This window comes from Mytilus edulis, chromosome 4 (assembly GCF_963676685.1).
Source record: "Mytilus edulis chromosome 4, xbMytEdul2.2, whole genome shotgun sequence".
NCBI lineage: Eukaryota > Metazoa > Mollusca > Bivalvia > Mytilida > Mytilidae > Mytilus > Mytilus edulis.
The window spans coordinates 79197020-79341198 of NC_092347.1; the positions used below are offsets into that span (position 1 = coordinate 79197020).

Below are 144179 nucleotides of genomic sequence, written 5' to 3' on the forward strand. Positions count from 1 at the left end.
TAATTAATTTGTGTATCTTGATTGAATTTCGAATATTAAGATCAAGTAACGATTCATTAAAATTATCCGCTAAGTGAAATTGTACTAGACATCAAGAAGTTAGTCATAAATTGAGATTCAGAAGATAACAGTTACAGATTTTTGTATTTAGTATTTAGTATTTTTCCTAAATGAAAATGAAACTATATAAACTACGTGCTTAAGATACGCATTTCTTGATCACACTTCATCAGGAGCGCTCAAACCCAAACATGTGGAAAATAAATGTTTGAATATATATGAACAAAACTGACATAAAAATAAAAGCCAAATTCATCTTCCGACTAAATCTGCCATAGCAAGTTGAAATTTAATTCCATTGCCTTTATAAACTGGTTTAAAAGTTTCATAAACATGTAGCAATAATGTACACCAGAGAGTGCTACCAATGCAATTATTCATATAAAAAGTAAAATAAAAAAAATACCGAACTCCAAGGTAAAGTCGAAACAGAAAGTCCATAGTGTCAAAATCAAAACCTTAAACACATCAAACGAATGTATTACAACTGTCATAAATTGTGCATGACTTGGTGCAGGCATTTTCTTGTGTAGAAATTGGTGGATTAAAACTGGTTTTAAAGCTAGTTTAATCTCTCGCTTGTATGACAGTCGTAACAAAAATCCCTATAAATTATATTCCAAAGTGACACAACTCTTTTAAAACGAATTAATCGGCATTAATTTTCGAACTCGTTCAAGACATTGCTGAAATAAACTTATGATATTAGTTTTATGAAGATCTGGCAAGAATTATACACATGTCACAAATAGTGCTCACAAAACCTGACAGAAGGCGCCCAATATTTCGATGTCTCCTGCAACGCGTCACAAGTGGGGATAAAAATGATAACTGTTTCATAGTTACACCTTGAATTCAGTAGAAAATACTGTTATAATATATAAAAAACTCAATGAGAACATTTTTCATTTTAATTGAGGTTTTTTTTGCGGAGGCTTTAGGAATAGTCATGGATGTTATCTTCTTCTGTCATTTAAATAAGCATTTCCGTTCAACAATTAAATAAGATTAAAATAAATTGGAACTACAAGATACAGAGAGATTATAGAGATCAACATACGATTAAACAATAAAATAACAAAACAAATAGGTAACCATCAACTTTTTAATATAACATATATATACGGTTTAACATATAACCCACAAAAATCACATATTTTGACAAAATTTTACGTGCAAACAGACTTATTAAATAATGTTCGAATTACACTATCTAACTAAATGATGAAGAATATCAGGTTTTTTAAAAATGCCTTTGCATTGATGATAGTTTTACCTGATAGTAGCCTATGAAAAATATTAAAGTCTATATTATTGAAATAAGCAAATTTACATTTTACACCACAATGCAAAACCCTGCAAATCTCATCAAATTTAGATTTTTTTTATGACTTATATTTAAAGTTGTTTCGCTTGATTCAATTCTTTTAAAATGTAATAATGGCCTTAAACATTCATATTGCTTGCAGATGACACATGAACATACTTATATAAATGATTACGGTAAAATCATTTCATAACATAAGACATGTCCAAATTGCCTATACGGGTGAGTTGCATATTTTTTTTATGACTTCCGTTGGTATAATTATGTTTCATCAAACATCTCTAATGTACACCCATTAACATGTTTCAATAAATTGAAGTCGGAAGTGAAAACATATGATTTATAATTCGTTTGTTGGAGCAGATTTTCAAATTATTTCAAGAAACACATTTCCCTTATCAACGTTTAAAATTGACATTTAAGGTCAGATTTGATCAAATTTGTTCAAAAAAAAAAATCGCCGTTTGTCACAATCGTGTTTAAATTTGTTTATAAGATAATAAATATTATTATTTTTGAAATAATAAAAAAAAAAAAAAAAAAAAAAATTGAAACATGCTTAATAACCAAAACTATCAAGACGAAGTATCTACCCAATATTGTTATTTTGGACACCGAACGCATATTTTCCGAATTATGTTATTTTTTTAACATCTACTTGTTACACAATGGAAACTGAATAGTGGATAAAGAAGATAATACTAATTTCACAAAACAAATAAACTTAATGTGTTGAAAATTCAAAACGAAAATATGGCATTTATAACAGTCTGTTTCATTAGATGATACAGGTATATGATGTTCAAATATATCCTATACAATATTTTAAAACAATCAGAGACAAAATAATTTAAATAACACAAACAATGTCAAATATAGCACTAACAAATAAACACCGTCATCATCTGACTAATCTCTGAATTATTAATCCAATCGTCAGACATAGTATGGATATAACCGGTGTGCCTGAAAATACAGAAATAATGTTATGAATAACTGTACAATTATAACAAAACCAAATTTCTTTCTTTCTTAAGACGGATATTCACGTGGTTTAGAAAAAAAACAGGAAAAAACAAGAATGTGTCCATAGTACACGGATGCCCCACTCGCACTATCATTTTCTATGTTCAGTGGACCGTAAAATTGGGGTAAAAATTATAATTTGGAATTATAATTAGAAAGATCATATCATAGGGAACATGTGTACTAAGTTTCAAGTTGATGTAACTTTAACTTCATCAAAAACTACCTTGACCAAAAACTTTAACCTGAACTTCGCACTATCATTTTCTATGTTCAGTGGACCATGAAATTGGGGTCAAAACTATAATTTGGCATTAAAATTAGAAAGATCATATCATGGGGAACATGTGTACTAAGTTTCAAGTTGATTGGACTTCAACTTCTTCAAAAATTACCTTGACCAAAAACTTTAACCTGAAGCGAACGGACGGACGCACAGACGGACGAACGGACGCACGAACGAACGGAGGCACAGACCAGAAAACATAATGCCCTTCTACTATCGTAGGTGGGGCATAAAAACAACGTTAGAAGTTACTCTTTCTAAATTTGTTCATTAACATTAAATGTCACAGGTTTTCCGGCACTAGATACGTATTTCAGAGCATATTTGTTTCAGTGACGCTGGTGACCAAAATGTATGTTAATCAACTTATCCCTGTATTCATTCGTTCATATTTCAAGTGCTTATTATTTTTTAAATAAAATTGTTTTCAAAATTAATACAGGATTTTTGTTTGCTTTCTTACACCTTTTTCAGCAAAGTTGCATATGAATGTTGATTAGCAAAACGTTTGAGAACACAATAAACTGCATAGTTTACTTCTTAAGTATACTGTTCACATTTTAGCCATTGCTTTGACACTAACTTTAGAAATAAACCCACGAAGACTGATTCTTAGAAACCGATTACTATAACTAAACTTGAAACAATCATTCATTTCAAGTTAAACATTAACCACATTGACTGTTCTGTGTATTGTCCTGATAATATTAAAGTCACCACGTTGAGTGCAAACGTTACACTAAGCGACCACTGCAAACTTTACTAAAGTGCTAGTTATTGCATTATACTACTCATATCTAAGAAGCAATCAAAGGATATTTACGGTGCTATGTGGATGTTTTCTGTTTGCAAAATATATCTTTTCGAATTTGTGATAAACATTGATGATATGAACCTACAGATTTTATAAAAATCCGGCAAAAAAGGTACAAATGAGAGCTCTAATAATACGATTTAAAATGTAATTAATATTTCCAATGGGCTTAACTTTAAAAAAAATAATTGATCAGCACCGATTGTTTTTAACTCGAAGGACATTGCTAATATAAAGACACGATACATGTTTTATAAAATTCTATCAAGTATTGTACAAATGAGAGCACTAACAATTGCAATTTTCCACATTCTACCGATTTTTGGTGGGGTTCGATGTTCTCAATTAAAAGTTTTTTATACTGTTGTGTTGTATGTATTCTGTTTTGTTTGTCTTTTGTCTATTCTCGTTTTTTGCCAATAAAGGCGTTGTCAGTTTGTCATCAACTTATGAGTTTGATCATACCTCTGATATCATTACGAATGTATCAACAAATGTAATCATTTGTACACAAGTCACATTTGTGGATTTATGAGTCGTTTACTTGAGAAATTGAAGACGTGAAAAAACTTCGGTGAGATGATAAAGTGTAGAATGAGCAAAAAGAAATGAATATAATCTAAAATCATAAACATATGGGTGCATGAAGGAAAGAACTGTGAAATTAATCTGCACTATTCAATTAACTTTTTGCACTCAGATAGTTACTACAATACTACTACGTTTACTTTTCGTTTTCAGTCATCTATTTTCTTAATTAACCTTACCAAATCCACTGCAGTCTTAACATGTTTATAGAAAAGATCAAGGTCATTGGTATTTTTATTTATTGAACACGAATTAGCAACATAATGTGACAGCCTGACGTTAGTTTAATGCTACATAAGTACAGCAAGGTTGTTTAAAATATCATGTCCTATAAATGGTTCACCCATCACATCACTTTCTTTTAAAATTAAAAAAAAACAAAACTAAATTGTGCAAAAAAACTTTGAAATTCCTAAACTGGGACAAATCATTTTGAAACATTGACTTTATCATAGTGAAATCTTTCCATGCATAATTTAATTCGCAATAAATATTCATAAAGTTTGTTCATTACATTACAATGTCACATATAATGATACTTACAGCAATAATTTTGATTTAATCTTGTTACTAACCGTAAAATTATCATGATTTTAAAGCAGTAAATGAGTGTGGAAATCCTTTGAAATTCTATAAATTGGGACTATCCAAATTGATATCATGACTTGCATGATTTTATATGCAACTAAGTTCAAAACATTTATTTTTCAAATTGAAATGCGCATTTAATGAGATTTGATGTAATAATGCTGATTATATCTTCTTTTTAAAAACGTTAATCATAATGATTAAACTAATTAGATTCACATAATCCTATAACAATTAAAAAAAGGGAACAAAACACTATAAATATTACTAAACTATCAAGATCCCGACTTGAAATTGACTTACAAAGAAAGGTTTTGTGAGTCAAATCAGGTTGTACGCACCACTGCTTTTTAATCAAAATAATTATGACATGTAAATTATATCTGCTATCCAATAGACCAAACACACACATTATTTATTTCGTGCGTTTGAATAAAATTGAGAAGGGAAATGGGCCATATGTCAAAGAGACAACAGCCCGAACAAAGAACAAACAACAGCCGAAGGCCACCAATGGATCTTCAACGCATCGAGAAAATCCCGCACACGGAGGTGGTCTTCAGTTGGACCCTAAATAAAATTGTGTGCTATTTTCTGACATTCCTTATTTCTATGAAAGGTGATTTACAAGCAACATTATCAAGAATTCACCCTTGTATCTTCCCCCCACTCTTTAGCAAAGTAATATTTTTGTTCTAAGCTGACCTTTCATGTATTAAGATACTAAATATGAAATAAATTCTATTTAATCATAGACGGAATACATAGAAAATGAAAGAAGCCAATATAGAACCGATGGCTATATGGCCCATCAGTAAAACATAAATAAATGTCATTATGGTTATAATAAAAAAAAATAATACCGATATTATTCTAATTCTTCAAATAAATGAAATTAATTCTAATTTATAAGTATTACTATACTGCTGCATTTGTTTTCTATATGTACGCACTTATAATTTATGTCTTAATATATACTATTTTCATTTTAGAAGAGTTCGTTTTGAATAAGTATCTGCAATAAATTATATCATGGTATTGTATTAGGGGCACACATTCGTAATATTAACCATGTACAAGAAATTTTACATGTGTATTATAACGAAACACAACTCAAAATATACAGGTACACTTAAAATGCAAAGGGTAACAAAAATCATTTCTTGATGTATGTAAGACTAAAACACGACACTTAACAATTAATAGCAAATGACTTCAATATTTTGCTTACATAGCCATTGCGTAAAAATATGTTTAATAACATAATTAGGTAATATTCAATCAAAGGAGAAACACATACACCACAATACATTAAAACCTGGGTAAAAAATAATTATAATGTACATCAAAAGAAAAACAAAAATATCAAAACCAAGGTCAGGGAAAAAGAAATAAATCATCTTGCTCCATGCAGAAAATTTTCTAGCAGTAAAGAAAAAGGTAGGACACAATTTTCCTGAATTGATTTCATAAACAGATTCCTTATACTTAAATTTGGAATTTCACATCAATGTTATGAGTGACAGGAGCCTGTAATTTAGTGGGTGGCTGTCTGTCATATAACTTTGTATGCTTTAGAAAACATAAGGCGGTTGCTTTTCTCATTGAGTTGTTTCACTTTTTGTCATGCCGATGTCTTTCATAACTTCTTATACTGTATTGTTTTGTTCAATGTTTAAGACGTACGGTTACCTGTCGCTGTTTATTCATCTTTTTGAGATACGGTGATGGAGAGTTATACCTCATTGAAATAATAATACTTCTCCTTATATTTATAATTCAGATTGAGACGACATTATCAAGTAATTATTTCTGTACTATGAAATGCATAAAAAGGCTCAAAAAAGATTTCCATTTTTTTTTATAAATTTCAAACTTTATATTCTAAAAGTAAATGAGGACATCTTTAAAATTCAAATTTCCTACGAAGATACAACTTGATATCGTATAGTTGTTGGTGTCTTTTGATGTTACACTATACAAAAACATGTACAATTTACAATATTGTGTCAAATTATCCGTGGAACAAAAATATGTAGCCCTAAACTTTACTAAAATTGTCCGTTTATAAATTTTGAAATTATTATAAAACTAAGGTTTCAACTCCCTAAGGCAAAGTTGGCTTTAGATGAATTTGGCTATTTATTTTTGGTATTTTTGACGTATAGCTCTTCAACGATTTCCGGTACTTATACATCTTCGGATTTCAAATGTTTGGCTTTGAGCGTTCCTGATGAAGGTTAATCCAGAAAAGCGCTTCGGACGCAATAAATTATTCAACGTGTTGTTTTCCATTTTTTAGATATTAATTATGTGAAAATTTGGTACCAAAATTATGTTATGAAAAAGTCAATAATTGTCACCATCTTTGGATTTTAAACTTGTGAAGGAAGCGTATTCAGGGGAAATTACCATTACCTCTTGAACTAAACACCCGATGATTAACTTACGGAATGCCTGTAGTAACGATTATTCATTGAGTGGTAACGTGGTCGGAACTTTCTGTTTCGATGATGCCTTCGATTATTCGATAATCGATAGGACCCGAACTTTGCTTGATATCGCCCTGTTTTATGATATCGCCTTGTTTCATGATATCGCCTTGTGTTATGATATCGCCCTGTTTTATGATATCGCCTTGTTTTATGATATCGATGTTTTCTTTTGTAATGCATACACTTTTTCCGATAGGCTGAGTTTGAAAAAAGAATGATATGTTAAAATAACGTATGTCTAAAATGAATAAAATTTAATGTCGTAAGTTTGTTCCCAAATGAGAAAATGATCACGATATTACTCTCAAAAGTTTTTCCTTGTCAAAAATAAATAGCAATCAGTATTTATTTGTTTTCAATGAGCATGTTTATATTTATGACTATTGAACAGCAATATACTTCTGTTACTTTTAGATAACACCAGTCACTTTTATCACTAGTTATTTATTATTTATCATTTACAAAGAGTTTGACAAACCTTTACACACGTTCATGTGAATGAACATATAAACTCAGTTCTTTAATAGACAAATCGAAAAAAAAGATTCGTCTGATGTTTGAAAGTTCATATCATAAAACGGATATGGTTTTAACAAATTTAAACATTTGCATAAGTTGTATTTTGAAAGATTAGACTAACTACCTGTCACATTATAGTTTTGAAGTGAAACCCCTTGTTCTACCCAATCATCACTATGTCAGCTTCTTTTCTTTTCGAAAAAACATGAGGTCGTATATAGGCTTTACTAAGGTTTTAATTTCAATTTCATTCACCTAGTTTAATACAAAAAGTTATCAATGAAATTTCAGTGTTTTTTTTATGAAACTTTATAATTTTGTTATCCTGATTAAAGTACAGTTTAGTCCTAGTATATTATTTTGCACTGTCACTGCGGTCGTTTAAAGGTAGTGTCGACTTACAGACATTTTCAAAACAATATTTCATTCAAATGCGTTGCAGAAAATAGTTTTAAATTTAAAACAAATTTAACAAATGTATACTTACAAGAACAACAAATAACTGACTCTCTATAAGCACCAAGTTTTTGATCCCCTTTTTTCATCATATTATTTAATTCTCCTCTAATTGATGATGCATTCGGACCTATAAATGAAACACAAAAAATCGTTACATTATTACAGAAATATATACGTAATATAAAAGTTTATTTAATTCTTATATGATAAACAGTTGTGTCATCATGAAATAAAGTAATATTATATAAAACAGTGTAAAATGTAAAACGAAAAATGTTGCGCTATGTAATGATTATAAGAGACGCATGACTTTGACTTCCTAGAATAGAAACGCTCCAAAGAAATAAACATATACATACACAAGTGATTGAACCGAAAGGACCTAAATGGAACTTCCACATCAGTCCAAGATCAACTTTGACTTAAATTAAGTAGCAACAATCTAATTGAATACTGGAACAAGGTCATTTGTTTGTAGGTGGGGTTTATCAAAGCCTTCAATTAAAAATTTGTTTGCAATAAACAGGAAAAACACAACGAGATATTCAAACCCATTAGTCGAAAACGAATAGACAATACAAAGGTAATTGTCAAAGTATAAAAACAATACGTTATTACTTAAATGCGCCCGAAGCCCTCTTCTGGATTTACTTTCACGAGGAACGCTCAAAGCCGAATATTTGAAAGCCAAGGATGTATAAGAACCGAAACAGTTAAAGTGCTATATGACCAACGTGATTAGGGTGTTTAGTCATTAGAAAATAGCGTGAACTCAATAAAAAAAAAAACGACTTTGTTTTCGTCAAAGGAAAAAAGTTTGTTTACAAACATACTGCAGATAGCAATACTGGGTAGTTTAAGTTTTGCAGAGTCAGTATCTTATTAGTTTTGCTTTTGTTTTCAGAACTTCACAATTTTGCGAGCAACAAAATGTATAAAAACGTTGATTTATTTTGAAAAATATTATTTCTTACATCTACAATATAAAGGACAGAGATTCAGTTAACATAATAATAAACATACTTGATTTTAATTTTCATTGAAATGCAAACAAAAGTAGTAGCTATATGAATTATAAAGCACTGTTGATTTTTTTTTCTCAAAATATAAATAAGCACAGCAGTAAAAAATCATTTGAGGTGCACATTAACGCATGATGAAACGAAATCCAAGACAGCAAAGGTTGAGAGGAGGAGAATTTGAAAATACAGAAATGAAACCGTTTGAAACAAATTTAATAAAAATTGTCGATACAAATCGATTATATTACAATAGGTGTGCTCAATTTCAATTCGCATACAAACATCTGTTGAGTCTGTATGGGTCTTACTTAATTGATTTGATACGGCAAATTTGTGATGAAAAAATCAAGTGCCCCAGTCAGTTAAACGAAAATGATTGGAGAATAATTCCATTGGACACAGGTGATAAACGGTAAAAGTGACACAACCCGAATTCTAAACTTTGTCTGTGTTTTGTGATAATGACCATTGTGTATAAGTTTCATAACATTTTGTTGAAGCAAACTAAAGTAATAGAATTGGACGTACGGACATACAAGGGCAACACTTAATGCCCCATCCGTTGCGGTGAGTGAAAAAAAATATCATGCTTCTTTTAAATTGGGAGGCACACGCTCTCAATACTAATATTATATAACCAATATTAGTTATGAGGATTAAATAATTGTAAAATAAAGCAATATGTCTCACTATATTAAAAGCGAAATTAGAAAGAAACTAAAGTGGTTTCACAGTAAGATTATAAATGCTTAGACATAGCACATCCTGTACAATTTTAATCTTTTCATCTATATAAAGTATACTTAAGCACATCTAAAATGGTAATTTTAGTTTTATTATATGTGAGATGCACATGCACAAACTTACAATAAGACAGCTAAGACCCGGGTTTAAAAGGTAACAGGATTGAATTATGCATAATTAAAAACTCTATAATGAAAATGTAATGAAATATAAGGCTAAAACGGATAAGGAGAAATTAAAGATTTGGCCATAAAAGTATTTGCACAATTTCAGTATACGTACATGATTAGTCATTACAGGATGTTAATTAAGTTGATTATATAATAAAGTAACCTCAAGTAATTTTTCAACGAATAAAAATCAAGTACTCAAATTCAATCCAAGATGAACTGTGATATAGTGATCATACCCTGCTATAAGAACTAGTTTAATGGAACACCGGATGGTCAAGATCAAAAATCAAACATTATACGGTTTTCTCGCTTACATTAACATTGGAAAACTACTGGCGCCAAAATTTACACGAAGTCTGTTTTCATTTTCAGGATGCCTTGCTTTGTGGTTCAACAACATAAATTATCACACATTGCATTATTTATAAGAATATCTATGTACGGATATTTGGTCAACAGAAAGTTGAAAAGTGGGTGATGTGAAAATGTATTGCACGGTATAACACGGTAGTTCTTTTAGTTAAGAAGTTTTGCAATCTTTATACTCGTTAAGCACCAAGAACTCACAGGGAGATTTCATGTGGTGGTTTCATACCTGATTAATATTAAACGAATAGAGAATATTAGAAAATATGTCGGTACAAATTTGAAATTATTAATACATGTTAAGTTATACAAGCAAATGAAAACAATTTTGCATAGGAAAGTACATATTAGCATAAATAGATTACAGGGTATTTACTTGAATCAGTAACACTTGTTAGCGTTATTCATGTTTTCATGATCGTATTATTCACGTAAATGATCTTGCATATTATAACCAGTATAAAAACATAATATAGTTAACGTAATAAATATCTCGCTACTGTTTTGAACTTCATATTAAGTGAAATGCCCGTGTTTAAGTAAAATAACAAGTATATATATATATATAATAAGGTGAATTATCTACAATTTCAATTACTTCAGGGTGAGATGAAATATAGATATAAGATTAAAGTTACGGCACATTAAACCTGAATCAAATAATAATTTAATGTTTTTAAACATGGCTTTCAAATGATAATTTGTTTGTGATATAACTAAATGTTGAAGAAAATTCAATATGACAAATGACTGCAGCATATAGTATTTGTTTTTAAGGTACAACAATGCAGTAAAAATAATTGACTACATAAATCAAGACACTTTACAAAATAATTAAACGCTACATTGGTTAAAAATCTACTTTTATAAATTCTTATACAAACATAATAAACTTCAAACACAATACATGTTCAAGTTATGTATGAAGTAATTCAAAATTCAAATTGTTATAAAAAAGCGCCTGAATAGACTTCTGTATTTGTTTTGGTCTCAACAAAGATCTGAATAAATTCGTTTTTTTCGCAACAAAAAAACCTCTGTAGATAACTGTTAGTTTAATAACATGTGTACAAAGAAAACATGTTATTATATATACCTCTAAATGTTAATTATAAGGTATATGTTAGAAAACAACAATAAGTTATTCAATCGTCAGTAGTCTTAAATAATAGACAGTTGCTCAGCAAAGTGCAAAGTTCTAAATCGTGCCTAGTATATTATGACTCAACACCTTATATCCTTTAGGATATTTGATGAAGGTCGTGAAGCTTAGTGCTTAGTTAATCTTGTAGAGTTTTGTAGCATGTTATAGTCTTTTTGAAATTTGTCCTATTTTCCATTGTATTGCCTGCATCCGTCTACTCATAATTTCTTATGTTCTGTTTGGTATATTATTCTGTGGTGACCAAGAACAGAATTTTCTTTATCAAATACTCCGCCGAATGGACAGCTTAATTTTGTTTTATTTGAAGGAGAAAATCTTGTACCAACAAAAAAAAAGTCTGTCGTAAAGATCAGAAATTGTATCAACTTTCGTAATCTAAATAAAAAGGTGCATTCAAAAATATGTTATTGTAGAGTTCAATATTGAATTTTCAAATTTTCATATTCTGTAAAACAGCAATAACAAATACCAATTTGACATGTTTTATAGTAAATTTGCGCATAAAAACTAAATTCAAGACATTTATTTATAAACACTTTATCAAAACCACGTTTTTAATTACACACTCAAAATATGAAATTATCAAACAATTTAAAGTTAATATTAATTTTTTCGTCGATCTGAACATACCTTGAACCGACATTATACCATTCAAAATTCAGTCATATGCGTTCCTGTTCGTCTATCATCTCCAGCGACTTAGAGAACATTTATCGAGATTCTTCAAGTTTTTAATGACTAATTTACTCTTGAAGTTTACAGAAATTAACATTCACTGCTGCCAAATCATGTTTGTACTTACCAGTAAAATACACTGATACAGCCATACAATCTGTATTAGTCGTAGCGTCTGATACTGCTAGATTAGTAGGTGACGTGTGCAATGCACTGGCTAAATGAGTTACCATTTCTGATCTACAAAACAATGGACAATTGGAATTTGCAAACTTTCTTGAAAATGCTCAGCAGTTAATCCATGCTTAGATGTTTGCACCTGTCCTACGTCAGGAATCTGATGTACAGTAGTTGTCGTTTGTTAATGTGATTTATACGTGTTTCTCGTTTCTCGTTTTATTTTTATTTTATATACATTAGACCGTTGGTTTTCCCGTTTGAATGGTTTTACACTAGTAATTTTGGGGCCCTTTATAGCTTGTTGTTCGGTGTGAGCCAAGGCTCCGTGTTGAAGGCCGTACATTGACCTATAAGCGTTTACATTTTTTAAATTGTTATTTGGATGGAGAGTTGTTTCATTGGCACTCACATCACATCTTCCTATATCTATTAGAAAACAAAGGCTCAATTTCAACAACTTAACATTTTAAGCATCTTCTTCCATTGAAATTGACTGTATAAAAAAAAATGGTTTATACGGAGCAGTAAAATCATTTTGCCATAGTCCTTCTTAACAAATCGTATATGCAAATGCTAATAACATCATTAGGGCTCTGTCAGCCATGATATAATCCCTAAGTTCCATAAGTTACCAAAAATATTAAATAACTAAGTCTTTTGACGACAGCTGTGTGCAATTGGTATAAAAATGTCAACTTACTTATCAAAGTTCATATCACCGAATGTCATTTTAAGAGGAGTTACTTTATTAACTGGGATTATATCAGCACATGCTACACGTGGTCCTCCACCATTTGCAGCATGTATCACAAAGGATTTTCCAGCAACTGTAAGGAATAAAAAACTAGTTTCTTCACATTTCCGAGATACTAACGAGATTCCACATTTTACAGCGACCCAATAAAAAATTAACATTGGTATATTATGTAAATGAATCCTAAGTCAAGCTGTTATCTCAGAAACTAAGGTTCGAATTCCCTCGGTCAATGTTTACTTTAAATTTGATAATCCTTTGTGTTTCTTTTTTGGAATATAGCTACTTCAGTTTCAATGTACTTATTCTTGAATTCCAAATGTTTGGGGTTGGGTTTGACTGTTTCAGGTGATAGTTTTTTCCAGTAAAGTGAGTGTTATTAATATGTTGTTCTTTTTAATGCAAAAAAAAAACCGAATCACATGTTATTCTTATCTAAATTTAAATATTGTTTCTTGCTCTTATTATTCTGACTGCGACAGAGAAATGCCTTTCCCTCCACTGTCAGTTCATCACCCTTTAACCTATTAACAAAAACATATCTTTGTGAACTGAAATTGGTCCAACCATTATCATTGAAACATTATGCTTATACATGAATGCCTTTTGGGAAATTGGTATTTAACATATCAATTAAACTTAAAACACCAAATACTTACCACCATATGTTCCAACCAGTGGTAAATACATATCTGTATAGAACTTTCTTCCACTTCCAATATCATAACGACCCAGTTTACTGGACTGATCTCCCAATTCACACCGTAAGTGATTAAGAGGTGAACATTCGTCATAGCCATTCTGAAATGATAATAATTTACATATAATGCAGAAAAATAATTTTTATTTGTGTATCAAAAATTGAAATGGTAAATATCAAAAATATTTACAATTAACCCAGAATTCGTAAGTAACCAGACGGTGTCACATGTAGAGCAAGATCTGCGAACCCTTTAGTAGCACCTTAGATACCCTTGTTTTGTTTGGTTTGTACCCTAAGTGTAAGTCAGTGAAATATGGTTTACAGTTGCATCTGCACATCTCATATCCATCAGGATTATTTTGACATGCACCCTTAGAAGTTATTGTCTATTGACTTCAAACATTTGCTAAACTTTAAGATTATTTCAGTTCACCATGAACCACTATTGTTAAGTTAGTGTATTTTGTAAGAAGTTGTATATGCATTGGCCCATAGAATGGAGATTATATGACCCCGTTTCCTTAATCATGGTTTAATGACGTAGGTATCTATGCATATTTCCCTCGGTTTTAGTTTGTAACCCGGGTTTGTTTGTTCTTAATCACTTTGAACAGCGGTAAAGTGTACTGCTGCCTTTATTTACACATAAACGTTTCTGATTAGGGTAAGTTTGAGAGAAACAACTTATGATAAGTCACAGATATTTAGTATGTATTTGTATAAGCATTTAAACTGATCCTTTCCATGGAGATTATTTTGCCTTACACTTTCAGTCATGGTTCGCTGACTTTGAATGTTTTGCAGAGTGTTCATACAAAAGTTTTGAAACTGAATTTATACATTTGCATTTGCTATAAAAAAAATATGTACATGCGAGACATGTATATCTGTCAACAGTTTATATATGTGGTATTAATTGTTATTTCGTCATTCATGGGTTTCTTTGCCTTGATTTTGTTAGTATCTTTTCGACTTTTTATTGTCTCTTTTGTGTCTTTCGTGTCTTTTAGGAATTAACGTTTTTTTCGGTATTCATGAATTATCAAAATACAATTGCATTTGTTTTGTGAAACAATAGTATTTACTTACATTAACGTCAACCATAAACGGGTTGTAATGACCACCTGGACTGGAACAACCGGAAGTAGCATCATACTTAACAGGCTTTTGATGAACATGCCATTTATGTCCATTTGTCTGAAAAATATTTCGAACGATTTCAAAATCGATAGGTAAGAAACATTTATAAATATGTGTTATATTTAAATCAGAGGCGCTAAAGAGCCTGTGTAGCTCACTTTGGCCTATGTGCATATTAAACTAAAGATACTCTCAAACATAGCTGTCTAGAATAGAATTTATGACAAAGATCCTCTGTTTTGTTGATCTTGTCTTGCTGATCATGTAGTATGTTTTTATGATATGGCCGTCATGTTGGTAGACAAGCAGGGTGATCGGAACATTTCATAAAACAACATTATTTACTGTGGCAAAGTTTGATTATTTATCATTGTTTCCTTTCAAAGTATAAAAATATTCTGTGTTATTGAGAACTTACAAATCTATATATCATCTAGATTGTCCTTCCAACATTGAGTAACAATCATAAATTATACTAAAGTTGTCTTAATGAACGCACTACAGCGATTATCATCTTATTCCAAAAAAGATGAACAATTAAAGAAGAACTATATGATATCTTAACATTATTGGTCTACAATGCTGAGCAAAAAAGTTAAGAAAACTTAAAACGCTCGAGTTGTAAGATTTACTTTGGAACCAATAAGATCATCATCAAGAATAGGTAGCGAGGTTACATAAACCCTATGTATTTTCGACCTCCCTCAGTTTCTACAAATATATGATAACTTTTCAAATTCATCATCAATAAATTAGTTAATGTAAGTAACCAGTTATGTTTTGGATACAATACGATGTTATCTATAAAAAATAAAATCACAAAAATACTGACCTCTATGGGAAATTCAAAACGGAAAGTCCCTAATAAAAATAGCAAAATCAAAAGCTCAAACACATCAAACTCATGGATAACAACTGTCATATTCCTGACTATCTATTGCATTATTCAAAATTGACAAAATATTCACAAACCCCACCAACTTTAAATGGTTTGAACATATTTGTTGTATTGCAATAGAATAACAGACAACTCTCGGCCGGATTCTTGATGATGTACATGTAGGCAACCACAGGTCACTGAATAATCCTCAAATAATGAGGAAACCCCAAACAGTATTGTCGGTAATAAAAGGCACAGTCCTGACAAATGTCAAACAATTTAAACGAAAAAACAAATATGACAAATCAATTAACGACAAACTATAATAAAGTTCATGAAAATAGGGTTGCAAAATAAAAATGCAATTAAAAGGATATTGTGTCATTAATTTGTTATCCTTAACCTTACATCTTCGTTTATTAACACGTAATAATGTTTGAAACGAATGTATCATATAACAAATAATGTCATGGTACAAAGTTTATTATTGCTAACTGTATAGCCTAGTACAGTCGATTTGATACTACTTATCTTTAAACAACTATGACCCTACCCGAACAAATTGTAATTTTATTTCATTTTATGTTTCTGGATAAAATATGTCATTAATCCCAAAAATGCAAGGTAATAATACACTCAATAACCTTCAAAGGTAAAATTACAGAGTCAAAACGTGTAGATCATACAAATCCAAATTACTTGACGAAATTCTACATAATCCTTCATTAATTTTAACTGCTGATACCCTAATAAAGTATTGGTATTATAGTACACTATTACATAAAAAGAAAAATCACAAAAATACTGAACTTGGAGGAAAATCAATTCGGAAAGTCCATAATCACAAGGCAAAATCAAAAAACAAAACATATAAAAAACGAATGGACAAGAACTGTCATATTCCTGACTTGGTACAGGCATTTTCAAATGTAGAAAATGGTGGATTAAACATGGTTCTATAGCGCTAACCCTCTCACTTTAATGACAGTCTCATCCAATTCCGTTATATTTACATTGATGCGTTAAATGAACAGACACAATAAATAAAATAGTCAAAATATGTGTACATCAGTCATCATCGTATAACAATTTTAAAAGGAACAATTTAACAGAACATAAAAAATCTACTATCTACGAACATTCATTGATTTGAGTGTCTGACGTCAGAAAATTTTATACGTCACATAAATTTGTCGTTCAATGTGCATACAAACGATTTTAAAATTTTACATTGGCAATGTTAGCATACAGGGTTAAAAAATCAAAAGTATGTAAGAATAAATTTCAGAAATAGACCGATATTTAAACTAGTACAAAAGTTATATATAGAATTTATAAGAATCCACAAATAGTTAATTCCACTACGCGATTGAATGATTTTGACGTTTGTGGTTCAACGTATACAGTAATTCATAATAGAAATATATCATAATGACATATAATAGAACAATATCATACTGACGGGATCTTTTAAAGTACAGAGTCACGTTATAAGAACAAAAGAAATACAAAAAGTCGCATATACAAAACAAACCACCAAAAAATGAAAGCCAATACAAACACATTGATGAGATGTATAAGTATCGAGCCACGTCAAACGAATATCACATAAAACCATTCAACAGTAAACGTATTATTAATCATAGAACAAAGACAAAATGAAAGAACTATAAAACACGTTGTTAAGATGATAAACAACATCAGTATGCAGAATCTATACATCAAGACCATCGTGTATTATTTGAGAAATTGATACGAAATATTTATCAACAAGGTCTTGGTACCTTCCGATGAACTTTTTTAGAAAAAGGACGAGACGTTCTTTGACATAACCCTGGTTCACCAACTTTCTACTCAGACACTGATGACTTTTTACAAAGTCGGAGTAGGAGCTGCAAGCTCTTGAATATCGAATAATTTGGGAAATATATATCCCATATGCAGGTGAAGTTGGTATATTGCTACTAAGGTGGGACAAATTTATAATTTCAAAATTAAAATCGTCTCGTTTGTCATAGATTCTTGTACTGAGATGACTGTGTAGGTCAAATTCGAGATATAAGTCTAAAAATGAGGCGGAGGAAGCCGTGTCTGTTGTTTCTTTAATCTCTAGTTCTGGGGGATATATTAATGGAACCCAATCAGAAAAGTTCGGATTGTTTATAGAAAGAACATCATCAATATATCTGAAAGTGAAATTAAATAATCTGGCTTTTTTGATCCTCTTGTTTTTGACAAGTGTCTGGAGGAACTCCGATTCATATGAAAATAAGAAGAGGTCGGCAAGAAGAGGCGCACAGTTTTTTCCCATAGGAATGCCGACAATTTGTTGGAAAAGTCTACCTCAAAACTCAACACATAATTTGATTGTATGTTCTGCGGAATAAGATTTTATGCAAAACATTCAACTTCACAGTTAAAATTACGTGAAAATATTAGAATTAATTGACAAAATTATTTTTTTAAAGAAATCAAATAAAATGAATAAATAGAGGCTCTATGGGCATATTAAACAAAGGAAGCAGATTGATTCATGACAAATTTGCGTTTTGGTGATGGTGATGTGTTTGTAAATCTTACTTTACTGAATATTCTTGCTGCTCACAATTATCTCTATCTATAATGAACTTGGCTCAGTAGTTTCAGTGGAAAATGTTAGTTAAAATTTACAAATTTTATGAAAATTGTTAAAAATTGACTATAAAGAACAATAACTCCTTAGGGGGTCAATTGACCATTTCAGTCATGTAGACTTATTTGTAAATCTTACTTTGATGAACATTGTTGCTGTTTACAGTTTATCTCTATCTATAATAATATTCAAGATACTAACCAAAAGCAGCAAAATTTCCTTAAAATTACCAATTCAGGGGCAGCAACCCAACAACGGGTTGTCCGATTCATCTGAAAATTTCAGAGCAGATAGATCTTGACCTGATAAACAATTTTACATTTACAGATATGCTCTAAATGCTTTGGTTTTTGAGTTATCAGCCAAACACTGCATTTTACCCCTATGTTCTTTTTTTAGCCGTGGCGGCAATCTTAGTTGGATGGCCGGGTCACCGGACACATTTTTTAAACTAAATACCCCAAAGATGATTGTGGCCAAGTTTGGTTTAGTTTGGCCCAGTAGTTTCAGAGGAGAAGATTTTTGTAAAAGATTACTAAGATTTACGAGAAATGGTTAAAAATTGACCATAAAGGGCAATAACTCCTAAAGGGGTCAACTGACCATTTCGGTCATGTTGACTCATTTGTAAATCTTACTTTGCTGAACATTATTGCTGTTTACAGTTTATCTCTATCTATAATAATATTCAAGATAAAAACCAAAAACAGCAAAATTTCCTTAAAATTAACAATTCAGGGGCAGCAACACAACAACGGGTTGTCCGATTCATCTGAAAATTTCAGGGCAGATAGATCTTGACCTGATAAACAATTTTACCACTGTCAGATTTGCTCTAAATGCTTTGGTTTTTGAGTTATAAGCCAAAAACTGCATTTTACCCCTATGTTCTATTTTTAGCCATGGCGGCCATCTTGGTTGGTTGACCGGGTCACCGGACACATTTTTCAAACTAGATACCCCAATGATGATTGTGGCCAAGTTTGGTTTAATTTACATTTTACCATAACTGATAGACCAAACTTCTTTCTTCAATCTTTTAGTTGATCGGTAGCTGAGAATTAGGTTAAAAAAAAAAGGTGCAAACTTGTTTTCTGCCAAGAGAATTATAAAAAAAATAGATATTGAACGGTGATCGTCCATGATGTTCAATCTTGGTCGTTCGTGGCTCTATAAATTGTATATATTTAGTTTAATATAATACTACTAGTATTGCCTACTGCACATCTTAACTTTGTATACAATTTATTTGAAAAATTATAATGCAGATTTTCTGGTGGAGGAGGTATTGTCCCTCCCCGGAAAAACCGTGTGTTAACATCCGGCCAATCAAGCCTTGCCAGCTCTTCTAAATGTACAACTGAAGCAATCATATTTGTGCATAAAAGAAAAGAAATCCGCGGTAAACTGAAAATGATATGATCAGGTAAGATGGGTTTACATTTAAATGCAGTGGAACGTAAAGGGACATAGGAGCTTACTGTTCATCGTCATGATATTTCACTGATATTAGAACAAGGTTCGCAGAAAGTAGTCGTTCCATGAAACCACCTTTAAGGCAGATGTTAACTGCGGACATTTCTTAGTTTCTTTAAAGACCCTTTAGGCCAAATCGGCCGATTAGCAGACATAATTCAAATATTAATCTGATCAAAGAAAATAGCATAATAATAGTTTAATAAAATAAACGCGCATTTTGTGTACACAAGACTCAGCATTACCAATTAGATTAAAACATTAGGTAGAACAATGAAATTCGAGAACAACAAAACTTTGATCAAAATACGAATAAGGCATTGCATAGATCCACTAATGTGTAATTTCACACTTAATACACAGTAGATTTACAGAAAGATTTTTATCAAATTTACTGGTTGAAAACATTATGCAATCCTGTCAAATCTTAAAACATTCAACAACAATAGGGCCAGGTGAGCTAAAAATATAAAAACATACATGTAAATAAAATATATTCGGCTTAACAAATATTTGAAAGTTATAATATATTTGACAAAAATAAAATATTCATCACCCGTTGTGAGCACTGCAAACCAAATATTTATAAAAAGGGAGGTATAAAGTAGTTTAATAATTATGTTCTTAAAAATCTTTGAAAATGTAGTTGCAAAAAGAACATGTTAAAAAATAGTACTTTGTCAGATATTTAGTTGTTATATTTTTCTATGGATGTTCTTACACAAAAGTAACCACTGACATGTCTTCTTTATGATACCCTCAATCCTGTCCGCATTTAAAATCTGTTCTATGTGTGCCATATCCTTTAAATTTAGTTATTGGTGTCAAAAAAATAGGCGAATATTCCAAAAATAAACCAGTGATTTTTTAAACTACAATAATTTCATATTTTTTTTAATTGAAATAAGCCAAAGATCAAGTACGGACAGGTAAAATGTAACTATTACAATTCTATATTATGAAATTATCAATTTTAAGTTCTAAATTTTCTCAAATGATCCAAATCAGGTTTAATGTGTATAGTTTAACTATTTTTTTCGGTAATTCTGAGCAATTATAAGCAATATAAAATACTGATCTGAATTGTTAATCTTAGAGGATCAATTGACAACTAAAAAAGCAAAATGCAAAAATTATATAATGGGAGATGATATGGTTTTTTTTATAATTCGCTTGTCTGAGCCTTCAAAATGATAAAAGTATATTAATTTGAAAATGTATTTCTCCGGTAATTGAAAGCCATACATGTATATACATTGACAAAATAGTGTAAACAGTTGTTCAACATGATTTATGCATAATCCTTGTACTTCTTCAAATTATTATTTTGTCTGAAATGACCACTGTCATAACAAATAGCCAAAGAGATTTATTTTTGAACTTTTTATATATGTAAGCCTTAAATGTGTATCCAGCGTCTACTCCATGTCTAAATCTGTATTGTAACATAGACTACACAAATATATGTCATACTTTTCTCAAATCCATCTCCATTTTAAAATGATGTGCACTTTCCTATGTGGTTACTTCATAATTCATACAAATCATAGCGTCTTACATAGAAATAAGGAAAATGTTTGTTCGATGATAAAAAGTGTTTTTTCAATATCAAAATACATACATTGGTTTATTCAGTTTATCGTACATTTTGGATAACATTAATAAAATTATAAATAATATCATAATTAAGTTCCCAGAATATGTGTTATTCAATTATTATTGAATAGCTAATACAAGATATCTTCAATGTATTAAAATATTTTTCATGTTTGGATAAACTGAATAGGTAAATTATACATGTTCGAATAGTCAGAAGGCCCCACTTACATGCACATCACTTATTATTTTGATATTATTCAGATAGCAACATGTTCAACAGATTTGTTACATCTTTATCCATATATGGAGAAGACGGAACTAAGTTGAAAAACTTGTGTCTAATCCTTTGTTTTGAACAATATAATATGTTTAAACTAGGGATGTCAAAAGATCTGAAATTTAATACTCGGATACTCGGTCAAGATACTCGAGTACTCGCGAGTAAACATAAGTCAAACGTACTACAAACATAGCTTGCTCCTCTGTTTTTTGTTTGTGTCAATTTAACAATGAATTACCGACCGCCGTTTCTACAAATAACCTATCATAATACCAATCATTGCTTGTGTACGTGTTCATGAACCAAATTTCAATAAAATCAAAAATATTTGAATATAAAGTCCGACACAGTATACAATATTTGTATCATCTGTTCCTGAGGAGTTGGTATTTTTTTATGATACGACTTGTCCGTTAATTTATCAACAAGAAGATTGGACTTCACAATTACATGTGCTTTTTCGTGCTGCATAGTCTGACTTGTACTGTGTTGTTTGGTTTTATTTGACACCATTGTTTTTCTGATTTTCTTTTCTTTTTGCCACGACGTTGTCAGTTTATTTTCGACTTTTGAGTTTGAATGCCGCTCTCGTAATTTCGCCTTTCTTTTAATTGTAAATTGAACAATTATAGTTAAATTTCAAATACTGTGTAATTAGATTAATTTAAATGTAAATCGCATACCAATCACGTTTACATAGAAGTATTGATTAACAAACAAAGATAAGTTTTACGGCTTGTGATGAGTTAATTATTAATCCATGAAAGTGTTGATCTGTGTACAAACACCGTTAAAAATGCCTCCAATCAGTTGCGTATGGTTTATCGAAGGTCACTCTGATTTTGTTCTTGTTTAGAAATATGATATGGTCAATAATTTCAGACGAAAGACTGTTTGACTTTCCATTTTTCTTTGTTACAAGTAGTGCACATAAAAACATTACCGCGGAAGAAAAGAACTTTGCTGGTACTACTATAACAAATAGAAGCCTCATGATAAACAGATTTGTGCTCTTAATTGGTTTTATTTAGTATTACGAATGTGACATTTCAACGGAACTAAAGTGTGGAAATGTGAAGAGAACATATCTTAAGATGTACAACAGGCAAACGAGTATCCGAGTACTAAAACTGTACTCGAGTACTAGGTCTTCCGATCGAGTACCCGAGTACTCGAGTACTCGTTGCCATCCCTAGTTTAAACTTTAAACTAACATATTTGTTAAGTTTACTGCAATTAACCTCTTTGATAAGTGTGCGTGACATGTTCAAAGAAAGTGTTTGTCGAGCAAATTTATATTGAAAATCAATTACATTTTACCACAACTGATACACCATAATACTTTCTTCAATATTTCAATTGATTGAAAGCTAAAGAAAATAAAAGGTGCAAAACTTGTATTTTACACAGATAATCATAATTAAACCGTGACCATCAATGTTTTAATCTTGAACGGTTGAGACTGTATAAAATTGTCTACTTTTAGATAAATATATTACTATTGCCAACTGCATGTCTTAACTTTGTGTGCAATAAATCTTAAAAATCATATTGCGTACTTTCTCTTGAAGATATTGTCCCGCCCAGGAAAATCCGCGTGTTACCTAACATCCGGCCGATAAAGCCTTGACAAATACTGTACAAAAAAAGTAAAATCACAAACATACTAAACTCAAAAATGAACGTCCCTAATCTACAACCGAAGCTTCAATATTTGTGAATAAAATATTAGAAATCCTCGGGTAACTGAAAATGATATGATCAGGTTAGATGGGTTAACATTGAAATGCAGTGGAATGGAAAGGGACAAAGGAGCTTATTGTTCATCTTCGTGATATTTCACTGATAATAGAAAAAGGTTCGTAGAAAGCCGTCGTTTCACTAAAGGCGGACATAAAATGCCCCCTTCAACCACAAGTTGGTCGATTAGCAGAAATAATTCAAATACTAACCTAATCAAAGAAAAAAGGATAATAATACTTAAATAAAATAGACAGTTGGTAGGACAATCAAATACGGTTGAAACATTTAAAACAAAACATTCCAAAGTGCAAAGTACGACTGAGGCATTGCATAAATCCACTTACGGGAAAGATAAACATATGTGTAATTTCACACTTAATACAACGTAGATTTACAGGACATTACGTAGTTTCACACTGAGTTACTTAATAAACAGTAGATTTACACAAAAATAACCCATCAATGATAAATAACATTTTAGCAAAAATTGTGACTGCTTAAAGGGTAAAAAGTTCAGCGAAAAATTCAAAAAGGAAAGACCCTAGTCATCATCATTGATACATCGCAGATGTAACCTCCAACAGCAGCGACATTGGCGCAGGAGTTGTAAAAATAATCCACAAAGACACCAGGCTTATAATTTGGTACACAAGAAAAGCGAAGCCCTCCAACAGTTGGGAAGTAAATCATATACAAAGAAGAAGCGCATTGAAAAACTAAACATTTCCACAAAGTTACGAACAAAGCGTTAGATTTTGCTTTTACTATTCTTTGATTATTTGTGTTATAACAATACGATCACCATTAAAAATCTGGACGCGAAATCATACCAGACATATATAAAGAGGAGTGTAAGTCATACTGGTATTAATAAAGAGTATGGTCGTTTTTTTCACGAAAATGTACAATGATACTGCTCACTGGCTATTAAAAAAACATGTATCATCCACAAACACACACAAAATTTTAAACCTCTCTTAGAGAGGATTTTTATCAAAATTACTTGTTGAAAACATAATGTAATCCTGTCAAATTTTAAAACATTCAACAACAAAAAATCAGTACGCTATATCTTATTTTATATTTAATGTCCATTAGAGTGAGAAACACTATATGATATGATAAGTTAACTGATCGTACGATATATTTTAAGTTAGCTGTGCAATAGCAAAAGTGAATTAACTATATTTATTTGACAATAACAGGCTGAGAATTAAGTGCAACTTATTTCATATAATGCACATTTATGATTTTAATGTATATTGAATGTTGCAATGAAACCTTACCTTTGATCCGTCAGTGTTTACCAAGTCTACCAATACACCGGTATCACTTAGACCGCCGTCACTGTATCGGTATTGTGTCTGCAACGTGAAATTATGACAGTTCATTAAACATTAATAGTCAGAGATATACTAGTATATTTCATTCCTTCAGGGAATAGGTGACATATACTCCCCGTGTACAGTAAAAAAGCAACGTGTAAGACAACTGTTGAATCCCTTTTTTTTATCCGGTATATGAGGTACTAAATTTCAAGGTACAATGTCCGTGTACATTCGAATTGTTTATATATAATGTCAAATATCGGCATAAAAGACAGTCACTGAATAATTTTGCCATAGAAACTTGACAGTCCTTATATGTATCTTTTCATCAGTTTAGTTTCTTATCAGACATGCCATAAAGATTAACAAGACAAAAATTACTCCTCTTAACAACATTTGTGTCAAGACTATAGTACACACATGAAGACTGACATGATTTCATATGCGTACTTTACATAAATTTCATTTGTATAGAGTGATAGGTTACAAACAAGTTATAAAGGTTACTAGTAATTTGATAGACATAGGTTAGGAAAGTTTTATTTTCAGAAAACTTTCAAGAAACAAAACTTGAATAAAACAACCGATGCAGTATTATGGGTTTTATTTGTGTAGTTTCAAAGTTGTCTTTTGGATTCATTTATATTTGTTTGCCCTTATGTGTAATTGTTCTGGTATTTTTTACTTGTGAATTGTTTTTTTTTTAGTCTAGCTTCATATTTTTCCTACTTCTGTGTGTATGTATAGATTAGATTTCGTCTTTTACATTTGAGATATCTTTTAATCTAGCAATGATTTCTCGAAAATCTTGAAACGAATTTCAATACCAAATATGCATTTTTTTCATAGATATACATTTTCACATATTTTCCCCTTCTCATAACAAACAGTGTATAAAATAACTGTCAAAATACTACTAAACATACCATATAGATATATCCAGTTATTGATCCAGTAGAAAATGTAGCTTTTGCTTCAAACATTTCTCCTCCAGTACTGGCAGTATCTTCTGTTATATTACCACATACCCATCTTGGAGCACCTGCTGATGATTTATGGATAACTATAGATCTTCCTGTGATGCTTAAAGGTCCACGTACAGGAAGCATAGTTTCTGTTTCCTTCCTTAAGTAGGTTACTTTGTTGTTGAGGAAAGTACCGTATTTTCTACTCAAATCTCCTATTTCATATTCGTCATCTGAACCAGATCCATCGATCGCACCTGCTGTCGCATTAATACCAAAAGGATTGAAATGTCCCCCTACAGAAGCTGCAGAACAAGGAGTCGGACTTTCTTTTGGAACAGGATTAACATGGACATGGTATCCTCCTGCCATCGAAGCTAGTCCTGTTAACTGTATGTTGACATCTGTTGTGCCATCAATTAGTCCTTCTGTATTTCGTGTCATCATAAATGATCCATCTACAGACCCATAAGATTCTGAGGCCCAAGTGCCAGTTTTAACAATAACCTTACGGTTTGGGATGGTATGAATATCAGCACATGATAACCTGCCTCCTCCCGAATCTGCTGCATGTATAACAACAGACCGACCTAAAATCTTCAGGTCCCCTGTAAGTGGTAGGTCAAAATCTGTGAACAAATTTCTTTGAATAGTTCCGGAAGTAGACCGTACTGATATTTTTCCGTGTTTACCTGACATATCGCCAACCTCACATCGCAAAGGATTATTTGGGTTACATTCTGGATTATAATTTCCTGTCAGATCAACCGAATAGGGATTATAATGCCCTTCAACGGAACTGCAACGACCACTACTGATCAAAGCATCGCTACCGACTTTGCCCACGTGAACATGCCATTTGTGGTCAACAGATCTACTAGAATTATTACCATAGTCTACACACACGTAAATCATAGTGTCGGCGAGCTCTATGTCAATATCTGTTGGTTGTTTGAAAGCGATGTATCCAATGACAGGATATGTAAACGTTGTTAAACCTGTAACTGTAGTACCAATATACTCAATAGTAGCACAAACCCATCTACTACCATTACCGTAATGAACAACAATAGATCGACCTATTACGCTATTCGTACCAAATAAAGGTAAATTATAGTCAGTGTAATTTTCCATCTTATCTGTTAACCCACTTAACAGACCGTATTTACTGCTGAGATCGCCCACTTCGTATTGATCGTCTGTACCCACAGTTGCTGCGGGGTCTGAAGACGTATCAATTCCAAAAGGATTAAAATGTCCACTCACGGAATTAGCGTCACACACTTTCTGCTCGGTTTCCCACTTTTCTGGAACTGGCCATTTATGTACATGATATCCACCGGCGTTATTACTAAGTCCGGAAAGGTCAACAAAGGTCGTTGTAGTATCAAATGGTGATCTCTGTTTGAATGATATCATTCCGACTACTCCGTCTCTACTTATAGTTGCCACAGCATTTCTTGTTGTATACTGGACAATTTTTGAACACACTAGAACATCTCCACTTTTAGATTTCAAAACTAAGATTTTGCCAATGACAGAGTTACTGCCGCTCAATGGGAGGTTAATATCAACAAATGAAGTCAAAATTTCTTCACTATTTTCCCCAACAGGTAAGTAAGAATTTTTGGAAGACAGATCTCCTACAGGACAATTTCCTTGATTGTTTTGATCACATGGTGAACTGGAACTACTTGTTGGATTATATAAAGCACCTTTACTAGAACAAGTGCCAGAATATATACCCCATGCAACTGTTTCGTTTGAATTCGTGGCTGTGTTTTGTAAATGAAATGCATTTGCATATATAGAAGTTGCTGATGATGACGATGATGATACTTGTCTGAAATAAATTGTTCCTCCTACTACGGATTTAAGTTTGGCTACTCCTGTAATGTGATTTTCGTCAGCTTCTATAGTGCCACACACTCGATCACCAGTTGTCGTATCATTCATCAGCAGTGCTCTACCTGATAAATTAAATTCAACATTAATCGAATGTAATGGTAAAAAATGCTTCATTACATCTGATACAACTTTTCTCCAGAATATTTTGTACTATCGAAATACCCTTTTTTGGCTTATATAAGCATTCATTATAAAGGTTAACAAAACTTTTTAAGACTAACCATTAACCGACCTTTGAGAGCATTTATTGCATTTCAATCATGTGCATTTTTGAACAGCTGCAAACATGCCACTTTCACAGTATCAACTAGGAATTCTATCGCGATCAACGTTCAACCAAAGTAAGTCTAGAGTTGTTCGACCAGACAAACCAAGTACGCTTTTATCAGATGAACGGGTGTAAAACAATATCCATCCGACTATAGCTTAAGATACATTTTGTCATTAAATTGCGAAAAATGTATTTGATAATATCATGAATATGGGTTTGTTTTACTTATTTTTTTACAAATAGTGTTGCTTGGTATGCTAAGGAAATATACGATGTCAAACTGAAAGTGGTCATGATTATCTCAGTTTATATGAAAAATATACAACTTAATAAAAGCTAATAAAATGTAATTATATAAGTGTTGGATGCACTTTAATAACAGTTTGAAGCTGTCATTATGAAAAGGTTATTGTGTTTGAATCATTTGTTTATCAAGTTATAAAAATAGCAGGTTGTTTAATCGGTCCATTACATTTGCACTCATTACATTTGATCGTAAAAATCTGATCATTTGTCATACCTGTCAACTGACCCGTATTCTGCGGGTGTGACCCGAAATTTTCACAATTCTAAGGGATCACCCGGAACACCCGCCGGGTCATTGAAATAACCCGGGAATTCCGAAAATGACCTGATTTCACCCGTATTTCTTAGCCTTGAGATTGATTTCATAAGTAATATTCCTTTGAAATACCGGCAAATTCGTAATTCTTCCATGAACAGGAAGTTCTTCTAGCTATGTCAACTTTCAAATTAAGTGACCCATTAAGTGCATGGCTTCACTTGACAGCTTTGGTGTCAAACACACTGTCAATTAACACCAATTACCTTAGCTTTAGGTCGTAAATAAATTGCACAATTGGTTTACAAACTGAACTAGAGTTACTTCCCCTTATTTGTCACCATTCAAAATTATTCCTTATATTTACGTTTTATGGGTGAAAAAGATTAAATCATAAAAATATAAAATTCAAATACATATTGAAAAATAACTTTTCATTATTTTTATGCCTTTATACAATTTTTTTTAAAAAGTTGAAAATTATTTTTTACATTTATACTTCCTTTAACTGTATTACTATATTTTATCATAGTCTAATTTCCTTGTTTAATGATATATATTATGGTTAAAGGCTACATAGTCAATAGTCTCAAATATTTAAGAATTATATTAAATTCTAGTGTTTGATGATTGTAGTATTTTTCTCAAAAAGTAAAGCACATAAGACTGAGTTACACAAATTTATAAAAATCTTTAAAAGTGCAATGAAGTAATATTTAATAAGATTTAAAATGGCTTAACATGTAGTGAACATGCATTGATGTTTTGGTATCTTTGATATACATTATAAGAAAATGTACCATAAATACTGAAATTCAGCTCGAAAAAATTCGTACGCGTTATGACCTGAGATTTGATTCTTCAATGCAGGTCATGACAGGTTGACAGGTATGCATTTGTGCGCATTTTTTGTACAGGTTAACATAGGTAAATCGTAGTAATTTGTATATATAAAATATAAATATGACACACTTACTTATAACATTATGATACCATTTATATTAGTTGAATGTCGTAAGATGACCCGAATTTGTTTACACCCTTGTCATTTGGGCTTTGGTGAGTCTCGTTGGTAATCGAATCATATCGTATTCTGTGTTAATCTCATCTGAATGTTATTTGTTGTGATCACAAATCATAAAAATTCATGTTACATGTTAATGCCATTCGGACCATAATTTTGAACAAATTGTTTGATAAGAATCACAAGTTAACACATCAAATGCTGATGATAAAAGGAAGTGACCACAATGCACTTACACGTGAACTCGTGCTGACCCGCAAGATCATTGACCAATAAGAAAGATGAAATCCAATCATGCATTGGTCATAAGTGAAATTTCTCTGCACGTCTTAAATTATTTCATTCCGTTTAATTTTCAATTTTTTCCAGGAAGGTCAAGTTTTCCGATAATAATGTCTTGTGCAATATCATGATCAATATATTATTCCGGTTAATCTTTGGTTTTAAAGGTGAGGCTTTTCCGATTGTTTCTATGTCGTCTAATGACATGATATACACGGCAAAGTTTATCTTAAACAAGGTTGTAAGAACGTTAATTACTTCCTTGTGTGTGGTCTAGTTTATTCATTTAAGGATATTGCTATTTAATGCTAAGTAAAATCACATGTTACAAGTCTAATATATTGCTTTTACTGGATGAAATTTGTCCAATAAAACGAAAGGCCTTAAGTAAATTGTTGAAAAACAAAGACAAGTTCCAGAAATGTAATAAACCTTCGTATTATCTCATTCAGATAAGATGGACATTCATCACTATACCAAGCGGTACCTGTAATTAGCCCAAAATCTAGTTTACCTTTATTTAAATACATACAAGTATGTTATATATGTTTTTGGTATAAAGTTCTATACTAAACTAACGGCACAGGAACGCGTAGCATAGAGGTTTCTAGGTCGGAAATATGTGCCAATCACCTTCTATTTGTTCTAGGTTGTGTATAAGATCGTTTATACACAACCTAGAATGCAAATCAATTGACTGTAAATTGAACAGCTGTTAACTACTGTTGCCTTTTTACCGAAATTCAGCATAAGGCCAAAAATAATGGATGAAAGCGGCCCATTGCCATTTTAACTTTATTCAAACAAAGAGGTCTAAATGTCAATCAAATTGGTTGGTTGAGTAATGCTTAACGTCTCTATGCTCTCCTTGACATGGTAATATCGCAACGAATGTCAATCGAAGAGTAAAGTGTGTAACTTCTCATTGTATAGTCATTTATCAAACGTCAGCAGTAAATTCACTCTACAACTTCTTTAGCAAATTAAACACTGAACACAATAGCAATACGTGTGGTCATTTTCTATTCGTTTGATATGTTTGATTTTTTTTGGCCATCTGACTTCGTTTTGAGTTTTCCTTGGACTTCGGTATTTTTGTTACTCTACTGTATGCTTAGAATTGGTCACACGTACTTGTCTCTGGTTTTTTTTTTTAACCTATATACTTTTATGTAACCGTTTATGATACTCTGTCGCGAATTTTCGTTATATATTGTATTCCACAATCTTCTTTCCTATTAAAGCCAATGATGTCATAAATCTACATTAATTTATCTTCAGCAATTGTGTATAACACGCCTACCTTGGTTGTCTGGATTAATTTGTGAAAACCTTCAAAAAGGCCAATCCAAAACCGCACGCCAGAATTTCAATGTTATCTATTTGAATCACATTTTGAACAGCGGTATCCTACTGGTGCTTTTATTTCCTTTGTTCAACAAATGAGCATATTAAGGAATTTTGAGAAAATGTGTCCCCTTTTAATATCGTTCAAAGTATAACACGTATCTTTTTTTATATATATTAAAACTCTGTGAAACATTTAATATGTTTGCTTTACTTAAATTTCTTTCAAACATGTATTTGCTTATTCATTTATATGGTAGTTTCCCCCTTCTTTTTTTAAAACCAGTCAGTTTTTACCATGACAAAAATACCTGTTAGAGAATTCAAATTGGGTAGAACTGCCGAAGTTATTGTTTCTGTTGTTGTTCCACTACTTGAAACGGTACCAGTTGACTCGATATAACTGAAAGGTAAAATGTTTGATCTTATTCAATATCTAAGATATTACAAGTAGTAGACAAGTCAAGTTTTATTGTATACGTGGTAAATATTAATAATTTTATCTGACCATAGTCCGTACAAATATCAAAATTTTGTCGATCAATAAAGTGATTGACATGACTTATAACACGACTATAAATAAAAGTGTATCTTAAACAATAGACTATATGTTTGTAAGTAAAACTTTAAACTTTAAAATCACATCGTCTGGATACAATTCTTGTTTAAGAACTTTTTGGCCGAAATATCGGACACTTTGATGTCTTTTATCTAAAGACTGATTATTATTTCTGTTTACTTTTTTGTATTTAACTTTTATATTCAACGATTGTATATTAGCTTTTTCTTTCCTTCTCAATATGCTCTTGTAAATGCTTTTGTTAATATCTTGTTATTGTATTCATTTAAGTATTAAATATTTGAAAAAGTCATGGTTTTGCAAGAAAGGCTTAAGATGGCAAGTATCTCAATAGAATAGACTGTAAAACACATCACTCTCTGGTTATCATCGTCTGATAAAATATTTACACTTTGCATTCGAAAGAAAGTGTCTGTAAATTGACTGTTGCACAGTGCAATACTAACCGACTAATGACAAATTGTAATAAAAACTTGTTTGAAAAATAAATCAAATTTGAAACATATTCAACAATGTTATAAATGTCATTTTGATATATTATACAATATGATACAAATCATAAATGCTGGTTGTTATCTGATAAGTACATGACGTATTCTTACTACTCAAGTTTGAGAAAAACAATATCAGCAAAAACTCTCGTAAATATTTATCCAGTTTTCTCACGCAATTATTGAATTACTGACCGTAGTTTGTCACAGATTTGTTCAACTCAACGTTAACTTTTAAACTGAAAATATCATGCAATAGTATCGATTTTTTTCAATATTTTGTTTTTAACACAGCTTTAAGAATATTTAAAAATTTCATTTGAAAAAAATACTATACACTGAAACTTGCATAGTTACATGGTATGAACAAATGTCTATACAACCAGTAATACAGTTTCTTTTAAAATTTGATTAAATACGTCTTCTTAAAATATATTTAAATTTCAAAAAGTGAACTATAGTATAGGGTTGCATCAAAGATATTTAGTGGCGACTTCTTACTTCATTCCAAGAACTGCATCAGAACACCTGACCTGTCGATCATACACCATTCGATTACTTCGGATGTTCCACGTGTTTGTATTGGCTAAGCCAGCCACATTAAAGTTCACCGTGGTGTCTCCGCCATTTTGGGTGAATGTCACGGTACCAGTGACTCCATTTAAAGCAACTTTAGCTATTAAGGTTAAACCATATCCTTCAGTTACTGAAATAAAGATAAGTGAAACTTGATTAAACCAAATAACATAGCGAATAACTATATGAATAATTTTTTCATTGATACCAGGATTATGACTATTTATTCTGAATATACTGTCTCCTTATATCTAAGTATAAGTTGGTTCTTTTTTCGGCCTTTCTTATGATATCTTTTTTCGGCCTTTCTTATGATATCTTTTTTTGGCCTTTCTTATGATATCTTTTTTCGGCCTTTCTTATGATATCTTTTTTCGGCCTTTCTTATGATATCTTTTTTAAACTTACCATTCAGATTACAAGTCATTCAAATATGGATACGAGATCATTATTGGAAGAACAGTTCAAATAGATATATTTCTATAACGTTTTGTAAAAAGGAAATTGCTTCAATTAGTTTTCATCGCAATCGAATGTATGTTATTTGCATCCATTTACATTAAACAGTGAAATTTTATATGATTTTTTTAAACCAGATTTAGTAACTGATTTTCGTAAAACAAAAAAAGCTTATAAAAAAAATATGTTTCCTTTTTCCTCCGGCATAAATCATAAAGGACACTAACTAAAATATCCGATCTACATAAAACTTTGAAATAATTTTCTTGTTATTTTAAAAGCAAACTTTTCAAGATAGTGTTGACAAACTTTTTCCCTTCCTTTAAGTGACCAAGTATATGTTTTCCCATGAAAACAATTAAAATAATATGCTTACATCTACACGTGTTGCGAAGCAACTTTGTTCGAACTTCGTGTCAACTATAAGTGCAAATGATGGAGTATTTATCGTTGAATACCTGTATAACCCGACAACCATTCAGTTATCTAATTTTTAGAATTTCAGTCTGCCGGGTAGCAAAATTCTCATTTCGTTTTTTAGTTTTGAATTATTCATTTATGATTTTTACTTTTACAAAGCGCACTTTTTATTGTTTGAGTGTAAAATAGATGATGTACAGTCAATACAGTATCTTTTCTGAATTTTAAGGATACGGATGTTGATTTTGTATTTGCAATTTCATATTGCTAGGAAATATAAATATCACTGTTATAATGGTAAAACACATTGTCAAAAATAGTTGTCATATATATAGATATATAAGAAAATATACAAAAAGACATCCGTTACACATGCTACTAAAGTTGATACCTTACTGCACTAAATGATATCGCCTACAAATCCGACATCATCTCCGATTCGCCTTTATAGACTTAAGTATTTTGTAATTTTTATCCTTAATGATAATCACATACAAAATGTACAAGCTGTGTTTGAATTATTCTGTTTGAGTAATTCACAAACACAATGAGTAAATTGAAAAAAAATTATGATTGTATTTTTTACAGATTTGGTTACCTTGATTTCTAATCGGATGATGGTAAAAGTAATAACAACCTGTTATGTCCGCGCTCGGAAAAATGTATTTGTGTTCCTGGTTAAGCAAAGTTTATACAAAATATAGTTCTGTGTCTAATTTACAGAGGCGCTTGGTATATGATACAGATATTTATTTATTTTTTTTGTTGATAAAAAAATATTCAATTTTCTATATTTATAATACATAAATATCACTTTTGTGCATGTCTCAGCTACTTTCGAGTGATTGACACGACTGAGAGAAAATACCCAATTTTACTATCCATACTAAGATTTTCTCTGAGTTGTTTAAATCACTTGAAAGTAGCTGAGACATGCACAGAAGTAATAAATATGTATTATAAATATAGAAAATTGAATATTTTAATCAACAACAAAAATAAAAAAAAAATCTGTATCATATACCCAAGCGCCTGTGGCTTGACACGAGAAGCTTACCTTTCCGGTTTCGCTACTATTGGAGTTCATGGGTTTATGTACCTAAGTTTATATCTCATAAATATAGATCCATGAAATTTGAACTTCGGTACACTACGTTTGCTCATGACAAGTTAAAATAGTAAAGCGAATTCCTATGTTATGAAAATAATGACAAGTTAAAATAGTAAAGCGAATTCCTATGTTATGAAAATAAAGCATACACGAGATAAGGAGGGATTCCTGGTTGATAACAAATAAACTACACGTGAGATCATCTTTGACATATATATTCCGTACCGGTCTATATTTCTGTGTCATTTGACCTCTGATGGAGAGTTGTCTCATTGACAATAATACCAAATCTTACACAAATGGAAGTTTTAACGACCTTGACTGGCTATACAGCCCTGCACGGTCGGTGCTACCACATCTTCTTTTTTTTTTTTTTTTTTTTATATATACCTTACATACTAGACGATGTACACGATGACGTATAAGGATAGCATCAGCAAATGACAGAGACAACTAGAGATACAAGACAATTAAGGGGCATGATTTCATTTACCTTTACGTCTGATACGGTGCTTTTTGTCCGCAATTTGCTTTTTGTCCGCTTTTGCTTTTTGTCCGAAACTTTTGCTTTTTGTCCGAAACTTTTGCTTTTTGTCCGTTGCTTTTTGTCCGTTTTGCCTTTTGTCCGAAACTTTTGCTTTTTGTCCGAAACTTTTGCTTTTTGTCCGTTGCTTTTTGTCCGATAATTTTGCTTTTTGTCCGACACTTTTGCCTTTTGTTCATTGCTTTTTGTCAGTTTTTTTTTTTTTATCTCACCTAGTTTTCTCGTTTGAATTTTTTTACATTGTCTTATCGGGGCCTTCTATAGCTGACTATGCGGTGTGGGCTTTGCTCATTGAAAAAAGTGTTGAATGTTTGAAGTTATGAATGAGACGGTTAAAATGAACTTCTCTTTGAATAAAATCTAGACCGAGAAGTAACAATACGGCTAACGTTCAATCGAAGAAATGGAAATGAAAATAACTTTTTTTCAGTGCAATGTATTAATATATAAATCAGTGCAATGACATATAAGCTTAGTATAAAATGTTTTGTCAGTTATAATTCCATATCCTCGTATTTATCTATCTTAATCTGGCTAAATACATACATTGTCGTCATTAAAAAAGTTTAATGTACTCCGTCTGGCACACGTTTATTTCACGTCAGTATTAGGCGGTAAGAGATCAACTTTGACTAAGAAAAATTAAATAAAAGTAGAATACGAGTTTAAAAAATAAATCTCAGACACCATTTGCCAAGATTTATTCTCCCAGTTCTGAAACCACAGGCGTGAATTCAGAAGAAAAATCATGTTAATAGACGACGTCTACTATAAATTTAAATTTCAGAGTAACATTTTTAAGCGGGAAAATTGTTGAACTTGATGCATCCTGGCTACAGATTATGTAATCGAAATATTATTTCAGACCTTTATTTTGTAACGTATTAAAACTAAAAAAAGTCATTCAACAGTGAAATTGTGAGTCATGTAGCCATAAACAGCAAATTAAATAAGTCGTTACTAAATACTGTCTATGCCAGACGTACACGTTAATATTGAATACTTTTTAAGCACCCCCTTCCCTTTTTCCAGTAAAAAATAAGAATTATATATTTATTGGTATATAAAAAAAAAAATAACAAAATAACAATACAAATTAATACCAAAAATATAAACAACCACTTAATATTTAATAGTAACTTTCGAAAAACTTTCGAATATTAGTTTTCTCTACGAATGAACGAAGCAGGAAAATATAACTCTACAAAACAAATCATGTCTTTCAAAAGTTGAAGTATTTAACTTGACATTTCAAGTGAAGTGTAAACGAAAGAACAATTGCAAAGTGTTTATTCAGTAATAAGCTAAAAATCGTATACATATTGAAGTGTAAAGAAATGATTGCTGGGTCATTTAAAAAGATGACATAGATGTATATTTCATTCATATCAAATTTAAGGTGCACTAACACTAAGGAAATCAAACACAATGTATTATAATGAATATAATTTCGTTTTGACAACATAATGCGGTATTGGTTTTGCTCATTGTTTAAGGCTGTACGGATAATTGATCTCTGGTGGAGAGTTATCTCATTGGCAATCACACTACATATTCTTACTTTTACATATAATATTTAGTTCGTAAAACGAAGGAATGTACCAGGATACATCAACGAAACTTTATATGCGTCAGATAGCGAACCATTGTTTACAAACAGATTATAAGTTAAATGTCCTATACACAATAAACAACGAATTTCTGGTTTTCGGGGATATGAGATATCTTACATATTTTGGCATATAGGCCTATATATAATCAAGTGGACTGTAATTCAGTGGTTGTCGTTTGTTTATGTGTTACATTTTTGTTTTTCGTTCATTTTTTTACATAAATAAGGCCGTTAGTTTTCTCGTTTGAATTGTTTTACATTGTCTTATCGGGGCCTTTTATAGCCGACTATGCGGTGTGGGCTTTGCTCATTGTTGAAGGCCGTATGGTGACCTATAGTTGTTAATGTCTGTGTCATTTTGGTCTTTTGTGGATAGTTGTCTCATTGGCAATCATACCACATCTTCTTTTTTTATATTTCCCCTAAATAAGTCTCAAACATTCATATTCGACATTATTTAGACAAATTATTTTCAAAGGACATTTACGAGTCACATGTAAATTTCAATACTTCGGATATGAAACTCTTATATTATAGGACTACTCCTATTATGGGTCAATTGAAAAAAACTAATGGAGTATTTGAATTGCAAGGTCTAATCTTGCCGTGCACAACTGTTATACAAAATTATACAGATAATCTGTAATTGAACTTATACAGCCAGTACTTGCGTACAAGAAAGATACAAAATCGAACTGTATTTCTTTGCACAGTCTTCATTATACTTTCCATGGTCAACGGTAATTTAAATTGATCTTTAAAGACGAGTTTAAGAATACTTACTGGTAACAGAAAGAGCTATAGAGAACCCAAAAGTACCGACTAGAGCTGTCGATTATTACCAATCAATGCTACGTTTGTTTTTGATTTCTTGACAAGTAGATTTATTGTTGCTTAAGTTCGAGCGACACAAGAAACATTCATAATCAGGACGATGACATTCAAAATTTGAAATGAGATATCAATATACTCTTAATTTTTGACGTAATAACTGCCTATTTGAAGAACACCTACTATTCTAACATGAAGCATTTTGGCTCAGAACCCGACCAGACGGCTTTGTTATAATCATATCTCAGATATTTATCATATCAATGTTAAAGACTTTAAAGTCTTTAGTTTGAACATTCGAGTGGCCAACACGTGAACGCCGAGGCAGTTGTGTATACTTTCAGAAATGTTATACATATATAGTAAAGCCCTCGTAAAACTAGTCATGTTTTACAATAAGACACCTGTATGTTGTAACACGACTTCACTCATGAAATTATAAATGTATCCCACCAAACATGAGAATATTTCAAATATTCAACAAATCGTTAGGGATGTGGTATGATTGTCAATGTTACGACTACCCCCAGAGATCAAAGGACGCGAAGGACATACAAATGAATAGGTCACCTTATGACCATTTCCACATAGTGAAAAACCACACGAAAAGTAATCTTGAAAGGCCCTGTCATGACACAATGTAAAACTTTGAAAGAAAGAAAACAAACGGCCTGATTGATGTTAGAAGCAATAAATGAGAAACAAATACTATTAAGACAGACAGCTACCAACGACAACCACTCAAAGAATGTTGCAGAGTTAAACATGTTTGTGAGTGGTCTACACCACCTGAGAAGTTGGGACCTGTCACCTGCGTGGGTTGTAATCAACTTTTTTGGATATATCTTTATTCTCGTAAATTAAAGTACAATGGTACAGAGACATATATAAATAAATTAACACAGTATAAATTTTAAATACAAATGATAACCAAAATGGGAAATTACTTTACAGTGCAAAAATATATTTATTTTTGTTTAAGCGAAAATATTGAAAAAAAGTGAATTTGTTGAGATCAATACAAAGAAAAACATGTTTTGGTTAGCAATTTTTCTAGTAAAGAAGTAAGTTCAAGTTGCTACATTGATCAAAATGGGGTGACTGATCCAAACCTTAACTTTGACTGTGGAATACAAATACGGTGGTTTATCAGCACAACATAAGAAAATACTGTTAAACAAACATTTGGAAAAGGCTTTACTCGTCAAATTGGCACTATAAGCACATAAAACGTTTTTGTAGGGGTTTCTTCTCTTTTGGGGCTGTAAACTACAGAAGTTAAACTCTCTAATTAGTCAGGAACAAATACTGTGATATTACTTCCAGTGGAAACAGGCTCAACCTCTGGATTGTGGGTTGAACTATTGAATTAAAGGTTTATAGATATAAGAAGATGTGGTATGAGTGCCAATGAGACAACTCTCCATCCAAGTCATAATTTGTAAAAGTAAACTCTTATAGCACTAAATCGAATTGTCATAAATATACTAAAGTAATATAAATTCCTAGTTTACTATCCAAAGCGGTCACTAATAATATATAAAGAGAGATTATGAATCGACGTTATTTCTAGTATGTTTATGTAAATACAAAACAAAATACGAGAGTAATTTGAAATTAAAAGAAAACAAAAAAATAACGGACTATGGAAAAGGGGCTTAACAAATTGTCCTAGCTGCTCTTATATGAATTACTTGCAATATTGCACTGAATGACCATCAGAATTTTGCCTGTAATATTTTGCACAAAATTGATGTTGTTAAATTGTTCAAGGAAAATGTATGATAATTGTCCATATTCGTTTGAAAGATGACATTTCTTGTTCTTCACAAACCGAAACAAATAACCAACATGTTATATCTGAGGTATTATCTGAGGTCATGTTTGTTTTCTACTCAATATCACATGGTTCACCTCTCTTATACAATACCATCCCCCATGTGTCATGCATTTATTACTTATTAATATCAAACACTAGATAATTATGTACTAATCTGCCTTCGGCCAAATGGCATGTACAAATATTTCATCGTCCTTATTTTTGCATGTTTTCCGTTTCGTTTATTTTTTTTAATATCCATTATCTGAGATGTTTTAATAGACTAACTATAAAATTCTTTGAAGTCTTATTACTTGTATCGTTATCAGACCACAAGAAGGGGAAGAAAATACTTGGTGTCCTATTTGTACCTATTAACGCTTAGATAACAATGGATAAACTTTGAGGAAAGTGTATGTTATCATGTAGATTTCATAACTGTTAAACTACAGGTAAACACTTACCGAAGTAAACAAAGCAGAGTAAAACACTGATTAAATCCATCATCTATTTGTCATAGGTACTTTTCAATGTACCGTCGAAAATGCCGGTTTAAAATCACACTAAATACTCACATACTGCAATAAATTTATATAAACTTGTTAAAGGTACGGAGGTTAATGGCAAAATACTGATCAATTACTTGAGTGGTCATGTGACTTTCTGACAGTTGACAACTTTTATGTACATATTCATGAATAAGGATTTGTTGAATGAATTAATCAACGCAAGTAAACATTAATACAGGATATATCTAAATTCATTTGTAAAATTTTAAATCTTAAACGGAAAGAAATAGCAAAATAAAATAAAGAAGCTGCCTGCAAATAGTCTATTATGAGAGAAATGTTTTGTTATGGGGCTTTAAGTTTAAGAGGTAGTCCAAGAACTATTAGTAAAAGATTTAAAGGGTACGGATAAGATGGAAATGTTGTAAGAATCCTTCTCTTTTTTTCTTTTCTTCCAAATTTATATCGAAAATTATGATTTTGTGAAATAATACTAGTTTTAAAATATAAATATATTCAACGTTTTAAATAAATTATATATATATATATAAAAAAAATCTTTAATTATATCCTGCTTTATGTGTTATATTGTAGATCATTTTAGTAGCAAAAAGGGTCGAATTCCCTTGAATTTGACTGTTGTAGGATATTAATCTTACATTTCATTGCAGTCAAAAATTTCTGAGTAATAAACATATGTCTTGGATGTTTCAAATCATATTTTTTTTTCATTTGGTGTTTCTATAGAGTATTTTGGAAACCCGAAGTTACATGGTTACTAAAGCTTGAACACAAGAGAAAGAGATAGAACAATTTTAAAGTTTTGAAAAAAAACTATAATAATTATTTAAGAATCAGAAAAAAACACAATTTAATGAATAGGTAAGTGAACAATTGGTATCACTTCATTTAACAATGAACACATGTCTGGTCAAGGTTTAGTTTGGACAGCTTTCTAATTTAATTTAAACACGTATTTTATTGCTCACGCAAGTACAGGTATAGGTTAGTCTATAAGAAGTTATATACTATGACTTTAGAGCGAGGGACAATGCCCCGAGCTCTTATAATTTATATTAGATAAAAATGTCAGTTTAAGGTAGAACTCCTTACTAATTATCTCTTTTCCAGAATTTCTGAAACACCAAAAAACAGGTAGTCAACATTTTAACAATGCATTTTTTATGTTTGAATATGTGTTAGTTTGTCGTTGAAACGTCGACCAATGTAGTTCATTTTTTAATGAACATTGTGGTTCATCGTTTGTTCATTTTATAGAAAAATGTTAAGTGAAATTTTGCGCATAGTACTATACAGGACTTCTAAGTATTTCTTTATTTGGAACGAAGATAAATTCTGCACCATTTTTTGAAAAGTGCAAATTTAACATTGATTCATAGAGGGAAATCAATGGTGGTATTACATCTTTATGATGGAATGATTTATCGTGAGCATAGATGTATAAACCCATAGATGTGGGTGTACTAATATAGAATGAAATTCAAAACAGTGTGGCTGTGGCCATTGATTGACACATTAAATTCATCCATTGACTGGGACAATTTACGTGAACGTGTGTCTGTAACGACCACTGTTCACGACGTACCTTCGATAGACATTTAAACTGTGGGGTCACCAAAGGTTTCTTAACGCCTATAATTATAAAATATTCGAAAAATTAATCAGGAATAACCTTTATGTTTTAATTTATACAATAGATATAAACCAAAACATCGTGTTATTCCTGATTAATTTTTCGAAATACTTTATTAAGGTGTTAATGACCTTTGGTGACCCAATAGTTTAAGTGTCTTTAAAAAGTACACAGTGAGCAATGGTCGTTACATACAAACGTTCACCTAAATTGTCCCAGTCAATGGATGAATTTAATGTGTCAATCAATGGCCACAGCCACACTGTTTTGAATTTCATTCTATGTCGTGAGTATTACTTTCACTTCATAAAAAATATTGAAATTGAGGAAAAAAATAGTAAGTTAGAAAATATTTAAACAATCGAAACAGAAATTGAACAATGTCATTGTTCAATGCATCACTTCACGATGAAGATAGTTTTACCATAGATGTGGGTTTACACATATTGTGTCACACAATATAATTGTTTAAAATTGTTGATCTTTATCTTAAAAATCTAAACTGTAACCAGATAACACAACATACTTAACAGAGACGTTCTTTCATACATTCTTTTATAGAAAATACACAGTAGATCGAATTTGAAAACCATATCACAGTAACAAATCCTAACAGCATGGTGATGTAAAAGCACAAGTATCAAAATTATTCTCATTACATTTTCGCTCCGTCTTCAATTGTTTTACTGACACTTGTTGTTGTAAAATATTGCAACGATCATTATCATATACTTTTTTTATCTGGGAATTTTAAATGAACTAAGAGTCAGATGTCAGAATAGGTAACAGCAGAAACTTAAACAAAATGACAATGATACGTATTAACAAAGTATGAATTAAATATTGAGTTTGAACATGTATTAAAGAAATCTCTTTTTATATTTCATCAGTTATAATTTAAAAAAGGTTGAGCTTTTACTTTAAAAATTCGCAAAGTTGGTTCATGACAAAAAGTCTGTCCAACATCTATTTTACATATCTATAAATTTTACCATGTATCTTCTTGTTGCAATTATAACAGAAAAGATTTTTTGAGATGAGCCCAAGTTCCGCCTGGTTGGACAAGCTCTACCAGTTAAATATTTCAATCTATTTCTGATAGCCCGTGAAATTACAAGTAATCACAATTTTATTAATTTTAGTAATGATGACAAATTCGATTAACTTTTTTCTCTTTTAAAATCAAATTCTCTTCTCTTATGTCAAATGATAACCCTCTTTTAGCCAATTCTTTATATTTTACGTTTCATAGCAGAAACTATTGTGTAAAGTATGTTCTTTATTAGAAAAGCTTTATATTTTACGTTTTATAGCAGAAACTATTGTGTAAAGTATGTTCTTTATTAGAAAAGCTTCGTCTGTGAATGTTTAGAATAAATATTTAATTAAAAGTGTTTTAAAAGTCTGTTTTGGCTGGATACCAAATATCTTAACTTTGATTAAAATTTATATTGTATTTTCATACTTATGTTAATGACGTAAACGATGTATGATATTGTTTTATGTTAGTATGTGATACTATAATAAAATATCCTTTTTTAGGCGCATTGAATTTGCGCCAATTTTTACAAAATCCAACCGTTCATTTGCGCTACGAGGAACTGATAAATTTCATTTGCGTCAAAAAAATGAAAACTACATTTGCGCCAGTAACATACAACGAAAAATCTAAAAATATTCATTGCTTCACTCGTGAATTAGATTTTTTAGAGTGTTTGATTTGATAACTAAGGATGTGCATACTCATTTGTAATCATTTTTTAAAACTATATTGCATTCACACAATTTAGGTGTTAAGATTGACATTTTCAATTCTGAGACAAACAGACCGTTAGAATTTTCATGTCTGTTTGTAGCCGACTATACGGTATTCATTTTTCTTATTTTTGAAGGCCACAAGGTTGCTTATAATTGCTTCCAACCACTTAATTTGAACTTTTGTTAAATTGTGTTTTAAAATTATTATGAAAAGTCTTTCATTCAGAACGTATCAGTGTATCGTGCTCTCATTATGGTTACGGTGACTGATCTCGAAGGAATATTTTTTATCATGCAATCAAAAACTATGTTAGTATTAATAGGCTCTTTTGAATAAAACTCTTTTTTTATATATATATAAAAGTAAAAAAAACTGTAAAAAGCCTTATTAAATATAATTTGCTCGATCAACCTTGAAGTGAAGACTAATAAAAATTTGCGTGTATAGTGAACCCCCTAAATAAAATAATACTGTGTTCTAGACCACTTCCCCTTTCGGTGATCTACAGAAATTATTTTTTACTATATAGTATGTTAATTCTTACGACGGCAATAAAATGGCTTAGGGTGGGTGCTCAAAATAGGATCGGTCAGATACCCATAATCAAACATATATTTTTTTGGCCTTACCGAGAGCACCATTGAAATATATACAAATCACGGATCGGATACGCATCAACTATGTAAGACCTAATTTCAACACCCCTAAACAGTGAATATTTTTATCGCAAACAGTAGAATTTTATTACATAATGTGAAATCAATCGTTACTACTCGGCCATTCTCGCTATGCAGTACAATAACGTTATTTCTTCGTGCAACCAGAAAGGCCGAGTAGTTCCGATTGAATGTGAAATGTGTGGGATTGTGCAGCACGTGTCATCATGACATGTGTCCCTTCCCGGCCTTCAGTTTTGATTATAGACTAGAGAAGAGACTAAATGCGTACAAACCTGATGTCAAATGAAGATATACGGAATTTAAATAACGTTGATCCTTTAAATGTATGAAAAACAAAAACATATGACAATTGTTCACATAAAATAGATAGTAAAATTTTCCAAATGAACGTCCATTAAAATTATTAAAGTCTCTGATGAATATTTCCCGCGCAAATGTCATGGAATAGACCAAAACGAATTTTAGGTGTGCGTTGTCATTAAAAAATTCGGGTCAATGAACACAGTTAGATAAAATATATAAATATGTTAACTATATTTATATTGGTTTTTCAGAAAAGTGACTTTACCAGATTTTTTTTGTGGCAAACAACGGTAAATAGCCTATATCATTTTGACATGACATATGAAAACCCCTTAAGCATAATGGTGTGTGTATGGAATAGTCCATGGAATTGTCCAAACCGATACAGGTGAAATACGTAGAATAATATTGCTGTGTCTATTGTGGACACAGCAATAAAATCAGATTTAAAATCCTTATGAGCCCGTAGTAAAGTAAAAAAAACTGTAAAAAGCCTTATTAAATATAATTTGCTCGATCAACCCTGAAGTGAAGACTAATAAAAATTTGCGTGTATAGTGAACCCCCTAAATAAAATAATACTGTGTTCTAGACCACTTCCCCTTTCGGTGATCTACAGAAATTATTTTTTACTATATAGTATGTTAATTCTTACGACGGCAATAAAATGGCTTAGGGTGGGTGCTCAAAATAGGATCGGTCAGATACCCATAATCAAACATATATTTGTTTGGCCTTACCGAGAGCACCATTGAAATATATACAAATCACGGATCGGATACGCATCAACTATGTAAGACCTAATTTCAACACCCCTAAACAGTGAATATTTTTATCGCAAACAGTAGAATTTTATTACATAATGTGAAATCAATCGTTACTACTCGGCCATTCTCGCTATGCAGTACAATAACGTTATTTCTTCGTGCAACCAGAAAGGCCGAGTAGTTCCGATTGAATGTGAAATGTGTGGGATTGTGCAGCACATGTCATCATGACATGTGTCCCTTCCCGGCCTTCAGTTTTGATTATAGACTAGAGAAGAGACTAAATGCGTACAAACCTGATGTCAAATGAAGATATACGGAATTTAAATAACGTTGATCCTTTAAATGTATGAAAAACAAAAACATATGACAATTGTTCACATAAAATAGATAGTAAAATTTTCCAAATGAACGTCCATTAAAATTATTAAAGTCTCTGATGAATATTTCCCGCGCAAATGTCATGGAATAGACCAAAACGAATTTTAGGTGTGCGTTGTCATTAAAAAATTCGGGTCAATGAACACAGTTAGATAAAATATATAAATATGTTAACTATATTTATATTGGTTTTTCAGAAAAGTGACTTTACCAGATTTTTTTAGTGGCAAACAACGGTAAATAGCCTATATCATTTTGACATGACATATGAAAACCCCTTAAGCATAATCATGATAATGGTGTGTGTATGGAATAGTCCATGGAATTGTCCAAACCGATACAGGTGAAATACGTAGAATAATATTGCTGTGTCTATTGTGGACACAGCAATAAAATCAGATTTAATATCCTTATGAGCCCGTAGTAAAGTAAAAAAAACTGTAAAAAGCCTTATTAAATATTAATTTGCTCGATCAACCTTGAAGTGAAGACTAATAAAAATTTGCGTGTATAGTGAACCCCCTAAATAAAATAATACTGTGTTCTAGACCACTTCCCCTTTCGGTGATCTACAGAAATGATTTTTTACTATATAGTATGTTAATTATTTACCTGTATTATTTGCACAAATTAATTGTTTTATTTTGGCCGAAAAATGAATAATGGTTTATGGCGCAAACGAAAAATTAACGAAAATTATTTTGACGCAAACGAAATGCCAATTGGCGCAAAAGCAAAGCACCGCTGTTTTCTGTCTGAAACATCCGACAGAGTCGGTATATGGTTTCCGAGGGTACTCCCCCCCCCCCCCCCCCCCCCAAAAAAAAAAAAGAGAAATAAGATCCCTCAAATCAAATGTTAGATAGCATGTGCAAAAGTCAAAATATTTTTTTTGTATCTGTAAATCATTTTTGAATTTAATTTTGAGGAGGAGTTCAGGAGACAGTTCTTGTCCATTCGTTTTTTAATGGGTTTTGTTATTTGATTTTGCCATGTGATTATGGACTTTCCGAATTGATTCTCCTCTAAGTTCAGTATTTTTGTGATTTTACTTTTTATCCATATTCATTACATACAAGACTTAGGCCCGTATACATTTAAATCGAAGTCTTTCAAGTTATGTCAAGGTTTTTTATACATGTGTTTACACGAGACTTGTTAAACACAGATTTTAAATTGAAAACGTTGATCGTGTATGTTTTGCTGATTGAAACCAACCCCCAAAATCATTCGGATGAGAAAAAATAATTAGATAGGAGGTGAACAACGTCATTATTATATTGAAGATTTCCTAAAATTTCCATTTCAATCTAGTGTCTTTACTGCTCAATGAGAAAATGAGGATATGTCAATAAGTAACTGTGATTCGTCCGTCATGCCAACTCGCCACAGTTCATTCAATTCTAAGTTTAAAAAAAATGTATATTAAAAAAACATTAAAATCCGCATGAGTTCTCAAACGATATGCACATATATATTTGACATCAATTAACTAAGATAATTGAAACAATTGCAGATATTTTTACTTAGATCCTTTTTATTTAACAATAAACCCACATCGTAAATTACACATTTTTATATCTATATACAAAGTCTATAAAGTTCATTACAATCAGCTACATGAATCCTTTTATTCATTTTTGTAAAGGTTTATTTTAGCACTCGTTACTTCATTGAATAATACTTTACTAGTCTGTTCTCCTTAAATGTCTTTTCTCCTTAAATGTCTGATCACCAAAGCCGACAGCAAAACACACAGTGCTCGAATTATTTGAAGGCACACTGAGAAGAATTAATTTTCATATAAATCTTTACAAACTATAATTAACACTTCTCTGAAAATTAAACTCATCTTACTTTTACAGGCGGTTTACACCAAGAGATTTTTTATTTTTTTTTATATAGAAAATATGCTGAGAAAATATGCAAATAATTGTTTAAAACCGCATGTTGACCTTGAGCTTCCTTTTGATTGACCTTTAGCTTCCTTTTGATTTATCTTATCCGTTGGTTGTTGTCTCATTGGCATTTACTCCAACAATTATATCATATCGTCAAGCAAAAGTGTAATTCTTTTTAAGTTAACTTATCAAAAATCAAATCAATTGTCTAGTTATCAAAGGATGTATTAATAATGAATAAAAGATGAGAAAAAAACCCCAAATGTATATATACAAATTCAAAGACATAAAATGAGGTCGATATGCTATATTTAGAGTGTTGGACGGTATTTGATATCATAAGTCGCGGATCCAGTAATGTTCATAAGGGGTGCACACTGACTGTCATAAGAGGGTGTCGCTGCAGTCATGCTTCAGTGAGACCCTATATTATCAACCAAATTTTCCCACAAAAGGGGCCCGTGCCCCCCACCCTGGATCCACCTTTGTATTACTACAATTAACAAGTTATTATAATAAATGCTTTGAACTTACTTTTAGTAACTTCTTAGGATTATCCTTTGACGTGATTTAAATTTTATGGATACATTAATATAGTAATTTTTTTTTAATTATTTATAAGAATTGAAAATAAATAGTTTTTCATGATCTTTTTTTCTTTCTGTTTGTAAATTTTCCGAAAAATAGTCGAGATATTTGTGAACATGAATTGTTTCTGTTTTCTAGGTAGTTTGTTTCCTGGGGAAGTTAGTCAGCAGGGGTCATACATTAATAACTTTTCTGTTTGTTAGGTAGTTTGTGTCCTGGGAAGCTAGTCAGCAAGGGTAATATATTAATAACTTTTAGGAATTTTGGTCCTTATTGCTCTTCAACTTCGTACTTTATTTGGCTTTTCTTTTTTTTTTATTCTAGCGTCACTAACGACTCTTTGCGTGGAAGACGACTGTCACTCTTTTGTAAATTGTCCCATTAGTTTCAAAGGAGAAGATTGGTTAGACAGTTTATGATTGAGTTTCGTGAACCTAATCAAAATCCATGGGAGAACCCTAATGCTCTAGACTGAGGGCAACATGGACTAGATACTGTATTAGTGTATAGATATATTACTGCGACAAGAGGAATATATTTGTGAAAATCTGTGACACGCATATATTTTATGAAAATAATATAATTATGATGGCGACAGTGAAGCTTTCAACATTAACTAGACCATGAACGAACGGACGACAGTATACTATAACAGTTGTTAGGGATTATCTTGACCATTTGAAAGAAATTTAAGTATTTATGTCAACATGTTTTTGTGTGAAGTCAACAATTACAATATGGATATATTTATTCGCCTTCTAATGTGAGAACTTATAATAATATTTATAAAGTTTCAATCTTGTCTCGGGTTTTCATCTCGAATAAATATTTAAATGACCGTTTATGTAATGAACAGAACTGATTGAAGAGGCCGTACGGTGACCTATGGATTTTTTTGGTAGTTAACTTCTACATCATTGGGTATCTGGTAGAGAGTCAGGGTTATCTCATAGACAATAACACCACATCAAACAAACGTCAAATAACGTTTAAAAAACGTGTTTTTTTTTAAATTTTGATTGGTAATCAAATCAGTAACACATATATTGCTGTTGTTTTTTGGTGCTATTTTCAGTTTATGCCCATCTAGTTTTTTTCAAGATATTTTAACACATATTTTTCACTATTTTCTAACCCATTTCTGCTTTGACCACTGCAAAATATGATGTGTGCACTGTATGGTAAGCAAGAGATACTAATCCTCCAAAGCACTGTGAAGTGAGAGTACATGTTGCCCAAAGTTTAGTGTGTGTGTGTCTGTTGTTATATACATTGGTACTAGTGGTACGTTTTTGTGTCTGTTGTTATATACATTGGTACTAGTGGTACGTTTTTGTGTCTGTTGTTATATACATTGGTACTAGTGGTACGTTTTTGTGTCTGTTGTTATATACATTGGTACTAGTGGTACGTTTTTGTGTCTGTTGTTATATACATTGGTACTGGTGGTACGTTTTTGTATATGCATCTGTCTCATTATGTTTTATTATTATCATCTAGTCTTCCCATTTCAACACCTATTTTTTCTGTTTCATTTTTTGTGGAATTCGTGCATACAGGTTAACCACGAATTTAAAAATGTTCACTAAAATTCTTATTTTCTAATTTTCTACAAGCATGAATGCAGACTTTGTCTTTAACCATGAAATCAAATATCCACGAAAATGCTATTTTTCCTCAATCCACTAAACTGTACCCACGAAAATAAATGAATCCACAGTATGCTTAAAATTGAGAAAGGAAATGGGGAATGTGTCAAAGCGACAACAACCCGACCATAGAGCAGACAACAGCCGAAGGCCACCAATGGTCATTGGGTCTTCAATGTAGCGAGAATTCCCGCACCCGTAGGTGTCCTTCAGCTGGCCCCTAAAAATATGTATACTTGTACAGTGATAATGGACGTCATACTAAACTCCGAATTATACACAAGAAACTAAAATTAAAAATCATACAAGACTAACAAAGACCAGAGGCTCCTGACTTGGGACAGGCGCAAAATTGCGGCGGGATTAAACATGTTTATGAGATCTCAACCCTCCTCCTATACCTCTAGCCAATGTAGAAAAGTAAACGCATAACAATACGCACATTAAAATTCAGTTCAAGAGAAGTCCGAGTCCGATGTCAAAAGATGTAACAAAAGAAAATAAATAAAATGACAATAATACATAAATAAAATCAGACTACTAGCAGTTAACTGACATGCCAGCTCCAGACCTCAATTAAACTGATTGAAAGATTATGTCTTCATCATATGAATATCAGGCACAATCCCTCCCGTTAGGGGTTTAGTATCATACTTGTATATATTTAGAGCATTAATTATAAAGAAGTTAGATTTTAGAACAGTTCATTACTTCTATAAAAATTCACACAATCATTTAAACAAATTAAACATATGATTTACTATTGCATTAAGTGAAAAGGGACAGAAAAATGATCAAAACTTATATAGTCCTCTCAGAAAACTGTTTTAAAAATTTCTACATAATTTCCATTTAAACCTGAGTCTGACATATTTTATGTACACTTGTCTTTTGTTTCATACTGTTTATTGACCTTTCTTTTTCAATATCATTTTTGTGTGTGAAATCGGTAATGTCTAATTGATATTCACATCTTGTCTTGTTCATATTTTTGTATACATTTGTGAAAATGTTTGAGGTTTTTTTCATTTCTTTTCAATGCCATATAAAATATCAATATCTATGTTAATTAAAAGCTAGTTTTTGTCCCATTTAAACCAGTCTTAGTATATCTATATGATAATTTTTTTTTAACTTAATGTATCCCGTTATCTAACACGCATGCTTATATTGTATATACTTTATTCACATGTACATGAATGTGTTTTTGTTTACGACTTGCAATAAATATTTCCATTGGTCTGCATTGGACCTTTAACAAGAACATGTGTGGCACAAATTTCAAATGAGGGAATTAATTTTTGTGCAATATCAGATACATTTTATAATCAAACAAAGCTCAATTTACAGTGCAGCTAACCCCATTTCTGTCCATAATTTATCTGTATGGAGCATCTACATTTTGCTTTCAATTATTTGCTTACTGCCTGTTTCACTTTTGTCCTTTTAGATACTTCAACATGACAGCAGCCAGTGTAGATGTCATATGTGACAGACTTTGTTTCTTTTGTTATAAAAATTAAAGCAATTTAGTTAGCTTCACACTTAGAATGATGATTCCATAATGATATATCATTTTTGTTTTTCATCTTAATGATGTTGTTAAAGGTTGAAATATCTAACCAATACCTATCAGTTAAGAAACGGATTTGTAAAATAATTGTTCCAGTCCCTTTTTAGGTCTATGACAGTCTTAGAAATAACATGCATTGTAATAAAAATTGTTCTTAAGAAGTCATTATTTTAAAACTAAGTTTTCTGATGTTCAATGTTATAATGATGTAATAGTACCGGTAATTTATTTTCACAAGTCCAAATACAGGCCTATCATCCCTAATTTCCCTGAGCTTAATATGAATGTATTATGCCTGAGAAAATCAAACTGTGTAAAAGAGATACAAAAGAAATTTGCATTTCCTTGCATATATCATAAGAATAAAACTTTATAAAAAATATTATTAGAACAAGAGTGCAAACGCCGAAATGTCTTGCTTTCTTTTCTTACCATTGATTTTATATTGACATCATAGTCTTAAATGTAAAGCTTTACTAAAACTATCACATACACTTCACATGATCCAAGAAAATGAATTCAAGGTCAGATAAACCAAACTGGAAAATACATGTACATCTCAAAATCATCCCATACACCAGCTATGCTTCAAATATAGTTGATCTATTTCACATCTAAGAACCAAAAATTAACCAAGAAAACTTAACATTGATAAATGAACAATGAAAATGAGGTCAAGGTCAGATAAACCCTGCTAGACAGACATGTACACCTTACTATCATTACATACTTTAAATATACTTGACCTATTGCATAGCATATTATATCTAAGAAAACCAGATGCTCCGCAGGGCGCAGCTTTATACGACCCAAGAGGTAGAACCCTGAAGAGTTGGGGCAAGTATGGACACAACATTTAAGCTTGATTCAGCTCTGAATTTGGATTGTGATAAAATAGTTGACACAACATAGGTTTCTGACACAGAATGAATGTGGTCTAAGAACTTAAACTTAAAAATTTTAAATTGGACATTTACCTGTTATGGTCCAATATCCAAAATCTAAATACATGGTTAGATTCAGCATATCATAGAACCCCAAGAATTAAATTTTTGATGAAATCAAATAATGTTTAATTTTAGACCCTTTAGACCTCAATGTGGACCAATTTGTTAACCTCAAATACTGATGGATGTTTTAAAGTTGTTTTAATAAATTTATTGTCTGAAGCACAGGCTATGTTTTTGTTTACACGCTGGTTACAGCGCCACCTCGAAATTTTTAGATTATCTCCCCTTTCCGGTGTGACCACTGGAAGGAGCTCTTCAATGTCATTGGCTTTCCCACTGTTTAGGTGAAAGATAAGACTTAAATATTTGTAATTCGTTGTGTCCATACTAGCCCCAACCGTTCAGGGTTCGACCTCTGCTGTCGGATAAAGCTGCGCCCTGCGGAGCATCTGGTTGATTATGGGCCCAGTTTTCAAGTTTGTCCAAATCGAATCAATCCTAACCTTCCTTTTGTGGTCATAAACCTTGTGTCAAAATCTCATAGATTTCTATTCACTTAAACTAAAGTTATAGTGCGAAAACCAAGAAAATGCTTATTTGGGCCCTTTTTGGCCCATAATTCCTAAAATATTGGGACCAAAACTCCCAAAATCAATCCCAACCTTCCTTTTGCGGTCATAAACCTTGTGTTAAAATTTCATTGATTTCTATTCACTTTTACTAAAGTTAGAGTGCGAAAACTAAAAGTATTCGGACGACGACGCAGACGACGACGCCAACGTGATAGCAATATACAACCAAAAAATTAAAATTTTTGCGGTCGTATAAAAACCAATAACTACAATAAGAACAACATCTTTCTTTAGAAACCTACATTTTATTACAATATAAAACGGTATCACAGCCTTGTGCTTATTTTCATCCCATCTGACTTTTGTACCAAGACAGTACTAGTTTGATAAAACAAAATCAGTAAATGTTTCTAATCTTTCATGTTTGTGATCAATAGACCAATTTGTTGGCAGATACTGTGGTTTCATTGTATTAACAAAATGCTGTCGCCATCTTTTCTGAAACTCATGCAATCCTTCACTCTTCTTTATACTTCTCACAACCAGCTTGCCATGGGGAATATAATCTCTATTGTCAACCCTGAAATAAATAGAAATGTGACTCTTAGAAAATGTAAAATGTCCACACAATAATCATAGAATGAATTATCCTATGTGAGAAAACTTGCTTCATTTATAATCCCAAATTCTGTAAATTCAGAAATTATTGTTTGTATTCATTATTGGAATTTTTGAAAAATGGACAAAAATGTGATATTAATTATTGCAATACATGTATCAGAAAAATCTCTATACAGATGTATGTTAAAATTATCAAATAAGGATGTCTTATCCTTTGAGATACTCACACAGTCACACTGTAAAAAAAACCTTGCAGTAATTTCTGAATTTACAGTAAATAATAACTTACAAGAACAATTTTGCCCATTGTGGAAGGCTATAAGAAAATCAAAAGGAGCTTATGTCAATAAAGGTAAACAATTCACCAAAGTTTCCTGAAAACTGCACAAAGCATTTTTGAGTTATTGTAAGAAAACAGGAAAATCATCTTTATTTTTAATGAATAAAACCAGCGTTTTACATTTCCGCAATTTGGCACTACGTTTCCGCATTAAAATTCCTAAGTTTCCATATTTTTGTAGCACTCTTTTCCGCATTGTTTTTACATTGATTTTGTTAAAGATTATTTACATTTCCGAAATTTATATTGTTAATGTATGCCCCCCTTCCGTTTGCCAGGTAAACCTGGGGTGTGTTTTTTGTTCTTTAGTAGTGTTTGATGTTTAAAGGTTATTAAAATCAGAGACATATAATACAATTATAATTTGTCTTAATATGTCGCTTATGCCTATTTTTTCGTTTTTAATTGTAAATTGATTGATTGTTTGTTTGTTGCTATTTTTTTTACGCCCAGTGACAAATATTTCACCGGAGTTCAAATCAGTTGAAGTAAATGTAAGCAATCATAGGCAACCTTAAGGCCTTCAACAATGACAAAACCTGATACTGTAAAGTCGTCTAGAAAAGACCCAACATGAAAAGTGTAAACAATTCAAACAAAACCGCTGCTCCGCAGGGCACAGCTTTATACAACCGCAGAGGTTGAACCCTGAACAGTTGGGGCAAGTATGGACACAACATTCAAGCTGGATTCAGCTCTAAATTTGGATTGTGATTAAATAGTTGACACAGCATAGGTTTCTGACACAGAATGAATGTGGTCTAATGAACTTTAAATTTTTGTTTTACCTTTGAGCAAAACACTATGCTGTAGAATATTAATCCTCTCAAAAAAATGTTTGAAGAAATTTATTTTTTATTTATGAAATCTGAAATGAGAAAAATTGAACCCCCCCCCCCAAATTTTTTTTCTTCACATCCCCCTTTCTCTTATTCCAAAACTGATCTCAATCTAAATTTTTAATGGAGTTTGCAACAATAACTATTCGTTTAAATACATCATAAAATATTAAAATGTAAAAAAGGTGCTTGTTATCACTGAATGGTAAAGATTGTTTTAATTTATCAGTTGGTTGTAAAAGTGAATATACATTGTATATTGTATAAAACAATGATTTAAGTTGATTCAACTATTATTCTGGACAAAGAAAGATACCGGTAAGTCCAATTTTCGAAAATTTCTTGCTATTGCGCAATATTGTGCAATTAGATATTTCTTGCTATTGTGCAACGGAAAATACTTGCTATTGCACAATACTGTGCAATTGAAGATTTCTTGCTATTGCGCAATACTGTGCAATTGAAAGTTCTATTGCTATTGCACAATACTGTGTAATTCAAGATTTCTTGCTATTGCTGAATACTGTGCAATTGAAAATTTCTTGCTATTGCACCATACTTAATATAATAATTTTGGATCCTGATTTGGACCAACTTTAAAACTGGGCTCATAATCAAAAATCTAAGTACATGTTTAGATTCAGCATATCAAAGAACCCCAAGAATTCAATTTTTGTTAAAATAAAACTTAGTTTAATTTTGGACCCTTTGGACTTTAATGTAGACCAATTTGAAAACAGGACCAAAAATTAAGAATCTACATACACAGTTAGATTTGGCATATAACAGAACCCCAATTAATCAATTTTTGATGAAATCAAACAAAGTTTAATTTGGACCCCGATTTGGACCAACTTGAAAACTGGGCCAATAATCAAAAATATAAGTACATTTTTAGATTCAGCATATCAAAGAACCCCAAGGATTCAATTTTTGTTAAAATCAAACTAAGTTTAATTTTGGACCCTTTGGACCTTAATGTAGACCAATTTGAAAACAGGACCAAATATTAGGAATCTTCATACACAGTTAGATTCGGCATATCAAAGAACCCCAATTATTCAATTTTTGATGAAATCAAACAAAGTTTAATTTTGGACCCTTTGGGCCCCTTATTCCTAAACTGTTGGGACCAAAACTCCCAAAATCAAACCCAACCTTCCTTTTATGGTCATAAACCTTGTGTTTAAATTTCATAGATTTCTATTTACTTATTCTTAAGTTATGGTGCAAAAACCAGAAAAATGCTTATTTGGGCCCCTTTTTGGCCCCTAATTCCTAAACTGTTCGGACTAAAACTCCCAAAATCAATCCCAACCTTCCTTTTGTGGTCATAAACCTTGTGTTTAAATTTCATTGATTTCTATAACCTTATACTAAAGTTATGGTGCGAAATCCAAGAATAATGCTTATTTTGGGCCTTTTTTGGCCCCTTATTCCTAAACTGTTGGAACCAAAACTCCCAAAATCAATCCCAACCTTCCTTTTGTGGTCATAAACTTTGTGTCAAAATTTTATAGATTTCTATTTACTTAAACTAAAGTTATAGTGCGAAAACCAAATAAAATGCTTATTTGGGCCCTTTTTGGCCCCTTATTCCTAAAATTTTGGGACCAAAACTCCCAAAATCAATCCCAACCTTCCTTTTACATCATAAACCTTGTGTTAAAATTTCATAGATTTCTATTCACTTTTACTAAAGTTAGAGTGCGAAAACTAAAAGTATTAGGACGCCAACGTGATAGCAATATACGACCAAAAAATTGTTTCAATGACATGTCCTCCTAACAAAAATAAGTCTTCAAAACAAATCAACAAGAAAATGTATTTCCAATCTGTAACCATGTAAATAGAAATAATTTTTCATCTGTTCAAGGTTTTTTTTCAATGATCAATTTAAATTGGATTACAAACTGGCCACAGGGTCATTCAACCAAAGAAACAAAAAGAAGGCTGCCGTTTCTGACTTATTTGAAAAGGAAACAGATGCATGTGCAACTTTGAGGCCCCAAGGGCAAAAAAAAAGAGAATCAAAAAGGTTTAAGTCTTTTAATGATTTAATATATCAAACTGGTTACTGTTGCAAAAATGTTTATTCATTACTAGCTAAAATATTACCCAAATTATGTTAGATATATGATAAATGATATATATCAAACACCTTGTCAAAAATTAATTTGGCAAAAATTGATAATTTAAAAAAAATTTGGCATACAGTAAGATGTGGACTGGAGACAGTGGTAGGATTGGATACTTTATAAAATCTTGAATGTTATAAATAATCTATTAAACTTTACATCTATAGTATTCTGAAATACTTTTCATATATGTTTTCAGAGTTTGTTTTTTTATGCAAAGGCTGAAAAACTTAAAATGCAAACCAAAGTTAGAGAAAGGAAACAAAAAAATTCAACAATTTCTTCACTTGTAAAAGAGCATAGCTCTAGATAGAAAGGTTATAGTGACACCTCCAAAATTAAAACTTGATCTGTGTTTTGTAGTAATAAGCATTGTGTATAAGTTTTATAACATTTGGTTGAGACTAACTAAAGTTAGAGAACGGAAAAGAACTTTCAGACGTAAAATGTACATACTGATGGACAGACGGACAAGGTTAAAACTAAATTCTGCCTCCACTACGGTGGGGGCATAAAAATGGGTAACCATGCACTTGTTTTGCAGCTAAAAATAGAACTGATCAATAATGCATAGTATATTTTTCTTATGATGGGGATGTAAAGCTGCAACATGTTACCAGAGGAAAGTTAAATATTGTATATGACACAGCTGCAACAAGGTTGTACAAACAAAATAAACATGTATGTGACCTCTGACAACTGCAACAAGGTTGTACAAACAAAATAAACAAGTATGTGACCTCTGACAACTGTAACAAGGTTGCACAAACAAAATAAACAAGTATGTGACCTGACAACTGTAACAAGGTTGCACAAACAAAATAAACATGTATGTGACCTCTGACAACTGTAACAAGGTTGCACAAACAAAATAAACAAGTATGTGACCTCTGACAACTGTAACAAGGTTGCACAAACAAAATAAACAAGTATGTGACCTCTGACAACTGTAACAAGGTTGCACAAACAAAATAAACATGTATGTGACCTCTGACAACTGTAACAAGGTTGCACAAACAAAATAAACAAGTATGTGACCTCTGACAACTGTAACAAGGTTGCACAAACAAAATAAACAAGTATGTGACTCTGAGAGCTGTAATACGGTTATATGGGAAAGTTGAACAATTGATAGGTTAAAAGTAACTGTGGTCACAGTAAACATGGTAAAACACGGGGCACAGACATCAGAAATGCTAATAAAAGTTTAAATTTAGTGGTCATCTTGAATCTCCATAGCTTGGACACCATGGTAGAGCAATGAAACTCATGAAATTCTTCTGAAATCCTTATAGGTGATCTAGTAATCACAGATATCCATGCACACAGTATACTCTTGAGTAGAAAATGTTGATTCTGTCAAAATTGATTATAATGTCAATGATATTGTGACTAAATTTGAGAAAAACAAGAATGTGTCCCAAGTACACGGATACCCCACTCGCACTATCATTTTCTATGTTTAGTGGACCGTGAAATTAGGGTCAAAACTTTAATTTGGAATTAAAATTAGAAAGATCATATCATAGGGAACATGTGTACTAAGTTTCAAGTTGATTCGACTTCAACTTCTTCAAAAACTACCTTGACCAAAAACTTTAACCTGAAGCGGACGGACGGACGAACGGACGCACAGACGGACGTCCGAACAGACGGTTGGACGAACGTTGGCACAGACCAGAAAACATAATGCCCCTCTACTATCGTAGGTGGGGCATAAAAATAGTAGATTATGCCCTTAATGGTCCATGACATTAACAAAAGATTCCATCAAGTGATACCATATTGTTAAGGCTAAGATAAAGTTTTTAATAAAAATACAATGTACAGAAAAGAATTAAGAGAAAAATAAATGCTATCAATCACCAAACAAATCTGGACTTGTATGGCCATTTTTCAGAGAGGGCCTATGTTTCCCAAATAAATACATACCTCTTATCTAAACCTCAATTTTTCCTATTTTATGTGAATGTGGCAAACCAACGAAATTTTTTGTCCTTTTTGGTAAAAATCTTGCAACCAAAAATGAAATTAAGGTCATGTCCCAGAAAAAATAACCAACAAGGAGTATAATGGTGTCAGGGCCTGCAATTCACCATGGCCAGCTTAACCTAATTGCAAGGAGTTGAAACAATCTATTACAAGTTTGGTTACTTACACAATGTGTGACCTTCCAGCTCATTCAATGACCTCTAATTGTTTATGTTGCTCATGTCTGTGATGTATAGACCAATTTTTTGGAAGGAACTGGGGTTTCATTGTGCTTATGAAATTTGTCCTCCATCTTTTTTCAAACGTATGTAATCCACCATTTTTATCCATATATCTAACCACCAGTTTACCATGTGGTTCATAGTTCTTGTTATCAACCCTAGAAAGTGTAATTAAATAAAAAGGGATTGGAACTGGCCAGAAGTACAATTATTTCAAGATTGAACAGATGGGGGATGGGAGGCACTTTTTTAAGACCCTAAACAGTCTAGGCATAAACATTTTCATTTCAATAATAATTCTTTTTTCTTGATTATCATACTCTATTACCTGCACCCCTGCCTGGCAATTCTAAAATTTTGGAGTAAAAACCACTGACTATACAATCCAAAATTCAGGTAACTTGTACATTTGTTTCTCTGTCTTTGTTTCATAAAACGATAGACACTATTTTACTAGTTTGTTACCGATCATGACTACAAATCAGTGTCAAGATGAGGCATGGGAGTTATAAAATTGTAAAGCACAGAAACATATACAGAAACACTCCTTGAAACTTCTATACTTGACATACTGACAGTATTGGATTTCAAATTTCAGGCAAAGGAAACCAATTTTGATACATACAGACAGACAGAGGTACACACAGACAAGGGTACAACTAAATGTCACCTCCTTTTCTATGGGGACATACAAACCCATAATTTTTGGTTCATTCATTTTGGTTGCTTATAACATTTTTGGTTGCTATGTAACATGGGCTCAATTGTCAACACTTTAATGCAAAAAGCTAAAATAAATCATAATTTTCCCAAATATATACATTTATATTGAATAAGTTTGTTACAACTTGTACTGTCTGATAGAAGGTGTTGCTATAGGGCCTACTTTGTTGCTATGGTGGTTGTACATTGTTTGGGAAAAAACATGGACCATTTATGAAAGAATGACCACTGCTTGTACAATATGAAGTAACAATAGGTACATGTATGTGCTGTTCTGGTAATAGAAAATGTTAGATTTGAAATGTAATTCCAAATTGTTGGGTTACTTAATTTATTATTACTGAAGTTATTTATTTTATTTGAAATACTTGTAGATACGATTTTTGGGTAGTTGCGCATACATGTAACGTTGCGCTCTTATGAATTGTTATATTTCCCGTTTTTAAAGTTTTATGACGTTTAGCCTTTTACGTACGTTACGTTGTCTAGTTTTTATTCATTGCAAGTTATTTGATATTCGGAGACACATCATTATTTTTATAGAGAGATCATAATCGGTAAGAGATAATTTATGTACATTTTTAAGAACAATATTTATTTAAAGAAGAAATATTAAGAATTGTAAAAGTATTTATAATTTAATATTTATTTCAATTAACTTTTTAATTTAACAAGTTATTCATGAAGCGTGAAAGAAAGTGTTTTCTATTGTTTGATTAGTATTATGCCTTTAGTGTTTTAAGTTACATTTTAACTTATGTGTATTTGTATTTTATTGTAGAGAATCGGTTGATATGATATATAGTATAAGAAGCCAAAATTAAATGTATTTTGAAGAATAAAAGATACTTATACCGCATACTCGAATTATCGCCTTATTTGATGCCTGATTGATTTGATCCGTTACAATTCTCGATTTACTCCAAAAAGATGGATAGTGAAGAAGCGGAGCAAGCGTATGAAGAATCCCGGAAGAAAAGAACAGTTAATTTGTCTCAGCTTACTAAGTTATACAATGAATTGGAAACAAAGATGATTTCACGTGATAATGTGGAAACTGTGAAAATATTATTCACAAAATTGTGTGACCGCTATGAACACTTTAAAGCTGCACATTTGGAATGTTTGGATTTTTGTACAAATTCGGATATAATAGAGACATTAGAAATAAACTTTGACAGCTCACAGAAAAACTTCATAGAATTCCGTGAAAGATATAATGAGTGGATACGCGAACCCGAAAAGGCAAAAGAGGAAGAAGACAAGAATAGCCGTATTACGTCTGTGTCTCGGAATTCATCGTCAACACAGTATAGGCTGAAGTTAGCGAGGGCTAACCGCTTAAAGGCCGAGGTTCAAGTGAAGAAAATGGCAGAAAAGCAAGAACTAGAACGCGCACGTCGAGAAATAGAAATGAAAGAACAGATGTTAGAAAGAAAAAGTCAGCTAGAAGAAGCAATAGTTTAGAATTGTGTGTAAAATTCAAGTCTATGAATTTAACCAATAGAGTCAATTTTGTAAGAACTGCTAAGCTATGTTTTAATTGTTTAAAGGGTAAACATTTTTCAAGGGACTGTAGAAAAGCTAAAATGTGTACTGTAGAAAATTGTAGCTCTAAACATCACATTTTAATGCATAGTTGGGGTAAAAATAACAACACTGATCACACGGCTACAAAGGTAAGCATCAATTGTTCATCCGCCGGGACAGTTATTAAGAATTGTCTAGGAATTATACCCGTCGAGGTTAAAGGGTCAAATGGGAAAACTTGCCAAACTTATGCCTTGATTGATGATGGAGCGGATAAAACGTTATATGACGAGCGTTTGATAAAAATGCTAGAAACCGAAAGTAGGCCGGATACATTTAAAATGACAACAGCAACAGCACAGCGAGTCCGACATGAAGGTCAAGAGGTTGACTTACATGTACAATCAGTTGGCAGCAACTGTCCGATAACACTTAGTAAGGTATGGTCAGTAAAAAATCTACCGATATCGACACACTCAGCCGCAAATAATAAAGATATTAAGAGTATTAAACACTTGTCAGATATTTATATACCAGAAATAAGCAGCAATAAAGTTCTGCTTCTAATAGGCACCGATACACCAGAAGCACACATTCCCATAGAAGTGCGTTCAGGAAGTAGTCACGAGCCATATGCTGTACGAACACGCTTAGGATGGATCGTTAGAGGACCAATCAACAACACAAGCACCAGTGATGTTGTTAACATCAATTTTGAGCATGCAGATAATGTACTTTTGCAGCAGCAGTTAGAGCGACTTTGGACCACTGATTTTCTCGATCAGCCTAGCACGGAGAAAGTATGCATGTCTTTGGAGGATAAACGCGCCTTGAAAACAATGGAGTCAACAATAGCCTATGAAGATGGACACTACAAACTTGGATTACTGTGGCGGGATGAAAATGTAAAATTGCCGAATAATTTGCCTTTAGCACATGCTCGATTAAATCAATTACACCGTAAATTGTCACATGATCCTAAGCTGCACGAGATGTACACAGCAACGGTAAGTGATTATATACAAAAAGGATATGCAAAGGAAGTTACTGATGTAAGTAATGAGTCAAGTCAAATATGGTACCTTCCACACCACCCTGTTACAAATGAACATAAACCCGGAAAGGTGAGAGTAGTCTTCGACTGTGCAGCCAAATTCAAAGATGTTTCGTTAAATAGCCGATTATTACAAGGTCCAGACTTTATGAACAGCTTGGTAGGAGTTCTAATGAGATTTAGACAAGACCACATTGCATTAGCTGCTGATATAGAGGCTATGTTTCATCAAGTCCGCGTGAAAGACGATGACTGTGATGCTTTACGATTTTTATGGTGGCCAAATGGAAACTTAAAAGTACAGCCAAAATGTTACCAGATGCAGGTTCATCTGTTTGGTGCAACATCATCGCCCAGTTGTGCCGCATACGCATTGAAAAAGACAGCTATTGACAACGGTGAGTTATTTGAAACAGAGATAGCATCAACCGTAGAGAGAAACTTTTATGTAGACGACCTCTTGAAGTCGGTGAACACGGAAGAAAGAGCCGTTCAGCTTGCAACGGATTTACGAGAAATTATGAAACATGGTGGATTCCGATTAACGAAGTGGTTAAGTAACAGTAAAGTCGTTATAAACGAAATACCGAATTCGGAACGAGCACCTTCAGTTGAAATTTTGAAGTCAAACACAGCTTTGTCGACCGATCCCGCACTAGGCGTAATATGGGACGTAAATGATGATTCCATCAAATATAAAGTCAAACTCGAGGAGAAGCCGCTGACAAGACGCGGAATAATTTCTACGGTAAGTTCGATATTTGATCCACTGGGGCTCATAGCGCCAATCATTTTAAAAGGGAAGATTATATTACAAGATCTAAGTAAACAGTCAATTAAGCTTGGATGGGACGATCCTATACCAAAAGAAAAAGAAGAAGAATGGATAAAATGGAAATCAACACTGCCAGAAATTGAAAATATATCAATACCTAGATGCTTCAAGACAAAAGACATGAAAGAAATATCTGATGCTCAACTTCATATATTTAGCGATGGTTCCGAAATTGGTTATGGAGCATGCGCTTACTTACGTCTAGTAGCTATAGACACTAATGGAAAAGTGAACTGTTCACTTATTCTGGGAAAATCTCGTTTAGCGCCATTAAAACAGACAACGATTCCCAGACTAGAGTTATCAGGTGCCGTTGTTGCTTGCAAACTTTACGAAATAATTAGAGACGAATTAGAGATTAAGATTGACATCGTAGTATTTTGGACTGACTCTATGATATTACTTGGATACATTAAGAATGAATCTCGTCGTTTTAAAACATTTGTTGCAAACAGATTAAGCAGCATTCACGAGTTGACATCACCAGGTCAGTGGCGATACGTAGATACAAGATCAAATCCTGCCGACATAGCATCTAGAGGCATTCTTGCAACAGAAAATAAACAGATCAAATTTTGGCTCCATGGACCAGAATTCTTGTTGAAAGACTCGTATGAATGGCCGAAACCAAAAGCTGTATCAACGGTAGACGAGCAAGACATAGAGATCAAAAGGGTCGTTATGATTAATTCAACTACAACTGATTCGATACGCGATATAATTACATACTTTTCAAACTGGCAAGTATTACAACGGACTGTAGCATGGCAAATCTGTTTCAAGAAATATTGTATACGTCGTTTCTTAAAACGAGACGATGAAATAAAGACAGACAGCTTAAATGCTGATGAATTACAAGAAGCAACAAGGTATATATTGATACATGTACAACAAGAATCATTCTTAAATGAAATCAAAATGATTGAAAAGCAAAATCCTGTAAAGAAAGATAGTCGTTTAGCATCTTTAAATTCTGTCATGCATGATGGGTTATTGCCCGTCAAGGGACGTCTCAACTTGTCACTAAGCAAATGTCCGGTCATTATACCAAATTCTCATCACGTGACCACTTTAATAATCAGGTCGTTTCACGAACAAAATGGTCATACAGGAATGGCACAAGTGCTAGCATCATTACGGGAAAAGTATTGGATTTTAAAAGGACCTAGTACTGTCCGAACAGTTTTGAACAGGTGTGTAAGATGTAGACAATATCAAGCACCGCTTTGTTTTCAGAAGATGGCTTCTGTTATAGACGATCAGAAAACTCCTGACAAACCACCATTTACCTTTGTTGGAATAGACTACTTTGGTCCATTAAATGTTAAAGTTGGACGTTCAGTCGTTAAAAGATACGGTTGCCTTTTTACATGTCTTACAACAAGAGCTGTTCACATAGAAGTAGCTCATAGTTTGACTACAGATTCTTTTATTTCTGCTCTCCAACGTTTTACGAGCAGACAAGGCATACCTGAAAAGGTGTATAGTGATAACGGGACAAATCTTGTAAGTGGAGAATCGGAACTTCGGAAATATATTGAACAATGAAACAAAACAAAAATATCCAGTTACATGTCACACAAGGATATTAATTGGACTTTCAATCCGCCAAACGCTAGTCATCGTGGTGGTGTATGGGAAAGAATGATTCGTACGACACGCAAAATTCTCAGAGCTCTTGCAAATGAACAACTACTTACCGATGAACAGTTACTTACCTTTATGGCTGAAGCCGAAAGAATCGTCAATGATAGACCGATAACACCAGTCAGTAATGATTCTCGAGATTTACCAGTTCTCACACCGAATATGTTATTACTAATGAAAAACAACACTTCAATACCGCAAGGTGTGTTTGATGAGAAAGATGTGTATGCTAAAAGGTGGTGGAGGCAGATACAATACTTAGCCAATGTATTCTGGAGACGTTGGTTACGGGAATATCTACCAACTCTACAGCAGAGAAACAAATGGCAAAGAGAACAACGAGATGTAAGGCTTGACGACATCGTAATCATTGCAGATGACCATACACCGAGAGGACAGTGGCCATTAGGACGAGTAATTGAGGTCATTAGGAGCCGCGATAGTCTTATCCGTAGTTGTGTGATCAAAACAAAAGAGTCAAAATTTTTAAGATCAGTAACTAAATTATGCCTACTCGAATGTTCAGAATAGAATTTACAATAATTAATTGATATTTATAATTTTTTTGTGTGATGACAATTTTTAAGAAATGTCATGGTGGGGAGTGTTAGATTTGAAATGTAATTCCAAATTGTTGGGTTACTTAATTTATTATTACTGAAGTTATTTATTTTATTTGAAATACTTGTAGATACGATTTTTGGGTAGTTGCGCATACATGTAACGTTGCGCTCTTATGAATTGTTATATTTCCCGTTTTTAAAGTTTTATGACGTTTAGCCTTTTACGTACGTTACGTTGTCTAGTTTTTATTCATTGCAAGTTTTTTGATATTCGGAGACACATCATTATTTTTATAGAGAGATCATAATCGGTAAGAGATAATTTATGTACATTTTTAAGAACAATATTTATTTAAAGAAGAAATATTAAGAATTGTAAAAGTATTTATAATTTAATATTTATTTCAATTAACTTTTTAATTTAACAAGTTATTCATGAAGCGTGAAAGAAAGTGTTTTCTATTGTTTGATTAGTATTATGCCTTTAGTGTTTTAAGTTACATTTTAACTTATGTGTATTTGTATTTTATTGTAGAGAATCGGTTGATATGATATATAGTATAAGAAGCCAAAATTAAATGTATTTTGAAGAATAAAAGATACTTATACCGCATACTCGAATTATCGCCTTATTTGATGCCTGATTGATTTGATCCGTTACAATTCTCGATTTACTCCAAAAAGATGGATAGTGAAGAAGCGGAGCAAGCGTATGAAGAATCCCGGAAGAAAAGAACAGTTAATTTGTCTCAGCTTACTAAGTTATACAATGAATTGGAAACAAAGATGATTTCACGTGATAATGTGGAAACTGTGAAAATATTATTCACAAAATTGTGTGACCGCTATGAACACTTTAAAGCTGCACATTTGGAATGTTTGGATTTTTGTACAAATTCGGATATAATAGAGACATTAGAAATAAACTTTGACAGCTCACAGAAAAACTTCATAGAATTCCGTGAAAGATATAATGAGTGGATACGCGAACCCGAAAAGGCAAAAGAGGAAGAAGACAAGAATAGCCGTATTACGTCTGTGTCTCGGAATTCATCGTCAACACAGTATAGGCTGAAGTTAGCGAGGGCTAACCGCTTAAAGGCCGAGGTTCAAGTGAAGAAAATGGCAGAAAAGCAAGAACTAGAACGCGCACGTCGAGAAATAGAAATGAAAGAACAGATGTTAGAAAGAAAAAGTCAGCTAGAAGAAGCAAAGTTGGAAGAATCTGTGTGGCAAGAAGAAGAAGAAGAAGATACCGAGGTAACATTTAAGAACTATCAGAATATAAACATGCCGTTAAACACAGAAAACAAGACACTGAATAACAATGAACATGTTACAACAAAGAGTACAGAAAATGCCGTTTCAAGGATAGAGTGCACCACTGCCGGAAGTTTACAGTCAAACAGCAGCATCGATACTGCATTCCAAAATTAGCATCAACACTACAAGAAGGATTCAATCTACCTAAACCTGAACTTTTGACTTTTGATGGAAAACCCACAGATTACTGCAAATTCATAAAGAACTTTGAAACGAATGTTGAATGTAGAGTTACAGATGATCAGTTAAAGTTAAGTTATTTAATTCAGTATTGTAAAGGTGAGGCTAAATCTTCGATAGAAGATTGTGTATTGTTAGAGAAAAAGGGTTATGAACGTGCTAGGTCTATTTTACACTCACGTTATGGCAGGTCACACATGATAGTTAGGTCATATATAGAAAATCTTGTATATGGTGCTCCGATAAAGGCGTCAGATTTTGAGTCACTTTCAAAATTAGCTCTTGAAATGCAAAAGTGTGAGATAACTTTATCACAATTAGGATATGTTTCTGATATAGATAATACTGATAATCTTAGAAAGATTGTAAAGCATTTACCTATGCATTTAAGGGTAAAATGGGTTGATATTGCTCATTCCATAACTGAAAATGGTAGAGAACCTAGATTTTCTGATTTAGCAAACTTTATTGATAAAAAGTCTCGTCTAGCTTCGTCAATGTTTGCTCTAGATCTCGTAAGAGAGAACTCAAATACATATAGAAAAGATATAGACAAACATACTGATATGAATACAAGAGAGAAGGTATCTACATTTGCTTCTTATAATATGTATGTCAGCAAGGCTACGACACAAGATCGTAAATGTATTTATTGTAATGGTACATGTAATAGTTTAGAATTGTGTGTAAAATTCAAGTCTATGAATTTAACCAATAGAGTCAATTTTGTAAGAACTGCTAAGCTATGTTTTAATTGTTTAAAGGGTAAACATTTTTCAAGGGACTGTAGAAAAGCTAAAATGTGTACTGTAGAAAATTGTAGCTCTAAACATCACATTTTAATGCATAGTTGGGGTAAAAATAACAACACTGATCACACGGCTACAAAGGTAAGCATCAATTGTTCATCCGCCGGGACAGTTATTAAGAATTGTCTAGGAATTATACCCGTCGAGGTTAAAGGGTCAAATGGGAAAACTTGCCAAACTTATGCCTTGATTGATGATGGAGCGGATAAAACGTTATATGACGAGCGTTTGATAAAAATGCTAGAAACCGAAAGTAGGCCGGATACATTTAAAATGACAACAGCAACAGCACAGCGAGTCCGACATGAAGGTCAAGAGGTTGACTTACATGTACAATCAGTTGGCAGCAACTGTCCGATAACACTTAGTAAGGTATGGTCAGTAAAAAATCTACCGATATCGACACACTCAGCCGCAAATAATAAAGATATTAAGAGTATTAAACACTTGTCAGATATTTATATACCAGAAATAAGCAGCAATAAAGTTCTGCTTCTAATAGGCACCGATACACCAGAAGCACACATTCCCATAGAAGTGCGTTCAGGAAGTAGTCACGAGCCATATGCTGTACGAACACGCTTAGGATGGATCGTTAGAGGACCAATCAACAACACAAGCACCAGTGATGTTGTTAACATCAATTTTGAGCATGCAGATAATGTACTTTTGCAGCAGCAGTTAGAGCGACTTTGGACCACTGATTTTCTCGATCAGCCTAGCACGGAGAAAGTATGCATGTCTTTGGAGGATAAACGCGCCTTGAAAACAATGGAGTCAACAATAGCCTATGAAGATGGAAACTACAAACTTGGATTACCGTGGCGGGATGAAAATGTAAAATTGCCGAATAATTTGCCTTTAGCACATGCTCGATTAAATCAATTACACCGTAAATTGTCACATGATCCTAAGCTGCACGAGATGTACACAGCAACGGTAAGTGATTATATACAAAAAGGATATGCAAAGGAAGTTACTGATGTAAGTAATGAGTCAAGTCAAATATGGTACCTTCCACACCACCCTGTTACAAATGAACATAAACCCGGAAAGGTGAGAGTAGTCTTCGACTGTGCAGCCAAATTCAAAGATGTTTCGTTAAATAGCCGATTATTACAAGGTCCAGACTTTATGAACAGCTTGGTAGGAGTTCTAATGAGATTTAGACAAGACCACATTGCATTAGCTGCTGATATAGAGGCTATGTTTCATCAAGTCCGCGTGAAAGACGATGACTGTGATGCTTTACGATTTTTATGGTGGCCAAATGGAAACTTAAAAGTACAGCCAAAATGTTACCAGATGCAGGTTCATCTGTTTGGTGCAACATCATCGCCCAGTTGTGCCGCATACGCATTGAAAAAGACAGCTATTGACAACGGTGAGTTATTTGAAACAGAGATAGCATCAACCGTAGAGAGAAACTTTTATGTAGACGACCTCTTGAAGTCGGTGAACACGGAAGAAAGAGCCGTTCAGCTTGCAACGGATTTACGAGAAATTATGAAACGTGGTGGATTCCGATTAACGAAGTGGTTAAGTAACAGTAAAGTCGTTATAAACGAAATACCGAATTCGGAACGAGCACCTTCAGTTGAAATTTTGAAGTCAAACACAGCTTTGTCGACCGATCCCGCACTAGGCGTAATATGGGATGTAAATGATGATTCCATCAAATATAAAGTCAAACTCGAGGAGAAGCCGCTGACAAGACGCGGAATAATTTCTACGGTAAGTTCGATATTTGATCCACTGGGGCTCATAGCGCCAATCATTTTAAAAGGGAAGATTATATTACAAGATCTAAGTAAACAGTCAATTAAGCTTGGATGGCACGATCCTATACCAAAAGAAAAAGAAGAAGAATGGATAAAATGGAAATCGACACTGCCAGAAATTGAAAATATATCAATACCTAGATGCTTCAAGACAAAAGACATGAAAGAAATATCTGATGCTCAACTTCATATATTTAGCGATGGTTCTGAAATTGGTTATGGAGCATGCGCTTACTTACGTCTAGTAGCTATAGACACTAATGGAAAAGTGAACTGTTCACTTATTCTGGGAAAATCTCGTTTAGCGCCATTAAAACAGACAACGATTCCCAGACTAGAGTTATCAGGTGCCGTTGTTGCTTGCAAACTTTACGAAATAATTAGAGACGAATTAGAGATTAAGATTGACATCGTAGTATTTTGGACTGACTCTATGATATTACTTGGATACATTAAGAATGAATCTCGTCGTTTTAAAACATTTGTTGCAAACAGATTAAGCAGCATTCACGAGTTGACATCACCAGGTCAGTGGCGATACGTAGATACAAGATCAAATCCTGCCGACATAGCATCTAGAGGCATTCTTGCAACAGAAAATAAACAGATCAAATTTTGGCTCCATGGACCAGAATTCTTGTTGAAAGACTCGTATGAATGGCCGAAACCAAAAGCTGTATCAACGGTAGACGAGCAAGACATAGAGATCAAAAGGGTCGTTATGATTAATTCAACTACAACTGATTCGATACGCGATATAATTACATACTTTTCAAACTGGCAAGTATTACAACGGACTGTAGCATGGCAAATCTGTTTCAAGAAATATTGTATATGTCGTTTCTTAAAACGAGACGATGAAATAAAGACAGACAGCTTAAATGCTGATGAATTACAAGAAGCAACAAGGTATATATTGATACATGTACAACAAGAATCATTCTTAAATGAAATCAAAATGATTGAAAAGCAAAATCCTGTAAAGAAAGATAGTCGTTTAGCATCTTTAAATTCTGTCATGCATGATGGGTTATTGCCCGTCAAGGGACGTCTCAACTTGTCACTAAGCAAATGTCCGGTCATTATACCAAATTCTCATCACGTGACCACTTTAATAATCAGGTCGTTTCACGAACAAAATGGTCATACAGGAATGGCACAAGTGCTAGCATCATTACAGGAAAAGTATTGGATTTTAAAAGGACCTAGTACTGTCCGAACAGTTTTGAACAGGTGTGTAAGATGTAGACAATATCAAGCACCGCTTTGTTTTCAGAAGATGGCTTCTGTTATAGACGATCAGAAAACTCCTGACAAACCACCATTTACCTTTGTTGGAATAGACTACTTTGGTCCATTAAATGTTAAAGTTGGACGTTCAGTCGTTAAAAGATACGGTTGCCTTTTTACATGTCTTACAACAAGAGCTGTTCACATAGAAGTAGCTCATAGTTTGACTACAGATTCTTTTATTTCTGCTCTCCAACGTTTTACGAGCAGACGAGGCATACCTGAAAAGGTGTATAGTGATAACGGGACAAATCTTGTAAGTGGAGAATCGGAACTTCGGAAATATATTGAACAATGAAACAAAACAAAAATATCCAGTTACATGTCACACAAGGATATTAATTGGACTTTCAATCCGCCAAACGCTAGTCATCGTGGTGGTGTATGGGAAAGAATGATTCGTACGACACGCAAAATTCTCAGAGCTCTTGCAAATGAACAACTACTTACCGATGAACAGTTACTTACCTTTATGGCTGAAGCCGAAAGAATCGTCAATGATAGACCGATAACACCAGTCAGTAATGATTCTCGAGATTTACCAGTTCTCACACCGAATATGTTATTACTAATGAAAAACAACACTTCAATACCGCAAGGTGTGTTTGATGAGAAAGATGTGTATGCTAAAAGGTGGTGGAGGCAGATACAATACTTAGCCAATGTATTCTGGAGACGTTGGTTACGGGAATATCTACCAACTCTACAGCAGAGAAACAAATGGCAAAGAGAACAACGAGATGTAAGGCTTGACGACATCGTAATCATTGCAGATGACCATACACCGAGAGGACAGTGGCCATTAGGACGAGTAATTGAGGTCATTAGGAGCCGCGATAGTCTTATCCGTAGTTGTGTGATCAAAACAAAAGAGTCAAAATTTTTAAGATCAGTAACTAAATTATGCCTACTCGAATGTTCAGAATAGAATTTACAATAATTAATTGATATTTATAATTTTTTTGTGTGATGACAATTTTTAAGAAATGTCATGGTGGGGAGTGTTAGATTTGAAATGTAATTCCAAATTGTTGGGTTACTTAATTTATTATTACTGAAGTTATTTATTTTATTTGAAATACTTGTAGATACGATTTTTGGGTAGTTGCGCATACATGTAACGTTGCGCTCTTATGAATTGTTATATTTCCCGTTTTTAAAGTTTTATGACGTTTAGCCTTTTACGTACGTTACGTTGTCTAGTTTTTATTCATTGCAAGTTATTTGATATTCGGAGACACATCATTATTTTTATAGAGAGATCATAATCGGTAAGAGATAATTTATGTACATTTTTAAGAACAATATTTATTTAAAGAAGAAATATTAAGAATTGTAAAAGTATTTATAATTTAATATTTATTTCAATTAACTTTTTAATTTAACAAGTTATTCATGAAGCGTGAAAGAAAGTGTTTTCTATTGTTTGATTAGTATTATGCCTTTAGTGTTTTAAGTTACATTTTAACTTATGTGTATTTGTATTTTATTGTAGAGAATCGGTTGATATGATATATAGTATAAGAAGCCAAAATTAAATGTATTTTGAAGAATAAAAGATACTTATACCGCATACTCGAATTATCGCCTTATTTGATGCCTGATTGATGTGATCCGTTACAGAAAATATTTGAACTTTATTTCTGGCCTTATTTGGAAATTTTGTATATAATGGTCCCTGGAGATCATCAATGCATTCAAGAATGAAATAGCATTTTATCAAAACAGCTGTATTTCAAGAATATTTGATAGTTGAAAAAGTTGCAGTACAATGTAGAAATACTAGATTTTATACAAGAAAGACTGTTGAAAAAGTTGCAGTACAATGTAGAAATACTTGATTTTATATAAACAACAGAGACTGGAATAGTGAAAAACTGGCACCTAATTACACCAGAACATACCTGTATTCAATTTCTGCTGCCTGTGTCAGTATTTCGGGTGAGAAATCTGTTATTCCATAAAAATCTTCTAATGTCTTCTTTAATTCTGTCTTTCTTAATTCAGGAATTTTAGCCTTTGGATTCAACAATGCTCTGTAAAAAAAAGCTATTCTTATGAGCTAGTTATCAAACTACACAATAAAAATCCACAAAATACATCTAAGGGTGAACTAAAAGTCTTCTACCAATAACATATTTCAAGAACTAAATTGCATGTTTTCGAAATAATTCTCACAACATTCATAGTCATACAATCTTCAAAATTTGACCAAAATATATTGACAACTTTGTTCAGGATTCAATAGACAACAAATGGCTACAGGATTAAATCTTGAATTGGAATTATCCCAGTTTATTGCAGTTGACTGTTAAAGTATGTCTGGTACTTGGTCTAAAGAACTAAAATTCAACCATACCTACAGGTCTAGTCAACTTCACATACTTTTGTGCATATCTTGCTTATGAATATTTTTCAGAAACTGGTGTGTTATTTAATGAAAATCTTGTTTTTGCTAATGGAAGACATTTATCAATTAGACATTTTTCTTTTGTAAAAAAACCCCACCCCAAAACACCAACACTTGACAAAGAACAAGGTTCACTAATGGCACAAAATGGCCTAAAATATCAATTTTATCATAAACACCAAAAAGGTCATAATTTGGTTTGTAAATGGGTCTTTTTCTAAAGCCTGAATGCTAAATAAATCAGTTCTTTTCAAATAAGTCTGTTATGGACATTTTGTCAAAATATGATGATTTTTGTGTAATTTTCAGACCTAAAAGCTTAGGGAAAACCTTGGTCGCCACCTACAATCCAAAATGTTTTGTAACCGAAAGATTTCAATTTTAGTATAGAACTCATCAATAAAAAAACTTTTTGGATTGTGGATGGCGACCAAGGTTAATTTTGCCAAAAACAATTACAAAATTATGGAAATTTACCAAAATTGACCTTTCAATACAAATAATGTTTATTAAGGGTTCATAGCTTCATAAATTTTAAAGAAAGGTGCCATAAAAATATATTTTTGTCTCAATAGAATTATAACAAGTATTTCTATGTGAAATTTGAAATTTTTTGGCCCGATTTAAAAAACATCAAAAATTTAGGGCCAATTTTAACCCTTCGTGAAAAATCTCATTTCATGTGTTTGATGACCTTTTCTGAATTAACCTTCATCTGGAATGCCAAATATTTGACAAAAAGTGCAATTTTCAGTCAAAATATATTTACCTTGCAGCTGATCTAACTTTTTGTAAGTCTTGGTCGCTTAATTGTTTAGTTCCAGATCCCATATCTATAGGTGCATTACACTCATCTGCTAACTGGTACCTGAGAGTTGTATCATACTGTGTGCTCCTAACATGACATGACATACAAAGTAACAGTATATCATGGGAGGCATGGTCCTTCAGTGATGGAGGAAAATATCTGAAATAAAAGCTTGTCATGTTATTTGCAAAAAAACAATAGTGCACAAACTGAAATCAAATGTATTGACTGCTTCACTTATGAATGGATTTATGTTAAAGTCTGTAAAATGAAAGTTTTACCTAAAGTATCACATCAACTTAAAATTATTAAGAGTTCATGAGAATGAGGTCATGGTCATATGAACCATGCCAGATAGACATGTACACATAACAATCATTCCATACACCATTACAGTGGTCCCTTAGATTACACTACCTGAGAAACAGATCAAAACATTGTCCTTAATTCTGTCTGTCTGTCCTAAAATAAAATAATATACTACCAGCAGTCTTTTTTCCTCACATGAATGAGTGTTCAAAAATCAATTTTGATAGTGCCTTTTTGGTATCTTTATTTTGCTTCATGTTGACTATTGGAGAAATATTTAAGGAGTAAACAATGTTTGTATGTGTAATAGACACATAATCCGTGAGTACAGTGTAATATTTTACCTTCTATATTCTTTAGGAACTACTTGTTTTCGTACAAATGAATCTTTAGAACCACAAACTACACAAATGTTTTCTTTCTCTTGTAAATAATAATCATCTTTAGAAGCAGGACGACCAGCTGGTTCAAATTTTAATTGTACTGTGAATGGGTCATCATTTACTTTGTCTGAAAAATACAAATGTTATTTTTGTAAAGAGTGGATGAAATTGATAAGCTTACCAGTAGAGTGACTTTAAATGAAATACTGTGATTTCCCATTCAAATGAAACTAATATTTAACATTTGAACTAGATGCTTCACAGGGCGCAGCTTTATACGAGAGGTCGAACCCTGAACAGTTGGGGCAAGTATGGACACAACATTCAAGCTTGATACAGCTTTGAATTTGGATTGTGATTAAATAGTTGACACAGCATAGGTTTCTGACACAGAATGAATGTGGTCTAATGAACTTCAATTTTGTTTTTGTTTTTTAGCAATACACTAACTATGCTGTTGAGTATTAATCCTCTCAAAAAAAAAATATTTGAAGAAATTTTCTTTCTAATTTCTGAAATCTGGGTCTGGAAACGGTCATATTTGTTAGCCATGTTCTGAACTGAAAGTGTTTGTCCTTAACGTGGAATTGGGATTTAGGACAAATTTTATTTTTCAACAGAAATAATTTCGGTCATTTCGTTGAGATCGAGTTTCTAAATCGCCATTTTGAACTTGTTTTTGTTTTGTTATCCCTTTCCTGTAATAAAACTGACACTCCAGTAAAGTGTTATAATCCTGAGGGCCCTCCTAAAAATTATATTAATGCCTCGGGGAAGTATCGGAGTATTGGCAAATGATCGCTAATCTCTTTACCTGTGATTTTAATTCACACCTGGCTATAGATCACAAGCTCAGAACTAATATTATTTAGAAATTAAAATTTCATAACAACTGTCTTCATTGTTAAATTACTTTTAAGCTAAGACAATTATCAATTCTGATTTAAAATTAAATTAAAACTTGATTTAATTTACATAGAAAAAAGTATTATGTCACTACTAACACACATGCTTTGTTTACTATGAAAAATGCATGTCGAAATCCTCTTCTGCAGATTAGACACTAAATCGTAAATTCAAAATGATTTCATGCTATTTAAAAGCAAGTGCAAGTATTATCATTCATATTCAAACACTATCAAAGGTAAAAAATTAAAAAGCCGATGATTTCCTATGATTTTGATAAACAAGACTAAACCCGGAAATAAGTCCGGTATTGCTCGTTTTAGAATTTCCCAAAACATCCGGTTTCAATTTTGTCTTCTAAATCGAAAGAAATGTAAGACTGGTCTCAGAAATTTATCGTTTAACTGTTGCATTCCCTTATTGCTCTTGAACGATTTTATGGAAATGGCAGGAAAATTCATTAAGTAAATGCGATGCAAGCAACAGCAAGTTCGTTGAGGCTAAGAGTCTGAGCATACTCAGTAATTTGATTTTGACAATCTTTTTTTGAAAAAGGGCACCAACTTTTAAGTTATCTCAAAATGACCGAAATTAGGTGATTTTTTTTTCGGATCCTTGGTCCCCCACCCAAATTTTTTTTCACCTTTCCCTTATTCCAAAAATAATCTCAATTCAAATTTCTAATGGAATTTGCAACAATAAAATACATCATAAAATATTAAAATATAAAATGACATACAGTCATGGTTAAAATTAATATTAATTAATAGTAACTTCTAAAAAATAAATTTACAGATAATCATCTCAAGACAATCATCACTTCTTAACCCTTTCACCGATTGCTGCCCAGACAGAAGCTACTCTGAGACGATGGCTTCCCTGGCTACTTTTACTCAAGTGGGAGACCTTCATAATAAATGTCAATAAAAACTTGTTTATAGTTATTTGTGTGTTTATTTCATTCACTAACACCATGTTCACAGTTTTGTTCATGTTTTGATAATTTTTTCTTCATAAAATATTCAAATTTTCAAATTTTCGGCATTATCTTGGTGAAATTCTCAAAATTCTGCTCTAAGACCCCAAATCGAAATTTTTTAACCCAAAACGGCAAAATTTTGAAAAATTTTATGAGGCTGTACAAATTCCTCATACTGAACAATGTCCATTCCAAGTGTTTTGTATATAAAACGACATTTTATGTCAAAAAAGTATACTAGTTTGGCTTCAATTCTTCCATATTCTTTCAAAAAAAATGTTCCCTCATTTCAAATTCTCGTTAATTCCGTAAATTTCGTCTGATTTTGACACGGTTTTCAACAAACGGAAGCGCCATGTTTACACTTTCATCCGGGTATTCATCAAAGAAAGATAACTCATGTTTGCACTGTTTTGAGCGGGAAATATAAAAGAGGTATTCCGATCCCGGTAAAACGGGACTCATCGTCAGCTGTCTGAAGCGAAAGGGTTAATACATAATTTTCAAGCAGTGTAAGCGAGGTAATCAAACATATAAATATATAACAGTATTCTTCTAATGGAATTGGATTTCCTCCCTTACACTGCTTTTAAATTGTCTAAATTGTCCTTTAACCAGAGAAACCCTTGTTTACCCCCTTTTTTGCCCCTTATTGCTAAATGATTTGAGCTATAACCCCCCACAACCATCATTTTGTAGTATGGAAACTTGTGGTATAATTTCAGAGAGATTTATACACTTAAACTCAAGTTATTGACTGGAAACTACAAAAATGCTTATTTGGGTCCCTTGTTTGGCCTGTAATTCCTAAACCTTTAGGACCATAACCCCCAAAATCAATCTCAGCCTTCCTTTTGTGGTTATAAACATTGTGTTAAAATTTTATTGCTTTCTATTTACTTATACTTAAGTTATTATCCGAAAACCATCTGACTTCGGACAACGCTGATGACGAAGACGATGTGATACCAATATATGACAAATTTTTTTAATTTTTGTGGTCATTAAAAAAGTGCCCTAATTTAACTTACAGTGATATTTATAATGATTGAACAATAATATTGTATTTCATGACAATCTAATAGAAATTTTAATTGATCAGATTAGATCTAGCTATAATTTCAAGGTACCTGCTAAACCCTTTTCTATATACCACTCTGCTTTTTTAATATCACAGGTACACAGACTTTCTCCATCAGGTGCTAACAGGTAACAGTTGTAGTATAATGGTCTTTGTCTTAATACATAAGCTCTTGTTTCTTTATCTTTGACAGATATCTAGAAGTAAATATTTATTTTTGGCTATATGTAATACTGTTGTCTTCAATAGGTTTTATATAAAAATATATAGATATGAGAAATGTGATTTCAAATTAGATCATTATTTATCAGACCAAATTTAAAGGATCTGGTTGTTAGCAACAATTGACTATTACTTGTAGTTTTTTGTATTTCAATTTTAACACATAACTTTATGTTACTAAGAGCTGCTTTAATCTTAATGTTTTTTTTATATGTTTATCTTTATTCAAATACATCAGAATAATAGACAGGAAAAAGAATAATAGTATGAATAATTTTTCTTTGACAACAACAAGAAAGTAAAAGAAAGAAGTTAAACTTATGATAAATATTATCATGATTATGGCTTCTAAAATTATCACTTTTTATTATAACTGTCACATGATGGTAAATTATATAAATAAGAAGTTCAAAATTAATTCCAAACCTCTTCATCATTTGTTAGTTGTGGTCCTTTATAAGCAGGATTTTTAGAATTCCATGGTCCCCCAACATTAACATCTACTGTCCCTTGTACCAATGATCTCGTAAATGTCCAAAATTCTGTTTCATCAACAACTGTAAAAATATCTTCTATATTGATATCTGGTTTCTTGCCCCACATTTTGGCCAATATTAAGTTCATAAATATATCTACACCTACTAATGCATCATTGGCTGCATATTCTATCTAAAATCAAAAATAAAGTACAGTTTACATTATATGAACACTGAAATATCTAACTTTGATGAGCTACATATAATTGCTTACATCCACTTCGTTTGAACTTTGGTGGGTAGTTGTCTCATTGGTAATCCTACCATATCGCCTTATTTTTTTTATATATATATGTTAGTATGTCAGAAATGCACCATCCACAGTCACTTCCTACATGGAAAAGGTAGAATATCTATTTAATAAAGAGAGGAATAAAGACCACCCTGTAAACCAGGTGGTTAGTTGTTTATAGTATTTTCTGAAGACTTTTGATGCTTTACACATTGACAATGATATTCAAAGTTCCAAAATATAAGATCGTTAAATAATTATCTATATGTCAATAAAGTTTTGTAAGAAAAATATTTCATTGTGTAAAGATGTATCAATAACATTACTTTTTTTGTAATTAGAAACTTTTCAAAGCTTGTGAAAGGAGAGATAAATACCATACTAGACAGGTATCTTGAGTGAACCACAAAGTTAAACTAAGTACCATTCATAGTTCTCACATCAATAAAATATTTTCCCAAATTTATCAAATGTAAAAGAAATCTTTCGTAAGGCATAACCATATATTCTATAAATCTAAGAATTGATGTGAAACTTGCATTTTCTAACTGTGTACTTTATAAATCGTAGAATACCTGTTCTTGTGAAAAATCATCAGCTTCCCAGTCTCCACATCTTATACGGTTACTTTTATCTAACATGACTCCTAATATACTCTCAGCTTGGCCCTGTAGTCCTTTACTACGACTAAAAACAAGTCAGAGCTCAGACATAAACAAGTCATTATTTGTTTTTGACTTGCATAAGTCAACCAGGTGCTCCGCAGGGCGCAGCTTTATACGACCGCAGAGGTCGAACCCTGAACAGTTGGGGCAAGTATGGACAAAACATTCAAGCATGATACAGCTCTGAATTTGGATTGTGATCAAATTTTTGACATTACATGGGTTTTTTTTACACAAAACAAATGCCAAGATTTTACAAATCAATTAAAGATTTCTTCTTCAAACTTTTTAAATCTAAAATTAAATAGTTGACACAGCATAGGTTTCTGACACAGAATGAATGTGGTCTAATGAACTTAAAAGGTTTTTTTTGCCTTTGAGCAAATCACTATGCTGTTGAATATTGATCCTCTCAAAAAAATGTTTGAAGAAATTTTCTTTTTATTTATGAAATCTGAAAAGAGAAAAATTTACCCCCCCCCCCCTCTTTTTTTTCACATCCCCGTTTCCCTTTTTCAAAACTGATATCAATTCAAATTTCTAATGGAGTTTGCAACAATAACTACTCATTTAAATACATCATAAAATATTAAGATGTAAAAAAACTGCTTGTTATCACTGAATGGTAAAGATTATTTAAATTTATCAGTTGGTAGTAAAAAGTGTATATACATTGTATATTGTATATAACAAAGATTTAAGTTGATTCTGGACAAAGAAAGATAACTCCAATTAAAAAAAATTCTTGCTATTGCACAAATAGGATATTTCTTGCTTACTATTCTGGACAAAGAAAGATAACTCTAATTAAAAAAAAATTTGCTATTTCACAATATTGTGCAATTAGATATTTCTTGCCATTGCACAATACTGTGCAATTGAAAAGACTTGCTATTGCACAATACTTAATATAATAATTTTAGATCCTGATTTGGACCAACTTGAATACTGGACCCATAATCAAAAATCTAAGTACATGTTTAGATTCAGCATACCAAAGAGGCCCAAGAATTCAATTTTTGTTAAAATCAAACTTAGTTTAATTTTGGACCCTTTGGACTTTAATGTAGAATTTGAAATTTGAAAACAGGACCAAAAATGAAGAATCTACATACACAGTTAGATTTGGCATATCAAAGAACCCCAAGGATTCAATTTTTGATGAAATCAAACAAAGTTTAATTTTGGACCCTTTGGACCTTAATGTAGACCAATTTGAAAACTGGACCAAAAAAACTTCAATAATCAAGAATCTAAGTACATTTTTAGATTCAACATATCAAAAAACCCAACCGATTCATTTTTTGTCAAAATCAAACTAAGTTTAATTTTGGACCCTTTGGACCTTAATGTAGACCAATTTGAAAACGGGACCAAAAGTTGAGAATCTACATATACAGTTAGATTCGGCATATCAAAGAACCCCAATTATTCAATTTTGATGAAATCAAACAAAGTTTAATTTTGGACCCTTTGGGCCCCTTTTTCCTAAACTGTTGGGACCAAAACTCCCAAAATCAATACCAACCTTCCTTTTATGGTCATAAGCCTTGTGTTTAAATTTCATAGATTTGTATTTACTTATACTAACATAATAGTGCGAAAACCAAGAAAAATGCTTATTTGGGTCCCTTTTTGGCCCCTAATTCCTAATCTGTTGGGTCCTAAACTCCCAAAATAAATACCAACCTTCCTTTTGTGGTCATAAACATTGTGTTTAAATTTCATAGATTTCCATTTACTTAACCTAAGGTTATAGTGCAAAAACCAAGAAAAATGCTTATTTGGGCCCTTTATTGGCCCCTTATTCCTAAACTATTGAAACCAAAACTCCCAAAATCAATCCCAATCTTTCTTTTGTGGTCATAAACCTTGTGTCAAAATTTCATAGATTTCTATTAACTTAAACTAAAGTTATGGTGCGAAAACCAAGAAAATGCTTATTTGGGCCCTTTTTGGCCCCTTATTCCTAAAATGTTGGGACCAAAACTCCCAAAATCAATACCAACCTTCCTTTTATGGTCATAAACCTTGTGTTAAAATTTCATAGATTTCTATTCACTTTTACTAAAGTTAGAGTGCGAAAACTAAAAGTATTCGGACGCCGGACGACGACGACGACGACGACGACGACGACGCAGACGCCAACGTGATAGCAATATACGACGAAATTTTTTTCAAAATTTGCGGTCGTATAAAAAATGTGCATTCATTTTCAGACTTACTAATAGATAAGTTGTATTCATCTCTTACAGTTACAGTAACAATACTTGCATGAAGAGTACTTTTCTAAACTATAAACTGTTATGTGTGTTATTATTTCATAATGTATGCAATAAAGGGTATTGTACAAGTTTCATGTTTGTTATTCCCATTTTGTGGTAAATCAATCATAAAGAATGTGCTTTGATACAAAACCAAGACACCATCCTGCAGTCTATTTGTATATTTGTAACTATTGACAGCCCTTTCCAAAGCCCATCTTGTCTAACTTTATCAGTTGATGTAATATACCAGAGGCTCTATTTGGGTTGGGGTTTTTATTTGTTGATTTATGAACCCACCAACCTGATTTGTTGCAATTGTTAAAATAGAAAAAAAAATGTTTTTGTGTTTTTTCTATCCCAGCTATAAAGTTAGAATCTTAAACCCTTTGCTCTACAACCACTGAATGAACAACAAAATAATAATAAACTAAAATTAACTAATAACAAGCTATTATTTGAACTTGGAATTATTTTTAATTATGGAATTTGCTTAAATTCTTGTGATTGAAATTTTTAATAAACTCCATGTTTATTTTGCACTATAACATGTATAATGTTCTGTGCTGCGCACAACACTTTCTATTACAAGGAAAATAGTACATTTTGCACAACACTATCTTACCAAAATACATAGTATGGAAAGTGTTATGAATCGCTCATACATTATAATACCAAATAAACGTGAAATTTATTAAAAAAATTTAAACACAAGAAATTATGCAAATTCTATAATTAAAAATAATTCCAAGTTCAAATAATAGCCTGTTTAATGCCTTATTAACATACCAGGTGTATATTCCTCTGACTCTGTTTAGGACATGTCTTAAATCTACACATCCATTAACTACTAGTCCATAATCAAGATGAAGTTTTTTGCCATCTTCTTTCACTGCAACTCCTACTTTCAGTATGCTTAAGAAAGTAAACACAGATAGTTAAGTCTTAACTTCAAATTCATCTTGAAACAGTCTCATTAACATGATAAGTCTAGTTTCAAATTTTAATGTATTAACTTATGGTATATTGTTTACAATGTACAATTTGAATGATATTTTAAAATTCTATCATAACAAAAAAAGTAACAAGAAATTATTGCTAATATTAGTACAATCATACATCATTGTAAGATAGTAAATTAAAACATTTTTCAGATATCAAACAAAGATTGTAAACTATAATTCTGAATTCCCATCTAATCATTTCTGACAGCCATTTGAGTGAGCTGCATCAAAACTTGAAAATTCATCCTTATTTCGAATCCTCCATTTTCCAGGTTATATGTTTCAGTAATCTGGGCCATACAAAGTGACATTTACATAAAAAAATTAATAAATCGATGTATTTTTAATTGTTTCCGTCTTAGGACATACATTGATGGATCACATTTGTTCAGCAATTGTCTAGACATTAAAACTACAGGATCTTTTTGGTAGTCTTTATTCAAGGTAGTTTTTGGTACATCTTTCGTTGAAGCATGGATGGGCTTTTCTCTTTGTATGCATGTGTTTTTGTCTAAGTACAAATGTATATAACTTCTTGCTATTATGTATGATCTTTTGTCTTTGTGTGTGTGTGCTTTTTTTCTTTGTATGTAACTTCTTGTTAATGTGTGTGATCTTTTGCAATATATATTTATTAAAATTTGCTCTACTTTCTGAGGATAACATCATGATTAAAACATTTACCTTTTATTTGCTAATATATCTTGTAATGATTTAGGAAAAGAATCCATTCGATCCAAACGAATCAATGCACATTGTCCAAGTTGTGTTGCCAATTGTAACAAAGCAACAGGACGCCTCTTACCACTGAAGGAAACCCATTCACAATCTAGTCCTAAAACCTGAAACATGAACTTAGAACATCAATATTCAGGACTCTCAATACCATTTTATGAAACAATATAATACAATATTTGCAATACTTTCTGAACATAGTGGACTTAATAATTTTTTGCATTTTAAAAAGAAATAGTTTGTGATTTAAAAGGCACTGTCATGACTATGTTCCCAGTAGCCGTGCAAATGTAATAAGAATATATAAGAAAAGAAAAAGCTTTCTTAAAATTTATATTAGAGAATAAGTCAATAAGAGTGTTTTAATGCTTTACATTTTCCTATAATACATGTAATATCCTTAAATCAATTTTGTGCCACATAAAAAACTAACCTTTTCAATCCTGACAGTATTAATAAAACTTTCGTAATCTTCTAAATTGTCTATAAGGAATATTTCTTTTTTCCTTTTATATGGTTTATATTTCTTTGTGTCTTTAAATCTTAAGTATAAATATGCTGCCAAGCCTGAAAAATTGAATTTCAAATGTTAAATTTTCTGAATATGCATTTAAAAATTTGAAATTAGCTATAGACAGTCTAGCTGCGGAACCGTAGCTCTTAGGTCCTTATGTTATTTTTTGACTATTTGCGGACCATGGTCCGCAAAATCAAAAAAAAATTAAAAAAGGACCATAAGAGTTACGGTTCCGCAGCTATAGACAGTCATGACAGTAAGCAAACAGTAATCAATCAACGGTCTTAATTAAGTATCTTTTTTCTAAACAAGACTGATCATTTTGTACAAATGTTTTCTTTTGCATTTAAAATAATATTTAAATGATCAGTTTTGTACATGTTGTAACATAAACAATTTCAGAAATATCAGGAAGATTCTTACTGACAGAGACTGTTGGATACAATTTTACATTACCATTTCTTGTTCTTGCATTGTAAAAGCAATTGAGAATTTAACAAAATCACAGTAAACATAAAATGTCATTGCAGAGGAGGATTTAGGGGGCATACCTGTCAACTGACATGGATTCTGCGGGTCTGACCCGAGATTTTCACAATTCTGAGGGATCACCCGAATCACCCGCCGGGTCATTGAAATAACCCGGGAATTCCGAAAATGACCTGATTTCAACCGTATTTCTTAGCCTTGAGAAGTAATATTCCTTTGAAATACCGGCAAATTCGTAATTCTTCCATGAACAGCCAGTTCATCTAGCTATGTAAACTGTCAAATAAAGTGACCCATTAAGTGCATGGCTTCACTTGACAGCTTTGGTGTCAAACACACTGTTAATTAACACCAATTACCTTAGCTTTAGGTCGTAAATAAATTGCCCTGTTGTTTTACAAAGATATTTCAACTAAGAGTTACTTCCCCTTATTTGTCACCATTCAAAATTATTCCTTATATTTACGTTTTATGGGTGAAAAAGATTAAATCATAATAATATAAAATTCAAATACATATTGAAAAATAAATTTTCATTATTTTTATACCTTTATACAATTTTTTTTTAAAAAGTTGAAAATTATTTTTTACATTTATACTTCCTTTAACTGTATTACTATATTTTATCATAGTCTAATTGCCTAATAACTGTGCAAGGGCTGTATAGCCAGTCAAGGTCGTTAAAAACTTGCATTTGATGTATTAAGAGATGAATGTTATGAAATACCTCTACATGGTATGTTTAAAGGCTAGTAGTCTCATTTTAAAATTACATTTGAAAAATAACTTTAAGATGATGACATAAAGTAAAGGACATATGACTGTGATAAACAAGTTTATAACAATCTTTAAAAGTGTAATGAAATAATTATAAACAAGATTTAAAATGACTTAACCAAGTGAACATGCATTGATGTTTTGGTATCTTTGATATACGTTATAAGAAAATGTACCATAAATACTGAAATTCAGCTCGAAAAAGTTCGTACGCGTTATGACCTGAGATTTGATTCTTCAATGCAGGTCATGACCTGCATTTTCATCGTCACAGGTTGACAGGTATGAGGGGGGGGCACTCATTTATGAAAATTTCTAGATCGGCCAGTGCATTGTCCTTACTAAATCGACTAAATCATACAAAGCATGATGTGTATGCAGATGACACAACTCTTAAATACTCTTCAAATTCTGTTGATGATATATGTGATAAACATGATAAACTTAATGATGAAATAGCAACTTTTAAAATGGTGTGAAAATAATGATATGATTCTAAATATAAAAAAATCCAAATCGATGTTTCATTTAGTTGGTTCACATTGGAAGCTTCAAAATGTTGGCATAATTTCTATTAATTATAGAGACAGGGAACATTCCAAAGGAAAAATCATACACGTCAATGTCGAATAATTTGAAACTTGGAACTGTGAAAAAAACAAAACTCAGAACTCAGTGTTGAAACTTACAAAAACTTTACCATTTTCCGAACCCCATATTACACTTAAGCCGTGTCAGCACGCTTACCTCCAACCAAAACAGTACCAACAACTTTACTTATCACTAAACTGGTTCTGAACATTGTTGGGTTATTCTAAGATCTTTAACTAATAAATTTTCTAAACATTCAGTATTGCACAATTTTTGTTTCATGGGCGCATCCATTGCAAAACCCCGGATGTTCCAAATCCGGAAGAGAAACGTATAACTTTCGGATATTCCAAGATTCCAATAACGTCATGTAAACGAAAAGTGACGTCATAGAGACTATGCCAAAAAATGGCAGATCCACTGTCGATTATCATCAAAGCGATCAAGGTCAAAATAGCCTTGAACAGGCTATCACGATTAAAAGAAAATGCAGTTCGGCTGCACATGGGATTGCCCCCGAAAACGAAATGGTAAGAAATTGCCTACAGGCCGTGTAATCATAGATATATGCCACAAATTATGCACCAACCCCTTACTGCTTACCCTACCCCTGCCAACCAATTTTTTTAAAGGGGTTCCCAACCCAGGGTAATGGAGGTGTGTTCCAACTAAATGTACCCTCCAAATGCATTTATCATAGTCAAAAGGGGGGTGGGGTTCCAACGTCCCGCCCCCTCCCTTTTCCGCTACTACCTCGATCCTCTGGCTCTGTTCAATGACTCAATCCACAATCAACACACATTCTTTATGAAATCATATTGGGAACTGAGTAGCATTAGAAACGGTTTCATGGAATGCGAAAAATAGGGGTACCGACTAGATAGAACTAATTGTGCCGCCTTCGGAATGTTGAAACACTTTAGTTTACAATAACCGTCATGATTTTAACAACTCCTGCCAGGTAGACGTCTGATCCTCAATACTGATCCTTAAGATACTCCGTTAACAATATCATATGTTATATCACTTTATGTAACATCGGGAATCTCGGCTCGAGATCAATCGGGACTCCGTCGAATCATTAATTCCTCGTCTGTAAAGTTCGGAAGTATGCTAAGTAATATACAGATTAGAATAAGACGAAATTCCTGTTTTATTTATGATTATTTAGGGCCTTGTATTTATCCATATTTATCGGTCATCTAAATGTACAGCGTCACCTTCCTTGAGAAGATTTAAAGGAGGATAAAAAGTTAAACCAAGACAAGTAGAAACTACTCTTCCATGTGAAAGGGTTCTTGGGGTTTCTTTTAATGATCTTTTGAAATAGATGTTTGCAATAACTTGTATCTTTTAAATAAAAGTCATACTAAAAAAGACATCGTTCGCCGAATTTGCGAGAGTTTCATCCGGATTACAAAACAATAGTTATGGTGTTTTAAAGCTCGACAACCCATTTCATTATGTCAGAAGCTGAAATCTTAATTTTAATCTAAAATTTGGGCTCTTCTTTAATGTTTTGGTATGATTTCTGAATTTTCTACGATTTTCCTAAATTTAATTTGACATTAAATTATTCTGTCAAACGCACGTGTCTTTCAATATGGCAATAAGTACGAATTTTCAAAATATTGAAATATATATAGAAAAAAAAACATAGTGTCAGAACGAGATAACATGAAAGGCAAACAAAAGAGTTGATATCATGGCATTATAAAACCCTATTTAGAATTTGAGCTCTTTTTTTTATAGCTCACATGGCCCACAGGGCCAAGTGAGCTTTTCTCATCTTTTTGCGTCCGTCGTCCGTCGTCCGTTGTCCGTTGTTCGTTGTCCGTCGTCGTCGTTAGCTGTTACAAAAATCTTCTCCTCTGAAACTACTGGGCCAAATTTAACCAAACTTGGCCACAATCATCTAGTATGGGATATCTAGTTGAACAAATGCGTCCGAATATCCGGCCAACCAACCAAGATGGCCACCATGGCTAAAAATAGAATAAGGGGTAACATGTAGATTTTGGCTTATATTTCTGAAACCAAAGCATTAAAGAAAATCTAACAGAGATAAATTTGTTATTTTAAGCGGGAAATTTGGCAGTTTTTTGTTATAATCTCTAATATCATTATAGATAGAGATGAAATGTAAACGGCAATGATGTTCAGCAAAGTACGATCTACAAATAAGTCAGCAAGACCAAAATGGTCAGTTGACCCCTTAAGGAGTTATCGTCTGTTATAGTAACATTTTTTTGTAAATTTTTACAAATCTTTTCCTTTGAAACTTCTTAGACAAATTCAACCAAACTTGGTCAAAATCATTATAAGGGTAGCTAGTTTAAAAAATGTGTCCGATGAACCCACCTGCCAACCAACATGGCAGACATAGCTAAAAATAGAACATAGAGGTAAAATGCAGTTTTTTTGCTTATATCTCTGAAGCGTTTAGAGCAAATTTGACACAGATAAAAATATTCATCTGGTTCGGATACATATTTGTCCTGAAATTTTCAGACGAATCAGACAAACTATAATAATTGATAGGTTGCTGCCCCTGAATTAGTGATTTTAAGGAAATTTTGTTGTATTTTGTTATTATTTTGAATATTATTATAGATACTGAGAGATAATTTGTAAACAGCAATAATGTTCTGACAGCAAAGTATGATATACAAATAAGTCAAACATGACCAAAATGGTCAATAAACCGCATAAGGAGTAATTCCCCTTTAAAGTGAAATTTAAAATTATTTCGTAAATTCAAGGAGGTTATATGCTTAAGCTAGGTTCACACTGCCGATCAGATCAACTCGATGATCCCGATTGTCCAAATTTCCACGACCAAGCTCAACCAAATTCTTGATCGGTCCTATTTACGACTTCTACCCGACCGCCATCCGACTGTACACGACCTTAACTCGACCATTCACGACTCATTAAAGACGTCATCAAGACTCCATCCCGACAACAAAATGAATACTTATTCGATGATTAAGATCAATTAACGATCTTTACACGATCTTTACTCGACTAGCTGGATCAAATCAACTATTCACGATCTCAGCCTGATCTCTACCGGACCAGATCGACCTGATCGTATGTAGGTCGTAGGGATAATCGGGAATTGGTCGGGTAAGCACATTTTTTTACCCCCCCCCCCCCCCCCCCCCCGCTTCGGAGTGAACATTAAGTGTTACCCTTGTCCGTCAGTACGCACATACGTCCAAACATGACACTTTATAATGTTATATATGATAGCTGGGGCATTATTAGTGTCCCATGGACACATTCTGTGTTTATTTGGTAATATTCAGTAGAAGGTCCGAGTGAAATCATACATTTAAAATATCTACATAGAAATAAAGCAATTGGATTTGTGGGCAAGGTGCATCTGATGGGGCAAGGTGGTAAGAGCTTAGAGAGACAGGTAAATAGCTGAGACGGAGTTAGTAGAGTGCATAGAAGACGAACACAATGGGGTAGACAGCAACGGGCGCCGAGAAATCTAGTGGCTGACACGACGATCACTGTGTGGGAAGTATGAGAGACTTGCATTAACTCAACAAAAAGGAACCAAAGCAAATGCTTATAAAAACTTCCTCATAGTGGACACTGATATCATATGTAATGGTAGTTTTATTGCTCTGTTTTGGAAATGAAACCACAAAATGAGATTTGTCACGTCTGGATTAGTACTTATGTTAGAATGCAATATACATTAACTTTACCATCCCCATTTCCTTGATTTCTTACAAATAAAGCGTACTGTTTATCAAATATATTTGCATAAGTATATGATCAGTATTTTTACAAAGATTTCATATCCAGTAGTTGAATGGTTAAAGAAATTTGTTTTTCTTTTTGCTGTATGGCAACAACCTGTATGTAATTGCCAACAAATATTGCAAAAAGAGGGCAAAGATGTCACATATTTCCCCAAAACTTGACTGGACTGATACCTTTTCTGAAACAGTTTACAACTTTACATATCAAAAGATCAAGAGTGTATTTCTTTCTAACCAAAGTTTGGTGAACGTTGTGTGCCGTTTGTTGTAGTTTGTTAAACGTTACAGAAGTCGAAACAAATGCATCGTTTGGTTAGAGGGGATTGAAATTTTGAGCAATTTTAGACAATGTTTTGACAAGCGAGAACACGTTTAGATAATAAGCTAGAAAGAAATGCATCATTTGAACTAACAAACGACGAACGACAAACGCATTTGCAGCGAGTGTATAGCTTGTCAAAGATTAAGCAAACTTGCAAAAGTATGTTAGAAACAAATGATCAAAACATGTGCTCGCTGAACAGTTAACTAGTATCATTAACTGTTAAAAAGAAATTTGGCACTAAATGAAAAAAAAAATTGTCTTTCGTCCCTTTTTTGTGTGAAATTACGTCAAAAAGTTCGAATGAAAAGAAAATGACTGTAAGGTGACCTATAGTTGTTATTGATAATTTCTGTGTCATTTGGTGTTGTATCTGTGAAGAGCTGTTTCATTAGCAATTGTACCACATCCTTTTTCTTTATGCTACAAACATTTCTGTACAAATGGAAAATACGGACAGACAAATCAGAAAATAGCCCATAAAACAGGTAAAATATAATCTTGATGTTCTTATAAACCAACTTTGAAAGATTACTTAGTCATCAGCAGTCTAACAATGAGTATTATTGCACGATTACTACAATATTCGCCAGTGCTTACCCTCCGGAACATATGATATCATCCCAGCTTTTGTTGGGTTACGTGTAGCTAAGTTTTTAGTTTTCTATGTTATGTTGACTGCTGTTTTTCTTCTCGTCGGTTACCGTTTTTGCTATGGCTGTGTCGGTTTGTTTTCGACCTTTGAGTTTGATTGTTCCTTTGGTGTTTTTTGCCTCTCTTTTAAAATGTTACCTCTCCTTGCAAAAGTAAAGACACGTACGTACTGTTATTGGAGGATTTTTTATACATTTAGAAATAATGATGCCAACATACTTTGCGGAAGCAAAGTTATAATAGTTAATCAGATCTGCACACACTTTTACAGAATCGCGAAGCAGTCATGTGTTCTCGTGTATGGCCGAGTAGAGATCGAAGAGTGGTCGAATGTGGTCGCAATGAGATCGGGTATTGGTCAATTTGGTCTGGGATAAAATAAATATACAAGTCGCAGTGATCTGGAAGCGATCGGGCATTGGTCGAGTTAATCTTGAAATGATCGGACCTTAGTCGAGCACAGTTCGAAATGATCGAGTAGTGATCGGTAAAGTTTTTGTATTCCGACCAAACTCGATCTCTACACGATCCATTCCCGATCAATTCGACCATTACTCGACGAATTCTCGATCTCTTCTCGAGTGACTTACTTCTCGATCCGTACTCGAATGTTTTTGACATGTCAAAAACTCTCGATCGATGACGAGCAAGGTAGACTATCCCGAACATTCTTGTCGATTGAGTCAGACCAGTCTCCCGATAATGTAATTTGGCTTCAACGGGCTTGATCGAGTTGATCTGATCGGCAGTGTTAACCTAGCTTTAAGCCGCCTAACAAACAACAACAAGAATGTGTCCATAGTACACGGATGCCCCATCCGCAAGTTATCATTTTCTATGTTCAGTTGACCGTGAAAATGGGGTAAAATCTCTAATTTGGCATTTATAAAATTAGAAAATCATATCATAGGGAACATGTGTACTAAGTTTCAAGTTCAACTTCATCAAAAACTACCTCGACCAATAACAATTCATAGATTGGCGATGATTATGGTACGACTGCCAAAGAAAAAAATCATTTAACCAGAGTCCAATTAACGTGGATTTAATCAATAATAGTTCACCTTAGGTCCTTCAACAATGAGTAAAACCAATAGTGACATACTGTTTGGTCAGTTATAAAAGACCCCTTCATTACAAGTTTTGTGAAACAATTCAAACGGAGAAGTCAACATCGTTATTTATGACAAAACTAGAAACGAAAACAGAATTAAAGTAATCAACCCCATTCAATGAATTAAAGGCTCCTGACTTGGGACAGACACACAAGGATGTGACGGGGTTAAAGAGGCCTATATATGGCACCATTGGATTTCATTTAATTTCGGAATTAATATCTTTAAATAAAGAAAAGAGACATATATTTGTTTTAACTAAGACAGTCGGTATTTTATGTTCTTGAATAATTTATCAATACATGTAATTGAAACATATTTTTTCATATTAATCATATTAAAGCTAATCAGGTTTTTGATTATGCGGATGCTCGTGAATGTCAATAACTTTCCAGTTAAGGTATCCAACAAGTTATTTTCTTCCATAAATATTTTTTTATCCCAACTCTTTCTTTGACAGTTATTCCACGTGAATCAAAAGACATTTCTCAAACCCTAAACGAGATTTGAGCACCACAGACGAGTTTCAACTTGACGAAACGAACGTCTGACTCTGGTGCACTGAATTATAGGCATGGTATCTTCCTGGTTTTTATTTTCAACCATATTAATTTCTCTCCCTTTATTCCTATTTTAGGACAGAAGAATGTTATGCTGGATTCATGTCGTCCCTTAGAACTGCCTGTTGTGAAATATTTACACCCTGTTGTGTTCTTGGTAAAATCAAACGACCAGAAGTACCAGACAACTGCATTAAAAGAATATTCTTTAATGGAACATATGAGAATGACGTATTCAAAAATGTTCTTGGTCAGTATAAAGAGTATTTTATCCTTTTCCTGTCTATTGAATTGGAAGCTTATGTTATAAAATATATACTAAACATTTTAGTTCAGTAATTGCATTAGGACTAAAATCGACCACTTTTGCTTTAATCTCATTCATATATAAAATATAATGTGGTATGATTGACAATGAAACAACTCTCCACAAGAGACTAAGCAACACAGAAATTAACAGCTACAGGTATCCATACCGTATGGTTACCTGTAGCTGTTAATTTCTGTGTTGCTTAGTTTTAGAAGTTGTACGGCCTCCAACTTTTTTTATAATAAATTTGGGAAAGTTGCTTCTAAAACAGTGACGAATGAATAGTAGAAGATGTCTTTACTGCCGACGTACCCTGTCTCGCAGGAGCACGCGCGATTCCATCAGGGTGTGTTACTTTTGTTTTGGCTTCTGAATAAACTTGAAAGATTTAAGCATCGGTTTAACTGCCCTGTTACCTGAATTTATATAAAACGGAATAACAATATCAATACAGAACATGTAAAACCATTTCAAAATGATAAGATTAACTTCTGTTGTAATTTACAGTTGACTGAAAATAGAACTTACGGCGTATCATTTGTCATTCGAGACGGTTTTATGTGTTCTGATTTTTGTTTTCATGCTTACAGTAGTAAATTTATAAGTTAGAACGACACGTTAAATCATTTCATGAGTCTGATGCGCTTTTCTTGATTTACCTTCGTCTGGAACGCTCAAAGCCAAATACTTGAAAGCCGAGTATGTACAAGAACCGAAACAGTAAATATCTTTGCTCTAAAAATATGAGTACAATTCCACCGTTCACACGAATTTTAAGACTTTCTTCAAGACTTTTCAGAAAAATCGTTGTAAATCCGACTGTTGTACCCCTTTTTTTGACATTTTAACCTATTATGTCTGTTTGTTTTGTTCACACTTCGCTGTTAATCTAATGGAATTGTATGCGACTGTCATACAAGTGAGAGATAATGCTAGCTATAAAACCAGGTTTTATCCACCATTTTGATTTTTCTGCATAAGAAAATGCCTGTTCCAAATCAGGACTAGGACAGTTGTTATCCATTCGTTTGATGTTTGAGTTTTTGATTTTTCCATTTGATAACGGATTTTCGTTTTTTTTTGTTTTGTCATGATTTTAAAGTAGAGCTGTTATTTTTTGTTTTGTTTTGTCATGATTTTAAATTAGAGCTGATGTTTTTTTTGCTTTGTGTCACCTTGCTGGTTTTTGATGTTCGAGATAAAAATGAAAAAACTGTAAATAAAAATTTCAAAATAAAAACTGAAAAATTGAAGGGAAAATTTGAACTGTGTTGCGTAAATGTCTATCCTTATTTTTTTTCGATTTTAAAAGTATATTTAGACTGATAAGTTGTTTTTTTCAAATATTTTTTCAACACAGCAATTTCGATATGGAAACTCGGCATCAAGATTGGATGTTCCCTGGATTAGCTTGTAGATTTTGTAAATTTTAATTGACGCTAAATAGAATAAAAACAAACACGCCCTTAAATTGACATTGTTCGAATTTTATAAATCTATTTCAACTTTTTTAATTGCAGGATTCATTTTTGGTGTGTTAGTAACGATTATATTATACTTGATCATGGTATTTCAAATAAAATTTACACCTCTGACGTCATCATTAGTATGTACATTTCTTGGTGCTGTACTAACATTAGGACTTGCTTTTACGTCGCAGACAAGATTAATGGTTTTACTAATGATCCCACAGTTCTTCACAAGTAAGTGGGAAAATAGAACTTAACATGTTCGTCAAGCTGTTCAATTTGAATGTGTCTAGCTCTATTTGCATATAATACATATTCCTCTTAGACTATTTTCTTCTTTGCAATTACCTATTTTGTGAAATGGATTTAATAAAACTTTGTCTATTTGCACATAATGTATTTTTCTCCTTTTTTATACCTTGCATTTACCTATTTTGTGAAATGGATGTAATAAACATGCTTATATTTGCACATACTATATTTCTTCTTTTTCATACCTTGCATAAACCTATTTTATGAAATTGATGTAATTAAACTGTGTCTTTTATATTTTCTTCTGTCTTTATATTATCGTTTTAGATCAAAGACTATTCATGCTATCAGCATGTTGCCTGATAACTTGCAAGATTTATCAAGATTTTTTTGTAATCTATCTTGCAAGATTACTAACGATCTAGCCAATCGCATTAGAATCAGATCTTTCACTTTCCCACGTTATATTAATTTGTCGCAAGAATACAAACTAGACCACAAATATTCTATAGCGCAAAAAAAACACCATTCTTTTATCATCTTATATAGTTTGATTATCTGATTTTTCAATAATCCCACCTTTTCCCTTATAAGAAAAAAGGCAACAGTAGTACACCGCTGTTTAAAAGTCATCAGACGATTAAGAGAAACAAATCCGGGTTACAAACAAAAAAGAGGGAAACACATCAACTATAAAAAAAAAAACCCCAACGAAACAACAGAACCCTGAATTGCAACAAAAACATAATGTAATCATAAGTCATTCCTAAAACAATACGTTTGTTGGACTATTTTTTACTACGATCGAAATGAGAGCTTGTTAAATATTCAAATGTCTAGTTATGTTGTTAGTTCCCTCTAACTTTATTAAATTGCAGGTAAAGGTAGAACATTTTTGTTAATGTATGCTGTTGTACTTGTAATGAACCATCCTGTACAGAACTTCAACAAAAATGTACTTGTTATGTCTGACAGTTCAACATGTGGCCAGGAAATGGCATTCAATCAAACAAAGGAAGTTATTGAAGCAGCGTTTTCTCCAATGGCAGGTAATCTAGTTAGAACTATGTCAAATAAAAAGATTTTCTTCATTACAGTACATTCATTCCAGAAATTTTGTTCATACGAAACAAACTATATTTTTAACTAAACAAATCTCATTTTCATATGTTCGCCTATTTCGAATATTAAGAAAAACAAATGATCCTGATTTCTATCCACATGCGACTTTCATTGAAATTTATTCAAATGAAACATTTTCATTACTCCATACAACGTTTTTTTTTTCATAGGTGTAATTAATATGATAAACAAGTTAATGGATGCTCTAAAACAGTTTGCGGCTCTGATACGGAAGGCATTTACAGCACTGCAGTCAGCTATCACAGAAATAGGTAAGCATGAGAGAAAAGTATTTTAGTCAATCTCAATACGTTAAGTAAGGCTAACTTACACTGAATGCGATTGTGAAATTTGAGTATTTGTTTTAAAAAGTGGCCCATTTGAAGTAAAGATGACATTTGTAATGGTACCTGTCCTTTAAATTTGTTCAATTATTCAAGTTTCTTAGAAAATTCAAATTCGTCAAGTTCATATCTCCTTAAGACTCTCATGCGTATCCAGGACAAGATAAATTTGGTAATTAATACGAAAGGTATGTTCTGAAAGGTAGGTCGATTGGAATGAAGGTTGTTTAAGTTGGATTGCCATTGGAAAATAAAGGCATGTTGAGTAGGAACAGACACAATTGTGAAATTAAGGAGGTTTCAAAATGAAATACAAAATTGATCGTTTCCATGTTGAATTTTCATTTGTGACATAACAACGTTGATACATGCTTATTTTTTGTAGCTGCTGTGCTAGGTAGGGCGTTAAAATGGCTTGGAAACATTGTAAATACATGTAACGAGAAAATGGGTCAACCTTTCAGGAGATGTAATAAAGCATTTGAAACTGCTTTTACGAGATGCAAGTACGTGATAAGAATTTCAGATAAATTATTTCACTGCAATATGATAGTACAAGCATCACATTGAAACATTTATATAGGTATTGGTGAACAGTTACATGACCGGTGACAGTTACCTGACTAGACGTACCATTGCTAGTGAGGTAGCTTAAATGGTTCTCCTGAATATAAAATCTAAACAGCAAGCTTTCATGCACTGATCCCTTACCGAAAAAGACCTTGTAGAAACTTTTGTAGCACACTAGCAACAAACATTGCCGTAAGTTTACACCAAACAATTTACCATCCAAATGAAGCTTACGGCAAACATAAATATTTTCGTCTGTGCTTTTGATTTGGCCATTTATTTAGGGGATTTTCCGTTTAGAATTTTCCTCGAAGGTTGGTATTTTTGTCATTTTACTTTTTGCAATCTAACTGCAAAACTTGGTGTTTCTGCAAACTTGCAACACACTTGCAGCAGAAATCTGCAATGGTTACTAGAAGTTGCAGTTGTAGGCAAACATCTGCGAAACCTTATTATCTGTTTTCCAGCAAACTTTTTGTTTGCCGCAAATTTGTTGCAGCCCTGAGCAGGTCTATTCAGCAAATATTTCAGTTCTTTAAGGGGGCTTGTGTAGTTTACACTTTACAGGTAATATACACAAATAGCCTTATGGTATGTCACAGAAAGTTGAGAGAATATATATACAAAGGAGACAATCAAAAAGTCCAATAGTATCAAACATCAACATAACCAAAAAGACAAATGACGAAAAGACAAACAAAAATAACAGAACACTACAATTAAAACAAAAAACGAGCAATACTTATCCGTCCTAAACAATGAGTGAACTCAGGTTCTCAGCTCCCGAAGGGTATGAAGTTCCTGCTGTCCTAGTACAAACTAATCGCATAACACATTGCAAGTTCAAATTAAGTGATGAGTCGCCGATAGTCATGTAACAAAAGATGAAAAGAAGACAAAATGGATATATGCTTTAGTACGAATAAACTCATCATATATACCAGTCACAGAAATTTCAGAACGGTCAGGTGTCCGTAAAATTTTCAAGATGATAACTTTAACTTTACCATTTGGAACCCTTAGTGGATTTATTTGTTTTATTGTTAGCAGTAAATCTCAATCAAGGAAATCATGAAAGTGGAATCCATGGATTATCGTATCTACTGGAAGATATATAAACTCATGTGTATGCCTTGATCAAGAGTTGCTACACATAAAAGGAGAGAAAAAAAAACAGTGGTAAATTTGAAAACATCTCTTTTAGTTCTCAACAGACGATTGGTATTATTTCTAGATTATGTCAAGACATATATCTCTGGTATCTTTTTTTATTTTTTATTTCAATTTCATTTTGGATAAATATAGCCAGCATAGTCACACAAATTTAAATTAATAAATGAAAGGACACAATCCATATAGCGGAAAGTTAAGTAAAAGGTTAAAACAGTTTTTTAAATTTTGTTTTGCATAACTCGTTTATAAAATTTGCCTCGTATATAGAAAATTGACAAGTTATGGATCATTGTTGGTTCCCATAGAAATACCGAAAGTCTGTTGAAAAATAATTTCTTCCTACGTTACAATATGGTAATGACGGTTTCTGTGAACTAGAATAATGAATACATAAACAGAGTAGACAATTCAAGTTTTGTTATTTTACTTAGCATTTATAGTTGTTTGTAATTTGCAAAGTATAAATATTTGGCAACTCTTTTAATACTGGCGCAGTAAACAATCGTCTGTGGCTTTCTAATTCGTTTCCACTTCTCCTACATTGTTTTATTCTATTATGCTCATTGAATGTGTATAACTAAAATACGGTAGCCATTTTCGAGGATCCGAGCTGTAAAGATAAGCAGTCAATTGTAATCACACTGCATCAGTACGATCTTGTCTTGAAGGTTGTATTTGGAAAGACAAATGATGATCTTCTAGCTAATTAGAACAATATGATAAAAGTATTGTCTGATTGGTTAATATAATACAAAATACAATAAACACTACAAATTTTCAGAAGCTCAACACAAATAGCCACTAACACAAAAAACACACCTTTGAATGAATGGAGTTTCAAGACCTAAAAGTAAAGTCTGTCAACAATGGTGTTTGGTAGATATTGAAAGAAGTTTCAGTTGACGTTATGTCGACTTCTAATTCCATGAACTGGCCAATCAATATCATGCTTAAATCTTTTTACGACAGTCATTGAAGCTCGAGAATAGTTTGTTAATCAAACAGGGATTCTTTGTTAATATAACTTAATAAAAGTTTTTTCACTTGACCGCAACAAGCAGTTTACAAATTATTACATCTCGGAAATTAATAAAGAAAATTAAGATAACAAAACAAAAAAATGAGGGATTCAGATCGAGGAAGGAGTAAGACCGGGTGTATCGACAAGGGACAAGGTGATTGTCTCCTGCTATGCCTACATCACCTGTAGTGATATCCACCAGCAGTGGCATCTACCAAGTGATTTAAAAACTCATTAAAGGTACCAGGCTTAAAATTTAGGTCACAAACACCATATAAGCTGTGTATCTAAGAGTATAACTTAAATACGTTATATATAAATTAGTTGATACATTGAGAAGTTTTATTAGATTTAGCCGTATTTGGCACAACTCTTTGGAATTTTGGATCCTCAATGAACTTCAACTTTTTAGGTCACATATACCATGTAAGCTGTGTGTCTAAGAATATAACTTAAACACGTGATATTAAATTAGTTGTTGATACATTGAGAAGTTCTATTAGATTCAACCGTATTTGGCTCAACTTTTTGGAGTTTTTGATGCTCAATGCTCTTCAACTTTTTACTTGTTTGGCTTTATAAATATTTTGATATGAGCGTCACTGATGAGTCTTATGTAGACTAAACGCTCGCCTGGCGTACTAAATTATAATCCTGGTACCTTTGATAACTATTTACACCACTGGATCGATGTCAATGCTGGTGGACGTTTCGTCCCCGAGGGTATCACCAGTTCAGTAGTCAACAATTCGATGTTGACATGAATATCAATTTTCTTATTCCTGGCATAGATTACCTTAGCCGTATTTGGCACAACTTTTTGGAATTTTGGATGCTTAATGCTCTTCAACTTTTTACTTGTTTGGCTTTATAAATGTTTTGATATGAGCGTCACTGATGAGTCTTATGTAGACTAAACGCGCGTCTAGCGTACTAAATTATAATCCTGGTACCTTTGATAACTATTTGAATAAATATACGCAAAGTTTCGCTAGACAAACTAGTTCATCAGGCGTGTGCATCTATCTATCAAGGACTTAGGTGAAATCGGATGTCTGACAAAACCATATTTTTATAGCTTAAACTACAGAGAGATAGATTAAAGTTTAACATATCTATTGATATTCTATCATTGTATGATTTCAAGATCATTATTTTGACTTGTTTATAAAATCTTTTCTCGTATCTCTCATTGAGTCAATCAAGTTCAAGAATTAATAACTGGTGCACCCAAAATCTCTCTCCTACTTTTGTCATCCTTGTGGTTCCCAATTTTGTTTTTTTCTCCATGATTTGTGACGTTTTCAGAATCATGCCCTTCTCTATAAAGATGTCTTGTGATTGGGCAGTTTCTTTCTTTTGTATAAAATGACCGATGGTTATTTAGTCGGATGTTAAATGGTGTTTCGGTTTCACCAACATATTGCAACTTGCGTGTTTCACACGTTAGAACATAAATACAATTTCGCGTTTTACAATTAGATGTTATAAATATGTTTAGAAAGTATATACATATATGTAACAGGATCAAGTCAGGAACTCCTTTTTGTCCATCAGCACTCATAAAGCCTACCTCGTTTGCACAAAGGAAGAACTACATTTTCAATGTAAACCGATGGGAAAACTAAATGACTGTCCAACAAATGCATTCTAATGACGACGAATGTAAAGAAAATTAAATAGACCAACTATCAGTTATGTTAATACGCTGAGAATGTTTTTGCCAGGATTAAATGTAAGATTTTTTTACCTCTTCTGTATAGAACAGAATATTAGTAATTTTTTATATCGACCACCCGGAAGACTTAATAGAATATAATTTCATATGAAATAATTAAAACTTATACATGTATATGTATTGATATGGTGATGTTGTCCACGGTGCTATTGTGACTTTGTTTTTGTTTTTCTATTTAAGAGATGCTTTGGGTATTTTTGGATTTATTTGCCATGTTGTAAAGGCTGTTAGCTATGTTTGCTATATCTGCAAAAGTAAGTATTACTACATTTTACATTTTTATAAGCCGTGAAGGTTATATTTTAACTTTTGTTTACATTATCTGGTTTATAAAATGCATAAATCAAACTCAAAAATAAAAATTGAAGAGAAGGTTCGCTTTACTTGGTTGACTTTTTTGGCCCTCAACAAATAAATGTATTGTGTTGAGGACTAATTTTTTTTTAAGTCCCTTTCTGTTTTCAAGATAAACACCAATTAACATTTTGATTCAATCTAAATAATACATACACTGTTTCGGTCTTTTTTTTTCAGTCACAGACTTGCTTTGTATTATTGCATCCTGGATTAAAAACGTAGTTGTTGACAAAATTGTAAAACGTAAGTACTTTATTTTATCACTTAAAGGTATCTGAAATAAGGCTTGGTGTCCACGCATTTTATTTTTGTATCCTTTGATAAAAGAAATGATATTCAAATTTGTAAAAGAAAAAAAAACAATCATGGCGGATAGATAAACTTACCTTAGAAATGTCTGAAGGACAAACAACTAGTCAAATGTTCAAGTATCAGCAGCATCAATATAGACAGTGCAAAGGATACTGACATGTTAGGACAAAAATGTGGTTGTCATTGACCATGCCTCGTAACTTATTTTGCAAAGCAAAACGAGTCTACAAATAATTGAAACATAGCCGTGGTCATCTATGACATAGTTTTTCTGTAAACTCGCGAAGACATTATTTCTAGAAAACCACAATCAGCCATCATTGACAAGTTCAAGATACGAGTCAAAGTATGAAGCAGACTTAACCATGTTAACTGAATCTATTGTATTCTTTTAAGGTCGATGTGATAGATGCGTTTAATATAGTCACCAAAGTTTGAAACATTCGATGGCGTACAAAATAACTATCCTTGTTTTAAGATGAGTTTATTTACCACAACTGGGTCGATACCACAGATGGTTGAGTTGTTCTGCCCTAGGGTATCACCGTTCCAGTAGTCAGCACTTCGGTGTTGACATGAATTATTATTGTTATGGTCATAATTATAAATAAACTGCCAACACCACTCTGAAATTTTCAAATACTAAGGATACCCAAGGAATATATTACCTTAGCTGTAATTGGCAAAACTTCTGAAAATTTTGGGTCCTCAATGCTCTTGAAATACGTTCTTTATTTGGCCTTTTTAACTTTAATTTTTTTTTATTCGAATGTGATCGATGAGTCTTTTATAGATGAACTTCGCGTTTTGCGTTCAAAAGTTCAATCCTGATATCTGTGGTGAGAGTATTCAGTAGAACTTAGTGTTTAAGGATAACGATAGCTTCATGTGTATGCATAGTGCTTCGTATGAATAAAGAAACAAGTTAACAAACGAGGACCACAGTTGGTTCTTATAAAAATTAAGATTGTCTGTCGAAAAACACATGTCATTTGAAATGTAGACCAATCATCGATAGTATGTCACAATCTAGGATAGCTGAGGACACCCATACTACTGTAATACGAGATTACAGTTCTGTGTTGCGCAGACAAATACATGCATCAACAAACTTGTTTGCTCATTTTACGATTTATTATAGGTTGCACTTTGTAAATACAGCTGTTTCTCAAAACACGCCTCTTTTGGGGAGTAATTGAATATTCATAGAAAATTAATTTTGTTTACATACTGGTTCCCAGTTATGCTCTCTGTGTTCCATATCGCAGAGACAGAATTTCGGAATGTTACCAGTAAATAAACACGTGCATATTGTTTAAATTGAAATCTGTGGTAACCTTTCACTCGAGGTAGGGATAGTTAAGAAAATTAGTGTAAGTTTAAACTCTGAGAATTTCAGGGCATATAAACGTTGAAAATATGCCGCACAGCCCTATATTTTGACCTTTGAAAAAAATTGTGGTGCATATGAACTTTCAATTCTAGGATAAGATTTTTTTCAAAACTTCATAGTAAAAGTGGTACAGTTTTAGCTGTAAAAGGAGTTCCTATGGTAAACTGCATTGTCAGTATTTACAGAAATGCAACCTATAAGTACTCAGCAGATCCATCTTTTTATTACAGCTGTGAAGTCTGCTATATTTGATATCAAGATGATGTTTTACTTTAATGTCACTATAAATTACCACTATGAATTTAATATGACACAGTCCAAATCATACACACAAGTCAGGAAAGATATTATGAATGAGGTGAAGGAAAGACTTGGCAGCTTTTCTGAATTTATGTCAGTGATGACAAATGTCATGTTATTTACCATTATATTTGTATTTATCAAGTAAGTTGAATTTTTAATTTTCTAATTTATGAAATATCATAAAGAGTTTAAAATAAACGTTAGAACAGTATTGCTCTTATTTTGAATAAAAAAGAACTACAGACATACTTTAAATATATTATTCTATTTAAGAAGTATACTTGTACTTTTCTCAGTCACAAAATTTCAACTTTTTGAACAAAAATATATCAAGTGATAGAACACAACTAACGGATTGAAATATCGTAATCGTCATAAATACTGATCATTTGATGTGAAAATAGACGAATGCCACTTTTTTGTGTGAGAATGCTAAACTTATGACAACTCACTCATTATGAGTCATTTCCAACACCACTTGAAACCAAATTCATGATATAAGTTCCCTAAGTGTAGATATATCGTTTTTTCGGGCGTTAAATTGTGAACCTTATGTTTGTATATTACCTCAGAGTGATTTTAGTGTGCATGCAAGACCATTGGATTTCGTAAGTGTATAGTTTGTGGAGACGACAGGCGTCGACAATCTATGTTTTAATTGTCCTATTACTAATAGTTCTTGCAACATTCATATTTTTATTATACGATTTAATTGCAATTTTATATATATAAAAACCATTGATGGTCAATAATATACACATTTTTATATACCCTCATTATGGTACAATTAAACTAACTTGTTAAAATATAAGCATTCCACCTAAGGCGGTATTTCTTTATATTTGTGATAAAGTATCTTTACTCGTTACTTGTGAGATAGAGCCAAGTATCTCAGCTGTATTTGGCAACAACTTCGTACTTAATTGACCTTTTAAACTTATTTGATTCGAGGGTCACTGGTGAGTCTTTTGTAGACAAAACACGTGTCTGACGTAGACTACTTTAAGCTTGGTACCTATGATAAGTGTGTATGCTACTAATCTAACAAATGATTTACTCCTTCTTGTTCTATCAACTTTTTAAGTTTAAATTGGCAAATCGTGATAAACAAATAGATATGAGCAATCAATATATCAGAAAATTTCAAACAGTAAAATTTTTAAAAAAAATGGTTATAAAACTTTATAGCCTCAGCATTATTTTCCTTGATAGGGAGATATCAATTTTAATAAAATGAATCAGTTAGAAATCTTAATTTACTTCTCTCTTTCGACATATACATTGTTTGATTTGATTCCACCTTAAAAATTGCTTGAAAAATATCCATTTAATACCATAATAATTATTTGGCACATATCTTAACATTATTTCAACTGCCTTTTGTTTCAGAGCAGTTCTATACAGACAGAAATATTTGAACAGCGATAAGTTTGATAACTATTACTTAACGTTCAAGGTACAAGAAGTTGATCAGCGTCGAAAACAAATGGGAAAAGAGAGTATATACCCAATGACAAGGAAAGAGAAAGGAAAATATGTTTCTTCAAGTATGTTTAAATGTTGTTTTTTTTTCTTCATATGTTTGTTTTCCCAAGCTTGTGCGCTATTTGTATCATGTTTAGGATATCAAGAAACACGTGGTGTTGTGTTCACTGACATGAGAGTACCAGAGGGTATGTGTTATCTCTGGTGGAATCACAGTCATGTAATGTAGCGTTAAACCCAAATAAAAAAGCAATATGCAACATGATTTGCCTTCATTTTGCTGAATTATGGTTTTGCTTGCTAATCGCTGTTATTATATTGATGATATTTTATATGTTTGGTCACATGAATTTCCTCAAAGCTTATGTATTACCATGTATATATGTGCCGAATATATAAATTTAATTTCGTACTTAACCGTCTTCAATATATCTAAACAAAGTCACATAAATGCTCCAAAAGATTATATAGTACTGCATAAAAAGAAGAGCAGGTCAAATCTAATAAAAATAAATACAATCTGACAACTAATATGTAAAGGAAAAGGATATACAACAAAGCAGTCACAAATTGAGCTTGTTATTTGATACACTTTGCACAACAATTTAATTGTTTCTTATCACTATGAGACATAAAAGTCTTAAAAAAAATTTCATAATCCACTTACATTTTTAGCCTCCATAAAACTGGTAAGATCAGAGAGGAGCAAAATGGCCAAAGGAATTTTTATGTTATTCATAGCAGGGTGCCATGCTGCGTTTTATCTGATGTCGGATTATGGTTTATGGTGGTTGTTAACAATGCTGAAAAAACATTTGATGCTCAAAACAAACAATACAGGTAAAGTCATTTAAGTGGCATTCAGGTACTCACTATAATAACTTTACAATACCAAGATACGTATAAATTATAATAACTTTTACCATACTGATAAGGAAGATACTATGCTCATTTCAACTTTGATCTAAAAATACACCAACCTTCTGTATAAGTCTGGTTTTAAGGGAAGGTGTCAAGATTTGTTTTTTTACTTATCATTGACATTTTAGAAAAGGCAAAACTTACTAAAAGGAATAAAGGTCAAAGTGGTGCAAAAATTGCATGGTAACTTTATGTTGTGTTAGGTGCATTTAAAGTTTGAATACTTTGAAAGTGTAGATTTATTTTAAATGCGTTGTGTGTTGTAGTCCCACCACACTTGAAGATGCATGTACAAGGGAGAGGTGCTATGGCAGACATGTATAGAGCTATGATTAGTATGTTCGACCCGCTTGCTCAGGCTGGGGTTAAACTTGACACAACACCGTGCCTTCCAACACCATATGAACCAGAATGGGCAGTATATGATGAGATAGGCAAGTATTCAGCATTTCCTTTTTTAGAAGACTTGCATATAATTGAACGAACGAAATACAACAAACTACCGGTAGTATTTAATTTGCAACTGAACAAAACGATCAATAACACTGTTTTACAGGTATTTGAAAGAATGTGCTTTTCTAAGAGTGTCAGTTTGATCTGATATGTAATACTAGTCTTATGATTGACAATCATACCACATCTTCTTTTTTTATTATGTGCAAGTCAGGTGTTAATGTAAGTTCGCAACGTTGGCTATTTTTGTATTTATTTATTTTTTTGCTTACATGTATATTTACCCTGTAGACGCACTAGTTTAGCTTCCTTTTGGAGTTTGCGGTTTTCTCAGTATTTGTGTTGTCTCGCTTGCGAGAGTTGCTACATGGAAACAAAGTGGTTGTGTAAACTATGTTTAAAGCTATATATTTAAGAAGGTAGATGACCTGTGTGCTTCGTACCTTGTACGCAGAGGCGTATGATTCAACGTATCTGCCTGTCATTCATTTTCATTGTTCAGCGACTGCTTGAAAAAAAACTGTTATGTCATGCGCAAAACTCATGTATAATTAGTAATAGTATGATTGTATTTGATATTAGAAGCCTTGTGAGTCCTTCAAGTCCATCAGATAGCGTCAACATCATTTCATGGATCAATGATTAGTGTTAAGTTTAAGTTGTCAAGTTGCTTATTTCAGAAGTATTAAGCTATCAGTTACCTATATTTTGTGTACGGATTGCTAGTTAGACATTCATGTCTGTCTGGTAAATGTCACTCGACCTTCACCTGATTTTCATGTTTCATCAGTTATTGTACGATGTACTTGATTATTACATGCTTTATCAGATCTCATTTGTACATGACACGATGACGAAGCTTATAGAAATTAGGTAGTTTGCAAAAAGGAAAAACAAAACATTGGTTTGATGAAAAGTTTGGAGAAAATATAACCAATCACGGAGAAACCCAGCTATAAAAATAGGAAATCAACATATTGTGTATGGAATGATTGTTAGGTGTATTTGTGTGACAAGCAGGGTTTGTCATACCTATACCTTTTTACATAGTTTATAGATCGATGGATCAAAGCTTTTAGTGAAATGCTAACTGTTGTATGATTGTTATGTTAACATTTCGGTCTGGTTGGCTTCTTTGACCTTGACCTCATTCAAATTGGCCATTGATAATGTTTAGTTTTTGTACTTTCATATCACAGACTTTCAACACATGTTCAATCATGATAAGTAAAGCAGGCTAACATTTCAGCGTGTGAACTCTTTTTGTAAATAGAATTTATGAAATCAGATCAGTTAACTACTGTAAATTCAACATAATCTTAGTACCTTACTAAGTTAAGAAAACATACTGATTTAAAATATTCTTATGTGACAATTATGTAATGTGTTAATTTTTGTAAAGCTTTCAGAAATGCACGTTTTTTTGTAATAATTTTTACCATGTCAGTACACCAGATACATAATGGATAGCTTTATTATGTACTGAGTTTTTTTCCCGAATAATGTTTAGTTTGCACCTTACTCCAAATCATTTCGAAGTTCAGTGGACATAATTATGTAGCTTACCTTATAGATATATTTGGGAATGTACGTAAAAAACTAAAATAAAAAAAAAACGAACTCTGTGGAAAATTCAAAACGGAATGTCTGTACTCAAATGACAAAATCAAAAGCTCAAACACATCACACGAATAGATGACAACTGTCATAATCATGACTTTGAACAGCAATTTTCTGATGAAGAAAATGGTGGATTGAAAGTGTGACTTTGAATATTTATAAGTTCTTGCAAACCGAATAAGTGGTTTATACGATCTCACATTGGGTTTTGTTTGTCCCTCGTTGTCTTCCTAGTTGTTTCTAACTAAAGAACACGATATTTAGTATAAATTCAATATTAGATATTAGATAAATCAACCATGTTTGCATATTCCGTATGCTGTAGGTTATATCATTTAATATGCGAATTCGAAACTTATGTATCTTTACTATTTTATTTTAAAGGTTGTATCTATGGACTCTGTCTCTTTCTTGTAATATTTGAAGCCTACGGTTTACGTCTGAGACATATTGTATGTGGTTGTTTCTTCCCAAAAAGAGAAGGTGAAAGAGGAGTTTGGTTGTACAATCATATGTTAAAGACCAGAGGAGGATTTTTGAAATTTGAGCGACGTAAAATAAGGAAGGAGTATAATTCATCGTGTTCGAAACAGAAAGGAAGTATAAAAGGAAAACTGGCAGCAAAGTTAGTTCTTAATGTTATTAAAAATGTAAAATCAATCACAAAATTACTGTATTCCGAGGAAAATTCAAAAAGGAAAGTCCCTAATCGAACGCCAAAATCAAAAGCTCAAACACATAAAACGAATGGATAACAATTATCATATTCCTGACTTTGTACAGACATTAAACCTGGTGGCTCAACCCTGGTTTTATATCTAACTAAACCTGTCACGTGTATGACAGTCGCATCAAATTTCACAATATTGAAAACGATGTGTGAACAAAACAAACAGACATAATAAGTAAATTGTCAAAATTAAGGGTACATCAGTCAAAGTTGTGTTATAATCTTAATCATAATAAAACCAACAAATATGTGTTAAAGAAGCACAAAATGGCGTATAGAATAAGATTATTAGCAAAAATTAAAGACAATCATACACAAATTTACAAAGTGCAAAAACACAATGACGGGATGTATAAGTACGGAGCCATGTCATATATATAAAAGAAACATATATACATTTTCTAATATTCTCTTAATCATAAGGCTTCACTATTCGCATTAAAAAGTGAGAAAGGAAAATCGCAAAAAGATTCAATTTGCATAAACTATAATTTGTACAAAATTAATATATCTTGTGCAACAGGCATAAAGACAAAGCACATTGGCAAAAATGAAACAAGAATACAAAAATGTTCTCTACAATAGCACAATAACGGGATGAATAAGTACAGAGCCATGTCATATATATCAAAAAACACCAAAAGGCATATAGACAACACATATTAGCAATACAATAACACAACGACGGGATGTACAAGTACCGAGTCATATCAGATGGATACCAATAAAAACAAACTAAACAGTAATATTAGTATTCACAAAGACAAATAAAATAATAGCATAACACGTTATTTAGATCAGTTCCCAGAATCTGTACTTAAAGACTATCGAATATTATTTATGAAATTGGTACGTAATATTTATCAACAAGGTCTTGGTACCTTCCGATGAACTGTTTTTAGAAAATGACTAGACGTTCAGAAATAACCCTGGTTCATCAACTTTCTGCTCAGACACTGGTGACGTTTTACAAAGTATGAGTAGGAACTGCAAGCTCTTGGACACCGAATAAATTGAGAAATGTGTATCCCATATGCAGATGAAGTTGTTATATTGCTACTAAGGTGGGGGAAATTGATAATTTCAAAATTAAAATAATCTCGTTTGTCATAGATTCTAGTACTGAGATGCTTGTGTATATCAAATTCGAGGTATAAGTCTTTAAATGAGGCGGAGGAAGTTGTTTAATTTCAAGTTCTGCGGGATATATCAATGATATCCAATCAGAAAAAATGGATTGTTTATGGAAAAAACATCATCAATATATCTGAAAGTGAAATTTAATAACCTAGCTTCTTTGATCTTCTTTTTATTGACAAGAGTCAGAAGGAACTCCGATTCATATGAAAATAAGAAGAAGTCGGCAAGGAGAGGCGCACATTTCATTCGGAATGCCGACAGTTATTTGAAAAAGTTTACCTCCAAATTCAACACAAATAATAATGCTGTCAATAAGAAACTCCAGCATACTGATCACTTGTTCCTCTGTGAAGCAATAGAATGTTTTACCTTTTTGTTCACTTTTGACAAAGTATGTCGTATGGTATTCCATAGTAATAGATTTATAGCGTATGCTACCGATTTTATGTTGAAAAGCATTGTCGATTCTTTATCTAGACGTTATAACTTAACAACACTTATACTGTCATTGAGGTTTTTTTCTTTTAATTTTGTTACAGCGGATATCGTTTTTTTAAAATCTATTCCGTAAATCAAAATAATTATCAATATGAATGAAAAATGTTCCTGAACAGAATTAATTCAAGTGCTACTCAAATACTATTGCGTTAAAATGTCACCGAAATGCATGTCATCATTTATAATGAAGATATTTTTAAAAAGGGAGTATTCCATAAAGGGAGTCGCCAAATTTGATTATTCATTTGGATTTTTTTTTAATACTAGTACACGACAAGAAAAATTGACAAAGTTAATATAAATGCAAAGCGATCTAATACCCCTTCTATGTGAGCCTTTGTAATTGACATCGATAATTTCCTTTAACAAAAATGCATGCCTCAGTTCTGTCTTTTCCTATATATATATAACAATGGCAGTCAGCAGGGTTAAAGAACATCAGTTGTTCGACCTGTTAGTCAAATGCGTTTTGTTGGAATATACTTTTTCACTTTTTTGGTCTTTTGGAAAATGTTGTGTGTGCTGTATTTAGACCCTTCTACAACGAAATTTGTTTAATATGCACACGTATAAAAATTGCGGTTTTTATCCAACGCAATCATAGGTTTGAACGTAGTTTTCAATTTAGACTCATTTATATTTTTTCGTTTGGGCTTGTATCAGATTTTCCCTCCGGTTTATATGATCCGTTCATCATATATTGGCTCTTAAAATTCAAGAGTCTATCTAAAAATGAGGGAAATTTTTATATGGCCTTCCAAATACCGTTTCGACCCCTAACATCACTGAAGAGACATTTATTGTCGAAATCCGGATCTGGTGTACAAAAAAAATAAAAAAATATTGACACCTTATGTTTGTGGCATAAAATCGTGGCCACAAGTTAATTGTTTTCTGTTTAGTATTAAATTTATATTAAGATCCATTTTGTTACATCTTGTGATCAATTTTATTTGGCAATCGCCAATGGCAGTCAGCAGGGTTAAAGAACATCAGTTGTTCGACCTGTTAGTCAAATGAGTTTTGTTTAAATATACTTTTTCACTTTTTTGGTCTTTTGGAAAATGTTGTTTGTGCTGTATTTAGACCCTTCTACAACGAAACATGCACACGTATAAAAATTGCGGTTTTTATCCAACGCAATCATAGGTTTGAACTTATTTTTCAATTTAGACTCGTTTATATATATATATATATAGCCCAGGTGGTCGTGTGGTCTAGCGGGACGGCTGTAGTGCAGGCGATTTGGTGTCACGATATCACAGTAGCATGGGTTCGAATCCCGGCGAGGGAAGAACCAAAAGTTTGCGAAAGCAAATTTACAGATCTAACATTGTTGGGTTGATGTTTAGACGAGTTGTATATATATATATATAGTTACAAAACAATAATTTTTGTTTATACAAGGTAAATTTTATGTCACAACAAATTTTATTCAGAGTTAAAATCTCAACACTTACTAAGTATATAACATATTTTAATGCCAAAATAAGAAAACAAATGGTATAGGATACATATTTAAGACTTACGAAATCTTCTCTTTTTACATATTGAGCTTCTCATTTAGGGATGGAAAAAGTTATATTTTAGTGTGAAAATTTACAATGAGGTAAAAAAAAAATCTAACCAAAATTAGAGTAAAAAACAGAAACCTGTTGAAGAGCTGAGTAGAGCTCGATCGTCTGTATTATTTCTTTGTATGTTAGATATAATTTTTTGTTCGACTATCTTTCGCAAAAACCTGTTATTCATGAATGAACAATTAAACACTCTCCTTAAAATTGATTGATATCTTTAATTTCTGAGCACCCCAGTTTTTAAAGGGGTTTGTTTGTCTCAGTCTTTGGTTTTAATTGTTGACATTTTGTCGTGGTTTTTTTAGGGGGTGCCATTGCATTGTCAGTATGTTTTCGACTTTTGAGTTTGAATATCCCTTGGATACTTATCAACTTTTTGTATGACAAAATCAAGATTAAGCACGATTTTTTTTGTTAATTGGCAGTAGTTATAAGATTTTTATCTAAAATGAGAAGTGATGCATATGTATTTTACATACTCACCATGTAAAAGCTCCATTCAAAATGGCGAGAGGATGCTATTTCAAAGGTTGTTTTATATTGTCAGAATGCCTTTTATTTCTTTATGAAAGCAATACTTTAGATTTGCTAAAAAAAATATCAAAACTGCTGTTCATTACTGAATACTTACAATGAGCTACGAAATAACATAAAACTGTGCTCGCCGCGACTGTACATACGAAAAAAGTATCACCTTTTTCTTCTATTTTCAACAAAGATGTACGCAGCTGTATATAATACTGAGACAAAAACTGAAAATTTAACTACTAGCACACATATCTATATATATATATATAAGAATACAGATATGGCCGCAAGACAATCCAGAAAAAATAGCATATCCTGCTCGACTTAATCAAATTGTTAAAAATGAAATGCAATTTCAATTTGAAAAAATAATTATATATATCCATAACGTAGTCGATTTTTTTTACTAATTAGTTTGATTGTCTTTTGCCTCTTTAAAATTATCCCATACAAATATCAAAACAAACTATTCAAAGATACCAAGCCTACAATTGTTTTGAGCGTTTCGTTTAAAAAACAATCATATATGACGCTCGAATAAAAAAGTTAAGAGCATTAATGTTTTGCCGACTATCTCTAAGGTAATATGGTCATATCAATGATATTCCATGTCAACACAGAAATGTTGGCGATCAATACCCTCGATGAGAAAACCTCCACCAGCATTGTCATCGACCCAGACATTGTAAACGAAAAGCTTAACATATATAAGCATCAAATCGGTTACAAAATGTAAGTAAATTGTTAAACTGTATACTTATGATATATGCATAATCATTGCAGATACGAAATATGTCGAAAACTTCTAAAGTATCTTGGATGGAATCAAAAGTCATGTCTGAGTTGCGGGCGCGAAGGAAGAGTAGAAGACAAAGAAAACTTTTATCATTGTGTAAATGGTGACTGCGGAGGTATGTGAACAATATTGCAGTTTTTCAATTGTTTAAAAACATTGTTTTAACTTTATGATTTAAAAAAATCGATTTTACTACAATTTCATTATATGGTGTTTAAAATATATTTTAAAAAGATTAGTACAAAATTTTGCTAGACAAACAAAAAATTTATCAAATGCTGATAAAAAGTTTGTTCAGCTTAATGCAGAAACAGATCTAATAAGTTTTTTGTCAATGGTTTGAATTCCAAGACTTATTCCTTTGATGTATAGTAAAATATTTTCACCTCTCTCATTGTATTACATTTTGTTTTCATTTCCACCAACATATTGCACATATAGTTCCTATTGTAAGAGCAAAGATAGCTTGAATGTTAATGTTTGCTTTCATGTATATCACCGACATAAGAATCATTTGTCACGCTATACTCAGAACAGTTAAAAAAGACACAACAAATCTATAAATGAGAATTATAAATTAATAACCAAAAATTCAAAAAGTTTTGCCAAATACGACTTACTAGTATGTTATTAGAAGTTAAGTTGCACCTATTGATGACTTTACCGATTTAGAGAACTAAAATATTTAGATATATAGATTGAAATTTTCACGTTTTCAGCGGTCTATTGCTGTGATTGCTTTGATGATTTAAACAATATGTGCACAGTTTGTATGAATCCTATTGACTATGGAGATCTATCAGACTACAGCGAAGAAAGGTATACATTTACTTTTACAGGTAGAAACTGTAGAACTCGTGACTCATGATAATCAGTTAAATAATTAAGGAAAAAATTTAAAATACCATTGGGGATACTAGAAATCTAAAACGCAAAGACAGAAATACTGTGAACTTTAGAATAAACGTAGAAAATTCCTAGCCGACAAAAAATCATTTCAAAGTTGACTTGCCAAGGGTTTTTAGTGTGTGCACAGTTCATATAATATTGCTGGAAAACTGTTTCGAATGACTCATCCTCCGTACAGATGAATATATTTGCCTTTAAATGTAATAAGAATAAAACCATTTAAGTGTTGGGATTTTCTGAACTACCATATAATTAAAGTATGTGTGCATTAAGGTTTGTTATTGAATTTACCGATGATATTGATGAAGCTCCTACATTTGAGAATTTTTCAAACTTTTTGTCACTATTTTTAAAACACCACAACACGACAGTCTAATTGGTGCAGTCTTATTTCGTGCAAGTTTGGTTAAAAACTATCATGTATTGTATCACGTTCTTTCAGAGATTCTAGCGAAGATGAAGATGAATATCTAAAGAAAAAAGAAGAAGCCCGACTACGTCGAGAAGAAAGAGATAGATTAAGAGCTGAAAATTCTCCAAGCAAGTTGTTGATGAGGACTGGATTTGTACCAATCGCTGCACCAAAGAAAAATGATGACACTGCTAATGAAGCTACATCGCAGATTGATGAAGACTTTTCTGAAGTATTCAGTGATGAAATGGCGTAGTCATTACTGGAAACATATGTTCAAAGTTTAAATGAAGTTGACGAAGAACAAGTTTTGTTGGCTGAAGAGAGTTTCAGTAATTATTTATATCCTCCAAGTAATAATGAACATCCGCAGCCGTATCACAAAAATGATAATTTCAGACATTTAGAAGAGAAAATCTGGTTCTACGAAGAGAGTTTTGTAAAACACTAAAACAATGCGTATGATGACCTTATAGAACCTTAAAGAAGTGTTAAGGGTGAGATGAGATGAAAATGTAAATAAGGCAAAAAGAATTTAACTAGTTGCAAATATTTTTATTTTAAAAGTCTTCCAACGGTTTTGTAATTACGTGTTCTAGGATATCCTTGTATTAAGATGGTTTTAAAATATCCAGAAGTACAAATGATAATAGCAAGGCTATATTAACCGTTGCATATGTATAAATGTATAATATTCTTCCAGAAATAGTCATATGACGTCACATTATGTAAAAATTGAAAATTAAATCAGATTTCGAAAAAAGTAATGTACTGTAATTTAGATAATATTTATTACAATAAATAGATAAATAAACAAAACAGGATCTGCTGACCCTTACGGAGAACCTGAGATCATCCCCTGTTTTTGTTGGGTTCGTGTTGCTTAGTCTTAAGTTTTCTATGTTGTGTCTTCTGCACTATTATTTGTCTGTTTGTCTTTTTATTTTTAGCCATGGCGTTATCAGTTTATTTTCAATCTATGAGTTTGACTGTCCCTCTGGTATCTTTCGTCGTCCCTCTTCTACTTTACAAAATAAAAGAAATATCTAATGTATATGGTTGTTGCCAGGGTTTTTCATGTCAGTATGGGTGATTAAACTGTTCTTCAGATCATAAAACCTGGCAATTGCCATTTTATTATATGAAATTAACTAAAAAATGAATTGTAATAAACGCACACAGATCTACGGGGACACATTCTTGTGAAACTATTAAATAAAAAAGAAGATGATTATGGCAAGATGGTTATATAGCAAACTTATATCCATCTCATGAGTTAAGCCTTTTTCAACTGAATTGTATATTTCGTTCTTATGTTGTACTGTTACACCACTGTCTCAGGTTAGGGGAGGGTTGGGATCCCGATTAGACATTGAACCCCGCCACATTATGTATGAATGTGCCTGTCCCAAGTCAGAAGCCTGTAATTCAGTGGTTGTCGTTTGTTTATGTGTTACATATTTGTTTTTCGTTCATTTTTGTCGAGCCTTCCAATTTAGTCGAAAAAGCGAGACATAGCGATTCTACATTCTGTCGGCATCGTCGGCGGCGGCGCCGGTGTCCACAAATATTCACTCTGTTGATAAAGTTTTTTTTAAATTTTAATAAATTTCTTAAACTACCCTGGATTTCTACCAAACTTGGACAGAAGCTTGTTTATGATCATAAGATAGTATCAAGAAGTAAATTTTGTAAAAATAAAATTCATTTTTTTCCATGTTTTACTTATAAATGGACTTAGTTTTTCTGCTGGGGAAACATTATATTCACTCTGTGGTTAAAGTTTTTAAAATTTGAATAACTTTCTTAAACTATTCTGGGTTTGTACCAAACTTTGACAGAAGCTTGTTTATGATCATAAGTTAGTATCCAGAAGTAAATTTTGTAAAAAAAATAATCCATTTTTTCCGTATTTTTCTTTTAAAATAGACTTAAGATTTTTTTGCCAGGAAACAACACATTCACTCTGTGGTTAAAGTTTTTAAAATGTTATTAACTTTCTTAACCTATCCTGAGTTTGTACCAAACTTTGACAGAAGCTTGTTTATGATCATTAGTCAGTATTCAGAAGTCAATTTTGTAAAAAAATAAATCCATTTTTTTCGTATTTTTCTTTTTAATGGACTTAAGATTTTCTGCCAGGAAAGAACACATTCACTCTGTGGTTAAAGTTTTTACAATTTTAATAACTTTCTTAAACTATCTCTGGTGTGTACCAAACTTTGACAGAAGCTTGTTTATGATCATAAGTTAGTATCCAGAAGTAAATTTTGTAAAAAAATATATCCATTTTTTCTGTATTTTTCTTTTAAACTGACTTATATTTTCTGTCAGGAAACAACACATTCACTCTGTGGTTAATGTGTTTAAAATTTTAATAACTTTCTTAAACTACCATGGGTTTGTATCAAATTTTGACAGAAGCTTGTTTATGATCATAAGATAGTATCCAGAAGTAAATTTTGTAAAAAAACAAATACATCTTTTCCGTATTTTACTTTTAAATAGACTTAGATTTTCTGACAGGAAACTATGCGTTCAGTCAGTGGTTAAATTTTCTAAAATTTTAATAACTTTCTTATACTATTTTGGATTTGTACCAAACTCTGACAGAAGTTTGTTTATGACCAAAAGCTAGTATCTAGATGGAAAATCTTAAAATTTTGTATTTTGGGTTTGTATCAAATTTTGACAGAAGCTTGTTTATGATCATAAGATAGTATCCAGAAGTAAATTTTGTAAAAAAACAAATACATCTTTTCCGTATTTTACTTTTAAATGGACTTAGTTTTTCTTTCAGTGAACATAACATATAGTCTGCAGTTAAAGTTTTTAAAACATATATTAGATTCATAAACTATCCTGGATTTTTAACAAACTTGTTCAGAAGCTTCTTACAATCTATAGATAGTATCAAGAGGATTTTTTTTATTGATTGTTTTTCCTCGTTTTTGTTGAGCCTGCGATTAACAGCAAAAGTATGTGAGACACTGGGTTCCACGGAACCCTTACACATTTTTTGTACATTAATCATGCCATTAGTTTTCACATTTGAATTGTTTTACATTGTCTTTTCGGGGCCTTTTATAGAAAAAAGTAAAATCACAGAAATACTGAACTCAGAGCTTTGCTCATACGGTGACCTATAGTTAATTTCTGTGTCATTTGGTGCTCGTGGACTTTTAGTTTCTTGTGTATATTTTGGATTTTATTATGACATCAATTATCACTGAACTAGTAAACATTTTGTTTAGAGACCAGCTGAAGCACGCCACCGGGTGCGGAGTTTCTCGCTGCATTGAAGTCCAATGGTGACCTTCGACTGCTGTCTGCTCTTTGGTCGGGTTTTTGTCTCTTTCACAAATTCCCCATTTCAATCTCAATCTTATTCAGTAGCTGCGTGTCTCTTATATCAGTGTTTAGTGTCTATTGTTTTTATGTTAGTAGTTTTTGTGCTTTGTTTCGATCTAATGAGTAAATTTGTAACTGATTTTTACAGTTTTTCAAAAGCTGTGATGTTTCATGACTGTCCCAGGTTAGGGGATGTTTGAGCGCTTAAAACATGTTTTAACCTCCACACATTTTTTAATTTGCCTGTATAAAGTCTGGAGCCTGTAATTTAATATTTGTCGCTGGTTTGTGTTATATTTGTGTGTGTGTTTTAGGGAGGGGCATATATTGCTATAAATTATACCGTTATTTTTATCCTTTGAATTGTTTCACATTTTTTAAGTCCCAGGTCCAAGGTCAGCGAACTGTCTCCATTTTTATATGTATATAGTAAGAGATTAACCGGTAGCATCGAAGAGAAATGAAATTAAAAAGCACAGAATTCCAATAGGACTGCCAAATGCATTAATTAATTCTGATTGTCCAATTTCGTAACATCTCCGCTGAAACTTAGAACTAGACCAAATGTTTTGATACTTTGAGATATTGATCATTGAAAGAACTTCTACAAACGATACATATTTAATGTTGATCATCGAGTGGCAAACATGGCAGAAACGATACATATTTAATGTTGATCATCGAGTGGCAAACATGGCAGAAAGACGCATGTTGTTTCCAAAGAACCATTAGCTTAAAATTATCCAAACTCATTAGGTAGGATGTTTTCTGCAAATGCATTCTTAAATTTTTATTAAATAATTTTAGTGCATTTGTTACGGGAATATTTTCTTGTCGTTAAACATTTAATATTCTCTATTTATGTCTATCCTGTCGACAAATTTAAACGTGGAAAAAATGGGGACACATTTTATAGCGGAAGGTTTGGCTACCAATAAAACCAGGCTCTACACACCATATGTTTTTACATTCCATGTTCCAAGTCAGGATTAAGGCAGTTGTTATCAATAGTCTGTTTCTATGTATGTTTGCGAATGCTTTTGAATAAGATTGAGGACCCCTCATTGAGAACGGAAGTAGTTCAGTGTTTCTGTTGTTCCATTGTTTTCCTATTTATAGTAGATGTGTTTCCCCCGTTTTTGGTTTGTGACCTCGATTTGTTTAGAATTAATGGATTTGTGACTATGAAACAGCTGTATACTACTGTTGTTTTTATTTCACAATTGTCTGTGACAAGAAGCTTGAGTATCACCAGCCCAGTAGTCAGTACTTCGGTGTTGACATGAATATCAATTATGTTGTCATTTTTTCATAAAATTTCATGTTTACAAAACTTTGAATTTTTCGAAAAACTAAGAATATTCTTATCCCAGTAAAAGATTACCTTAGCCGTATTTGGGACAACTTTTGGAATGTTGGGTCTTCAACTTTGTACTTGTTTGGCTTTATAACTATTTAGATCTGAGCGTCACTGATGAGTCTTATGAAGACGAAACGCGCGTTTGACGTATTAAATTATAATCCTGGTACCTTTGATAACTATTGTTTCGTCATATTATTTTTACCTAGTTTGTTGATCATTTGATATTCATGATCCCTTTATTCTTAGATGTAATCCAATTAATATTTGATATTCATGATCCCTTTATTCTTAGATGTAATCCAATTAATATTTGATATTCATGATCCCTTTATTTTTAGATGTAATCCAATTAATATTTGATATTCATGGTCCCTTTATTTTTAGATGTAATCCATTCTACTGGTTCGGTGTTTTCTGATCTTGTTTTTTTATGTTTGTTAACGTTGTGTTTTCTAAGTTTGGGTTTAGTGAATTTTGATGTGTTTTTAAATGTTTTTTGAGCTATTGTATAGACCTTTCATTCTATTTAATTAAGAATATATTTTATATTGTAGCTAAAAAAAATACTGTTGACTAATACTCCTATGTTTTTTTCTATTGTTAAACAAGTTTGGTTGACTCTTGATGTGAATTATCAACATATTTTTTGGTACTTTTGATAACCAATATGTGATGTTTATTTTCGATATATATATTTTTACGATAAAAAAAATCTTGCTGTTTAATCAAATCAAAATCAAATCGAACATTAATTACTTTTTGGACCAGGATATAGATAATGCAATCATATATAAATTTGTAGTGGATCTTGTTGCAGATGTCAACATCATTGAAATCAGCACAGAATTATATAAGCTTGTATTAAGGTAATTTACATTAAACAATATTTAATGTTTTATACATATGATAATTGCATGATTGTGTCAGAAACTGAAGGATTCTTATTCAAGAATAACTCTGATATGAGAATGTATGTAACATAAAAGTATTATTTTGAAATTTTTAATTTTGGATGTAATGCGTCTTCTGATTGGCTGACGTTGTTTTGTTTATCAGCTCATAGACATAATTCAGTCATGTGACCGTGACGTTCTATTCTATATTTGAATGCACAGAATATTTTTGTGTTGATGGTGTTTGTTTTTCACCTGGTAGTCCAGAAAGTTTGTGACCATCTATTATGTGTTGCAAAAGGTTGTTGTGCCGCTGGTCATCCTGAAGTTTGTGGAGACTTGTACTGTACTATAACATCAACATGTTGCGGTGATGACTGTTGTGACACAGCAGAGGATAAAGTTTGCTGTGGGGATGAATGTTGTGACACAACAGCGGGTAAAGTTTGCTGTGGGTTGGAATTTTGTGACGCTGGTAAAGCCTGTTGTGCTGGTTCCTGTTGTGATGTGGGCGATAATGTTGCGAAGTTTCAGAGTCGTGTTGTGGAAATTCTTGCTGTGACTCAAACACAGAATCATGCTGCGGTGGAAGTTGTTGTGAAAATGGAAATGGTTGTAACGATAAATGTTGCGATTGTTCTAACCAAGTTTGTTGTGGCGGAATAGGATGTAACAATATGTGTCCTTCGATATTCCAAATAAAACCATGTCCTGGTCCTACTGAAAAAATAGTCTTAAAAAATGTCAGGAATGAACGTAGTAGCAAAGAACGCCATAAACCAGTTTTAGAACTGTATCGCTTATTACGCAATGGAGAGAGTTGCACAACTATGGTATCGGAGGACCCAACTGCCAGCTACGCAGTTCAAGACCATATTTTGTGCCAGCTAAACATTAAAACACAGTACCTGGCGTTCACATCTAATCTCAGTTTAGCCACGACATGGTATCATCTTTATAAGACAACAGCACCGGGGTTTAGCTAAAGTACCCATTACCAGCATTCCTTCAACTTGTGCTATTTATAATTTAACAGGTCCCTTGATACGTCCAAAGTACCTTACCAATTCACTGGCAGTCAAGAAAGCTGTGGCTCAAAGTGCTTATCTTGTAGATGTTCCAAACGGAAAATTGATCACTGGAATATGTATTCCACCAATGTATGTTCCCAGATTGATACAAATGTGTCTTATCAAGCATTTGAACGATGTGTTTATTTATAAGATAAAATATGTAATAACATTGGTCGATCATCTCACGAATTTATCACGTTCTTCATGAAATTAGATGATTCTTTATCGTGCTCACAATCGGCAAACTTTGAAATATGCCTTACCTTAGCCGTATTTGGCACAACTTTTTGGAATTTTGGATCCTCAATGCTCTTCAACTTTGTACTTGTTTGGCTTTATAAATATTTTGATATGAGCGTCACTGACAAGTGACGAAACGCGCGTCTGGCATACTAAATTATAATCCTTGTACCTTTGATAACTATTTGGACAAACAATTGAAAGATACTTACAGTGGCGCTGATCAACTATAGTCTATTAGCATGCTCTGTCTGTCTAGTTTTTTTGTTTATTTCTTTTGTCTTTTGCACTGCCACGACAAACAAGAATATGTGTCCATATGACAACTTTTCCAACTCGCACTATTCAATTACCATGATCAGTGATCCGTATAATCCGGGTTGAAACCGTACTTTGACATGCAAATTTTAAAACTTCACCTGACAATGAACAAGCATAATAAATGTCAAGTTGATGTGACGAACCTGCGGTAAACCACAAAAAGCTTTATCCCGATTTAGAGAAATTTCTTCCAACATGATTGGCTGATATTGTCCTAATAAAATTTTAGAATAGTTTTTTTTATCAAAAAAAGTAAAATCACAAAAATACTAAACTCTGAAGAAAATTCAAAACGGAAAATCCTAATCTAATGGCAAAATCAAAATCTCAAACACATCAAACGAATGGACAACAACTTTCATATTCCTGGCTTGGTAAAAGCATTTTCAGATGTAGAAAATGGTGGATTTAACCTGTTATAAAGCAACCTCTCGCTTCTATGACAGTCTAAAAAATTCAATTATATTGACAAGAATGTGTGAACAATACATACAGACACATTCGCTCCTTTAAATAAACCTATTCTAAAAGGTTACCTATTCAACACTGTAATAAGATCATTGAATATTGTTTTTATTGGTATAAATATTGATTTTGTTATCAGTAAATTAAAAGCTAACTAAATATTAATAGTATGTTATATGCATATAAATATTCATGGATATACAATCTGTCGATACCTGCAACTTGGCATTGCACAAGGTCATGTTTTTCTCTGGCTGTTTATGACGTCTTTACACTAAATCCATTGGATGTTGGATGTGTACGGATTGATAGTTTAGTCTTAGATGCATGATGCATGGTAGTTGTTAGTGGCTTTGAACTAGCTGTCAGATAACTGCGAGTACTCTCAGATCTGTTCATTGTGTCTTTTTGTGTCTGGATGTATAAGTGACGGGCCACGTCTACTTGTATTTTTGTCTATCTGATGAGTTAAGCCTTTTTCAACTGATTTTTTCGTTTGTATGTTGTACTGTTATACCACTGTCCCAGGTTAGGGGAGGGTTGCGATCCCGCTAACATTTTTAACCCCGCCACATTAATTATGTGTGTGCCTGTCCCAAGTCAGAAGCCTGTAATTCAGTGGTTGTCGTTTGTTTATGTGTTACATATTTGTTATTCGTTCATTTTTTTTTTTTTTATTATTATTATTATTATTTTTTTTACATAAATAAGGCCGTTAGTTTTCTCGTTTGAATTGTTTTACATTGTCTTATCGGGGCCTTTTATAGCTGACTATGCGGTATGGGCTTTGCTCATTGTTGAAAACCGTACGGTGACCTATAGTTGTTAATGTCCGTGTCATTTTGGCCTTTTGTGGATAGTTGTCTCATTGGCAATCATACCACATCTTATTTTTTATATTATAGGTAAAAATGTCAAAATTAGGGGTACAGCAGTCAACGTTGTGTTATTATCTTAAGGTAGATCATAGGAATGTTTCCCCGAGATATATTTTTCTTATACTTTGCCGAACGAAGATTTTACTATGCTCTTTTCAAAAATATCATAAAAAGGATGGGTCACCTTGCTATTTTTCAAGCTACAAGTCGTTGAAAATTGCCTAAATTTGCTTAGAATGATCATTAAAAAGCATTTTTTTTGTGCATAAAAAAAACTATGACATAGAATTTTGAAATAAATTGTGAGAAGATAGGTTTAATTATATGTTTTAATAAAACAAAAAGAAAAAAATGGTGTCATCGAAAGTTTTACTTGCTACAAGTAAAAATAAAAAAATTCCCGATCTGTTCAGTATAAATTTGTTACTAAAAGAGTTATCTACCCTTCACAGGCTTAGTTGAAAAATTGATTCTAAAACACATATGTTTGATATTCGTTTAAATATTTTGAATAATGCAATACACCAGCAAGTTTTCTTCATAAAGATAAACAGTCTAAACAATAAAATTACACATCTGTCTACACATTTGGAGATTTGGGTAAATAACTAGACTGATTGTTTACTGCAATAGTACAATCCAAGATGGCTATACCATGAATTTACCTTAATCACTATAAAATAAACAGATATATATACACACATTTACCATGACACAATTACACAATGACGGGATGTATTAGTACATATATCACGTCATATGTAACCAAGAAACACAAAAAGGTTTGGCAAGCCGTTTTGCTATTTATTCTTACTTCAAGATATCTCATAAACTTTATAAGATATCTTATATAGTTTATAAGATATCGTATATAGTTTATAAGATATCTCATATAGTTTTTAAGATATCTTATATAGTTTATAAGATATCTCATATAATTTATCAGATATCTTATATAATTGTCTTTATAGAATATCTCATAAACTATATAAGATATCTTATAAACTATATGAGATATCTTATAAACTATATAAGATATCTTATATAAAAATTGTTTATAAGATATCTCATATTCTTTATAAGATATCTTATAAACTTTAGAAGATATCTTATAAACTTTAGAAGATATCTTATTAAATATATGAGATATCTTATAAATTTTAAGAGATATCTTATTTAAGATTAAAGATATCTTATATAATATATAAGATATCTCATATAATATATAAGATATCTCATAAAAATAAAATTTTACAAGACATCTTATATATTATTGGAGATATCTTATATATTATAGGAGATATCTTAGTTAGTTTATTAGATATCTCATAAAGTTTATAAGATATATCCTAAAGTTTGTAAGATATCTCCTAAAGTTTATAAGATATCTAATATAGTTTATAAGATATCTTATATAGTTTATAAGATATCTTATATAGTTTATAAAATATCTTATATAGTTTATAAGATATCTTATATAGTTTATTAGATATTTTATATAATTGTCTTTATAAGATATCTCATAAACTATATAAGATATCTTGTAAACTATATGAGATATCTTATAAAACTATATAAGATATCTTATAAATTATATAAGATATCTTATATAAAAATTGTTTATAAGATATCTCATATACTTTATAAGATATCTTATAAACTTTATAAGATATCTTATAAACTTTAGAAGATATCCTATAAAGTATATAAAATATCCTATAAAGTATATAAAATATCATATAAACTTTAGGAGATATCTCATATAACATTAAAGATATCTTATATAATATATGAGATATCTTATAAAAATGAAATTATATAAGATATCTTATATATTTAAGGAGATATCTTATAGATATCTTATATATTATAGGAGATATCTTGAAATTCGAATAAATAGTAAAACGGCTTGCCATAAAAAGGCATAAAGATCAAGCATATTAGCAAAAAGATGTTCTGATATTAAGTCAATTCAAATTATCTCCTTTCACCACTGACTTGATAAAATCAAAAGTTAGATATGTTGGATACATTTTGGATTCGAACTTGTGATAAAGTCACCATCATGGTATAGAAAAGAAAAACAATGAATAAGCGGTGTCATAAAAAATCATGATAAATTCATTTCACAGTGTGCAATTGTCCTATTACGGAATTTGTACTGAAATAAACACCAATAAATGAGTGTAAATAAAAAATAAAAAATAAAAATAAATTCGTTACACAGTGTGCGATAGTTCTTATACGAAATTTATTGACCCGATAAATTCCCGTATTAGGAAAATTGCATACTTGTGACTTATATTTAATACCATGAAAATATCTTATTTCTTACCATCACAGTTTTATATTCAGCGAACAGTGTAATTGAGTTTAGAGAACACACAAAAATAATTTACAAACATCAATGATTTGTATAGCAAATCCTTGCAAACATTAAGAGTCTTTTGCAAACGAAAACGTCTAGCTTACAATCCTGGTATAACCGTATTTATGATGAGTTTATTTTCAAGGTGCATATCAAAATGAACACATTGAATCAAGTTGATGTTATTAAACTTTTATTGTGAACCACCTTAATATGGGAGAACTATCAACGAACGATAGGATTGGTGTACGCAAGTGCCACTTCATACAAGCTATAAAATGGTCCCAAACATGACTAGTGTAAAACAATTGAGAAATGGGAAACACTGTTTAACCACATCAACAAACGACAACGACAGATGCAAAACACATGCAGCGGGTTTAAACGTTTCAATAGGCATCTAGCCATGTACAACCACAGGTTATCCGACGGAGAACGTTTGTTGTAAACTTATAAAACGTCCAGATAATTTGATAATATTCAATAACTTTTCCTTCGAGGGCATTATAGAATCGTAATGAAAAAAGATGACAATTACTCAAAAATGTCTAAAAGGAAGTATGAATCAATAAAATTATCAATAAACTTTTGATAACAGATCTTCTTCACCAAGATCCTAATTAATCTTGCTGATAAATATCTTGCACGCAATTGACAAGTTATCAAATTTAAAATATCTCCCCGATTCATACCCTAAAAAATCTCTGAAACTGACATATTCTTGTTTCTAGATTGATAATATATTTATTACGTTTGCAGGATGTGTTGTTTTTTTTACGAAATATCAACTTTCCGCTGGGAATTGACTGTGCTTTCGACTTTTTCCGTTATTTATTTGCGGCTGACTTAATACAGGAGCTTCTTAAAAATTGAAAGGAAGAATCATTATCCTTTAAATCAACATTCCGCAATAAAGATGATGTCTCCTCACAAAATAATCTGAAGTTTGGTGACTATGTCAAACATATCTATCCGATCGAACTTGGAATACAGGAAACATTCAGCTGCGCATGCATATATGTAGCATATATATCTTTCAGTTCGATTTTCCAAAGCTTTCATTTCTATCATGATTTCCATTGTGGAGAGTTGCTGCTTTCAATAAAGCTGCTATTGAACTAATAGTTCCAAGTCTTGATGTTGAAATCATTCATACGAACATTTTACGGAACCTATGATCACCAGTTATGGAAAATTTGTTTCCGAGATGACGACGTATATGTTCCTATTGTCGTAACCATAATCCCGTGTTGTTTTTAGCTTTGAATGTGACCTGCCGCATTAGACTTATCACCTGGTTTGTACTTTTGTTAATAACACGACGGATACCACCATTAAGCAGGATCTGATTACCCTTCTGAATCACCTTAGTCAGTTAGACCACCAAAGTGTTTGGAAGGTTTGGTGTTCCTCAGTATCTGTTAATTTGGTCAATATGTTTCTATAAAAGTTCATTGAAGGATACCAAGACCTTGTTGATAAAAATTATTGTGCTGTGGTAATTTTTTGTATTCTTGTCTCGTATTTGCGAATGTGCTTCGTGTATATGCTTTTTTCTTTGTTGCAACAATTGTATGTTTTTATAGTCATTAAGATTATAACAAAATGTTGACTGCTGTACCCATATTTTTTACACTTCTATTTATTATGTCTGTGTGTTTTGTTCACACATCGTTGTCAATATAATGGAATTGTATACGACTGTCATGCAAGAGATTTAGCTAGCTATAAAACCAGGTTTAATCCACCATTTTCTACTTATGAAAATGCCTGTACTAAGTCAGGAATGTGGCAATTGTATTCCATTCGTTTAATGTGTTTGATTTTGTCATTTGATTAGTTTACTTTTTGAGCATTAGAAATATATCAATATGTCTTGATAATGCCCAATGCGGGAAAGAAAACGAACTATTGATTTTAGGATCAAAGGTCAAGGTCACAAGACGTATTCACAAAATGGTAGGTTAATAGATCATGGTCACATCAGGTTTTGATAGACCGACATTTGTAGAGTGTAGGTAAGCTGTTACCAAACTTTGTTGATAAATGCAGAAAGGAAAGAAGATACCTATTTATCTTACGATCAAAGGTCAACATCTTTTTATGATACTAGTAACTTTAAAAAAATTGTTCAAACATCCATAGCTGCAGATTGTGATTTAAAGAATAAGATCCTGGTTTTTGAGTCTGTACATATACTCAAAGTTTTAGAATAGCTTTGTAACAGGGCATGGGCTTTTGAGCCATTTAATCATTTCCTTGTTTGGTGGAAAGTGAACTTTTGGATTTTGAGGCCAATAGTGAAAGGTTATGGTAATATTAGCAATTCATTATATATAATGTATTTTTCAAATGCTCCATAAAGGGATTTAGTTTAACCTGAAATAGGTAGGAAACCTTCTATTTGATCAAGAAATGATGATTTGGTGTTTGAATATGACAAGTGGGTGTACAGATAGATGTGTATGGGAGTTGAGGTTTATTAGTCATTAAAGTTTTAAAACATATTGGATGATGGAAAAGGGGAGACACTTCAGTACAAATAAAATTTATGTTTAATTTCTAGTTGTTCTCTTTATGCTGCAATACCACCAAATGTTCCGCATAGCATATCATGTGTAGGAATAAATAATTTTGATTTGAGACAATGAAAAAAGAAAATTGGCTGACCAGAAGTGTTCCTTGTTTTATAAATTAACTCTATGGAAACACAATCAATGTCACAAACAAGGCTTGTGCAGACAGTCAGTGACGTTAAACCAGTACCAGAAATGTTAATATGGTAAATGATTTCTCAGCTAATGTAGGATTATCTCCTGTTATTTTTTCAAAGGAGTATGTTACAAAACATCTTCTTTTATTTGAACGCACAATAATGAACGGAACAACACATATACTCTAACAAATATTTATTATAATAGTTTCACAAAAACCAAATATTCTGTAAATGGAATGTAAACATGATTGTACTTATAACAATTTAAAAAAACAGTAATCTCATCAACAATTGTCATGAAAGCTTTTATCTTACTTAATGGAACTAACTAATTATTGAGTGCATGTTATGATGAAACAAATTAAAAAGATTATACTTCTTTATATTTTGTTTTATAATGTAGCTTGTAAGTAAAATTGAGAATGGAAATGAGGAATGTGTCAAAGAGACAACAACCCGACCATAGAGCAGATAACAACCAAAGGCCACCAAGCTTGTTAAATATGGAATTTAATTGGCTTATATATAGTTGAGTGCAATTGTTACATGTACGTGCTTTAAGCTTTATACAGCAATAAAAGTGTAAAAATCAGACCTTTGGTATTTAACCTGGCAGTGGTTATTCATATTACAATGGACATCATTTAAAGTACTTTGATTAAAACTTTATAATGTTTAAAAATCCACTAAAATCTACTTTCTAACAAAAAATGTTAAAACAGCTATGTAAACTTCATGCATATTCATTTCAACTTTTATTCATGTGTTTGCAAAAATTTATGAAGGCACATTATCAATGATACCAAAGGTATGCAAGCATCATGAATGCTAAGAACCATTTTAATCATTAAAATTCACTAAACATGCATTTTAATCTTTTATTTGAATTGTAAAGGGCAGTTATATTCGTCTTTAGATTTCATCTACAAATCATAATTCTAATGTTACAAAGTAGTGTTTTGATATTGTGTGAAAAGAGCAATCTTAGCATGAAATTAATTTCTTTCAAATACTACAGTTTATAAACGAAAAATATAAAATTCAGACCTCAGATGGTATCGGTTAATCTTTCAGGTCTCATTTGGTTTTATAGAAACTTTCTATGATTTAAATCTTTGGTTGTCTACCTTTTGTCTCAACAAAAATTGGTTAAATTGTTCTTCAAGGAAAGTAAAGATTTATGACTTTATTTTGAAATAAAGAAACAACTTTTGGGTTGAGAGTACAATTTTCAATAGCAAGTGCTACAACCAATATTTGTCATAATTGTGAAAATAATTTTGACAATTTTTTAGCATAGTTAACAAATTGGTATAAATATAGAAAGACGGCAGCAGATTACTCTTTTTCACATGCATTTTTTTCAATTTTGGCAGACAACATCCTTAAGTATCCGCCCAAAAATGGAATACTTACAAAAATTTGAACAGAAAACCCTAACCAGAATACAAAACATATGACTAGTTGACACAACACATATATAATGACAAGTTACTGTTATTTGGCAATCTATATTTTATTCATTCCCTATTCCACAGACACCAGTTCTGTTGTGTTGTCCTTTGTTACCAACTTGATCAGACTACCATTGTCTGGTCTACCACCAGGTGCTAACCACTTGTCAAACAATCTAAAAAATAACCAAACTAAATGTTAGAAACAAACACATTATAAATACCAGGATGGAAATTTTGTACTTGCGCCAGATGCACATTCTGCCTACAACTTAATGCTTCTTGATGCTTCTTTTTGTAGTCATTAATTCATTTAGCTTTTCTGGTCAACTAGTCAATGATCATAAATGTCCTGCATCTGTTGTTTCGATGGCTTATAACTTCTATGTCGATAGCTTACTCTAAATGTAATGCAGTTTTTACATTTTCCATCTATTTTCATAACATTACCTGTCCTCATGTTGCTAGGTACATTTTAACATTGCTAAGGCAACAGAATAAATTCAATCTACATGTATGATCCAGCACATTAATCCAAATTAAAAGTAAGTATATCTAATGTGTTTGCAGGAGCTTCAAATCCCACTAACACCAGGTTTTCCCATTTGTTAATTGTCAAATTTTGTGATCTTCAAACACACAAAACAAAAATCTTTTTTTTTTCTCTCTGAAAAACCACCCTCTTAAATTTCTAGATGAATCAACAAATAAACAATTCAATGTGAACCTTAGTTACTTACTCTGCAACAAATTCCAGTTTGGTCCAAGTACCAAAATCTGCCTCTGACATAAACTTTCTATTCATGGGAGTATCTAAAGTTACACTAAATAAAAGAGAAAAAAAAAGATGTACATTACAATACAAATTATCAAAATCCAACAATTGATTTCCACCTGTCTGGAAAAAATAAAATACCGGTAGGGCTCATTGAAAAGGTTTACCAGTTATGATCTTAAATAGTTTGCTTATTTAAAGACTTTCTTATGCTTGCAAATCTCACAAGATTATTTAGTTACTATTAATCATTTAAAGATACATTTACTTGCCACAGTAAGAAATATCGACACATTGTAATAAAAACTATGTTATTAACTACACACAAGTGCTATTCTGTAGCTGGAATAATCAAAGCATTTAAAATTTGGTACTTTTTGCTTCTCTAAAACATGACTTTTACATGTAAAACAAAGACTAGTTGTTTTCGTAAATTATATCTCCTGGTATGATAGGTCGTTTTGAACTGTTTTCTTGTGAGCTAGTAAGTTTTTGTCAGTCTAGTACTAAACCAGAGAAAGTTCATATGCATGTAATATACATGTATGTAACTTATAATAATCTCCCATCAATCGTTCTGTGATTATACCAAAAATAAATTAAACTGAATGACTAAATTATCTTACGGTAGAATGGCAAGAGCACTTGAATCTTTAGGAAGACCACTATTTTTCCCTGCTAAACTCTTTATCAACTGATGAATTGCAGCCTTTGCCATACCATATCCCATCATACCTGACAAAAAAAAAATCAACATTTCAGAACTGCATGTATGTGATTTTTTTAATGGAATTATTTAGATCATTAGATTTCTTTGAAAATTTCTCCATAGCCACATTTTTAATGGAAAATAGGCCTGTGGATTAAAATGTTTATAGTAAAGACTGTCAATCTAGAAAATTGCCATTTTCTTTTTTTGCAATTTCAGGAAGTACTGCATGTAAGTATGCTATCAAAATTCAAAATGTAATTTTTTTGTGAGACACCAATCTTATTGCATTTTTTATGAAAACAAAAACAGTGCAAAAAATTTTCAAATGAAACCAAAACAAAAATATATTTAGACCATTCTGTCAAAAATCATTTCAACTGACCTCATGGTATAAAATACAGCACTCATTTTTTCAAAACCACTTTGCACTTATGCTTTCTTTACAGTCATGACAGTTAAAGATTAAATCATAAATTAAGCAATTGCTTTGTCTACAGTTACAGATAAATCAAATTACTAAAACATCATCAGTGTTACCAGTCTTATAATTCCAGTAAAATGTAAATCTGTATATTGTTTTCAATCTATGTTGTGTTTAAAAGAAGTTTGACAATGTTTATGAGATACCTGGAGTGCCACTAACAGCAGGGGCTGCACCAGGAAGAACAAGTAGTCCTCCATCTTTTAAATATTTGGAAGCAACAGCAGCAGAAATAGCAGACGTCCATACACTCTGTTTCCACATCATGTCAGCATTCTTTATAAATTCTGGAAGTCAAATACAATATTAGTTATTTGTTACAGATAAATGTACAATATGCAACAACCCCTCCTAATCAATCAGGGGACTTACTGAAATAAGTGATTTTTAAATCACTTATTTGAGTAGAAAATTTGAAGTTTTGTCTCAAATTGTGATTTTGTAGTTTTACCAAAATTTCAAACACATAGGTTTAAATAATATCTTTTCATTAGTAAAATTGAAAAGAAATGTATTTTTTGCTTAGACTTTTAAGTAGCAATGTTTATGCTTTTGATGCTATCATTTAGCTGCAAATTCTATTTTAGTTGAAAAAAAGCTGTAATAATGGCTTTACATAATGAACTGATACTTTCTTACCAGATTTTTCCCAGCAGTGGGAGTATTTTTCCTGTAAAGTTCAAGGTTTCATCTTTCAGATTATGTAATAAAATTCTACTGTTGGCGATAAAACTTTAACTGTTCGGGGGTTATTAAAATAATGATACTTAAAGAAGTGATTTTTTGGAAAGAAATTGAGGTATGATACTTAAACAAGTGATTTTTATGTCATTGACTCATTATCCTAGATTCAGTACAAGGTCATCACCTGAAATGACCTGGTCATCCTAGACAACACAGATGTTGGTTCTGATAAGTTTAGAAACATAATTAGTCCCTGGATCATTAGTATTCTATATTTAAAGCTACAGTAAAACTGAATCACTTCTTCTAGTGATTATTTTGTACTACTTACTTTAACTTAAATAGGTAATTATTAAAGAAAGACAACTCTTAATTCCAATCGTTATGGAACTAATGTTACTTGAATCAGTGATTTAGAAAATCACTCATTTAAGTAAGTCCCCTGACTGCTAATGGAAAAACAAAAAAGGACAAATAGGAAAAAGGCTATGCCTTACAATTTACTCAAAAGTCAAAATTCAGTTTATTTTGATGAAAATCAATGAGGTTCATGTATATCAAGGACAACAATAAATTACCTTTGCTCTGGGTATATATTTCATGTAAAAAAGAATGAAAAAAATTGGACTTGTGGATTTTTGCATTTCTCGATATAAATGCAAAGTAAAGTTAGGATATATTCAAGATGCCTTTTATGCAAATGTTTCACCTTTTGCTGCAGCATTTCCACCTGCCCAGCCTCCTGCTACACACAAAACAGCATCTAACTTATCACTTCCGACAATACCATCAACAGCTTTAACAACTTCATCTTCCTGTTGAGTCCATGAGTCACATGGTTTAACTATAACATTGGCATCAGCCTGTTCATTTGGCATCAAATCAATGGATCCAACCCACTACAAATAAAGAAAATGTATAATCCTATGTTATAATACCTTGCTTAACAACATACAGCAGATAACAAACACTCTTCTTTTGTTTATTTTTTTTTTTTTTGGGGGGGGGGAAGAGTGGTCTCCCCCTATAACTGGTGTGTTGGCTGGTGTGTAACATTCACATATTTTACATGTTACAAAACTTACCATGAAACATGTGAAAAGAGAACTTTTAGATTTGAAATAAGCAAAAATTACTTTCCTTGACAATATAAATCTGGTTTACACCAATGCATAGAACCCATATAAAAGTATCAGTAAACAGAAGAAAAAAATCTAAAATAAACATATTTCTCCTGTTTTATAATAGAGCTTGAACACAAGAATTAGGGAGTAAGTACATCAAAAGCAGGTCATGATCATTTTGCAAGCAACGAAAATAACTTGCTTAAAATCATAATTTTATAGTAGCTTAAAATCATAATTTTAATTTTATAGTTAGATTAATCAGTGTCTTCATGATCACAGTTCCATAATGACTGCAGTGCTGATCATCAGTATTAAAAAAATTAATTCGTGAAATAACTCGTGCAATATAGCATTATATTTTTTCAACTGCTTGCTCAACATGGAAAGGATGTTCACTAAAACCATTTTTTTCACAGAAATGCAATTTATGTTATCAAAATACATCAATTATGCTATTTAGTTCATGTTGATGATGATTTTCATTTACAAAACCTTCTTTTAGACCTATTACTATTATGATTCCACCTCAAGGGCAAAAGTATAGGACTCAGGGGCAAAAGTGCCCATCTTTCAGAGCAACAACTAACGTATATGTAACAATCAGTTCAGAGCAGTTGCTGGTTTCAATGTCATTTATCAACTTCTGATTTTTGTTTCAGTTGAATTTAGGAATTGCTGATCATGATGCACTCTTTTTAGTCTAACTTAAAGGACTAATTTAATTTTGATTTTTAGAACAAGTTACAGATGACATCAATATTTTTGACTCTTACTGAAAAATCGTAAGCATTGCAGCATTGGCAAGGTACACGACAATAATGTGAAAGTTGTATCTGAATGTGAGGTACAAGGAGCCAAGTAAAATAAACTGACTAACATATGGCATGCAGGTACATGTATCCCCTATCATACCTTATTGAAAAAAACTATGCAGGAAGATTCAAGACCTAAAAAAACATATTTCAGACAAAATATACATTATAAATATAAAGGCAGCTGACAGACTACTTTCTTGTGAACTATACACTTTGATTTGCGAATTGTTTCAACAGACCCAGATTCAATATTTTTTCAAGAAGCCGGACAAGTGTCCTCATCGTAAATTCGCCTTATATTCGGTCAACATAACATAGCTGCAATATCTTACATAGTTTTTAGCCTTGAAATGGCTAACACAAACTGATCCTAGGGCTCCTTTACCACCATATACTAATATTTTACCAGCAAGTGCCATGATTTCCTACTTTCACTTTCTTAGAAAATGTATTAACTCCCTTTAACAAAAGTCTCTAAAATGTGAACTACGCCCCGTGCTCATCCTATAAAATTCGCCAGACTGGGATTTCATAAAATACCTTTTTGATCATGGGAACAAACTAGTAATAAATGCTTGCGGAAAAGAAACAATTGTATGAAATTGAGGTAAACATAATGTTATTTCTACCTGTACACTGCCCCTCCACATATTTAGCAAGTTTAGCTTGAACTTCCTTTCTCTGAATTCCCTAGCCTATTTTTGCTTGACAAAGTTTATTTGCTTTTTTCACGGGGGTTTGTATTTTTCTCATCTGTTAAAAAAAATCCAATCAGGCCATTGTATGATCTTATATCATAAAGTTTGGTTTATGTATTGCATGGCTCCGTCAAAAACTCAGAGCATTTACAAAGATCACCTCAAAGTTCAACATGTTGAATAACAAATAGGTTAGAATGTCACTTTTTAAAACTTGTAATAATTGAGTGTTTGCTCTTAAGTAAATATAGAGAAATATATTTACTTTGACTTTAAAAAACTGCAATACGCCGATTTAAAAAAAAATTATAATGCGTAAAATAGTTTTGGGATCACAATAGAGATAAATGAGACTGAAATTTTAGCGATATTTACTCTAAAATTCTTTAATTTTACTTTACAATTTTCCGGCAGCTATACCAAGCTTGTTGTTTCAAAAGATAAATAGAAAAAAGTAAAATAAAAAAAATACTGAACTACGAGGAATATTCAAAACGGAAAGTCCCTAGGCTAATCAAATGGTAAAATTTAAATCACCAACACATCAAACGAACGGATAATTAACAACTGTCATATTCGTAACGTGGTACAGACATTTTCTTATATAGAAAATATATATTTCTATTATATTTATTAACAAAAGTAGATGCTCTCAATGATTAAAATTCTTGATATAATGCATCTCTTCCCGGTATTTCACATTTTGACATCGCCTCCTAAAAAAAATATTTTACGTGAGCAAAGTTCGTATACCTCACCTCCAACGTAACTGTATTCGTCATATGATTATCATATGCCCGCCAAACAAAAATTATAAAAAAAAACCCCAATGAAAGCTCACACGATGGAAAATGCTCAATGTGTTGTCGTGTATATGGTAAATAGGCTAGAAATAACCGAATATCAATATGGACAATAACAACAGTCAATGAAAGAACATGACAGCGCATTCACACGTGTATCTATCGATCACACAGTAAGATAACTCTGTCAAGAAGGGAAAAAAAAGAAAGAAAAAAAAAACGATTTTAAAAACAAGATGCATGCTTTCTTTAAAATAGAAAAAAAAAAAAAAACGGATGCCGTCCCAGAACCTAAAACACTACATATTTGAACGGTTACCAGTTTGCCGTGTAGTTTGATGCTTAAATATTTTAATCATTTCAGTAGAGATGTATTTACATCGATAATTGGTAGTTTATAGACAGGGTAACAGTGAGAGATGACCAAAACTAAGTAAACATATGTACCCTTTTCGGACTATAAAGGTCAAATTAAAAAGTGGCCGGACTACGAATTCATATTATTGACGTGCACGTCAATATATACCAGTGATGTTTTGTAAAGCTTATTTTGACAAATAGGACCACATTGACTGCTTGACAGTGAACCTTTATTTCTTTATTACGCTTTTATAAATGTATGAAACCAAAACAAAAACATTTTCTAATGAATTATTTTGTTGAATTCGTGGCTATATTTTCCTTCTTCTTCTTTCGTTAATCAGCAACGGAAAATATACCATCACGCTGATGCTGTGTCATCAAGTGCAGGTGCTGTACAAGTTGTGATCAACCAAATCGGGAAAAAAAAATAACTAGATACAAGTTTAAAATTGTGGTTGGTGCAGGATAAAAAAAAGGATGATCTTTACCAGGGGCGGATGCAGGAATTTTCGAAAGGGGGGGGGTGCTAACCCAGGGCAAAGGGGGGGTGCAGGGGGGGTGCAAAACATATGTCCCGATACAAATGCATTGATCGGCAAAAATAAAGGGGGGTGCGCACCCCCGGAACCCCCCCCCCCCCTGGATCCGCCACTGTTTACAGCATCACTGTGTCTCTGGTCTCAGGATGGAAGTGTGACCAGAGGTTTTCCTTAAAAGTGTCCGAGTCAATGTCAGTTGCGATGTTTCCTGGTAGATGATTCCAGTCTCGGATTGTTTTCGGGTCCTTTAAAAGCTAAATGATTTTTAGCAAACTCCAAATGTTTTACAAAATGTAAAATGCACAATAAAAGTGAGGCAACAATTAAGATAACAAGTTGATAAAAAAAAATACTAAGTTGTTATAGTTCGTTCAGTCTTATGTTGTACTGTTACACCACTGTCCTAGGTTAGGGGGAGGGTTTGTATCCCGCTAACATGTTTAACTCGCCACATTCTGTATGTAAGTGCCTGCCCCAAGTTAAGAGCTTGTTATTCAGTTGTTGTCGTTTGTTGATGTGTTACATATTTGTTTTTCGTTCATTTTTTTAACATAAATTAGGCCGTAAATTTTCTCGTTTGAATTGTTTTACATTTGTCATTTCGAGGGCTTTTATAGCTGAATGTGTGGTATGGGCTGTGCTCATTGTTGAAGGCCGTACGGTGACCGATAGCTGTTAATTTCTGTGTTATTTGGTCTCACATATCACATTCTTCTTCATATTATGTTTTATTAACCCCACCGCATGTTTGCGCCTGTCCCAAGTCAGGAGCGTCTATCTGGCCTTTACTAATTGTTTGTGTTGTATTTTTTTTTAAATTTTAGTTCAGTTATATGTTTTAGAGTTGAGTATGACGTCCATTTCCTCTGAACTAGTACACATTTTTATTAAAGGGTCAACTGGGTCCACCTCCGGTGCGGGATTTTCTCGCTGTGTTGAATACCCATTGGTGGCCTTGAAGGCTTCAGCTGTTATCTGCTCTATATAGTCGGTTTGTTTTCTCTTTGACATGTTCCCCGGGCCATTTCCATTCTCAATTTTATTCTTGAGTTATAGGCATACAAAATAGCTGTGAACTAGTGATAATAATGATGAAGAACGGCAATATAAAGGCGCTGGTCCTCAAGTTAAATTGCTTTGTATGATTGTGTGTTTTGCTGAGCATATACTGATTTTGTGTCATGGATGGATACCCCATATACCTGGGTTTTTCCCTTTTTAAGTGTTCTCTCAAAGGCGTCTGTTCCCAGCTCAAAGAACAACCAGAAATATACATCGTTGGCTACTGAGATATTAATAAAATAATAATTTCAGAACAGCTCTTCATTTGCGCAATGAATAACAGGTATTTGATTAGTTATAAAAAGATTTCGATTGAGTTTTTGTAAAGAAAATACCCGAATAAGTTTTAACAGAGAGAGCAAAGGCATGTTTCTATCTTATTCATATGGACACATATGGATAGTCGACTTTTCCCGCATGGTATGATATAATTAGGACTGAAACAAGTGCCTGTGACCAGGGACTTTCTATACTAACAGAATAGAAAGTCCCTGCTGTGATTGAGACTGAGTTGGGTAGAAATTCACCTGCACTGAATATCGAACCTCTAATTATACCATTTATTATTTATTTCTTTGTATTACAACTTTCAAAGTAAAAGACAAACGTAGTAGAAATCTACATAAACTAAAGTGAAACAGGTGTTTTATAACGTCCGTTGCTGTTTTAGTTATATGTTATTTATTTTGCAATTTTTGTTGAACTGTACTGTGAATAATTCTGAAAAAAATCTTTTAATGTTATTTAAATATATAGAGCACGATTAAACAATATTTTGTTATTCATCAATGGTGTGAAATTTAAAAAAAAAATCTTTTAGAAAACTCTCGTATTTCTAAATTTCTTCCCGTGAAATTACGTGACGTCATCATGGTTCCCATTTGCCAAGAATGTAACCTTGGATTTTCCTAAATTAATCTTTAACATACGCTAATTTACATGCCAGAAGAATTGACAGTAAATCCTTCTTTATCTCTACCTTTAGCAGGATATCTTTTCTTTAAGATAAAAGCTTTATTTCCGAAATGTCGAGGCATGAGGGTGAGTTCATAAATTTGTCGACAAAATGGCCACCAATAATATTCAGCGTAATATAAAAACTGTCATCTTTCTGATAAGAAATAGTACCCATTGAGAGTAATATTTTCACTGTTGCACTTCATGCTTCAGTGTATGATTTATATGTTGGGTATTGACAGATAGCAGTTGTCGTTGTCAGCACGAGACAGTTTCCAGGAAGTTGTTTTCACTTCACTTCCAAGACATTATTGCTTGCATAAGATGAACGTTATGTGGGCAACAAATGAGAGGGACAATCTCGCCATCTCAATTGGTAATATGTGATAGAAATATGTACTGAAAAATTACCATAAAATGAAATAAGTCTTGATCTAAACCAAGGCTCTTATACATCAACTCTTCACTCCAATTTTAGATATATATGATGGTGTTTATCTTTAAAATTATCCACCAAGAAACAAAGAGGGAGGAATATTATTTACAGTAATCATATCTCAATTACAGTCACAAATATATCATTTATGAAAATGGTGAACGTTTAAGAGTCCATTATTTTTATTTATAAAAATAAAATTGACATCATTTCAAAAGACTTTCCTGCAACAGAGAAGTCAGGACGTCTTTCCTATAAACTCCTCTCAGTTATCAGGGTTCTTCATTTAGACCAGTAAAACAATGTCAGAGGACCACTGGATTAGATTAGTTTTGATATTTAAATTAAAATGCACTTTGAAAGTGGAAAAAAAGAATTTTTGGTTTACACTTGGCAACAAAATTTGTTATAAGACATATCAAGAGACTACATTACAAGAATCTTCATCAGCAATTTGGTAAATAGTAAAAAAAAATACGGGTGCCACATGTGGAGCAGGATCTGCTTACCCTTCCGGAGCATCTGAGATCACCCCTAGTTTTTTGGTGGGGTTCGTGTTGTTTATTCTTTAGTTTTCTATGTTGTGTCATGTTTACTATTGTTTTTCTGTTTGTCTTTTTCATTTTTAGCCATGGCGTTGTCAGTTTTTTTTTGATTTATGAGTTTGACTGTCCCTTTGGTATCTTTCGTCCCTCTTTTTTTTGTACCAGAGTTTGATCAGGTGAGTGATACAGAATGAGAGGACCTGCTGGGGAAGTTAGACATCAAATTGCCTCTCAAAACATTTGTTGATGACTTGAATGTAAAGAAAACATTACAAAACCCCAACCAAACCTTGTTTCTTACTTGATATTGTCATAGATTCATTTTCAAGTGTATAAATCAAACATTCAAACCCTGGTTTTTGTTTTATGTTCCTTCGATTATATATCAACAAGTTCTCAAATCATGCAAGTGTTATTTGATTCCAGTGCATTCAATTTTTGATGTAAATTTATGCATACATGTACATGTACATGTATGATACCTTCAGTGACCCAATTAATAACTCAACTTATCAAGGTAAGCCTCTTCATCAAATCTGTCATATCCAGACAAATTTGACAAAGTCATATATAAATGTCAGCCTTTTTGCATAAAATAGCTCTCATGATTACAATTAATCTGTGTGAGAAAATAACACAAGAACGAGTTATCTTGTTCTAACTTATAGTATGTTGCTGAAAATGGAAAGTTGGTGGAAATAAAGGTTTCGTACTACATTTGTAACTGATTTTAAGTTTTAAAAAATGGTGTCAAATTAAACATAAGAGCAATCTCTGACTGATGTTTGATATTAATTATATAATTTATCTATGAACGACATTAAACAGGGCTAGCACTGCTACTGACCTAAGGGGGAAAATAGAAAATACAATATGTACTGAAATATTGGGTTAGTGATGGAATTATTGGGTGCAATTCTAAAATATAATGTTGATGGAAAAAAAATTAACCTATGAATATTAGATACATGTATACATCAGGGCTTCCAAAACGGTCATATATTCTGGACAATTGTATAATGTCCGTTAAAAGACTGGCTGGGCAAAGCATGAAACGGTCATCTACTTTTTAGTTTTCAAGGCTTTTTCAGTCATTTTAACATAATTCACGATCTTTTTGACCCAACCTTTTGCCTTTAACTGACATCCACACATTTCTGATCATAAAAGTTACATGATGATTAATTACTATCAAAACAACCCCTACTTCAATACTTTCAAATTTTAATCAACATGATCAAGGCAAGTTAGTTGTTGGACAGCTGAAATCTACCGTTCAGGTGACAGGTAAACTATTTTCAGTACCGGACATCGGTGGACATCATATAAATTGATCTGTCTATTCACAATTATTACTTAGGCTTAAATTAAAATATTGTTTGTTTGCCCTTTACTGACCGACCCTATCAATTCGTTCCGCCTGAAAATCTTTTATTTGTATTTACCAGCAAGATTTTATTTTATTTTATTTTTTCGTTCCTACCAAAAATCTTATATTTGTATTTCCTGCTCAAAACTTTTTTACCGGAATTCTCGGGTTTTATCTTTACGTATAAGGTCCAGTCCGTTTGGTATCACCTGAGCGTTTGACATGAACACTTGCAATTGAAGTTTCAAAGCATTTGTTTGAAATCGATGTTGAACGCTTTCTGAAATCATATAATGAAGTACGTTACTCTGTACCTTTAAACTTAAAGAGCAGGGTTCATTTACAAAAAAGTTCGTTTGATACAAAAGTATTAACGTGTGTACAAACTAATTTGTAAACGGACGTTGTATTCTATGTAGGGATGGCCTTTTGTGATCCGCATATATCAGAATGATTATGTTAACGATGCCGCTAAATTATTTATATCTGACATGAACCAAAAGTGACAAAACCCTGTAAAGTGGAGAATATCTGGCAGTAAAATCGCCAAGTTTTCCATACAGATCATTTATAAATGTGATGCAAAATACGTGACAATTGAGTTTTAATTCTTATAGCATTTTTATTGGAAAAAAAGGCACACACGAAATTTGTAACACTCTACGGACTTTTTCTACTAGTAATATATGTCTGCCCGGACATTATCTTACCAGTACAAAGTTATCTCTTTTATATTTTTTTTCAAAACTAATAGTTCCAGCGGAAAACTTATTTGCAAAAACAAAACGGACAAAAAAATGACATTATGCAGATTTCGTATCTATAAAATAAAATATTTTACCTACCTGCCTACCCATGACAAATAATATACCGAGCCAAGTTATTTTTTTGGGGAAAAAAATTAAATATTTTACCTACCTACCTACCCTGTTTCAAAACATAGGGTCGGAAAAGGGCAAACAAACAATATTTTAATTTAGGCCTTACATTTCAACGGTTTGTATGTACATGTACACAATGTAATTGATATAGTCTAAAAGATTAAATTATAAGAAATACGTTAATAAACATGATTTGATGAAAAATTTAATGAGGTTTTAAATGAAAAATCGTCAGAACTACGTTGTATGAACTAGAACTTGTGTGCGCATGTGCTTAGGTGGGGAATTTAATTACACATCCTATATTTCTTCAAAAATGCTAAAATTATCATTGATTACTGTATCTAACATTCATTTCAAGTATTTTGTTGAAGAAATAACGTGGAAAGAGCTTCTTCACTCAGTCGTGCTTTGTAAATCGTACACAGATTTTACGTATCCATTTATGGTTCATGTTTTACCATTGTCAAGTTAAGTCAACATCCGGTTTTAGAAAAATGTGATTTTAAAAAACAAATGTAAAGTTTTTGACAATGTCATTTTGCACAATTAAAGAGTATGGCAAATATGAGCACGCTGATGTGCACACTTTGAATGATGCACTGCCAATTTAACTTTACGTCAGAACATCAAATTCATATCAAAGTATCGGTTTTTTTTTTAATGTAATGTCAATCATTGGGATGGCTATCTGATTACCATAATTGTCTTTTGTGACTTATTCTTAGCGATTAAAATCGGGATCAGATATTAAATGTCTGGCTGGCTTAAATATTTTTGGAAGCCCTGGTTTACATACATATATGTTTCATTGAATTATTTTAACAATCTTGAAAGTTCATATACATGTAGCTATCAGCATGATCAGTCATACCAAAAAAAACCTGCTTTTAACTGATCATTATATAATTATTATTCACATGCAAGATATATAGATGCTGTACATTATTATTTATTTAATATTAAGTAAGTTGCTATATAATATTTATAGTAATAATAATATACTTTAACTTTCAATGATTTTCAGGTGTAAGCTGTGATTCCTGTTTGAAAGGGAACTTTAAAGGGAGGAGATACAAGTGTTTAATTTGTTATGATTATGACCTGTGTTCTACATGTTATGAATCAGGAGCCACAACTTCAAGACACACTGCAGATCACCCAATGCAGTGTATACTTACAAGAAATGATTTTGGTAAGAAGTGTTTGTTATCATTGAAAATAAAGAGAAATATAGGATATACAGATCATTGAGACAGCAACTTGAATACATATTTAAACTAAAAAGACAATTAAAGCAAGGAATTCATTGAATTCTGGAAAATTTATAATATCAGAAATGTGATACATTGGGCCAAAAATAGATAATTGTTTGTTTCCCCAAACCTGACCCTATCAAGTCAGGTGTGGGTAGGTAGGTAGGTAAATTTTATTTTTTTGGTAAATTTGTTTTTTTTGGTACTTGCGGTTAAATTGTAAATAGAACAGAACAGAACAGAACATATTTTATTTCCAATTAAGGGCCCACAAGGGGCATACAGAGCATACATGAATAAGGCAAAAGAATATTGATTTGCATAGATACATAGATACAAACAATTTTTTTACATACAGTTTATACAATACAATTAGGAAATTACAAACCATCATTATAGGGCAGTATTTTAAATTCTAGGGTGTATTAAGCTATCAGTTTCCAGCTCATGTCAGATATATTAAATAAAACTCCATGTATAATTTGAAATAATTTATTTAATTGGCTTTCTCTTGGGTGGTAATTTTCCAATAATGACAAAGTCTCTGTTGCCCCCGGCCCACAGCTGCACAGAAGGCACAGATATCTGGCTGTGCCAGGGTAGAGGCATAATACGGAAATTCCACATGTGTATTACAGTCTATCTGTAGGCGCACATTCACCACGCCTTCAAGAGCATCACCTGAAATAAAGAACAACGGAGATCTTAATAAATAAAAAATAATATCCTAGTACTTTGTATATATATATATTACGAATTTTCAATGAAGAAAATGTCTAAAATACTGGGCCTTCTGTTTATTATATAAGCAGTATAATCGGTCAAAAATCTGTCCAAGTTCAACGTCAGAGAGTGTACTACTAGAATGAAGTTTATACCCTTCTTTGAAGTATGCAATTTTCCACTGAAAGAAGGATTTAAACATTGAAACCATATCAAACACTGAATAACTCAATGGAACATGCATATAAAATATAATCAACTGAGAGTGTATGTTAAATGTGGAAATTTCATTCGATGTCGGGTCACAAAATCATGCTATGCAAGACCATGTTATTATATACATTGTATGAAAAGTGATAAGAAAATCTTTTGGGAATACCATAAAACCGAACCTTCAGGTGTGATAACAGATCCACAACAGTAGTCATACTTTGTTATTAGCAGTTTGTCGAATGCTCTGGATTCTAGGAACAGTTACCATTGTACATGTGGCAGCCGCCTTCTTAGAGAAGTATGGGCTGTCTGCTTTTCAAGACTAGTGTGGAGTGAACTGCTTTTATTAGGGACCAAATGATTAATTTAAATCAATTGCTTTCAGTCCTTGGGTCAAATTAGTAAGGGCATAAGGAAATCATAAGGGAATTTAGGTTAAGGGTTTGAAAATTTGCAAGAAAACAAGAAAAAGAATGCAACCAAAGGTGGGGAGACTCTCCTTATCCTAAAAAAGTCTACCTTTGCTTGCAAGAAATAGATGTTGGGACGGTCACTTATTATGCATACCTGTAAACTTGTTAATAGCTTCTGCCTTCTTCTTTTCGCTTATGAAGTTTGTTAACAGCTTGACTGGCTCCCATCATTTTTTCAAAGGTATTGACAACATTTGAGGAGGAGGCTTCTTTTGCTGTAGAGGTCCCATCAATATTATTGTCAATGCAAAATTTCAAAAACTTAAATAGGTATACATGGTATAGGAAGATGGGGAATGAGTGCCAATGAGACAACTCTCCATCCAAATAACAATTTATAAAGGTAAACAATTATAGGTCAAGGTACAGCCTTCA

General features: G+C 32.2%; 5 protein-coding genes across 9 annotated transcripts in view; 2 read left to right on the plus strand and 3 right to left on the minus strand.

The window, feature by feature from the left end:
* Window positions 1-1153: 1153 nt before the first annotated feature.
* Window positions 1154-40492, minus strand: LOC139520639 (uncharacterized). 2 transcript variants are annotated; one of them, XM_071313462.1, is made up of 12 exons: window positions 40289-40489; window positions 32954-33158; window positions 31693-31784; window positions 25949-27957; window positions 24981-25058; window positions 15034-15141; window positions 13901-14042; window positions 13188-13314; window positions 12435-12547; window positions 8191-8289; window positions 7140-7381; window positions 1154-2353 (listed from the first exon to the last, which is right to left on the minus strand). In XM_071313462.1, the coding sequence occupies exons 1-12, from the start codon at window positions 40329-40331 to the stop codon at window positions 2324-2326; spliced, it is 3288 nt and encodes a 1095-aa protein (XP_071169563.1). In that variant the 5' UTR covers window positions 40332-40489; the 3' UTR covers window positions 1154-2323. The 2 variants fall into 2 exon arrangements, with proteins under 2 accessions (XP_071169563.1, XP_071169564.1); XM_071313463.1 differs by lacking the exon at window positions 7140-7381 and having other exon boundaries at window positions 40289-40492.
* A 12903-nt stretch (window positions 40493-53395) lies between these two features.
* LOC139520641 (exonuclease 3'-5' domain-containing protein 2-like) lies at window positions 53396-86220 on the minus strand. Of its 2 annotated transcripts, XM_071313467.1 has the most exons (12): window positions 86061-86220; window positions 83964-84097; window positions 83480-83637; window positions 82581-82706; window positions 79438-79549; window positions 78521-78763; window positions 77922-78069; window positions 74868-75033; window positions 74176-74373; window positions 72901-73032; window positions 59207-59419; window positions 53396-53690 (listed from the first exon to the last, which is right to left on the minus strand). In XM_071313467.1, the coding sequence occupies exons 1-11, from the start codon at window positions 86113-86115 to the stop codon at window positions 59227-59229; spliced, it is 1665 nt and encodes a 554-aa protein (XP_071169568.1). In that variant the 5' UTR covers window positions 86116-86220; the 3' UTR covers window positions 53396-53690; window positions 59207-59226. The 2 variants fall into 2 exon arrangements, with proteins under 2 accessions (XP_071169568.1, XP_071169567.1); XM_071313466.1 differs by lacking the exon at window positions 59207-59419.
* A 48-nt stretch (window positions 86221-86268) lies between these two features.
* Window positions 86269-114107, plus strand: LOC139520640 (DC-STAMP domain-containing protein 2-like). 2 transcript variants are annotated; one of them, XM_071313464.1, is made up of 16 exons: window positions 86269-86434; window positions 92415-92587; window positions 94168-94350; window positions 95247-95417; window positions 95661-95762; window positions 96220-96340; window positions 100517-100590; window positions 100871-100936; window positions 102629-102842; window positions 104091-104248; window positions 104862-105026; window positions 105374-105541; window positions 107565-107805; window positions 112437-112564; window positions 113169-113268; window positions 113801-114107. In XM_071313464.1, the coding sequence occupies exons 1-16, from the start codon at window positions 86313-86315 to the stop codon at window positions 114024-114026; spliced, it is 2412 nt and encodes an 803-aa protein (XP_071169565.1). In that variant the 5' UTR covers window positions 86269-86312; the 3' UTR covers window positions 114027-114107. The 2 variants fall into 2 exon arrangements, with proteins under 2 accessions (XP_071169565.1, XP_071169566.1); XM_071313465.1 differs by having other exon boundaries at window positions 86277-86351; window positions 113801-114106.
* A 13511-nt stretch (window positions 114108-127618) lies between these two features.
* LOC139520643 (dihydropteridine reductase-like) lies at window positions 127619-133974 on the minus strand. Its single transcript, XM_071313468.1, has 6 exons — window positions 133819-133974; window positions 132254-132443; window positions 131007-131147; window positions 130294-130402; window positions 129633-129716; window positions 127619-129068 (listed from the first exon to the last, which is right to left on the minus strand). The coding sequence occupies exons 1-6, from the start codon at window positions 133903-133905 to the stop codon at window positions 128966-128968; spliced, it is 714 nt and encodes a 237-aa protein (XP_071169569.1). The 5' UTR covers window positions 133906-133974; the 3' UTR covers window positions 127619-128965.
* Window positions 133975-137792: 3818 nt separating this feature from the next.
* The window catches only part of LOC139520649 (E3 ubiquitin-protein ligase KCMF1-like), a 21193-nt gene continuing 14806 nt past the window's right edge, over window positions 137793-144179 (plus strand). The window contains exons 1-2 of one of the 2 annotated variants that reach the window (XM_071313481.1): window positions 137793-137992; window positions 142167-142334. In XM_071313481.1, coding sequence (XP_071169582.1) covers window positions 137977-137992; window positions 142167-142334 — 184 coding nt within the window. In that variant the 5' untranslated portion in view covers window positions 137793-137976. The remainder of the gene's footprint in view (window positions 137993-142166; window positions 142335-144179) is intronic. The other variant, XM_071313482.1, reaches the window with a different exon arrangement.

What these genes read in the sequence shown, in the direction of transcription:
- LOC139520640 (XM_071313464.1), top strand. Translation starts at nt 86,313, where the DNA reads ATGGCAGATCCACTGTCGATTATCATCAAAGCGATCAAGGTCAAAATA. An exon ending in GTCAGCTATCACAGAAATAG is followed by an intron (nt 95,763 to 96,219) that starts GTAAGCATGAGA and finishes TATTTTTTGTAG; the next exon opens with CTGCTGTGCTAGGTAGGGCG. An exon ending in ACTGCTTTTACGAGATGCAA is followed by an intron (nt 96,341 to 100,516) that starts GTACGTGATAAG and finishes TTTCTATTTAAG; the next exon opens with AGATGCTTTGGGTATTTTTG.
- LOC139520641 (XM_071313466.1), bottom strand. Translation starts at nt 86,115, where the DNA reads ATGTTCAGAACCAGTTTAGTGATAAGTAAAGTTGTTGGTACTGTTTTG. An exon ending in AACTAACAAATGATGAAGAG is followed by an intron (nt 78,070 to 78,520) that starts GTTTGGAATTAA and finishes ATTTACTTCTAG; the next exon opens with ATATCTGTCAAAGATAAAGA. An exon ending in AAAGTTAGATCAGCTGCAAG is followed by an intron (nt 73,033 to 74,175) that starts GTAAATATATTT and finishes TTTTTTTTACAG; the next exon opens with AGCATTGTTGAATCCAAAGG.
- LOC139520643 (XM_071313468.1), bottom strand. Translation starts at nt 133,905, where the DNA reads ATGGCACTTGCTGGTAAAATATTAGTATATGGTGGTAAAGGAGCCCTA. An exon ending in ATTTCAAGGCTAAAAACTAT is followed by an intron (nt 132,444 to 133,818) that starts GTAAGATATTGC and finishes CTTTATTTGTAG; the next exon opens with TGGGTTGGATCCATTGATTT. An exon ending in AGTGCTCTTGCCATTCTACC is followed by an intron (nt 129,717 to 130,293) that starts GTAAGATAATTT and finishes TCTTTTATTTAG; the next exon opens with TGTAACTTTAGATACTCCCA.
- LOC139520639 (XM_071313462.1), bottom strand. Translation starts at nt 40,331, where the DNA reads ATGATGGATTTAATCAGTGTTTTACTCTGCTTTGTTTACTTCG. An exon ending in TAAACACTGACGGATCAAAG is followed by an intron (nt 15,142 to 24,980) that starts GTAAGGTTTCAT and finishes AATATTTTTCAG; the next exon opens with ACAAATGGACATAAATGGCA. An exon ending in GGTGATATGAACTTTGATAA is followed by an intron (nt 12,548 to 13,187) that starts GTAAGTTGACAT and finishes ATTGTTTTGTAG; the next exon opens with ATCAGAAATGGTAACTCATT.